At 32.3% G+C, this 144,179-nt stretch overlaps 5 protein-coding genes across 5 annotated transcripts; all 5 read left to right on the forward strand.

The window, feature by feature from the left end:
* Positions 1-15,365: 15,365 nt before the first annotated feature.
* Positions 15,366-61,215, forward strand: LOC139521072 (putative ankyrin repeat protein RF_0381). The gene is made up of 11 exons (XM_071314327.1): positions 15,366-16,169; positions 38,565-38,683; positions 51,609-51,851; positions 52,451-52,671; positions 53,225-53,656; positions 55,172-55,372; positions 56,043-56,144; positions 56,602-56,745; positions 57,156-57,320; positions 57,958-58,098; positions 58,852-61,215. Exons 1-11 carry the CDS (start codon positions 15,859-15,861, stop codon positions 58,903-58,905), a joined length of 2,133 nt encoding a protein of 710 aa, XP_071170428.1. The 5' UTR covers positions 15,366-15,858; the 3' UTR covers positions 58,906-61,215.
* A 14,163-nt stretch (positions 61,216-75,378) lies between these two features.
* LOC139518568 (ski oncogene-like) lies at positions 75,379-91,680 on the forward strand. Its single transcript, XM_071310054.1, has 6 exons — positions 75,379-75,477; positions 84,169-85,556; positions 87,536-87,581; positions 88,424-88,495; positions 88,651-88,725; positions 90,691-91,680. The coding sequence occupies exons 1-6, from the start codon at positions 75,429-75,431 to the stop codon at positions 90,729-90,731; spliced, it is 1,671 nt and encodes a 556-aa protein (XP_071166155.1). The 5' UTR covers positions 75,379-75,428; the 3' UTR covers positions 90,732-91,680.
* Positions 91,681-101,344: 9,664 nt separating this feature from the next.
* On the forward strand, positions 101,345-106,956 carry LOC139521073 (angiopoietin-related protein 7-like). Its single transcript, XM_071314328.1, has 2 exons — positions 101,345-102,448; positions 105,921-106,956. The coding sequence occupies exons 1-2, from the start codon at positions 101,482-101,484 to the stop codon at positions 106,562-106,564; spliced, it is 1,611 nt and encodes a 536-aa protein (XP_071170429.1). The 5' UTR covers positions 101,345-101,481; the 3' UTR covers positions 106,565-106,956.
* A 21,991-nt stretch (positions 106,957-128,947) lies between these two features.
* Positions 128,948-131,060, forward strand: LOC139518569 (uncharacterized). Its single transcript, XM_071310055.1, has 3 exons — positions 128,948-129,102; positions 130,379-130,493; positions 130,854-131,060. The coding sequence occupies exons 1-3, from the start codon at positions 129,006-129,008 to the stop codon at positions 130,987-130,989; spliced, it is 348 nt and encodes a 115-aa protein (XP_071166156.1). The 5' UTR covers positions 128,948-129,005; the 3' UTR covers positions 130,990-131,060.
* A 638-nt stretch (positions 131,061-131,698) lies between these two features.
* On the forward strand, positions 131,699-133,450 carry LOC139518570 (uncharacterized). Its single transcript, XM_071310056.1, has 3 exons — positions 131,699-131,858; positions 132,743-132,857; positions 133,260-133,450. The coding sequence occupies exons 1-3, from the start codon at positions 131,762-131,764 to the stop codon at positions 133,387-133,389; spliced, it is 342 nt and encodes a 113-aa protein (XP_071166157.1). The 5' UTR covers positions 131,699-131,761; the 3' UTR covers positions 133,390-133,450.
* Positions 133,451-144,179: the final 10,729 nt, after the last annotated feature.

The raw sequence follows: 144,179 nt of genomic DNA on the forward strand, positions 1-144,179 counted from the left end.
TTACATGTAGTAGGCGAGGGGATAATAAACTAAGTTTTATAAGAATTAGACAAAAAGATCGATTTCCCGCCGACTTGTACAGAAACGATATGTTGTCGAAATTCTGTTCGTATCTTTTAGACATCGTATGGCCATCGCGCCATCATCGTAATCCATCGTGTAGCCTTCGTAATCCATCGTGAAGCCTTCGTGATCCATCGTGTAGGCTTCGGCGGAGATATGAAGCTTAAATACCCGTCTTCGGTTAACCTTCGTATGTCCATCTTGTGCTATCGTATATAATTTCGGCAACATCGTATAGACTTCGTTATTCATCGTACGTGCTTCAGTCACTTTTTGGTATTTTAACGAGATCGGGACCAACTTCGTACGAACTTACAATTTTCGCATTCGGGTGTCCATCGTATATAAAAATCGGGACAGTGTGACGCGGGCATAAATAAAACGAAAATATGTTGCACGACGAACGTAGGTCCACTGTCGTATGACATACAGTCAATGTTGTGCGAGCATCGTACGAAATTTGGTAATATTGAGACAATCGTGCGACTGTATCACGAGTGTCTGGTGACAGTCTTGAATTGGTTTATTTTAGTACCCACGACAATGTGTTTATAGCACGACAGTTGCCCATTAGGAACACATACTGTTATATTTGTTCCATTGGAAATAATATTACGAAATATTTCTTTACTTGGAATTTATATTGCTTGACAATGTTGCATCTTTAGTTTAATACAATTATATATTTTATAAACTGATCTTCAGAATCAAAATATATTTATGAAATAAAAAATCGATGTTGACAACAAAATATGATGTAAGAACTAAGAATACATGGATACACTCATATCTCCTTTTGAAGTGCCGGGACATCGAACATAATAAATGACCTATAAGCAAATTGGACTGAAATGTATAACTTAAGCTTCATTAAAAGTATTTCCCAGTAGGATTATATAGTAATTGATTTAAATTATATCCGTGTGGTGCAACGTGGCGTGAACGATTTCCCTATTAGTATTTTATGTCTGAAATCAATAATTCTTGTCAGTTACATAACCAGTGGTGAATATTCTAGCTCATTAAACCATAACCACGCTCTATTTATAAAAGGTTGAAATATGGAACACCAGTTCACCTTGCTGTTACCTTTAATCAATAAATAATTACTTTGTTTATTTGTATATGAATCACTAGACCAGACATATATGGATAAGATGGTTGTTTTTGTGTTTACGCGTCGTTCTTTTTGTATGAAATGTGTGGGTTTCTTTTTTTTTTTTTTTTTTTTTACACCGATGAAGGATTGACCTGAGACCATCGCGACGAATTTGTAAACATATTTTGACTGCGCAAGTGAAGGTGTCAAATATAAATTCAGTGAATTCATTTCAACCGTTGACAGTGGTAGTTGGAAAACAGGAAAACAAATGCACTTGTCTCTGAAAAATTACCTATATTCATTGTTTTATTTTGTTCAGAGTCAAGTGTCGATGCACTGAAACTATCAAGTGCAATGAATAATAATACACCCATGCAATGGCGTTTCTGTTGACTGTTTACTGGTTTCATAAATAATTCTCTTGCAAAGTGCAATGAATATGATATGTGCTTGGTTTAAAAAAAAGTAGCTGTTCGTAGATATCAATATTATTTCATGTATTCATCACTTATGTCACGAATTGTTACGAATTGTAATACTAATTCTGAGGCGCAAATAATCTATTTAGTAGTTGTATTGTATTGTATTTGTTCAATATAAGCGGGAGGTTTGGCTAGCCAGGTTCAACCCACCAATCATTCTTTAAATGTTCTGTACTGAACAAGTCAGGAATATGGCAGTTGTTATCAAATACTTCGCTTCTATGTATGTTGGAGTTTTTGTTGTTGCACTTTTTAAAATGTTCCTGTTCCTATACTGCTATTGCCTGGTTTAATACTAGAACGACGTTCTGATTAGGCAAAGTAGTATTTTTATTAATGGTCTCATTAATGATAATCATAATGATCATCAACTATTTTTCTTTCTGCCAGGGTCATATTTATGGCTTCGAATCAGCAACCGAAAAGGAATAACACATTCTTTACATATATTAATACACATGAAGCAAATACATATCAACGAAAGATGTTTCAATAATTAGAATAGCAAAAAAAAGCTAAATACGATTTGCACATTGCATGTCTTCATAACTGTAAACAGATATAAGAAGATTTTTTGTGGCAACAAAACTTTCCATAAAATAAAATAAACGTGTTACAAAGTGCTCTTATCCGAAAACATGATGCCAACACAACTATAGCTATATTGGGAAGTCGCCATCTTACTTGAATGAAATGTGTTTGGTTTACATGCAAAACTAATAATAATTTTAAGACCGAATAAAGAACATTAAAAAACTGCGTAGCGTTTGTTTAAACAGTACAAAATAAACAGCATTATATTCTAAAATTGTTGCAATTATAAGTAGTGCATATTTTTCTCTTTAAACATGCTGTTTTTTCATTATCCTGTCCATGTTAACGCTGGATAAATAACGGGAATTCCCCAATAACTGCCAGCATGTAATTTATTTAATAATAATTAATCCATTTTTATTTATTCAGTGATGTCACTTTAACTAACTACAATTTGCATGTGTGGTTCACGTGTATTTATTTAAGATATTACTTTCAAAATGACATTTATTGCATTTCAAATCTGAGACAGATCCTATTCAATGTTTTACCGCCAAAACTCTTTTGTGTTAAATTGATATGTTATACGCGTGGATTTTAACATAATGCCGATTTCATTAACAGTGAGTTACTCTTACATGGCAACTGCAATTGACGGGTTTTTAATATTGATAAACTACTGTTGTCTCTAATATTTCGTATGAATTTCAGCAACACATTTTTGATATCCTCTATGCTTTATACAACGTTATCTAAGAACAAAAACTCTAATCTTCTTGCTATCTTTTGATAAATTATCTACCTACAGTTTAAGACTTTAATTGACAATTATCAATCAGTTGCCCTGTCTTCATTTGAAGTATATTGTCAATGGTTCATACTTATATTTTATAAGTGTTTATTGTCATTGGGTCTTGGTAATCTAAATGTTTGGTGTATTCCTTTAACGTAACTTTTACACGTCTTTTATTTATAACACAGATAAGAATTTCCGTTTTAAGAAGGGACACTTTGTTATTTGTCAAATTAACTACTAACTGACTTCATCGAAATGCTATTGTTTTAATGGGCAATATATGTATTTATCAAGATAAGGGAACACACTGGCATTATCATTGATAAATATTTCCGCTTCACAAATGTATAAAGTAAAATGACAAAAATTCTGAGCTCCGAGGAAAATTCAAAACGGAATGTCCTTAATTAAATGGCAAAATCAAAAGCTCAAACACATCAAACAAATATGCAACAACTGCCATATTGCCGTCTTGGTACCTGCATTTTCTTAAGTAAATAATGATGGATTAAAACTGGTTTTGAAGCAAGCTAACACTCTCACTTGTATGACAGTCCCATAAAATTTGATTATATTGATAACGACGTGTGAACAAATCAAATACAATGTATATTGCTGAAGTCATTTCACTGAGTAATTTAAATTTTGATGATTATTCCCAATAAACTCGAAATAATCGTCTGATGAAAAGAAAGGCGAAAGATACCAATGGTACATTCAAACTCATAATTCGAAAATAAACTGACAACACCGCTACAAAAAACCCCAACAAATGCAACAGATACAATTAAAGCTGCCTCACATTTGTTTTTATAAATTATCCATTGCCAATTAAATTTAAAAATATGGAGGTCGGTTGATAACTTGTCTGCATACCAAAATTAATGATTTTGTTTTACAATAGTAAACTTTCAATAACTACTTCTGTGTTGACCTTAGCTGAATTGGCAACACCTTTTTCGAAATTTTGAGTCATCAATGCTCTTCAACTGCGTACTTTATTTGGTGTTAAATAAATGTTCACTAATGGGCGTTTTTAGACGAAACGCGCGTCTGGCATAAAAATTTCCTTATTGCAGATACCAGGATTGAAATTTTGTATAACAGACCATTCATCCTTGTATCTATGAAGAATTTATTTCCATCTCTGTGTAGCGACTTTAAAATGGCGCCTGCATATGGAGTTAATTTCTTCTAGTTGAGACGACATTCCAGAGATTCTGTTTTCTATCATAATTTCTCGAAAAAATGTAACTGTTTACAAGGTAGTGATTTTGTTAAGGGTTCCAAGTGGTAAAGTGAAATGCTATCTCTTCGAAAGTCTTTCTGACGCTCTCATGATTTGGTGGCCTATAAGGAAATATATGTGTCAAAGATATCCACGAATAATGTCATAAACACAATCCGACCTATTTCCTGCGATTGTGACATTTCAGAATGGTTAACGGATTTATACTTACATTAACAAACGACAGGTGCCACACGAAATACAGCCACTGCTTATCCTGTTTGAAGACCTGATTTAATCCCGGTGTTGGTAGAATCATCAATCTTAATTATATTGTGTTATACCCTGTAATTTTTTGTCTTTTATTTGTTTCGAATTTAGGTGTTGTAAGAAATTCTATTTTCGATTTCCCCTTTTTTTTCATTTCCGTTGTTTTAAAGGATAATGTAGTAAAACCTAAATAACAACACTTTCTTCAGTATCTATTTCTTTCTTTGAACATAACTTAAGCCCCTGCTTGTCACTTATGGTTTACAGTATAAAAAAACTATAGACCAAATTGATCTACATTTAAATTAAAATAATAAAAACTATGTAATGCGTGTATGTGGTATCCTGTACTTTTAAAACTTTCTTGACTGATTACAAAATCGATTATGGGGCAGAATAAAGCTGTTTTTATTTGGCTTGCCTTTTTATTACTTTTTATCACACTATAAAACAGTCATAAAATTCTTGCATGGATGCACAGTATTATAGCTGCAAGTTAGTGCAGTTTTTATTGTATCCTCTTTACTTTCATGCACTTTAGTGAACTACTATTTTTGGTAAATTATGCACACAACACACGCACGTATTATATTACAGAGTCGAATGTTTGTCGGATGATTAGAGGTCGTCGGATACGTTATAACATTTTTGTAATTAAAGAAACTCTAAAATGCACACCGAGGTAACATAAATGATTATTAATCATATTTAAACATGAAATTAAAATGAACAAGTCAGGAACGGGTTCATAAAATGCTTTATAAATGCAGTCATTGGTTTTTGAACACACAATTTTACGTCATCCGTTCCAAGTTTCCATCTCTGTCAAGCAAAGTTGACCCTAAATGGATTTGGCTAAAATGTATAGCTCCCGTTTGGTCATTTAACTCTCCACTTAATTGTTTTAATAAATATGCATTCTTTGCTATCAAGTATTTGGCGTTGAGGTGTAATACCACCAAATCATGGTACGTCACATCCGATTGTATACGAAAATAGGTCGAAAAGAAATATTCCCTTGAATTTGACAGTTGTAGGTAATTAATTCTACATTTTATCGCTGTGTCAAAAACATATGTCTTGGGTATTTCCAAGCACCATTATTTTTTTATTTGGGATTACTATAGAATATTTTGTAATCTTGAGGTTACATGGTGACTAAACCTTGTACACAGATAAAATAAGGGGAGAAATTTGATTGGTTAATTTCCAGTGATAATTATTTTCTTATATGCAATGAAATGTTATGTGAATTTTTTTTATAATACTGGACATGATAAAACTTTACTCATGCCAAGTATTTCTTTATTTGAAACAAAGATAAATTCTACAGATTGTTTTGAAAAGTGTAAATTTAACAAAGACTAATACGGGAAAATCAATGGTGGTATTACACCTCTTGAGCGTCGCTAATGAAACCAAATATAAAAATGTGGTTCGGACGCTTAAAAAAACGCAACAGTAGTATATTACTTTTCAAAAGTCATAAATCGATTGGCAAAAAACAAATCCGGGCTACAAACCCAGGGAAACCCATCAACAATAAGTGGAAAATACACAAACAACAGAATACTGAAGTGCTACAAAAACAAACGACAATGAAACATACATGGAAACGAACTACATGTATAAGATAATAACTGCCATATTCCTGATTTGGTACAGGACATTTTAAGAAACTGGAGGAAAGCAATAGCGAGGCATTTCAAATTCAAATTGTATTTCTAAATAGAATTCAAATTTTATGACTGCATGTGCATCCCATTATTATGTCACTACAATGCATAGGAAAACAAACAATTCGTATTTCTCGGTTGTAGCATATTAGAAATGCTTCTTTTAAAAAAAAAAATCATATAGGGTTGTGAAAGTGTTCATCGTGCACTTTTTTGTTTATATGAGGCACTTCATACGAAATTCTTAAATACGAAATAAAAAACGATTGTTGAAAATCTAGCAATCATCATTTGTATTGTATGAAAAAAACCATCAGGAGTATCAGAGAAAAGAATTATAAAATAGATCTATCAGAATCAAAGTTGACCTCAACAAAATACCTGGTCATAAAGAACATTGTAAGCTATATCTTTATCTAGTTTTTTTAAACATAGTCTAGTTATTAGAATAGATGACGAAAAATAAGATGAGGGAAAGCAATTGATGCTGTACACCAAGTCATTCCAACTAGCTTACGATATAAATGAATTTTCTGAATTGTTAAAGCTTCCATATCTGGTAATGTTTTATCACTACCAATTTGTCGATAGTTCACTTTATGGTTGTAATTTCATGTCATTACAGTTTAGTTGATATCACTGCTGTGTCCCTTTATGCTATGTTATAGATTTTTTTCATATCTCGTTGCTTATGCCCCTTTTAAAGCAAAGTCCTCCTGTATAATGTATGATATCGCATTTTATTTTGTACCTTTTGCACATTTTGAAATAAAGTCTCTTTTTCAATAAAATAGTCAATGAGTTATTTAATCGTGTAAACAAATACCATACATGTATTATTTTAATTTTAGTTTCTTGTGTACAATTTGGAAATTAGTATGGCGTTCATTATCACTGGACTAGTATATATTTGTTTAGGAGCCAGCTGAAGGACGCCTCCGGGTGCGGGAATTTCTCGCTACATTGAAGACCGGTTGGTGACCCTCTGCTGTTGTTTTTTATTTGGTCGGGTTGTGGTCTCTTTGACACATTCCCCATTTCCATTCTCAATTTTATGGTACCATTATTTTTGCTTGTACCCGATAGTTCAGTAATAGAACATTTATTTCATTAAAACAATACAAAAGATAACTCCTTAATTGAAGAAGTGAGCTTCAAACCGAAAAGTAGTTTTAACCATTTATCATTTTAATTATGCAGGTACACGGTTGATGGTACCATTTGAGAATGACAGCTGCACGGACCCAGTAGCAGTCATTTACACATTTGATACCGATTAAAATGTTTTTCTGAGTCATTTTATTATACATGTGTTGAAGTGTAAACTGTTTTAAATGAATAGAATTGTTTAATGAAATTCACCAGTTTACATTATTTGTATAAACAAAGTCTGTTGTACGTTTCTGGAGAAACTGAAACGTTTTATGAAATATTTAATTTAAAAATCGAAATCCTCAGATTTCAATCAACTATAAATATTTCACATGTAAAATGTTTTAAATCTCAATTCATATTTCAGCCTACTTTGAAATCACTTTCAAAAACCGTTCAGTTAATATCAAATGATTCGTTAAAACCCATGATTGAACTATAAACCTTGGGCCCATGTGTTTAGAATCAGGACATCAGATCAAAATAGAACAGTATGAGTACAAAAGAAAGATTGATGGTAGTCGCATACATTTATATTGGTAAATACATGTACAATACGATCTACCTATGTACCGACGAGTGCTAGATTACTGGATATTTTTAGCAGAAACCACTTCTAAAGATTGACGAGTCCAAAGTCCACCACTTTATCAGCTGAAAATGAAAAGATGACTAAACTTTTTTGTTTGATCAAAGATAATTTGCATAAAATGCATTTAAGATAAATGTGTAATATATGTAAGAGGTTGCATGTCTCCGAAGGTTTACTGATAAAATTGATTTTGAAACATCAAACTAAATGGGGTACTTTGATGATTGAGGTTACGAGCATTAAAAATAACATTGAAAACATCTCCAGGAAAACATTTGAAGTAAACAACATCACGACATTTATATTCTTTAGACAACAGTTTGTGTTTACAAAGATGTAACGGGGAGTTTATACACGGGTCGTATTTGCAAATATAAAATCGCTTTGTACTGAAATAAATGTATATTGATAAATGGATATCAGTAATGGAAACTATAAGCCATCTTTAAACATTTCAGTTTTGGAATTCGTTAACAGTCAAATGTCTGTTATATGATTGTTCATTCATCTTATTTAATCACTTCCAGTGATGAGTGTGTTATTAAATTTGATACTTTATCATTCATATATATATTGCAGATTATTCTATTTACTGCAATTGAGTCGATTTTTCTAGTTGTGGAGAATCACACCCGAAGGGATTATTTGCCCTGTAGGTTTTGTACTGATATGATTAGAAATAATGCGGTACTGATATGATTAGAAATAGTCAAGTTTCAACTTTTCAAGAAATAGTTATCAAAGGTACCAGGATTATGATTTAGTACGCCAGACGCGCGTTTCGTCTACATAAGACTCATCAGTGACGCTCATATCAAAATATTTATAAAGCCAAACAAGTATGCAGTTGAAGAGCATTGAGGATCCAAAATTCCAAAAAAGTTGTGCCAAATAACAAAGCTTCATCTTATGACGAATTTGGGAAATTATTTTAGACCCTTATGGCTTTGTGATCCATTAGAACTTTCAAAACGCAACTAAAATGCGTTAAACAGCTGCTTCAGTAGATGTGCCACTGTTCGTTTTGGTTTGGTTTTGAATATGGATTTTAGACTTAATTATTATTATTAACATTTAACTGAGACGATTTATTTTAATTCATTTGTACTTGTTATACTAAAACTACTGACAATGTACTCTCATTGTATATTCCCTTGATTAGTATGTGCTGTTTTATTACGATTAGAGTGGATTAGTGCCACATGTGGATCAGGCTATGTTTACTCTTCCAGAGATCATATGAACAGCTATTGGTGGAATTCGTATTGTTATCTATGTTGTTTTTTGTATACTATTGTTTGTCTTATAATCCTTTTTTCTTTTTTGCCTTGACGTTGTCAGTTTACTTTCGAGTTGTGCGCTTGCATATCACTGTAATATATTTTGCATATCTTTTACCTTGGTAATATATAAAAAAATCGTTGTAAACTAGTTTCGAGAATAAATGATCATGCATTTCAGTCCAAAAAATATTCGCAATTTTTATTTTATGGTTTTGTTTGTTACTTTTTATTATATTGTATAACATAAATAATATAAGATCCAGTGCAAGGTTGATCGAATCAATAAATAGACAGGTGTCATTATATGTATTAGCAATGACTGTTATAAGGACATCTCTGAAACCGTATATCCTTACTGTCAAGAAATATGGACTTGATTAAATATTTTATACCATTCATATCATATGTCGAGAACTTTTACTAATTAAAACTGATCAATAAAATTGAGAATGGAAATGGGGAATGTGTCAAAGAGACAACAACCCGACCATAGAAAAGACAACAGCAGAAGGTCATCAACAGGTCTTCAATGCAGCGAGAAATTCCCGCACCCGGAGGCGTCCTTCAGCTGACCCCTAAACAAATATATATACTAGTTTTATATTAAAAAAACAATGTTTATACAAGATGGTATTATATCCGAGCTTCTAGTTCCATACGGCAAAAAGAGCATGAACACGATGTGAAATCGGTTTATTTACAAACTAAATTCTTGTATACACACCTCTGTCTTTGTCTTACACATTTTATATCATTTGTCTTCGGTTAAATATTGTCTCCTTCATTTACCTATGAATATACAATGTGTTATATCATTGATAAAACAATGACGACATAAACAAGAGAAAGGTGAAAATAGGAGTCATTGTTTTTTTATTTCAATACCTAAACCGTTTGTCACCACAAAAAAACAAGTTATATGAAGGTCGCTAATAAATCTATATATGACAGACATGATTCACTATTTTGTAATTAATATCAATTTTTAATTAACCAATATCATTAAACAAGCATATAATGTTTTCATAACATGTTCGTCTCTAAAAAAATCAAATCGTAAATATGCATAGTAACCAATATGCTGACTTATATTATGTGCCTTTTCCGATGATAACCGCATTAATTATTCACTTTAAAAAAAAATTAAATGTTAGGTATATAAAGTTCACTATAAAGGTCAATACAGATAAGTAGTACAAATATATAATGCAGAGATATATCAAATTTGACAATTGTACAATGCTTATCAAACGAATAGAACCCATTTTATATTTCCGTTGTAGATGAATGAAGTTGTTGCATCTATTTAAGGTAATTCTTGAAAATATTAAACATTTACAATGAACATAAGAGTCGTCATCATCAACAAAGTCCAAACAAACAATTTTAGTTTCAGTTTTAGTTTGACATATCTCACAAAAAAGCGTTCTTAATCTTAAAGATTAAATGTGAATCAAGTGATTTTCACTTTTTTCAATTATACATTATAAATGTTTTACTTTCATTCCATACCGAATCCTTTTATTGCGAAATAGTTTGCCTCAAACTAGCAAATATATTTAGCTTAAAAAAGTTTTCACCCTAAGTAAATATTTCTTAATTGTCTTCCTTTCTACACCTCTGCCTTTATTAATAATATTTCTGTTGTGAAATCCGCTTATTGGATGTAAAGTAAAGCGCGCTGACCATTTATAACGTCACTTTCGTTGACGTGCTTCCATTAGCTTTGTTCGATACATTACCAAAGAAGCAATACGTTTGTTATATATATACCATTGTACGAAATCTTAGCTACTACAAGTATCAATGTCTATAAACTTGCCCTCACTTTGATTGTTTAATAGTAATTAATAAACTGAATTTGAACGACGATAACATAATTGCGTCTTTATTATCGCTCATCAGCTTATTGAATGACCATAGATCCATAAAATACTTGAGGACTATCAGAATGAAAAAGGAGGTAAATATATATGAATCGAAAGGTTATCACATCATCCCCTTCCAATAATAAATTGAATTCGACATGCATTACACATAGATATAGTAGATATATATCCGAAAGATTATCGAACGATTTTGATAGACAATAAAAATCACATGGACAATACACACAAAACCAAAAAGTCTACACACAAATTCAAAGGAGAGCCGTGGTGTAGTGGATAGCGCATCGGAATATTAACACAAAGGTTTCTGGTTCGATAACCGTTCCGGGGAAAAAATTTAAGGGACTGAATTTTCTGATATTCCTTGACACCATTTGCAAGTATGGTCTTGAGAAACGATGAAAGTCCGTCGGAAGGGGACGATAAATGACTGACCCGTAGAGATAAAGCAATTCTCTTGCACGTAAAAGACACCCAGGTAAATTTAAAAAAAGAGCAGGCTAATGCCGCTAGTGTAGCACTCGCACCCGCAAAGTGGAAAGGGATTAATATAATTTGTAATAAATTGTTTCCCAATCCACTATATAAGAAAATAGAACCGATCTATGATTGCAAACAATTTCTTTTACAGTAAGAATCGTTGAGGTATATATTGGACTTAAAAAATCCCTGCCTAATTGTACATGTACATGTTCCTAATCAAAAGATAAATTAACCTGCTTGTCATATTAATGCTGGTGACCATTACATTTCTATCAACGTTTTTTTTATGCCCGCGTCACACTGTCCCGATTTTTATATACGATGGACACCCGAATGCGAAAATTGTAAGTTCGTACGAAGTTGGTCCCGATCTCATTAAAATACCAAAAAGTGACCGAAGCAAGTACGATGAATAACGAAGTCTATACGATGGTGCCGAAATTATATACGATAGCAAACGATGGACATACGAAGGTTAACCGAAGACGGGTATTTAAGCTTCATATATCAGCCGAAACCTACACGATGGATCATGAAGGCTACACGATGGATTACGAAGGCTACACGATGGATTACGATGATGGCGCGATGGCCATACGATGTCTAAAAGATACGAACAGAATTTCGACAACATATCGTTTCTGTACAAGTCTGCCATGCATGGCGGGAAATCGATCTTTTTGTCTAATTCTTATAAAACTTAGTTTATTATCCCCTCGCCTACTACATGTAAGTTGCGTGTAGATAAAATTGTTATGGACACTCTAAGAACCAAAATGTTCAAAACTTGGTATGGTGTTACTCATTAAGAATATCTTAAGCGCTATTGACTTTAAAGTTCAAAGGTCAAGGTCACAGTGGCAGTTGTAATACAAGACAATATCACCCTTGTGGACACTCTAAAACCAATATGCTTCAAAAGATTTTAACCACATTCGGTATATTGTTCCTCCTTGTAATGATCTGACATTTTTTACGTTCAAGGCCAAAGGTCAAGGTCATGCAGATGGACTTTTTTTTCTCCTTGAAATAGCATAATACACAGGAAATTGGTTGCTCATTTTTTACCTGCTGGTTCTAAAGACAATATTAAAGGTATTTCCAGTTACTGAACGTTTTGGTTGATTTCTAAAAAAACAGTTTATGTATCAAATATGCATATTCAATTTAACATTTTCTGCATGTGTCATATACAAATATAGTGTCCATATTTGTCCCCAATATGTTACATACGAGGGGATGCCACGCTCGTCATTGCCTTGTTTGAACTGTAAAATGTGTGCACTAGTCTGAATAATCACCTATAATTATGCCCATGTTTACTGATCTATCTTAAAGGTAAGGTAATGGGTTCGTTCCTCCCTTTTATTCAAAAAGAGCTCTTTCCAGGAGAATATCATAATAATATAGACAAAAGAAAGGATGTGGGGAAAGCAACAAATGCGGCAAAATATGACATATAGAAAACAAAATGGTTATGGAGTAGACATTCGTGTGACAACAACTCAGACGATACATAAAAAATCAGAATAATGAAGACAAAGTTGGTTTCCCTATATACGTGTACCTGCAGTGTTGGTGTACGAGGCGCGTTTATGATTTTCATTATGTTACTTGATATGAAAAATTGACAAAAAATAATATTTTACTTGTAAAAGTAAATCCTGAACCTGTAATAGCTGCTCTTCTTGTTCCATTTGAATTAATAGAAACAACGCTGTCGCCTTTCTTCATCTCATAGAATCAGATGATATGAGCTCCATGTTTTGTGAACGTCTTTCTTAATTGTCGTATTAGACTGACCAGTGCATATCGCTCATGGCACTTTGAATGTATGTTAGCGCGAAAATTAACTTACATTTAGCTGGATTTATTGCCGTCGTAGTTCCATCTTGTCGCCTTCGTACTTTTATTCGATGGCAACACGACGGGATTACGAGGTCTTCACGAAGTCGTGTTGCCATCGTAAGACCTTCGGGTATCTTCGTGATTCATTCGTGTAGACATCGTAATGTCAAAACTGCCCGATGGAAACGATGGAAACACGAATGCAATACGATGTGCAAAGATGCATTCCCGGTGACATTACGATGGTGAGGATGTTGATACGAACTCAATACGAACCCTCAACATCGGACGCACCATCGGGGATTTTTTAACATGTTAAAAAATTTAGAACCCTTCCCGAAGTTATCCCCGAAGGCTAGAAAAAGTGGCCGATGGTTCTACGATGGTTAAAGAACGCACTACGAATAGCCCGATATGAATACGATCAGTTCCGATTTTGAAAATTTCCATAAACGTGTTGCCATCGGCGTAAAAATCGGGACAGTGTGACGCGGGCATTAAGGAATACGTTAGACAGGAAGCTGAATTACTTCATTCCTTAAACTATAACCAAAATAGTTCTGATCATTCATAGGACTGTTTAATGTTTAATGTTCCTCTTTCCAGATAATAACTTCTTTCATATCAGAGATAAAACATCGGCGTTAGAGTTACTAAGAAACTACATGTCCTAATTTCCGTCTGAAGTAAGAGCAACAGTAGTTTAGAGATGTTCAAATCTCGTCATTTCATTGAGAACAAGCAAATCAAGGTAAACAAACACTGAGGGTATCATATAAACTCACAAGAAAGGAGAAAGTAGATAGCGTACTTAGTCAAAATGTAGTTATAGGGAATAAGTCAAAACTGGTTATTTACAGCCCTGAGGACTATTCTGACATCTAATGATATAAGACAACGAAAACATATTGTAAGTAAGTTCAGAGCAGGACGAAACGTCTACCAATAGAATAAGCAACCATGTGGTTATCAAACGTCTCTTATATAACAGACTTATTATTTAGTAGTTCATACGCTCGTATCAACGAAACAACTTTTTTTATTGGCGTATTTGTATAAATTAACCAGACACATAAAGAATGTCATGATTATGGTAGTTATGTTTCACTTGTTCGTCTGATATGCCTTACAAGTTATTATCAACTTTGCTATTCTGAATTTGCCTTGGAGTTCGGTAATTGTGTTACATTTTTCATCTATACCAGACTCACCAGTGGTGAATGATGAAATTAAATTAAATTAATTACGACGCTGATGCAAAAGCTTCAAAATTCCAAAAAGTACATACAATTTTGACTCATCTTCTCGTTTACTTTTCTTCCTTTTGCATCATGAAATGGCTGTACCATGTAACGAATATGACAGTTGTTTCCATTCGTTTGATGTGTTTCAGCGTTTGATTTTCCCATTTATTAAGGGACTTTCTGCTAGAAAATTTTCATTTAGTTCGGTATTTTTGTTATCTTATTATTTTTATTTCTTACAATGAATTTGTAGACAGATGATAGAACAATATACCGTATTTGATTCATTAAATAAAATGGTCAACGTAAAAGCATTGTAAAAATATATTTGAGGCAAGGAAATATCATACTGTGTGCAAAACCATTTTGATTATAACAAAAAACATATATTGTCTTTTACTTTTTGCCATAATACTGTATGTCTTTCTTTGGATTATGGGCTCCGATTTCCTCCATAGTATCCACTCTTTCATTAATTACACTTATGAGTCAATCTTGAATATTCCTTCAAATTAAGATCATCATATCTGTTGAAAATTCCTCAAAGTATTCTAATCCACTTTTTACCAATGTCAACCACAAAAATAAGGTGAAAGTGAGTTCATAATCAAATTTAGATAGGGTATAATACTATACTCGAACTATGAAAAGAGCTGATTGGTATTTCTGACAATAAGAAGCTGCTGATCACCTGTTTGATGATATTCAATAATGTGTTGCTATGCAGTACAAACAAACATACGATGTTTTTAAAGCATCAATTTGAGGATGAATTACAAAGACATGTTTTACAGAAAAAAAGGCTGATTTTCAAAGAACATGAAACCGCAGATTATAACAATATCTTTGAAAAATCAGTACCCTTCGAAACAGAGATATCGATCCGAAACGAGAGTCAATCGGCAATTACTGTTTGACATACTTATTTAACACATCTATCGTCGACTATTACAGGTGAACGTCATTATTGAAAGCGGCCAGGTAAACACCAGGTAAATGTATTTACCTGTACATTTGATGTGTATGTAGAAATGATATAAGAGTGAAAAACCACCGGACATTTAAAAAGTAGAACATTATTTGTCAAAAGAATGAATAGAATACACGTTTGTAAGGTATAGTGAAAGATTTAGTAGGATTGGATACTTGTGAAACGATTTCTAAACGTTTGTATGTATACGTAGTAAAAGTTTTATCGATAAACAAATAACTAACCATGAATCTCAGAAAAACCAAATTATACAAAACAGTAGTTTCAGGCAGTCCTGATGCCGTTATGAAATCCCTATGGGAATATCTAAAAAGCGGAAAAGATGTCAATCTTCGAGACGAAGAAACATCAGGAACCTTACTTCATTTACTTGTTGAATATGGTGAAAGATTCTGTGAACCAGATACAATCCAAGCTATTTATATGATGGTTTGTAAGGATATAGAGATAGATGCTCTTGACAACAAAGGAGAAACTGCTCTTCACAAAGTCATGAGAAAAAAGGGTACCTACAGGATCATGATGGCTATTATCAGGTTTGTATATCAAAGCTTTTAATTTCATGACATTTAAATGGTATTCCAATTGAACAATAAGCCCTTGTTATTTATTTTAATGTTTGTACACAACTATATATCTTTATTCGTAGTGCCATTTATGATTGGATACTCATGACCATATACATTTTAAGAAGATACTTTTCGGAGTCAAGATGGAGAAATTTCTTATGAAAATTCAATGAAAATAATCGAAGGACATGCGATACGAACGTTTTAATGACATGAACTTCCGCAATAATGAGTAAGAATTCATTAAAGATCTTATTGGAGAACTATCTTATAGATATAAGTAACTGTTTTAATCTATAATAATATAGTACCTTTCAAATCTATTGAAATGGACAAACCAAATCTCCTGATTCTTATACTGGAAATAGTATTTTTCTTAACTTGGATATCAGATGAAAAATGAATAGATTACACATTATTGAAGTTTGAAGGACACAATCTATGGATAAAACATATCACATCATTCTTGTAAGATCGAAACCTGTTATAGTTGAATCTGTCCTAAAGAGGCAATTCATGTCTACTTAAAATTCGCAAATCCATAACAGAATAAACAATCAAGTATATTTAACAATAGCTCAATTGTTCTATCTTATAGCAATTTAAAAATTATAAGAGAAAAAAGTTTACAATAGTTTACTTTATCCAGAGGACACACTTAAGACACAGAGGACCTCATAGTTTGAATCACCCATTTCAGGGATAAATGACAAATTATAATATGTTTTAGAGTATTTAATTCATTTTAGAGCACCAACTCGTCAAATAAAAGGCAATAGTATCTTACCTATTTTGAAGTGTCATTTATCTAAAATGCATATGTTGCTGCATGTGCTAACCAGACAATGATAAACAATAGAAATTATACAAAGACCATTTCAATAAAATGGAATATGTCTTAAGTATCATTAAATGAACCAAAGAATTCCTAGAAATTCGGATTGTTGATTGCCTTCTTCTCTCTTCAATTTTAATCCAGTTATGTAATAGTTCTAAATTAATGGTAGAACCCAGATTTAATGTCAAGCGCAGTAAAATTTAAATTAATAAATAATAAAAAGCACCTGATTCAGAGATTATTTTGAACCCTTAGCGCCTATTGCATATTTCATACCGTGTTTACTTGCTAATACTTTAACTTCAAGCAATGAACATTTTGTTCATGTTCAAGGGGTGATGATGCTTTCTACATTAACCGAAAGAAATTAGTTTCGATAATGATTATGTAAAAACATATTTATATATACCTTTTAAAAGAAATTAAAAAGGATTAATTCTACATTAAGAACAAATGGTTGATCTGAATGTAAAAATCTCATCAGATGGCATAATTGAATTTGTTTTAGAAAATGTTGATGATAAAAAACAATGTTTCGTAATTTTACTTCGATTATTCTCTCTGAGGAACAAGGAGCGTTGTAATACTTTTGAACCCAAAACTGAAGCTCCAACTGACGACAAGGCTTATAAAACTAGAATATACATGCTACAACAAATTAGTAAGAATAAACATAAAAAGCATTTTTCATGCAAGTTTTTGAGTGATTCAGTTTCCCAAAATATTATCATCTCATTGTAAAGACACGTTCTGATCCAAGTGAAGTTTTCAATAATAGAGAAATCATTAAAACAATTGTTATCTATTCGTTTGATGTGTTTGAGTTTTGATTTTGCAATTTGATCAAGGACTTTCCGTTTCGAATCTTCCTCAGAGTTCAGTATTTTTGTGATTTTACTTTTTGATTCTTGGTTTTCAAAAAAATTATCTTTATCGAGTTATACAATTATTCCAACAGCATATTCAGTAGGTAGAAGAAATATATAAATTTATATACATCCAAAACCATAAACACCATTTACCCAATGCATAATACATATGTATAAGTAAAGCAGATTTTGCAACTTTAACTAGATTATTTCAGTAGCAATCATAATGTTACCCTTGTGACCATCTTGTTCGTAGCTGCACTTTGCGAGTTTTATTATGTGTTCTAGATAGACCAAGGGGTTAAGGTTATTTCAAACCTTGTTTACCATCACCACGGTGTATCCCTGTACCAATTGAGGCTATCTTAACCATATGTTTTTCATTGTTGTTTTTCTTTGTTTGTTCATCTACTTTTTGTGAGGACTCGGGTGTTAGTGGATAGTGTGGTTTGTTGGGCTCCCTATAATGTTTGTAAAACATTTTATTCTGTATATTGTATTTTGAATTTAGTTACATTTCAAATTTAATGTAATAGGCGTTGTTAGTTCCGTGTCGAGTAAAATATGAAAGATATGTGTTTAATTCTGAATGCATAATTAACAGATGTATCGATAAGTTTCATATGCTTTATATACATTACTTATGAGGAGCAAAAGGAAAACAAATATTTTGCATAGTAAACTTTGTTGTTTCTTTTTCAAATAAAAGTGTTTGTCGAATGTAGGAGAAATTAACACTTATTCGAACAGAAAATGTCTATGTGGAGATAAATGAAAAAATGTATGTCTATTGACCAATCAAAGTTTGTAATTTCCCATCAGAATGCCAATATATTTAGAATACTAATGAGCCGATAAATGTTCACAGTTGTTTTAGGTAATTAACTCAAAATGTTATCCTTCTATCTTTTAAATGAACTTCAAACTCGACGACATTCGCAATGTTTAAAATACAAAGAACTATAACTTAGCCAAAATTGTGATAAGAATAAACACACGAATGGAGATAATTTAACTATTGAGTATTCGACGGGTGCATTACTGAAAGGTCACGTATTGTCTTTTCATTTTTATGGGTTTGGTTTCACTGAAGTTCATACAGTGTAACTTAGTCATTGGATTACAGACAATGTTAAGAGAACTTGTAATTTGGTCGATCTGTCTGCTTGTTCTAAAAAATGAAATGTATTTGTAGTTATTAACAAAACAATATATCATAGAAACTTCCCAAATTATACGTGAATGTTTTTATAATTTGTGGAAATAGGTTTACATTATACGATGAGAAACTCGCCATAAAATTATTTATATGTCGTAGAATCACTGGCCTGTGACGCCTCGGGATCGATATACTATGAACAAAGTGTTATTATCTACTGTCGTCTGCACTGCGGGTCACTTGATAATCGGGTAGATTGTGAGAAATCTTAATGACATGATTGCTTATTGATGGATTAAAGGTTTATTAGTTCCGAACCCTTTCCTTCGTGTTATGTATTGTTCATTCGAGCCAAAATAGAACAAATATTTTCATCGATGTCAACAGCTCTTATTTTCTGTTCGGATGAATACAACCCATTGAAAATAGATCCTACCTTGCGGGGCTTCCAGCGGTATAAACCTCGATAAAATCTATCAAGTAAATACAAGGAATATTTAAAGTAAACATCAAGTGAAGTTAAATACACAAATGTTTCATGACACATTTAAAGATGTGAATAGGTTATTTTTTGGAACATCACCGAGACAATTAAATTGTCAGACACACAGCATTAATCAGCTTATAAAAAGTGTGGACAACATTCCCAGATGATAAATACATATTTGGTAATATGAACTTGTCAATAAATGCGACTTAATAGATAAATAATATAAATAGAAGTATTGTGTTTATATATATGGAAATGACAATAATACCGTGAATAATACATACTATGTATGAGTATCCCCTTTGTATCTTCCTCATCTTTATTTTCCACAAATTCACAATTGGGATTTGTAATCTGACAATGTCAATAAACATTGCTGGACAGAAGTCGAGGAAAAGACAAAAAAAATAATTTTGTTGAATACACTCTCATATTTCAGGGTCTGACTTCCTATTGATCTACTACCACCACATGATGTACATCATCTTAATTACTGAATTTATTTTTGGTCATATGTAACCAAATTATTTTGAATAAGATCTCTTTAGGAATATACATGCTATTTATTCAAAGACTACCTTCCTCTGTCCAATCAAAGATGAAGTTATCTTTTTTTCCGAAATATTAATAAACCAATTCCATTTAAGACAACATTTCATATCAGGCAGAAATGAAAAAATGTCCAATTACAAATAAATAAACCACTCAGGGCCAAAATGAAGAATCAAAATGCTCTACTCTTCGAAAGTTTGACAAAGTATCTTGAAAGTTTAAAGCATAAGTAGCAAGTATCAATACCCATTTATGTTTCATTTCACAAAGTCAGTATATGATTTCATTTGTTTTTAAAGTGTAGTTAAGTTTGCTGTTGCATTAATGTTTTCTTAAATATTTTTTATGTTAACATACATCGTGCTTTGATAACACAACTGTTTAATAAAATGCGTTTATCTCATACAAAGACGGAAAGAACATACGAAAACATTAAATGCGTCTGCTCCAACGAAAGATGGCCATAAAATTCCATTAAACCTTGAATGCAATCGTCCTTAGTAAAAAGGAACACGGAATGCAAAACGACCAAACATGTTTAAATGCAAATATTCAAAGACAGCTAAGGCATTTTCAAATAAATACTCGAGTTATTAACAAAGGCAACAGTTGTATATTGCTGTTCAAAAGTCATCGATTGAGAGAAAATAAAATCGTGTTGCAATGCTCAACGAAACACCAACAAACATTCAAATGTAACTGCTAAAGCAAAAGAGAAAGTACAACTGCAATTAACAAAACAGAATGTTTGCTAACAGAAGGACAGACTATAAAACCAATCAAGGCATTTAAATATGTCTGCCTGTAAAACAGAACTAGCATAATAAAATCTTCCAGATATTTAAAGACTCATTTTCAAATCAAAGAGAGACAAATGATTATCTGAAACAAAACAAACAGCTCAAGAAACAAACAACTCATAAGACATGTGACACAAGAAATATCAGACAATAACGGTTACCCAAAAGTCATAAATTCTACACAAACGCTTACTTCAAACGAAAAACTGTGATCACCGATAGCAGTTTAATAAGAAGGAATGCTCAAAGTAAGTTCAAAATGGCATTTTCTAATACACGAAAATGTCTCTTCTGAAAATCAGCCCTGATCGTAAACGCAAATATTAAAACTACAGTTCTGTATAGAGATTAAGTTTGGAGATTCTGAGAAAAAGTCTAAATAAAGGCAACAGTAGTATACCGCTGTTCAAAACTCATAAATCGATGGACAAAAAACAAAATCTGGGTAACAAACTAAAACTGAGGGAAACGCATTAAATATAAGAGGAGAAAAACGACACAACATTAAAATGTAACACACACAGAAACGGACTTAGCATTAGACAAAATCCGATGAGAATAACAAATATAACATCAAAACCAAATACATGAATTTGGGATAGAAAAGTACCGTGACACGTCTTATAGTAATGTGAATTCACACTCAACGTTAAAATGTAACACACACAGAAACGAACTATAATATAGAAGACGTATTTGTCCTTAATATTCCAAAGTTTAGTGAGGAAAAATATATTCAAGAAAAGAAAACCATATCCTCCAGTCTTATGTTTATAGACTATCTTTACGTTCATTGGTTTTCCTGTTTGAATGGTTTTACACTAGTCTGTTTATGGGGCCCTTTATAGCCTGCTGTTCTGTGTCAGACAAGGCACCATGTTGAAAATCATACTTTGACCTATAATTGTTTACTTTTACAAATTGTGACCTGAATGAGAGAGTTGTCTCATTGGCACTCTTACCAAATCTTCTCATATCTATCATTTTTATGTTTGATTGTCTTTATGTTTATTTATATTTTGACTACTATCGATTGTCTTTATGTTTATTTATTAACTGTTTATCTATTCTTTGTTGTTGTTATTCTAATTTGGCATATTACTTTATAATCAATGCTGTACTATTTTTGTATACTCGAAGATAATTTACCTATGTAACTACCTTCAGTTTATATGATAGTGTGTAAATACTTTCATTATTAAGCTATTGATTCACGAGGCTCCATTAAATTGTCTGTCCCTTCAGATGTGTAAGATGCCACCTAATGGAGATTTCCTGTCAAGCCCAAAAGCATTAAATCGTTCATAAATCAAAATGGAAATCGGAATTTTTAAAGGAAACATAATAAAACTGATTATTTATTGTTATTTATCTTTACTAGAAGGTCTATTACACTCCTTAAATGGATACTAGTAATGTATCGTCTCTGTTATTGAATCTATCGTTTAAAAATATACTTTTATGCAGTATTTTTGAAACATGCATTTCATGCATCTCGATTTTTATGAATGTGAATGCTTGTTTTGTTGGCTTGTTCATCACCGAGACACAACCCAAAGAAACATAACAAAATAAAGCTAGAGAACAAAACGCTTCAACAATAATCACGTGTATACAAATGGATGTCCAAACTCATAAAATCGAGAGAAAAAAAACCGACAATGCCATGCAAATAAAATAGAAAAAATATTATCAAGTATGATTTAGAATTATAAACACCAATCTATTTTCATATATATTCTAAATAGAATAATAATTAAATATGTGCATAACATATTTCCCACTGGGCATTAATCTAATATCTATCATGTGTTATATTAAAGTAAATATATTTTCAAACTCTTAAATGTTAGGCGAAAGATACCAGAGGGACATTCAAACTCGAAAATAAACAGCTAAATAAAGGCAACAGTAGTTTACCGCTGTTCAAACTCATAAATCCATGGACAAAAACAAAATCGGGGTAACAAACTAAAACTGAGGGAAACGCATAAATATAAGAGGAGAACAACGACACAACACTACAATGTACCTAACACACACAGAAACGGACCAAGCATCGGACTAAAACATAAAATAAAAAGACCAACAGACAAACAGTAGTACACAAAATCACAGAAAACTAAAGACTTCAGCTAAACGTTCCCCTCCAAAAACTGGGGAGGATCTCAGGTGCTCGGAAAGGGTACGCAGATCCTGCTCCAGATGTGGCATCCGTTGTGATGCTCATGTTAGTACACATCAGGTGATAAGTTAAGTTCTGTAGGTCACACTCGGAAGAAGGGAAATTAAAGGAAATATGTCATTCAATTCCTAGATCAAAAGTCAAACTGTTGCACAAAAGAGCACCTCCATAACAATACTTCATGCTCTATTATTTATGATTTATTGTTTTGATATAACTCTCGTTCGAATTGTTTCATAGTTTTTGTTATATGATATGTATTTATATTTGTCATAGGGGCATCGTAGGCCGAGTACCTGTTGCCTTCGACTCCAATCATAATTGATTAAGTTTTTCCTGTCGAAGGTTGGTGGTTCTTTCCGGGTAATCCGACTTCCTCCACCAATAAAACTTACCGCAATGTACTGGCCAAAAGTGCAGAAGGTGGCGTTAAACAATATCAATCAATCAATCAATAAACCAATCTGTCAATATATATTTATTGAAAGCTGACCTTTGACCTACAGTTGTTCACATCCCTGTCTTTAGGTCTTTTGGTGGACAATAATACAACATCTTCTTATCTTTCTAAAATCTTTTTTTTAATTTTTATTGAAAAACCTACATCATGATGAACATGCACATATCAAAGTAATCGTTACTTCGTTGTATATGTACATGTATTATCTTTAAAAATCTGATATCTATTTTACTAACATGAGTATATAAGTAACGCATAAATCTTATAACACATAAAGATTATTTGAAAATGAAGTGAGACTGTTAACAGGGTCAGTAGTATAGCATAAGATTGCACGAACATTGGATAGAAGGGTTGAGGAATTAGAAAAAAACTAAAATCTCAAAAAAACTGAACTCCGAGGAAAAATTAAAAAAACGGAAAGTCCCTAATCAAATGGCCAAATCAAAAGCTCATACACATCAAATGAATGGATAACTACTGTCATATTCCTGGTCAGAGGTAACAATGGGTATATTTGAAAGTAAATGAAGATACCTCCAAAATATTGTCTCTTCATTTATGTCTGAAAGCAAAAACTGCATAAATCAGTAGGCACATTTATTGCAAATTTGTATAGGAAAACTAGAGCATCCTTAACCTAGTTTTGAACCATTTAAAATAATTATTTGACATAAAGAAAATAAACAAAACTATTGAATGTGGATAAAGTGCTTTATCATTGATAACGTTCTGACGTAAATCAAAGTCATAGAGAATGTAAATATACATACCTCGGTAAACCTTGTGCTGAAAAGTTCTTTTTTTAATAATCAATATTGTGTGATCTTTAAGACTTACATGTTATTTTCATTCAGTTTTAGATCATGTAAATATCAGCATGTTTTACTGCGTTGTGAAACCAACATTTATTTGTTTTTGACAATTATCGTACAATTAAAAATCTTTTTGGTGTCCAAATCAACATTTTACATCTTTTCTCTTATAATTATATAACGCGCGCTTTCACATTTCCTCATTCGGTGAACCAAATGTCTGGTCCATTTTTGGGCTTATGTAATACCAAATGTTTTACATTGTATCTGCTATGAAGATCTAAATAAAATTGAGAATGGAAATGGGGAATGTGTTAAAAAGACAACAACCCGACCAAATAAAAACAACAGCAGAGGGTCACCAACAGGTCTTCAATGTAGCGAGAAAATCCCGCACCCGGAGGCGTCCTTCAGCTGGCCCCTAAACAAATATATACTAGTCCAGTGATAATGAACGCCATACTAATTTCCAAATTGTACACAAGAAACTAAAATTAAAATAATACAAGACTAACAAAGGCCAGAGGCTCCTGACTTGGGACAGGCGCAAAATGCGGCGGGGTTAAACATGTTTGTGAGATCTCAACCCTCCCCCTATACCTCTAACCAATGTAGTAAAGTAAACGCATAACAATACGCACATTAAAATTCAGTTCAAGAGAAATCCGAGTCTGATGTCAGAAGATGTAACCAAAGAAAATAAACAAAATGACAATAATACATAAATAACAACAGACTACTAGCAGTTAACTGACATGCCAGCTCCAGACTTCAATTAAACTGACTGAAAGATTATGATTTCATCATATGAACATCAGGCACAATCCTTCCCGTTAGGGGTTTAGTATCATACCATCATAACATATATGAGAAGAACATAACCCGTGTCATGCCAACAACTGTTTTTTAGAATAAATGTGTTTAGTTCCGATGCAAAGACCTTATCAGTGACTCAATATTAACGCCAAAATATGCAATCTTTAATGACTTGACAACAGTATCGTAATTATATCCCTTCTTAATAAGTCTATTCAAAGGTTTTGTAAGTTTCTGAGGTGAATACTGACACCTTTGTGCTTTATAAAGAATATTACCATAAAAAATTGGATGTGAAATACCTGAACGTATTAGAAGTCTGCATGTTGAGCTATATTTACGAATGATGTCTTTATACCGATGATAAAATTTAGTAAATGTTTTGACTAGTTTGTGATATCGAAAACCCTGGTGTAATAATTTTTCAGTAATACATAAATTTCTCTCGTTAAAATCGAAAACATTGTTACATACACGAGCGAATCGTACAAGTTGAGATATATAAACACCGTAAGATGGTGACAAGGGAACGTCACCATCTAAAAACGGATAATTAACGATAGGAAATGAAAAATCATCCCTTATATCATAAATTTTAGTATTCAGCTTTCCCAATCTAATTAAAAACCGATCTCTCATCGCTCCTGTTTCTGATATGTCGCGTGGGAGATCTAACGAAACCCGCTTTGAGGTCACATGTGAGTGACCTCGTAGGTGTGTCTTTTTCGACCAATGAAATTGAGTCTTCCACGATCTTGTAAGTTTAACGTAAGGCAAAGGGATGTAACTCATTTTATTTACGACAAAATCGTCAGTCAAAATAATTCATAAACTTTTTTGATTGGCTTATTAATAGGTCGTCAACTCATTTGCATATCTTAATAAATTCATAACTTTTAGTTCACTCACATGTGACCTCAAAGCCGGTTTCGTTAGATCTCCCACGCGTCATATCAGAAAACGGGAGCGATGAGAGATAGGTTTTTAATTAGATTGCAGCTTTCCATTAGTGATATAGATATCAAGATCGAGAAAAGGGCAGTGGTCATTGTTAGTATTAGCTTTATTTAAAGTAAATTCAACAGGATAAATTTCATTAATATACATACTGAAGTCGTCATTATTGAGAGCCAAAATATCATCCAAATATCTAAAAGTATTATTAAATTTGTTTATCAGATGTTGTTTCGATGGGTCTTTGCTTATTTTTGTCATAAATTGTAACTCATAACAATACAAAAACAGGTCCGCAATAAGTGGTGCACAGTTAGTCCCCATTGGAATTCCGATAATCTGACGATATACGGAATCTCCAAAGCGAACAAAAATGTTATCTAGTAAAAATTCAAGGGCATATATAGTATCAAAGCATGTCCAATTAACATAGTTTTTTTGTTTATTACTACTAAAAAATGACCTAAAAGAGTTTGAACATATAGAATGAAATTCATAACAGTGTAGCTATGGCCATTCATTAACTGGGGATAATTAGGTGAACGTTCGTCTGTAATGCCCACTACTCACGACGTACTTATCATAGAAATTTAAACTGTGAGGTCACCAAAGGTTCCAAACGCCTAAATAAAATAATTAAAAATACTAATCAGGAATAACCTTTGTAATTTGAAAATAAACAAAAATGGCCTTCAACACGGAGTCTTGGCTCACACCGAACAGCAAGCTATAAAGGTTGAATACTTAAAATTCTTTACTCGATTTTTTGTTATGGTTTGACCATCAATTTTCCTAATATGATATCGCACGTTCTTTTAGATTATTTTTTTTACTTAATTGGCTTTAAAAGTTACAATGCATGATGTCGTCTGTTTATGTAGTTCATATGTGTTTTTCGTTTCTCGTTGGTTTTCCCGTTTGAATGGTTTTACACTAGTAGTTTTGGGGCCCTCTATAACTTGCTGTTCGGTGTGAGCCAAGGCTCCGTGTTGCAGGTCGTACCTTGACCTATAATGGTTTACTTTTAGGAATTATTACTTGGGAGGAGAGTTGTCTCATTGGCACTCATACCACATCTTCCTATATCTATCTATATCTATACATTTTTTTTCAACTAAAGAATACATCACAAGAATATAAGTTTTGTAAGAAACGTGAGAAATTGTGTTGGACTTGAAAATAAGGCAAAGTGACAAATATCTGAAAGAATGAATCGTTTTATGGTATTAAACAAAGAAATCAAATGATTTTTTAATTATCCAGAACGCTTCATAAACAAAACCCACATGTATACGCATTGAATAAATAGTAGGCCATTCTTAAATGATCACACCGTAGAAGTAGTTGTGCTCTTTTAATCAATGAGATATTTTGTGAATTAACCCCATCAACTTAATAGTTTTTTTTACAATGGATAAACCTATTTTTTTTATTATTATTAAATAATATCATCTCTGAACATTATTATTCTTATAAATGACACGGTTGTATGTGATGATTATAATAAATATTTAAAACAAATTCCTTTCAAGCTTTGTAAAAAGAAAGTTTCATTTTATGTATCGGAATGTGTAACAAGTGAATATTTCAATCCCCACTGGAAGGCCTCTGACAGACTGGGTGAGCATAAAATCATAGCCGTTGACAAACAAGTTACAACCTACAAACGTTTTACTGTCGACCACACTGTTATGCAATTAATTCTATATTCACATTCTGATTTTTTGAATGCCCATTTAATTAGGTGTGTGAATTTTTTCTTAATGAGAATGTGAGGCAATGTGGTATACAGGGTAGAAAAATCAAAACTTTGAACAGATTCAAAATCACCAGTATAAGCATGCAATTTATCAAGTACTTCCAACGAGTTCTTGACACTCCAAAAGTAATTTATTCCACTATTTTCGAAGGCCTTATTTGAACAATTTATTATCAGGTTTTTAATTGTACCAAGTGTGCTGGTAAGAAGAATAGACAATTTAGTAGTTGAACAATGACTTGAAGACGAAATAAATCTATATTTGTAAGGGGTTTTGTGTAGCTTCGGAAGCCAATACATAGTTGGGACTTTCATTGTATTTGGCTCTGCTTGTAAAGCGGTGGCTAAAAGTTTATGTTTGTTACAGATTTCGTTTTCTGAAAATGGAGTCAGTTGGAATGTTGGTGAATTGGTGATTTCCTTTTTCAGAACCTCAATGTAAAATTTACGTCAAACAATAATAATATTATTAGCAGCTTTATCTGCCGGGACAAAAACAAATTCCTTGGCTAGTTCTTTTAGTTTATGTTTGATACGAGAAATAGGTTTATTGTGGTTATTGTTTATAGTAAAATGTTCTTTAAAATGTTGAATACGTATATCAACTATCTTCATTACTGAATTAAAAAAAGAGTCCAAAGATTTTTTGTCAGCTTTTTCCCGTTTTATCCATTTCATACAGTAAGTATGGAGTGAGTCGTGGATGATATTACGACACTCATTCCAATTAAAATAACCTATACTCATATATAACGTTATATTTACAGTAAAACACGAAACCAACAATTGATTGCTTTATAAAAAAAATCTTTATTTATAATACCTGGAATAATCAAATGATAGTAAGAATCAACCAAATTATATGCCTGTAACTTGTCAGGTTATCTAGAACATGTGTTCGCTGGTTTTTTCTGTTTTTGTTTGTACATGCGTATCATAAGGTTGAGATGTTTTGTGGTCCGTGTCTTTTGTTTGTACATGCGTATCATAAGGTTGAGATGTTTTGTGGTCCGTGTCTTTTGTTTGTACATGCGTATCATAAGGTTGAGATGTTTTGTGGTCCGTGTCTTTTGTTTGTACATGCGTATCATAAGGTTGAGATGTTTTGTGGTCCGTGTCTTTTGTTTTGTTCTGTAACCCTAATTTGATTTTTATGTTCTATTCTCATTTCCGCTTTGTTTATATTTAAAAAAAAAATGAACGCAACACTTTATAAAATTCATGCGTCCGAGGAGCTTTTCTGCAATAACCTTCACCAGGAACTCTCAAAAACGAACATTTGAAAGCTATGAATGTATAATAACATAAACAGTTGAATAGCTATATGACAAAAAAAAAAGACATAAACAAATAGCCAAATTTTTCTATAAAGTCAATTTTGCCATAGGGAGTTGGAACCATAGTTTTTTTTTTTATAATTTCAAAATTTATTGACACACAATTTTAAAAATGTTTGTTATAAATCATGTCGGTACCGATGTACTGGCTTCTGAGCTGACGATACCGTCAGGGACTGACAAGGGAATGGTCAGCTCAGTAAAACCTTAAAATAACAAATGGTGCAATTTTACTGCCGCTTGGTTATTTTGCAACTCAAGATTTAGTCAGAAAGGCTTTGTGGAAAATGCATAAAACCTTACAGAGAGTTCTATTAAGAATGCTCCCCTATCTACCATAACTGTCAACCCTTTCCAAGCAGCCGAAAATTTGGTTAAAAGAAAATAACCTAGAGACAGAAAAAAGGCTTCATTTGTAAAATAAAGGTTTAGAAAAAAAAAACAATCAAGGAAATGAAATCCTAAGCGGTAATAGATTGCCAAAATAATGTTGTTTACTAAAAACAAATCAGATATAATAATACCTTCTATATTGCCTGTTTTTTTCAATTAAAAGCAATCTTTCTACACGTGAAACTTAAGACGTAAGTCTGTAGAGTTTTACTGATTATTAAATCAACAGTTATGGCATATATGGATTCGTGTTATAGTTACTTAACCTAAATCAATTCAAATGGTAGTTATTTGATACTTTTATCAGTATAACTGTTTCTAAAGTTCTATTTTTCTATGCATAATATTAACCGAACGGAGCCAACCATATAGTATATCCTCGCACATAATTAACATCCTCACCTTGAAGGGAAGGTATTACTTGTAGATCATAAACTAAATATTGATCGATTACTGTTTGCTTAACCTCAGGGGTAAATATTTCATGCATACTCAGACGAGATAAGCTCATGAAGTACTCTCTTTTGGTATGTCAGTAAGTCTAGATATGTTTAACTACAATTATTAAGACTCATAAATGTATATGGTGTATATGTTTATGTCTGTCCCACGTTTTATTCTTTTGGTCAATATCTCATGGCTGAATAGGGTTCATGGAAAGTATAATGTTTAGCAGTGCACAGGTACCAACTACTGTACATAATATACGCAATCAAGTAAAGCTCGTTGTTGTATGTGAGAAGAAAGATAGATTTAGGAGTCAGGGGCCCGATCCCTCTTATGAAGCTGTTCATATACTAGTATGGTAAATGTTTGCTTCTTTTACTCTTAACCTTTCCCAGTTTAAGAGCCTTTTGTCAAAATCCTGGATCTGCATATAATGCATAATTCTTATAGAAAGACAACAATTTCAAAATAAAATATTGAACTTTAAAAAGGAACAAGATGATAAGTACTAACATACGGGTCTTATGGACAGACGCACAAAGTTCTCCTATACATGCATTTATTTTTCCGAATCTTTCACAATCACCAATTATGCAATAGATCAATCCAAACGACTATTATACAAGTTAGTGGAGAATATAATAAGCAAAACAAAAACATGTCATTATCTTATATATGAGTAAGGCTGGCCTTAATCTGATGTTTCAAATTCATCATAAATGAAATATATTTGACGTTTACAAGCTAAATAAAAAAATAACACAATGATACTACCAGGAGACAACATTAAAAAATCTTATAACGTATTATCAAAACCAACAGGTAGCAGCTGATAACTTAAAATCATAATCAAAACGTTCATTTGCTTCCATATCTGCAAGGTAAAAAGTATAAAATAAATCAAAATATAATCATATTCAAAACAGTGTGGCTGTGGCCATTGATTGACGACCTAGATTATTCCATTGACTGGGACAGGAATAACACGATGTTATGATTTATATCAATAATATAAATCAAAACATAAAGGTTATTCCTGATTAATTTTTCGAATTATTTTATTATTGAAGGCGCAAAGAACCTTTGGTTACCCCACAGTTTAAATTCTATAATAAGTAAGTAGTGAGCAGTGGTCGTTACAGACAAACGTTCACCTAATCTGTCCCAGTCAATGGTATAATTAAGGTCGTCAATCAATGGCCACAGCCACACTGTTTCGAATATGATTCTATATAAAACAAAACAGTTCATGAAACATATAACAACAATCTATTCAAATATATATATAAAAAAAATAGTTTTACGCTATAACCAGTTATTCATAAGCGAAGTAAGTGCAACTTAAACATGTTCTAACCTCACTACCTTACAACAAGCAACTTATATATATTGTTTTTGTTTAACTTAAAATGTGAGACAAGTGCTATTAAATTTAGAAAGATATTAAATCGGCAGTTACATTTCCTATTTTAGGGATTAAATTTCAGTCGTACCATTATGTATACTGTACATTTGAAATTCAAGCTTAATTTTATTTACGTCCTAATCTTGCCATCTAGACTGTAAAGATCTCTGTTTTTCTAACATCAAGTTGTTATTCCAGCTATATTTTTGAAAACGGCAACCGTATATTTGAAACAAATATAAACAAAATCATATTAATTGATAATAAATTCGTCTAAAGCTACTTTTGCTTTGAACCCGTGCTATTTACAATCAATGGTTTACCATATATATCACAGAATATGATTCCGAGCTTCCAATTAAAAATAGGCCGCTCAATAACAATAAATCGACAAAAAGATATACAAAACCATGCCCCCCATTTTTCCGGGATTAAAAAAAGAAAGAAAAACACAAAAAAAAAAAAGTCCATCAATAATGTATAACTCTTCTTAACATCTTGTCCAATCGATCTGCGCCAAAAATGTTATACCGTGTTGTGAATTTTGAGACTTTTTATTATCAACTTCCTGTTTATTGAATACTTATAAATATGCTAACATATAATAGCTATGCACCAGTTTTCCATCCCAATTTTCTACGGAACTACAAATAAAAGCTTCCTGAGCCATCAGGCTACATGTGGACACACTTTACTGTGTGATGCATTTTGATATCCATTACTCTTCAACTTCCTGTTTACGGAATACTAAAAGTTCTGTATCGTCCGTGGACATTAGCTCATAGTTCTACTTGTTTACCATTTTGTAACATTTTCGAGTATCAAAATGTAAAAGTTTTGAATGTAAGATACAACAGATTTTTTGGGGTTTTGAATATTACTTATAAACAAGTATAACGATCCTATCTATTAATATTTATGTTGACTAATAATTCATTTTGTGGATGTACATGTTAGAGAGATCGGTAAAAAGGAGTTCGTATGCCTTCAGGGTTATATGATAGATTTGACAACGATACTACATGCGAACATTGTGGCTTATGGGGTCTGGTATGAGGAAATCACATCCATAAACTGTATATATCTTAAACATGTTAAACTATGTATTTAATCATAGTGTTAATATATGTGGCCAAGAATCTTTCTCTTGAAAGTTCATGTGTCCTTAGTTAAACCCGTGATTATTGTCTAACTAGGCGGTGTGATGTCGAACAAGCAACACAAGTATCGGGCCATTAGTTTTATCGTTTGAATTGCTTTACATTAGTCAGTTCGGGATCTTTTATAGCTTATAGCTAACTATGCATTATGGGTTTTCCGTTATTACAGGTGACTTAAAGATGTTTTTTCTACTTTATTTGATCTCTGGTAAACTGTAATTTTTTTATTTTGTCTTCATATATTGACCATCGAATATCAATTATGGACTTTAAAATATGACAAAGAATATTTTTTCTAGTAAGTTCATGTGTACATAGTAAAACCCGTGACTATTTTCTAAATAGGAGAAGTAATCAATTATAGATTCTTTAGTCACATGTTATTTCTATATATCATTTTCCGTTTGCTTAACAATTACCAAAGGACCTGTAACTTTATATAGATTATACCCAATAACACCAAATTTTACTTTGATCGTTAGAGACTTCCTTATAATGTTGAAAACAAACCCTTCTTTATTTCTTCTTATATTGAAAATTGTATTTTTTTCTTCATATCTTGACCATCAAAAATTAATTTAAGACTTTATAAAAGAGCCCTGCTGTCGTAAATACCCGTTATGCAACATTTTATAATTTTGAACTTAGCTACTCCCTTCCAACGCTATTATTAAAAGTTTACAAAGACAGATACTCGTATAATTACATTTAATTCAATTTGTAACTTGAGCTGGTTAAGATCCTAATCGCTGTTAAAAATAACAGGTCTTGTAAGTGATATACCTGACCTTCCATTTTTATTTGGTCCAGTAAATCTGGGCGTTAACCCCACTCTGCATGCCATAGATCAACCATCCGACATGAAATGTTACAGTCATAGTTTGGGTACCAGTCTCGAAATAAACTTCTTGTTAGAAAAAATCTATTTCAAAGGATACATGTAAGAACTCGCATACATCACAGTTAGGCATACAAAAATGTTTACACTTTAAAAAAGTATAAGATCTATGATTTATCCGCTTATCACACTGATATTATCAACTTATTTTCAATTTTTACAATGCTGTAGGTCTAATGTTTAAAAAAATAAATATAAATATAAACAAAACAAAAGACGACGTAAAACTGCTTAAAGCATATGTCCTAATTGAAGAGCATTCCAAATTTTTGACAATATGCTTAACAGACGGGTAAATATATAATAACCAGCAGTAAAGCTTAAGCATGGGAAAAAATATAATCCTGTTCATTTGTTAACATCAAACAAAAAATTTCCCATTGGCAAAATATTTACAAATCTTTTTTATTTAAATGACCAGTATGTTTTTAAAGTATAAATTGGGTACTGGTTTTAGGTTTTGATTATCTCCTGTTATCCATTTTGTTCTTGTTCTTGTTCTGTTTTTGTTTTTTTGGCCAAGGTGTTGTCTGTTCTAATAGGAATACAAAATGTATTTCTTCTCTCGATTGATAAAAAAATCGAAAAAAAATTAAAAGATTTAGACAAGAAAATACTATTTTTCATGAATGAGTATGACTACTTAAAGAATATATTTACGGTATTTTAGTTTTTGATCTGGTTCGATGAATTTTCTACCTTTCATAACCTTTCATACGGAAACATATATTACCTCTTAAATAATTGTTTTTTTTTTCTCTTTCTCAAGATTTAATCATTTTTTTGAGATACCAGGAAACCCAAAATTTATTTCCGTTACGTAACTTATGACTGGATCATAAGAATAAAAACGTGGGTTAAAACTATTACAATAGGAACCTGGTAAAATGCTAATATCAATATGGTAACAACATCAAAATTGCGTTGAATCGTTTGATTTTAAATACTGCAATTCAACTTTGACCAATATACTGACGTCGCGTACGGTGCTGGTGTTAGTTTTGGTAACGTTAGTTTGGCGTTATTTTTCATGCATTGTATAAATAACGTCATACTTTTTTTCATTTCGTGCAGCTTAATCATACAGCATAATTTATATGAGCGGTTTGCTTGACTTTCTATGTATAGAACCGAAATGCAAAAGCGGCACATATTTTTTAAGTACAGTTAAATTAAAACGGAAAAATAAAATTCTTTTAAATATAGTATCCCCTTGGAGCAATGATATTTATTTATAGTGGATTGGGAAACAAGCTTTTACAACTTCTATTAATCCGTTTCCACTTTGAGGGTGCAATGCTTCCTTGAAACCTTAGCCTGCTCTTTTCCAAATCTACAAGGTGTCTTTTGTATGCAAGAGATATTGCTCTCTCTTAACACGAGTCAGCCATCTATCGTCCCCTTCAGACAGACTATCATTGTTCTCTGGGATATAAATTCCAGACTAGAACGGGCTTTTAAAATTTGATTTAACCTTTAAACTTTTAGGGCTGTATTTTAATGGACATTTTATTTTTTAAATTGTGCTGTCTTGATTTTATTAAAAAAAATATATATAATATTTATCATTACTCATAAAAATATTGCACTAAAAAGGGCATTGATAATTTTCATTTTCGCTCAAATGGGTTAAAAATCTTGCGCTAAAATGGGCTATACTTTGGCGCTAAAACGTCCGATTTTTTTCGCTAAAATGTCCTCCGCCGAAACAGTTACAGTTATTAATTTTAATTAGATTCAATAAAAATCTGTTGAGATATATTATCCAAAACAAAATTATAAAAAAAAGTTATGGTTTTGCATGATGTGATATTTGCTACAGAAGTTTTTGAGGGCCATGCAAATTTACTTTTTTCCAATTTGATATAACAAATAAATAGTTTAATATAACAGATTATCAATTTGGTATAACAAATTATGATAATTTGCCATGAGAACTTATAAATTTGATATAACAAATCCCTTTCGCACTGATTTGGCATGGGTTTTTCCTTCTAGATCTCGCGCATGGGTCTTTGTTTTGAATAAATGTGTCCAAACAAAATAAATATTGAAACTTGAAAATGTGCAATATAAATTGATCCTTTTTTTCTATCATAATCGTTCGTTCTAAGACACCAGGTCCCATGTTCTGAATAGAGAATTTTCAAACTAGTCCCCAAAACTGCCTCAAATAATAGATAAAAGGGGAGGGAGAGGGTTCAGAAACAAGTTTTGAATAAGCATTCAATGACATATTTGTCGCTGAACGTCAGCTAAACAATCAATCAATACTAAAAAAAAAATGCGCCAATTTTGGTTACGCAATGCTTCAATCAATTTCATTATTATGATTAAATCATACTATTGGTAAAGAAATTCACAATTTGTTATATCAAATTGACAATTTGTTATTTCTACTTGTTAATTGTTACATCAAATTGATAATTTGTTATATGAAATTAATAATTTGTAATATCAAATTCATAATCTGTTATATCAAATTGATAATTTGTTATATCAACTTGATAATTTGTTATATCAACTTGATAATTTGTTATATCAAATTGATAATTTGTTACATGTATATCAAATTGGAACAAGTTAATTAGCATGACAAGTAAAGGTTTCCGTAGTTTGCGACATGAGGCACTACATGTCAAGTTTTACAGAACGTAACGTCAAAACGAGTAAAAAAGCATCCATGGTGTGACATTATGACTAGACAAAAGTAATCGATGACTGTATGGTTAAGACTTTCGACATGTGATCGAAAATGGGTTCAAATAAATCTCTGAAAAGTAGATCTTAATGTTAAATAGTATTTTTTGTGCTATTACAATTTCAAATTTTCACCCCTTCAAAACTGTATAATGTGACTTATCATACGACACAATCAGTTTTCATACACCTTAAAAGGAAATTTTCATGTTAGAATACAATTTGAGATCGTAGAAAAGACAGCAAATGCCTAATGCTTTTCATAAGACACTTAGCAAATATGCCAAAACGGCGAGCGTGACATTTCAACGGATTTAATCAAATTATCAATTAAGGACATAATTTAAACAATATTTACTAATTGAAGACATAGAAAGTTATATATTTATTGTATAATTTTGACACAGGAAGGGTGAATATGTAAATTGTAATTTGGGTCTGCAGCATTTGTTCGAATTTTGAAGAGCTCTTTAAAATATGCAAGATTTGGGTTTTGTGACAGAAATACAAATTTCAAAAAATCATTAATTCTGCCACGATCTTTTAAAATGATGTAACAAAACTTTTTATTTTTTTTCCTTGTCATATACGGAATAAAATGGTATATCATTTTCGGAATCTATTTGAATTACTTTTTTAAATTACTCTTAACTTCTCCCCTATCATATTTTTTTTTACTATTTTCGGCTTGGCCACAAAACAAAGTGAACTTTTCGTCCTGGTCAGAAGCGTCCAGTCGACGATGACGTCATAAATAAAACATACACCATTAACACTTAAGACTGCTCTTGCTAGGAGTACAAATTTTTTTAAAAAGTTTAAAAAATTACAAAAATAACTTCAAAGCAACGCTGATCATATGTCGCGGTGTTACTTTTTTACACGCTCAAAATCGGTGTTATTAGGGATCATTCGAGAAAAGTATTGATTTTAAGGCATATTCCATTTCTATTTTTAATTACGCACATTTTGATATATACATTTATATAGTTATGAATTCCGAAACTTCGAACAAATGCAATAAAGCCGAACTGGGAAGCAAAACATGTATTATCACCAACACCGTACGCGACGTCACTATGCTTGACTTTATAAACTCTTTGATTCTAATCAAAAGAAGTTTATTTGAGTGTAAAGATTCATATAACCACAAGAAACTCTTTATTATTACCAGATTTCATTATTTACCCAGTGGCTAAGTGCTGATGTATCTCTTCTTTTCATATGTAAAATAATGTTTTAAGAATAATGTTTTAAGAATAATGTATTCATACAATTTGAAATCGCAAATTTAACATTTCAGGTGTGGCGACATCTTACGAATTGAAATGAAAAACTTAAACTGTCAAAACAAATTCGATGCTATCTCGGGTCGTCTCGAAAAGATACAAAGCTTACCGAACGTCCTTCATTTTACAATATACAATGTGTTCCCTTAACTGATCAAATGCATATTAAACGATACTGGTTCATTCAGGAGAAAACTATTTCAATTGACTAGGTCATTTCGATATTTATAAATAATCTTGTTCGTGATCTGGTCATGAAAGGGTGTATTGTTCAAATAAAGTTAATGAAAGACACAGAAGTACACCTTACCTTACCATATATGGACGATATAAGGTTGTTTGTTTTTATTAAGTTGAAAAAGAGGAAAGTGTTTCTCATTTCTTATATAGATTAGACCATTGGTTTTCCTGTTTGTACAGTTTTACACTAGTCCTTTTAGGGTCCTTTAAAGCGTGCTGTTCGGTTTGAGCCAAGGCTTCATGTTGAAGACCGTACTTTGACCTATAATGGTTTACTTTTAAAGATTGTTACTTGGAGGGAAAGTTGTCTCAGTGGCACTCATACCACATCTTCTTATATCTAAGAACACTAAAAACCTAAATCCTCTTTAAGTAATCTAAGCTATAAAGTACATTTATATCGTCAATGATAGTTTTTTACAAATTGATATTAATTTTAATCATATTTAAGTCTGTATAGATCTGTGTATGTACAAGAATATATTCAGTATTACTAGTACTTCCTGACTTGTGCATTTGTTTATTGATCTGACTTATTATGTCAATGCTTAACTCTCGCAATTTATGAAGAACATAAATCTACAAGTTCCTTTGTTATATAAACCGCGTCAGGTGTTTGTACTCCATCCCATCTAAACCGAACCCAAATCAAAAACTACAAAACGCCCTCTTTTTTTAGAAACGGCACATGGTCATCTGATTGGATTTCATGTATTTTATATTTAATAATTCCACTTTATTTAAAAACATTTTAATAAGTACAACCCATTTATGTTCGAATGATCATATATTACAGATGTGGAGCTGATACAAGAATCTTAAATCTTGATGGCAGGACAGCCGAAGATGTACTACTTCAAGAAAAACCCGAAGGTTGGCAGGAAATGCAGCACTGGTATAACAAATATAAGCCAGGTAAAACTCAAGGAATCTATCTTAAATTGACTACACAGGCAAAATTTGCTCACATGAATTTCACACGAATCTCACATGAAATTCACATGAAAAATTTCACGTGAAATTCTCCTCAATCGAGCTTATACATGAAACTCACGTGAAAATTTTCATGTGAATTTCACGTGAATTGAGATTTACATGAATCTGATGTGAAATTTTCACATGAATTTCACGTGAAATTTACAACAAAAAAATTTGATATTTTTCATGATTTTTATTAAATTTGAAAATTTAGATGTTATTTGAAATACTCTATTTTAAAAATTCATGTGAATTTCACATGAAAATTTTTACGTGATTTTAATGTGAAATTCACATGAGTTTTACATTAGATTCACATGAAACTCAAAAAAACTGATTTCACGTGAATTTCACGTGAGATTCACATAAATTTAAATTCACGTGAAATTGATGTGAGTGAAATTTGCCTGTGTAGTTGTTGAAAAAGCCAAATCCAACAATATTTATCTGATCAACAGAGTTAGTTACAATATTTGAGTTTTCAATCTTTTGATAGCATAATAACCATGATTCTGCTGTTAAACTTTTAGTTTGAATACTAACAGTTCATTTAAATAATTCCATAATAGTGGCTTCTAAGAAAGTAAGTTGATCCAGAGATACAATTTCTAGTCTCCTGACTTTGGTTTAATTGCATATATTATATTTGAATAACTCAAATTCTGTTTCACGTGTCTGTGGAACTACTGCTTTAGGGAATTCTGGGTAATTCTTAATGTGTTAAATATCGTATAGATCTTTAAGATGCGAAGGTTTTCATCATATTTGAAGAATTGATTTGAAAGGTAACAATCTAGATCTACCTTTATTCCTACCTTTTATGGTTTTAAACTGGTTAGTGTTCTGTGTTCAGCGTGTATGAATAATGGATAACTTATGTATATTTCCTATTTTTAAATGAATCAAGTATTACTTAGTTTGTACACTTTTGTGCAGCATTATAAAAAAATAATGAATTTTAAAGATTTAAGCTCATCTCTGTGCATACGCTTATGGGCAATTCCTAAAATGTAGACATCGACTTGAAACATGACCAAAACGTTTGTTTTTATCTAAAAGAATTAAGAATATGTGGTATGAACGGCAATGAGACAACTATCCCCAGATACCGATTTGTTTTTATATAATATTTAGTTTAAAAAATTGCATGCATCCATGTCTCACTCACTTCTCACCGATTCCAAAATGTTGTCTTTCAAATGTTTGTTGTTGAACTGCTATTGGATTAACGCCGTCGTCAACCTCCAAATATCTGTACACATACCGTTATACTAGTCATCAACAATACATCACTTCCAACCCTCATACTAGTCAGTCACGATACATCGTTACCTTACCATTCAAAGAAGTTACCATACATCTTAACCATATCGTCATAAGTTACCATACATCTTAACCATATCGTCATTTAAATAAGCCATCATGCATTGCCATCCTATTGTCTTTGTAATCAGTAACAATGAGTTGTCAAACAACCATTATACTTACCATCTCTATACATGTCAAGTATCGCTTATCTACCACCATTTGAAGGAACCAACATACATCGCTACCCTACCATCATACTTATAATCCAATGCATGGCTTCAATACAATCACTATACATGTCATACCCTACTATGCAAATATTCACCATACATCGTTACCATATCGTAATTTTGATAATGCATGCATTGCTACCCTACTGTCATTGTAATTAGTCACAACGAATTGCCACCTTACCATATTAACAATCCACCATACATGTCATACATCGCTTCCCCATCACCGGTTTAATGAACCTAATAATGATCACCCAAAACATTGCTTCAATACCAACTCTATAAATGTCATACATTGTCACCCAATCATCATTTCAATGAACCACCATACATCGTTACTCTACCATGATACTTATCACCCAAAACATTGCTTCAATACCATCTCTATACATGTCATACATTGTCACCCAATCATCATTTCAATGAACCACCATACATCGCTACTCTACCATGATACCATCTCTATACATGTCATACATTGTCACCCAATCATCATTTTAATGAACCACCATACATCGTTACTCTGCCATGATACTTATCACCCAAAACATTGCTTCAATACCATCTCTATACATGTCATACATTGTCACCCAACCATCATTTTAATGAACCACCATACATCGTTACTCTACCATGATACTTATCACCCAAAACATTGCTTCAATACCATCTCTATACATGTCATACATTGTCACCCAATCATCATTTCAATGAACCACCATACATCGCTACTCTACCATGATACCATCTCTATACATGTCATACATTGTCACCCACTCATCATTTTAATGAACCACCATACATCGCTACTCTACCATGATACTTATCACCCAAAACATTGCTTCAATACCATCTCTATACATGTCATACATTGTCACCCAATCATCATTTTAATGAACCACCATACATCGCTACCCTACCATGATACCATCTCTATACATGTCATACATTGTCACCCAATCATCATTTCAATGAACCACCATACATCGTTACTCTACCATGATACTTATCACCCAAAACATTGCTTCAATACCATCTCTATACATGTCATACATTGTCACCCAACCATCATTTTAATGAACCACCATACATCGCTACTCTACCATGATACCATCTCTATACATGTCATACATTGTCACCCAATCATCATTTCAATGAACCACCATACATCGTTACTCTACCATGATACTTATCACCCAAAACATTGCTTCAATACCATCTCTATACATGTCATACATTGTCACCCAATCATCATTTTAATGAACCACCATACATCGTTACTCTACCATGATACTTATCACCCAAAACATTGCTTCAATACCATCTCTATACATGTCATACATTGTCACCCAATCATCATTTCAATGAACCACCATACATCGCTACTCTACCATGATACTTATCACCCAAAACATTGCTTCAATACCATCTCTATACATGTCATACATTGTCACCCAACCATCATTTTAATGAACCACCATACATCGTTACTCTACCATGATACTTATCACCCAAAACATTGCTTCAATACCATCTCTATACATGTCATACATTGTCACCGAACCATCATTTTAATGAACCACCATACATCGCTACTCTACCATGATACCATCTCTATACATGTCATACATTGTCACCCACTCATCATTTTAATGAACCACCATACATCGCTACTCTACCATGATACTTATCACCCAAAACATTGCTTCAATACCATCTCTATACATGTCATACATTGTCACCCAATCATCATTTTAATGAACCACCATACATCGTTACTCTACCATGATACTTATCACCCAAAACATTGCTTCAATACCATCTCTATACATGTCATACATTGTCACCCAATCATCATTTTAATGAACCACCATACATCGCTACTCTACCATGATACTTATCACCCAAAACATTGCTTCAAAACCAACTCTATACATGTCATACATTGTCACCCAATCATCATTTTAATGAACCACCATACATCGCTACTCTACCATGATACTTATCACCCAAAACATTGCTTCAATACCATCTCTATACATGTCATACATTGTCACCCAACCATCATTTTAATGAACCACCATACATCGCTACTCTACCATGATACCATCTCTATACATGTCATACATTGTCACCCAATCATCATTTTAATGAACCACCATACATCGCTACTCTACCATGATACCATCTCTATACATGTCATACATTGTCACCCAACCATCATTTTAATGAACCACCATACATCGCTACTCTACCATGATACTTATCACCCAAAACATTTCTTCAATACCATCTCTATACATGTCATACATTGTCACCCAACCATCATTTTAATGAACCACCATACATCGCTACTCTACCATGATACCATCTCTATACATGTCATACATTGTCACCCAATCATCATTTCAATGAACCACCATACATCGTTACTCTACCATGATACTTATCACCCAAAACATTGCTTCAATACCATCTCTATACATGTCATACATTGTCACCCAACCATCATTTTAATGAACCACCATACATCGCTACTCTACCATGATACTTATCACCCAAAACATTGCTTCAATACCATCTCTATACATGTCATACATTGTCACCCAACCATCATTTTAATGAACCACCATACATCGCTACTCTACCATGATACCATCTCTATACATGTCATACATTGTCACCCAATCATCATTTTAATGAACCACCATACATCGCTACTCTACCATGATACTTATCACCCAAAACATTGCTTCAATACCATCTCTATACATGTCATACATTGTCACCCAACCATCATTTTAATGAACCACCATACATCGCTACTCTACCATGATACCATCTCTATACATGTCATACATTGTCACCCAATCATCATTTCAATGAACCACCATACATCGCTACTCTACCATGATACCATCTCTATACATGTCATACATTGTCACCCAATCATCATTTTAATGAACCACCATACATCGCTACTCTACCATGATACTTATCACCCAAAACATTGCTTCAATACCATCTCTATACATGTCATACATTGTCACCCAACCATCATTTTAATGAACCACCATACATCGCTACTCTACCATGATACCATCTCTATACATGTCATACATTGTCACCCAATCATCATTTCAATGAACCACCATACATCGTTACTCTACCATGATACTTATCACCCAAAACATTGCTTCAATACCATCTCTATACATGTCATACATTGTCACCCAACCATCATTTTAATGAACCACCATACATCGCTACTCTACCATGATACTTATCACCCAAAACATTGCTTCAATACCATCTCTATACATGTCATACATTGTCACCCAACCATCATTTTAATGAACCACCATACATCGCTACTCTACCATGATACCATCTCTATACATGTCATACATTGTCACCCAATCATCATTTTAATGAACCACCATACATCGCTACTCTACCATGATACTTATCACCCAAAACATTGCTTCAATACCATCTCTATACATGTCATACATTGTCACCCAACCATCATTTTAATGAACCACCATACATCGCTACTCTACCATGATACTTATCACCCAAAACATTGCTTCAATACCATCTCTATACATGTCATACATTGTCACCCAATCATCATTTTAATGAACCACCATACATCGTTACTCTACCATGATACTTATCACCCAAAACATTGCTTCAATACCATCTCTATAAATGTCATACATTGTCACCCAATCATCATTTCAATGAACCACCATACATCGTTACTCTGCCATGATACTTATCACCCAAAACATTGCTTCAATACCATCTCTATACATGTCATACATTGTCACCCACTCATCATTTCAATGAACCACCATACATCGTTACTCTACCATGATACTTATCACCCAAAACATTGCTTCAATACCATCTCTATACATGTCATACATTGTCACCCAATCATCATTTCAATGAACCACCATACATCGTTACTCTACCATGATACTTATCACCCAAAACATTGCTTCAATACCATCTCTATACATGTCATACATTGTCACCCAATCATCATTTCAATGAACCACCATACATCGTTACTCTACCATGATACTTATCACCCAAAACATTGCTTCAAAACCAACTCTATACATGTCATACATTGTCACCCAACCATCATTTTAATGAACCACCATACATCGCTACTCTACCATGATACCATCTCTATACATGTCATACATTGTCACCCAATCATCATTTCAATGAACCACCATACATCGTTACTCTACCATGATACTTATCACCCAAAACATTGCTTCAATACCATCTCTATACATGTCATACATTGTCACCCAATCATCATTTCAATGAACCACCATACATCGCTACTCTACCATGATACCATCTCTATACATGTCATACATTGTCACCCAATCATCATTTTAATGAACCACCATACATCGCTACTCTACCATGATACTTATCACCCAAAACATTGCTTCAATACCATCTCTATACATGTCATACATTGTCACCCAACCATCATTTTAATGAACCACCATACATCGCTACTCTACCATGATACTTATCACCCAAAACATTGCTTCAATACCATCTCTATACATGTCATACATTGTCACCCAATCATCATTTTAATGAACCACCATACATCGCTACTCTACCATGATACTTATCACCCAAAACATTGCTTCAATACCATCTCTATACATGTCATACATTGTCACCCAATCATCATTTTAATGAACCACCATACATCGTTACTCTACCATGATACTTATCACCCAAAACATTGCTTCAATACCATCTCTATACATGTCATACATTGTCACCCAATCATCATTTCAATGAACCACCATACATCGTTACTCTACCATGATACTTATCACCCAAAACATTGCTTCAATACCATCTCTATACATGTCATACATTGTCACCCAATCATCATTTCAATGAACCACCATACATCGTTACTCTACCATGATACTTATCACCCAAAACATTGCTTCAATACCATCTCTATACATGTCATACATTGTCACCCAACCATCATTTTAATGAACCACCATACATCGCTACTCTACCATGATACCATCTCTATACATGTCATACATTGTCACCCACTCATCATTTCAATGAACCACCATACATCGTTACTCTACCATGATACTTATCACCCAAAACATTGCTTCAATACCATCTCTATACATGTCATACATTGTCACCCAATCATCATTTCAATGAACCACCATACATCGTTACTCTACCATGATACTTATCACCCAAAACATTGCTTCAATACCATCTCTATACATGTCATACATTGTCACCCAATCATCATTTCAATGAACCACCATACATCGCTACTCTACCATGATACTTATCACCCAAAACATTGCTTCAATACCATCTCTATACATGTCATACATTGTCACCCAACCATCATTTTAATGAACCACCATACATCGTTACTCTACCATGATACTTATCACCCAAAACATTGCTTCAATACCATCTCTATACATGTCATACATTGTCACCCAACCATCATTTTAATGAACCACCATACATCGCTACTCTACCATGATACCATCTCTATACATGTCATACATTGTCACCCACTCATCATTTTAATGAACCACCATACATCGCTACTCTACCATGATACTTATCACCCAAAACATTGCTTCAATACCATCTCTATACATGTCATACATTGTCACCCAATCATCATTTTAATGAACCACCATACATCGCTACTCTACCATGATACTTATCACCCAAAACATTGCTTCAAAACCAACTCTATACATGTCATACATTGTCACCCAACCATCATTTTAATGAACCACCATACATCGCTACTCTACCATGATACTTATCACCCAAAACATTGCTTCAATACCATCTCTATACATGTCATACATTGTCACCCAACCATCATTTTAATGAACCACCATACATCGCTACTCTACCATGATACCATCTCTATACATGTCATACATTGTCACCCAATCATCATTTTAATGAACCACCATACATCGCTACTCTACCATGATACTTATCACCCAAAACATTGCTTCAATACCATCTCTATACATGTCATACATTGTCACCCAACCATCATTTTAATGAACCACCATACATCGCTACTCTACCATGATACCATCTCTATACATGTCATACATTGTCACCCAATCATCATTTCAATGAACCACCATACATCGTTACTCTACCATGATACTTATCACCCAAAACATTGCTTCAATACCATCTCTATACATGTCATACATTGTCACCCACTCATCATTTTAATGAACCACCATACATCGTTACTCTACCATGATACTTATCACCCAAAACATTGCTTCAATACCATCTCTATAAATGTCATACATTGTCACCCAATCATCATTTCAATGAACCACCATACATCGTTACTCTGCCATGATACTTATCACCCAAAACATTGCTTCAATACCATCTCTATACATGTCATACATTGTCACCCACTCATCATTTCAATGAACCACCATACATCGTTACTCTACCATGATACTTATCACCCAAAACATTGCTTCAATACCATCTCTATACATGTCATACATTGTCACCCAATCATCATTTCAATGAACCACCATACATCGTTACTCTACCATGATACTTATCACCCAAAACATTGCTTCAATACCATCTCTATACATGTCATACATTGTCACCCAATCATCATTTCAATGAACCACCATACATCGTTACTCTACCATGATACTTATCACCCAAAACATTGCTTCAAAACCAACTCTATACATGTCATACATTGTCACCCAACCATCATTTTAATGAACCACCATACATCGCTACTCTACCATGATACCATCTCTATACATGTCATACATTGTCACCCAATCATCATTTCAATGAACCACCATACATCGTTACTCTACCATGATACTTATCACCCAAAACATTGCTTCAATACCATCTCTATACATGTCTTACATTGTCACCCAATCATCATTTCAATGAACCACCATACATCGCTACTCTACCATGATACTTATCACCCAAAACATTGCTTCAATACCATCTCTATACATGTCATACATTGTCACCCAATCATCATTTCAATGAACCACCATACATCGCTACTCTACCATGATACCATCTCTATACATGTCATACATTGTCACCCACTCATCATTTTAATGAACCACCATACATCGCTACTCTACCATGATACTTATCACCCAAAACATTGCTTCAATACCATCTCTATACATGTCATACATTGTCACCCAATCATCATTTCAATGAACCACCATACATCGTTACTCTACCATGATACTTATCACCCAAAACATTGCTTCAATACCATCTCTATACATGTCATACATTGTCACCCACTCATCATTTCAATGAACCACCATACATCGTTACTCTACCATGATACTTATCACCCAAAACATTGCTTCAATACCATCTCTATACATGTCATACATTGTCACCCAATCATCATTTCAATGAACCACCATACATCGTTACTCTACCATGATACTTATCACCCAAAACATTGCTTCAAAACCAACTCTATACATGTCATACATTGTCACCCAATCATCATTTTAATTAACCACCATACATCGTTACTCTACCATGATACTTATCACCCAAAACATTGCTTCAATACCATCTCTATACATGTCATACATTGTCACCCACTCATCATTTCAATGAACCACCATACATCGTTACTCTACCATGATACTTATCACCCAAAACATTGCTTCAATACCATCTCTATACATGTCATACATTGTCACCCAATCATCATTTTAATGAACCACCATACATCGCTACTCTACCATGATACCATCTCTATACATGTCATACATTGTCACCCAATCATCATTTCAATGAACCACCATACATCGTTACTCTACCATGATACTTATCACCCAAAACATTGCTTCAATACCATCTCAATACATGTCATACATTGTCACCCACTCATCATTTTAATGAACCACCATACATCGTTACTCTACCATGATACTTATCACCCAAAACATTGCTTCAATACCATCTCTATACATGTCATACATTGTCACCCAATCATCATTTTAATGAACCACCATACATCGTTACTCTACCATGATACTTATCACCCAAAACATTGCTTCAATACCATCTCTATACATGTCATACATTGTCACCCACTCATCATTTTAATGAACCACCATACATCGTTACTCTACCATGATACTTATCACCCAAAACATTGCTTCAATACCATCTCTATACATGTCATACATTGTCACCCACTCATCATTTTAATGAACCACCATACATCGTTACTCTACCATGATACTTATCACCCAAAACATTGCTTCAATACCATCTCTATACATGTCATACATTGTCACCCAATCATCATTTTAATGAACCACCATACATCGCTACTCTACCATGATACTTATCACCCAAAACATTGCTTCAAAACCATCTCTATACATGTCATACATTGTCACCCACTCATCATTTTAATGAACCACCATACATCGCTACTCTACCATGATACGTATCACCCAAAACATTGCTTCAATACCATCTCTATACATGTCATACATTGTCACCCAATCATCATTTTAATGAACCACCATACATCGCTACTCTACCATGATACCATCTCTATACATGTCATACATTGTCACCCACTCATCATTTTAATGAACCACCATACATCGCTACTCTACCATGATACTTATCACCCAAAACATTGCTTCAATACCATCTCTATACATGTCATACATTGTCACCCAATCATCATTTTAATGAACCACCATACATCGCTACTCTACCATGATACTTATCACCCAAAACATTGCTTCAATACCATCTCTATACATGTCATACATTGTCACCCAATCATCATTTCAATGAACCACCATACATCGTTACTCTACCATGATACTTATCACCCAAAACATTGCTTCAATACCATCTCTATACATGTCATACATTGTCACCCAATCATCATTTCAATGAACCACCATACATCGCTACTCTACCATGATACTTATCACCCAAAACATTGCTTCAATACCATCTCTATACATGTCATACATTGTCACCCACTCATCATTTTAATGAACCACCATACATCGCTACTCTACCATGATACCATCTCTATACATGTCATACATTGTCACCCACTCATCATTTTAATGAACCACCATACATCGCTACTCTACCATGATACTTATCACCCAAAACATTGCTTCAATACCATCTCTATACATGTCATACATTGTCACCCAATCATCATTTTAATGAACCACCATACATCGCTACTCTACCATGATACTTATCACCCAAAACATTGCTTCAATACCATCTCTATACATGTCATACATTGTCACCCAATCATCATTTCAATGAACCACCATACATCGTTACTCTACCATGATACTTATCACCCAAAACATTGCTTCAATACCATCTCTATACATGTCATACATTGTCACCCAATCATCATTTCAATGAACCACCATACATCGTTACTCTACCATGATACTTATCACCCAAAACATTGCTTCAATACCATCTCTATACATGTCATACATTGTCACCCAATCATCATTTCAATGAACCACCATACATCGCTACTCTACCATGATACTTATCACCCAAAACATTGCTTCAATACCATCTCTATACATGTCATACATTGTCACCCAATCATCATTTCAATGAACCACCATACATCGCTACTCTACCATGATACCATCTCTATACATGTCATACATTGTCACCCACTCATCATTTTAATGAACCACCATACATCGTTACTCTACCATGATACTTATCACCCAAAACATTGCTTCAATACCATCTCTATACATGTCATACATTGTCACCCAATCATCATTTTAATGAACCACCATACATCGCTACTCTGCCATGATACTTATCATCCAAGTCATTGCACCAATACCATCAGTATAAATGTCATGCATCGCTACCCTACCCTCTTACTAATCAGTCACCATACATCTTTACCCTACCGTCATACTAAAGAAACGTCATTTCAATATTGCAATGATTTGCTGCAAATATAAACCCTTGAAAAATATGACAAAATGAAACTTATCAGTCATGGCGACTGATCGTAGTATTCTTTTCCGTGTATATATATACTTATATTCATTTTCCTATTTAAACCAGTATATGTGGTAATCATTATCCAACGATTGGGGAAAGCAAACATATCTAAATTAAAACAACTTTTGAAAATTTACTTTATTTTTTTCTGTCACAAAGTGGCAAAGCACAATCATAAAATATAGAAAATTCCAATAGGGCAAGTCAATGTTCAATACTTTTCCCTCACCAGTAAAACATCTGCTAAAATCTTAAGTTCAGTTATACTATTGATTGGAAACCGTTTAAACACAGGTAAATGTATAATTGTTTTTACTATTTATGAATATGCACATCTTTTAGTATCATAATAACCCATCAATAATACCAGTATTGATTTTTATTACTGTGAATAAAACAAGGTCAAGGATGTTCACTGGTGTGGAACGTAGTCCACGATTGTTGATTAATATAACAACAATGTCGCCCATAGACGATCTATTTAATGGAATATATGTATCTTGGATTTGTTTTATGTCCGTCGTGCATTTCACATTAACAGATACTAAAATGATTCGGAGATATCTAGCTAAAAATGGAAGGCTACTATCACAACAAATTAAAACTATTTTTCTGATTCAATATTACAGTATTTAATCAAACCATAAACAGAAAGTTTCAGTTTCAGTTTTCAGAAACAGATATCATCAGCAACCTTATCTTATATCTTATACTATTTTCTTGCTCCTTTTCATACATAACGAAGCTTGCTGAAATAGTGACATATTCCAGCGGCTCTTCCCTACCAATCAATATACACATTCAGTGACCCGGACCATACTGCTTGAACATTTTATTATGGAGACCTCGTTTTAGTTTCTTGATTTTTACATAGTTATTGCTATTTTATGCCCATTACTTCCTTTAACAACACTTGACATCTATTGGTAGACGTTACGTAACTTAATTATGGTTCATATTCATGGTTAAGATGACGTCAGATAACAAGGTCGTGATTTCAACAGACGTATCATGTTGCTGACAAATATGTTGTTTTGTAAACAATTTGAAAATGAATATACCCCACAAAGAGAACTATTTAAACCTGTAACAAATGTAGTCATAAATATGATGCTGTTTAGATTTTAAAGCATCAGCGTCTTATTAATTCTATTTTATAGGTTTATGGGCAGCCTTAGATCAATCAAATCCAGACAGACATGTAGTAGAACGTCTTCTGAAGAACTGGTGTAGACTCACATGTGTGAAGAATGGCAATATAGTCAGCATCAAGTCACTGGTCCGGGAAGACATTCATAAACGTGACCTGTTGGAAATGATAGAAAGATATGAAAATCCCAATGAAATGGCTTTAGCATTGTCGGCAGGGTTCGGATTTATTGTTAAAGGATGGGTGAAGGCAGGTAAGTAATTCCTAAAATAAACCAATAAACATTATATATATATTCATTTTGTTTAGAATCCATTGACAAAATAAAACCATAAACACAAAAGAATAATATACGAATCCCCTAAAAGCAAACAAATGAATAAAACCCAACAAAAACGTCATCGCCAGTAGAACTTGTTCCTAATGTAAGCGACCAGAACAATTTCTATTTCGTGCTCGCATTTCTGTAAAAACATCTTCAATCTATGAGCATTTCATATATCTCTAAATCCTTTTTGCCCATAACAATTTGTTTAAGAACGTATAGATAAAATTCGGCTTTAATAATACTTGATTACCTGGTCCTATTCTGATTTTAATTGTACACACATTAAGTCTGCTGACATATTGATACTTTTGACATATTTTAACAGAACATGTACTTTCGATTGGTCGCTATTCGGTATAAAAAAAACAATAATGCTTTGGTATGGATTTACCTTTGATAACTATTTTACATGACACACTATTTAAAATGTTTATTTTAAAATCCTGGAGAGTGTAGAAAATATAAGGCTTTCACCTTGTTAAAACGAACGGTTGTATTTATTTATATTTTTATATTATAAATAGATGCAGAACTCTTAAAGAGTGTAGATGTCAACACCAGAGATTTTTCATATCAATATGCCTACCCTGAATACCCAGAGACTCCACGACCCTTACTAGCTTCAGCGTGGGAATCAAACAATTTTGATGCAGTAGATGTTCTCATGAGTATGAAACCAGATACTCGTGTATTGTGGACTTATGAAGGATCGTCAAAGAATCCACCAAAGCCTGTTTTCTTTCAGGTATTTTACTAATATAAGTAATAAGAAAGTGGTATGTTTGCAAATTAGACAACTTTTAATCAGAGTTAAAATTACGAACAGTTCATCGTACGGCCTCAAAAAATGGTAAATAAAGGCAACATTAGTATACCGCTGTTCAAAAGACAAAACACGACTGAGAGAAAACAAATTCAGGTTACAATCTAAAACAGTCATACCTTATTGTCAGATTTACACAGCTTATTATGAAATCAAATCAACTTTAAGTGTTGATGATTTCAATACATTCATCTGACCACTAAGATATACTAGTAAAGACATTGACGTTTTATTCTTATAAATATTGTCTTCTCAGCTATAAGTTTCTTTAATGTAATGTGTCATTGGTAACATTCTGATTGTCTCTGGTCTAAAAGAAGTGTTCAAAAATAAGTCGATTAATATTCTCGAAGAGATTGCTGTCTTCAATCCTATATTTGAATTTGGTTTTATTTTCAATGAGTAAATTTCAATATTTTGTGTTCTCCAGTGGTATGTTATAGATCCGTTACACCCCTTTCCATTATCTTTTCAGCTATTATGTGGAAATACTGTTCCTAAAGATGAGAAGGTTGTTATGCGAGTCCTCGAAGGATCAGATCTTTCTGCTCGGGATTATGATGGCAATACAATTTTACACACTGCAGTAATTTATGATGCCTCTGAAAATATCTTCAAGAATCTCATGTCACTAGGTGCCGATATCGCTGCACGTGACAGCAAAGGAAGAACACCACGTGACGTGGCTGTGAAATTGAACAAATCAGTGTATGTGGTTGCAATTGACGAATTTATTGTTAAACTAGTCAAAGATAAAAAATTCAATGAAGTGGAAAAACTAATATTACATAATTATGACCATTTATCGGATATTACGGACAGTTTTAAACGGACAATAGTTGATATTGCCAAACGGTCCAGTAGTCGTCAGATATATGAAGTAATCAATCTCACAACTGCAATTCATGTAAGTAGAAAAGCAAAGCTTTCAATACACTAAGGTCATGATATAAATAAAGGCAATAGTAGTATATCGCTGTTCGAAATTCATAAATCGATTGAGAAAAAAACAAATCCGGGTTTCAAACTAAAACTGAGGGAAACACATCAAATACAAGAGGAGAACTACGACACAACAGAAACACAACATTAAAATGTAACACACACAGAAACGAACTATAATATAAAAATGGCCATGTAACAATGACCATATATAACATCGCGTTTGATATTCTGCGACATGTTCTCCAGCGATACAGCTAGACTTCAAACGGTTATGAGCCACATTATATTGTCTTTCATTGTGATACAATAGCTGACAATAAAATAAACAACGAAAAGTCAACGAGATAAGATAAAACAACAAACAGAAATCAAAGATTGGGCAACACGACATCCTCCTTTCCAACCAAGACAAAAGTTGATTTCAGCTGCTCCAGGAGGTTATTTTGGGTCAATAATCTTAATTGTTTTACACTGAATGAGTTTGACTGTCCCTCTGGTATCTTTCGTCCATCTTTTGTTCGATCATTGTTCTCTATAAAACGCATCATTTTATTGGCACAAGTTTATAAAAATGCTGCCTATCGTTCTTCTACATTTAATTTAAAGGAATATAGAAACGCATTTATTGTTGATATATATATTGAGACATATCAAAATGTTTGCTTACATTGAATGCATCTTATCTTTAGTATTCAATTTACTCCAGCAGGCTTTGCCATATTTCATAGTGGTACTAAAGACATTTACCAAATTTCTATCTAAGTTGCGATACTCTGTGCATTATCGTTGTTGATCTAAAGATATGAAAGCGCAAACATTGGTATTTCATTATAAAGAACACAAACATAGTTTATGTGGTTTCGTCAACTGAAAACAATCAACATAATCAGGCGTTAAAGCATTAATTTAATATACTGGCATCTTAATGTTTAATGACAGTCTGCAGGTAAATAGGTGAATTTTCTTGCAGACGAATAGTTAATAGTTATCAAAGGTACCAGGATTATAATTTAGTACGCCAGACGCGCGTTTCGTCTACATAAGACTCATCAGTGACGCTCATATCGAAATATTATAAAGCCAAACAAGAACAAAGTTGTAGAGCATTTAAAATCCAAAATTCCAAAAAGTTGTGCCAAATTTGTCTAAGGTAAGGAAGTAGTTAAGGAATATGACGAATGAACATCACTACGCATAATTGAGTATATTGTAATGGAAATGAAGCAAACACCGAACATAAGAAAATAGACAGATGATACCAAAGGCAAAATCAAACAATTATAAGTTGACGAAAAACAAACGATACCATAACACAAATGACGACTACGAATACTGCATAAAAAACTAAGACTGAGCAACACACCCCACCAAAAAACTAGTTTTGATTCTAATATTTTTTTTCATGAACACATTGGCTTCAACAGATATATATTTCAATAGTTAATACTTTTTGTTTATGTAAAATCTTTCACTTTAGGCATACATTAAAAGAATCTTCACAGCAGTAGACGATGGATTAATAGACGATGCCAAGAAATTACTGTCATGCAAAAAGTATTCAAATGTCCGAGACAAATGTGGACGAACGTTGTTACATCGATGTATAATGAAGGAAAGAACTGAAATGCTGACGTATTTATTGGAAGTCAGTTCTCAGCATATAAACATAGGCGATAATGTATGTATAATAAATAAAAAGAAACGATAAAAAACATGGTCATATAGAATATTTGAATGTTTCAAAAAACTTATGTTTCGTCCTTGTAAAGTGTAAGGGAGACAACTGGCAGTTTCTCTGAATATTTCCAATACAAGAATTATTTCTTTCTTATAACCGAAAGAGAAAAGACCAGATCTACAGTTGATGGTTTGGTAGGGGAGTCCTTCAAATATTTAGCCATATGTTATTGAAAAGCATGATAAATGCAGGGTGTCCAATTTTATGTATCGACATTATGGTGTGAATAAAATAATATTTCCGTATAATCTTCTCAATCTTTAAATTTGCTGTTGTGATCACTTAAAATCGTGACTGTCATATTTACATCAATTTATGAAAATGTCTTTTTTTTAAATTATTTTGACTTCTGCAAAACATTTTTGATCATCAATAACAAAAGTCAAAATTCAAACTTTAAATTTGTATGTGGAAGTTTTGGTGTGGATATGATAAAAATGTAAAGAAAATATTAAATTTCTTTAAAAAAAAAGATAATATAGAAATGAAATCAGATTTTAGATTTGAAACTAGAAGTGTCTCTCGTAGATGTTCTGCTCATTTGGTTTTCTGAAGTGTAGGCCTAGCAACTTTGAAGATTTATTTAATATATGGTATTTTAAATATACAGCTGGACAGAACCCCACTTCACTACGCATACCTTTTTATGCCACAGACAGATGTTATTGAAAAGTTAGTAAAGGCTGGTGCAATGAAAGATAGACATGATCCGGTATGTATAAACTCAGATGTAAAATAATATATTGAAGCCGTCTTTTATCTCATATGCCCTAATAACGAGAAGGAGACATTAGAAGGCAACGCTACAAAAACAAACGATATAAAAAGAAACGAACTATTAGATAACAATTGCCATATTCCGTTCCTGACTTGGTACATAATTTTAAGAAACAATGTTTTTGTGGCTAGCCAACCATCGCGCTTTAAGGCAATGTTGAATATACTGCTAAAATGATTACATTACAAGACGGAAATTCAGTACAAATAAATGCAAGATCACCCAAGATAGAGAAATGTATAAATAATATAATAGTACAATTCGACATGTTAACCACAGAAAAACAACGAATAACTTAAATTAATTTAGGACAAAACACAAAAAACAGCTAAATAGAATTACAAACTATACTTTCATTGTAATATAACTTTATATACTGTATGGTTTGTAGAAAGGAAGAAAAGCTGCAGACTACGCATTAGATGCAATTGGAACCCAAACCCATTCTGCATTGAAAAAAGATGTCCGAGATTTTGACCTGAATATATACCTGGCAGAACGTGATTTTGATGAAACAGTGAAAGACGCAATTAAGGTAATTGTGATACATCAACCTCGCTCGTTGTTATCAAGATCTATCAATATGACGACATAATGCCTTGTGGTCCAAAATTAATAATGCACATTAATTGACATTCAGTAGACGATCACTTACACCTACACATATTTGGCAGCCAAATTGATTATTTATTTAAAAAACAGATATTTCAATTTAGATTAATACTTTAATCAAATTTTAAAGAAAAGTGTATACATGTTTTGTACTTATTTTTTTTTATTCGAAAAATAAAATTATTTGTACTTTGAATTATGTTACAGCTTGCATATAATAAAAATTTATCGTAAAATATATATTCATTTAAATGAAGAAAATTTATGTTGTTGTCTTAAAAGGTTATGAAAAACATCTCTATAAATCTGCACGCATTTATTTTTTAATTTCAGAAAGGAGACCTAAAATCAGTAAAAAGTTTGATATCAGGTGTTCAAAGTTACAATACGGATCTGTCCAGGTTTAGTTATCTGTTGTTTGACTGTATAGACAACAAAGACACAGATATTGCTAAATACCTTATAGGAATAGGATTCAAATCAGAAATCTGGAAAGAGGTATATTTACAAACATATATGTTCTTTACACCATCAAATAAAACACAAACAAACACACTGTTAAGTAGCAATTGCATAGTAAACAATTTTTAATTGCATTTGTTCAATAAGACTACAATATAAAGGAAACTTATCGTATACGATTGACAGGTAATATCAGCAAGACATTTAGGTAAACAGATACATCCGTATTTACACACTTCTCGTACTAAAGTATGACACATATATTGTGTGAAATAAAAAGTAAAATCACAAAAATACTGAAATTCGAGGAAAATTCAAACCGGAAAGTCCCTAATCAAATGGCAAAATGAAATGACAAAACACATCAAGTGAATGGACAATAACTGTCATATTCCTGATATGGTACAGGCATTTTCAAATTTAGAAAATGGTGAAATGAACCTGGTTTTATAGTGCTAAACCTCTCACTTGTATGTCTTATAGAACAGATACATCCGTATTTACACACTACTCGTACTAATGTATGGCACATATATTATGTGAACTAAATGATTAAACACATTTGTATGTGTATCCTATCTAACATCTAAATTTTAAAAGCAAAGACATTTAATTTGTTATTTGCTCAACTCCACATTAAGCAAAAATGTCATGTTTGTAATTTATATTATAGTATACTAAATGTGATCCTAACGATGATATGTGTGCAATGATGGAGTGTGGACATGGTCCGACCTCTTTGAAAGAAAGGGCAATGGAAATGAAATGTGAAGATTTCGTCAGTTTCTTAGAAAGGAGACAAATGAATGGAACAGTAAGTGATTTCAAAATTTGTTATATAGTTATCTCCCTTATATCATAGCATGTACAAAACCAGACATAAAATGTCAAGTTAATTTGTTTTAGTCGTAATAAAAAAAGTGTTAGGTTTTCAGAATGTAGTATACCTTGTATAAAATAATGAGATGTGATTACAAATAAAATAATTAAACATAGACAAAAGAACATTTGTGTGAACAATAACTTGTCAACGTTAAACAACCAAAGCCGTAAAGTATGCTTTAAAAGGCCACGGTTTTGGCGAAATTTGAAACAATTCAAAATACAAAATAGAATACTTATGGCAAACATTTATCTTACAACAATTAACAACCATAAAACAAATATGACAGACAATAGCGAACAATAAACACTTTATTACATTATACTATGTCATTGTGTTTTCTGCCAGAGAAATATTAGCTGTATGTGGCACAACATTTCGGAATTTAGGTCATTAATGCGTTTCTTTTTATCACTTTATTTGGCATTTTAAACCACCTTTTAATCGAGCATCTGCTTTGTAGAAGAAACGCACGTAAGGCGTACACAATTTTAATACTTGTATCTTTCATGAGTTCATTTACTTCCTGTAATGTTTAATATTTGTATTTGCTATTTATCATTTCCCCCTATATAATCAAGATATAATTTACACTGCTGATTTTTCAAACAAAACAAAATTAAAAATTGTTTAAGGGATAATCAATATGTGACCATAAACGTGTGAACAATTACTTCATTTCAGGTAAAGTCGGAAATTCCAAATGGTGATGTGAATATATTGTCCTGTGGATATTGATGTTTATAAACTTTGATGCCAAAATTAATGAAAGGGTACACAAAGAGATTTGGCGGGAAAGCTTGCATGGTGTATCACAGCATGTTTGTTATTTGACATACATACTGCTTACCGGCTTGTTACTTCAGAGTAGTTAAGCCTCAAAAGCTTAGATTTAATGTAAACTGTGAAATAGACTATTTGTAAGATACAAGTAAACTCTGTAATATATGTACATTGTCATTCAATAAGTCTCCTTAAAGTATCATAGGAGTTTATCTCTGAAAAAGATGAAGTCCGCATATAATGGATTTAAAGTATCTATTTTAATGTCTTTGTCTTACACTTATAAAAGAGTTCTTATAAACAAATGAAAGTTTGAAAGTGACATCGTTATAGGAATGCTTTATTTATCACATCTCATGTCATTTATTTAAACGTATGACGTTTAATTAATTCTAAAATTGATGCCATTATTTAGCGAAACTATGGATAATGGTTCATCACGATAGAATGCAAATTCAAAATGAAATATTGAAAAAATAAACCTACGGTCTGATTAGTCTATTTCGTTTGTAAACTATGAATATAGAATAAAAAAAAATAGCTGTACCTGATCAGGAATATGACAGTTTTTTTTTTCAGTCGAATAGTTTGCAATGTTTTCTATATTTTAAAGTTTGATTTTGCCAGGTGTGATGGACTTCCCTCCTTTTGAATTTACCTTGGAGTTCGTTTTTCTGTTTATACATTTTTAGAAAATTTTAAAAACTATAATGTCTTTGAAATGTCTGTGCATCAATGCAGGTGAAACAGATTCGCCAGAAACCCAACATACAGATAGAGAACCTCATAGTTCTATTGAAGCCCAACATACAGATAGAGAACTTTAAAGTTCTATTGATTTATAACCGATACTGAGTCAAATTAGACATTCATTTAATATTGAATACACCTTTCGTGTTATCTTCAACTTATGGTGTCAGCTACTTAAATACATATATCTTCTTCCGTTGCTGCACGGGAAAACCCGAAAAAAAATGTCAGCACTGCGATTGTGTTGGAAAAAACCTTTTTTATTTTTTGTTTCATTTTCAATCATTATTGTCATTCTCATTACATGTATATAATCAACAACCAACATGAGATTCACGCATGTATTATGTTACGTCTCAATTTAGCATTTTAAATTGCATTAAACTGCCAGGTTAGAAGTATGTACATGTTTTATGTTAACAAATTATATATTTTGTTTTTGAATTATTTGTATTACTCAGTGTGATGGGGAGAAGTGACAACGATAATTGCTTATGTACAGAAAGGAATGTCCTCAAAACTGTCGATTGAAAACAAATGTGTTATTTTGTTTATTTTTACCTATCAATAATGTGTTGAATTTTATAATTGGTGTAGTTAAAATAAGTTTAATGTTATTTGTATTGAACAACATTGTTTTCTAAACATCATCTTCTGTCAATTTCCTCTGAAAACCGTTCATTTGATCCTCGTTTTTAAAATTATTTTTTTTCAGTCAATATATTTAATAATTATAGTGTATGCGTACATAACTTGAAGAAATGTTTTGTTATTTCAGTTTACACTAGATAGCTCTTCACATTAAATCTCATACTGTGTTTGCTATATCAAACATCAAAATTTCAAAATAAAAAAAAAGTCTATGTCGGTCTGCTTCTGATGTTAGACTGAAACAGAAGCTCCTTCCGTTTAACAATAAATCCCTTTATGCATTGAATATAGATGGAGCAAACTTTTTAAGTTTTGAGAGATAACTCTCTGTTAGTCAAAATAACATTTTTAACCAGCATTACGAAATCAAAACATTTTATTAACGTTTTGGCTGAGGATATATATGTTTTAATCAAGAGGGTAAATGAATAACAATAAAATATTATTTTTGTACAAATCTGTTTTTATTAGTACCGATCAGTCCTCAACAAGCAAGTTCTTGTCAAAGATTCTCCATCAACAATCAAGTTCTCGTCATAAAGATATGTCTGAAAATTATATTAGTATTTGTATAGATCGAAATATTGTGTATAAAAGTGGAAAACCAAAAAAGTAAATGTCATTTTTAAAACCTTTATGTTTCCTTTTTCCTTTTTTTGTTTAAACAAAATCTTTGAAGGATTTACATGTTCGTAATTACAGAAAACTCTAATGTTTATCAAATATAGGATTTAGTACTTATTATTTGTTGGGTCAATATATGTTGAAATATTATGTTGCATAATGTAGTTAAAATTGTCACCAAATACATAAAGCATACATATGATGTTTTTGTTGCAATCTAAATAAAATATTGTCAATTGATATATTTGCTTTTTATTTTGTTTTTAAAATTTAAACGGCAAAATGAAGAGCATCATGTTTCTATGTTGTTTCACAGATGACAACGGATATATTCCAAGTGTTGTAACTATAATCCCGTCCCCTTTCCCTCGAATGTGACCTACCGAATAAGACTTATCACCGAGTTTGTACTTATATGTGCAACACAATGGTGACACACGTGACCAGGAACTGATTACACTTCCGGAGAACCTGAAATCATCCCATTCCCTTTTGTTTAGCTATTCGTGTTGCTCAGTCTTTTGTTTTGTATGTTGTGTATTGTGTAATGTCTTTTTAGCTCACCTGGCCCGAAGGGCCAAGTGAGCTATTCCCATCACTTTGCGTCCGGCGTCCGTCGTCGTCCGTCGTCGTCCGTCGTCCGTCGTCGTAAACTTTTACAAAAATCTTCTCCTCTGAAACTACTGGGCCAAATCAAACCAAACTTGGCCACAATCATCATTGGGGTATCTAGTTTAAAAAATGTGTGGCGTGACCCGGTCAACCAACCAAGATGGCCGCCACGGCTAAAAATAGAACATAGGGGTAAAATGCAGTTTTTGGCTTATAACTCAAAAACCAAAGCATTTAGAGCAAATCTGACAGGGGTAAAAATGTTTATCAGGTCAAGATCTATCTGCCCTGAAATTTTCAGATGAATCGGTCAATCGGTTGTTGGGTTGCTGCCCCTGAATTGGTAATTTTGAGGAAATTTTGCTGTTTTTGGTTATTATCTTGAATATTATTATAGATAGAGGTAAACTGTAAACAGCAATAATGTTCAGCAAAGTAAGATCTACAAATAAGTCAACATGACCAAAATGGTCAGTTGACCCGTTTAGGAGTTATTGCCCTTTATAGTCAATTTTTAACCATTTTTCGTTAATTAAAGTAATCTTTTACAAAAATCTTCTCCTCTGAAACTACTGGGCCAAATTAATCCAAACATGGCCACAATCATCTTTGGGGTATCTAGTTTAAAAAATGTGTGGCATGACCTGGTCAACCAACCAAGATGGCCGCCACGGCTAAAAATAGAACAAAGGGGTAAAATGCAGTTTTTGGCTTATAACTCAAAAACCAAAGCATGTTGAGGAAATCTGACATGGGATAAAAATGTTTATCAGGTCAAGATCTATCTGCCCTGAAATTTTCAGATGAATCGGTCAATCGGTTGTTGGGTTGCTGCCCCTGAGTTGGTAATTTTGAGGAAATTTTGCTGTTTTTGGTTATTATCTTGAATATTATTATAGATAGAGATAAACTGTAAACAGCAATAATGTTCAGCAAAGTAAGATCTACAAATAAGTCAACATGACCAAAATGGTCAGTTGACCCGTTTAGGAGTTATTGCCCTTTATAGTCAATTTTTAACCATTTTTCGTAAATTAAAGTAATCTTTTACAAAAATCTTCTCCTCTGAAACTACTGGGCCAAATTAATCCAAACTTGGCCACAATCATCTTTGGGGTATCTAGTTTAAAAAATGTGTGGCATGACCTGGTCAACCAACCAAGATGACCGCCACCGCTAAAAATAGAACATAGGGGTAAAATGCAGTTTTTGGCTTATAACTCAAAAACCAAAGCATTTTGAGGAAATCTGACATGGAATAAAAATGTTTATCAGGTCAAGATCTATCTGCCCTGAAATTTTCAGATGAATTGGTCAATCGGTTGTTGGGTTGCTGCCCCTGAGTTGGTAATTTTGAGGAAATTTTGCTGTTTTTGGTTATTATCTTGAATATTATTATAGATAGAGATAAATTGTAAACAGCAATAATGTTCAGCAAAGTAAGATCTACAAATAAGTCAACATGACCAAAATGGTCAGTTGACCCCTTAAGGAGTTATTGCCCTTTATAGTCAATTTTTAACAGTTTTCATTAATTTGGTAAATTTATGTAAATTTTTACCAAATATAGTTCTCTGTTACTAATGGGCAAAGTTCATTATAGATATAATTGTAAGAAGCAAAATCGTTCAGTAAAGAAAGAACTTCAAACACATCACCATCACCAAAATACAATTTTGTCATGAATCCATTTGTGTCCTTTGTTTAATATGCACATAGACCAAGGTGAGCGACACAGGCTCTTTAGAGCCTCTAGTTTTTCTTCTTTTTTTCAGCCATGGCATTTTCAGTTTATTTTGATATTGTTAATTTGACTGTCCGTTTGTTATATTATTATAAAATCCCAGCTATGGGTTAATAGCTCCGAAGTCTTGTGGGTAACTGTGGAAAGTCAAAGGCTATGGGAGACAACCCAGAAAGAAATCCGGACACAGAAGCACTATTTACGATTTATTTACTATGGATTTGACAGTAAACTGTAGCCTATGAAACAAGTGACGAATTATTGCATTAGAATTTATTATGCTGTTTTATTTCACAAACATCGCAATATTTACGGAGAGAACCTATATAAAATAAGATATTGGTAGGCAACAATTCAACCACAGAGCTAGAAATAAGAGGCCATTGTAGTTACTGATGTTCGAAAATCAATTCAGAATATACAAATTGAAAAATAATGTGAGGGAAACGCATGGACTATAGTTAGAGCGAAAAGTATCCTGCCATGTATGCATTGCCCACCATGCTAAACTCACACTAAGATCAGACGAAGGTTTGTAACTCATATTTATGGTCTTAATGTTTCTGCCCAGTGATATTCGATGCCTTCAAATTTGAAAAAAACCCAAACGTTGGAGAACTGATAAAGCAAAAAAGAAACAAATGTTTAGCCAAATCCGATTAAGGTGATTGAGAGCTATAGATCAGAAACATTGCTATATTTTAAATGATTTCCAAAAATGTATTTACCCAATTTCCATACTTTGCCAGTACTTAAGTATTGTCAACAAGGCTTATGATAACATCGGGGAAGAGCAATTTACTAGTAGATATATCTACCAGCTATTTGTAAAAACATTAGCGGTATCAATTGTACTACACGAGATGTGCATTTCAATTAATGTAGCTTCAGGGATTAGCTAGGCTTTGTTTTTGAAAATTTTCAGATTCAAACAAATGGTCAAATGATTCACAAAATTTATAAAGACACATTTCGTTTAATTAATATCCAAATCATCATGCCTGTGCCATCATATTTACAAAATACAGACCTGGAGATAGTATAAGGGACTTAAGTCCAACTGGATATGTATCAATTCAATAGTCGGTATCAATATCTTTACCAAATCTACTGCACCAGATGTTCATTTCAATAGCTTATGTCTCTTAATTTATATTTGATGCCAAAACATGTTAAAATAAAAAACCTGACAATATTGAAGAGCTGATTAAAACTAAAAAGAATACAACTTTAGCTCAGAAATTAGCCGAATTATATGCTAGATGTTGAATACGAAACTTATGTGTATTCAAAAACAATACCGGTTAAAGAAGTTAAACAAATATTGCCATAATTTGTATGATAACCGTACTGCAAGATACAAACAGCAAGACAATCATTTTGGACAATCACAGACTAATTACAATAGTTGATAAATAATGTGGCATGCATGGATATAGTTTAATATCAGATTTGCCTGCATATCAGTTTAAAACAAAAATCAAACTGATATATGGAAAGAAAACAAATTTAGTTCACACCAGTGAAGCTTTTCCGTGGAAGGAATTTTGCGCAAATACGTCGAAGCTTTTGGCCGTCGTATGCAGCATGTACGACAAAACTGTGCGCATGACTTGAAACAAACTTTACTCTACACCTAAAAGGCTTAAATATTTTCTTTTCTATGTTTTTCGGTAATATGTATCAATTTTAAGTGCGAGTGTTCTAACCTAAAATTTACTGAATAAGGTTTTTTTTTAATCATTGGTTGAAAGATAAAGATCGAAAGACATGTGATTTTTTTCTTCATCACTAACTTAGTTCAGATTGCACTTCCCCTAATTGTCTTTCTTATAGGAAGATAAATTTAATAAATTAAAATATTTTCAGCAAATATGTTGATGCACCTGCATTAAGATGATCTGATAGTCAAATCACAAAAAATCTATATAAATATGGGACATTAACATCAGAAAAGCCCCTATTTATAATCTGTTTAGAATATTTCAAAGCAGTGTTTGATCAACTCATATAATATGGAATAACAGATATTTCTATGATTGAAAGGTAAAGATAATTAAACACCCAGTTTCTATGTGTGAAGGTAAAGATAATTAATCACCCAGATCATTAATAATATTTGAGTTTTGGACTACTCAACTTACTCGATGTATTTGGTTTACAGTTTGATTTAGAAGAAGTACCGACAAAGCTAGATACTACAATTAATTATATAATTACTAACACAATTATAATATAATAACATTGTAATTTTTATTGTTATTAAATGCATCAAGTATCATTATTTCAAACCTGATCTTGAAAAATATCATATTTTTTGATATTTTAAAGAAATTCACAACGTGACGTCACTTTTGTCCGTCGATCATACAATGCGTGGTTCGGATGTGCTGTTTTGTGTGCTGACCTAGGTTGTTTTACGTGTTCGTTTTTATTCTGTGTTGACATGTATATGTATTATATGGTCATATTTTATAAAATTACTGTTTGCAAAAGTATGATTAATTCTAAATACAAAGGAATTTCGTTTCCCAGGCAGACAACCATAGTCGTATTTGTTACAATTTCTTGGAATGTTGGGTCATCAATGCTCTTCATCTTTGTTTGGCTTTCTTTTCTATTTTGACATGAGTGTACTGGTGAGTCTTATGCAGACGAAACACGCGTCTGGCGTATTAAATTATAAGGCTGGTACCTTTAATAACTAGTAGCATGTCGTTATGTTCTATTATATTATTATTGTTTGTGTTTCTCTATCCTGAATGTTTTTTCCATTTATTTGTATTGTTGTCCTGTCATGTCATGATGTCATTTTAGTGTTATATTTAGCATTACCATAAAAGCGGGAGTTTTGGCTAGCCACAAAACGATTCAATTCATAATTTTGTTCTTAGAATGCCCTGTACCAAGTCAGGAAAATGCAATTGCTATCTTATAGTTCGTTTCTGTGTGTGCTGCATTGTCGTTTGTTTTTTTGTTGCACTTTCGTATTTCTGTTGTTTCGTTGTTTTCTTCTTATATTTGATGTGTTTCCCGCAGTTTAAGTTTGTAACCCGGATTTGTTTTGTCTCTTTCGAACAGCGGTAAAGTACTGTTGCCTTAATTTTTTGTTTTATCTTAAATCTTTATTATTATTTCCTAAAACTGTGAGTGGTAATTAGGGTGTATGTTACCATCGGTTTTAGTTTGTTACCTAAGACTTGCATTCTCTCAATCGATTTATGACTTTTAAACAGCGGTATACTACTGTTGACTTTATTGATGACAAATTCCACCGTTTACATTTTTAAATAACGTTAACTAGATGTAAAGTTTGCACCCTATCAATTTTGTACTAAAAATATTATGATATACAAATATTTCAGAGTAGGTTAAAATAGTAAATTAAAGCAACTTTCATTAATTAATTAAAATGGATAAATAAAAATAAACGCGGTTAAAAGAACCATCTTTTCGAAATATTTGAACACGCAACTTTCATTAATTAATCAAAATGAATTAATAAAAATAAACACGGTTAAAAATACCATCTTTTCGAAATATTTGAACACATAATTAAAATACAACACGAACATTTGTCATAACATTTACACACCTTCAACTGAAACATAATATGACGATATGTATAGTAAACGAAACCAGGCCGATATGTTTAATTTCTTCAGTAAATTATTCATTCTCTTAGAAAAATTTTAATTGCTACTTTTTCTAGTTGGTTTTAAAAAAATGAAAATACGATATCTTTTATATCACAATATTCTTCTTCTACAAAAGATCATAGTATCGCTTAGCTATAAAATTACAATTGGTTATACCTGTTACACACGGAAAGGTACCGATACTATTAACGAATAGATTTGTCTTTACCGAAAACAATCAAAAAATAATCATTACATTATTAATTCATAAGATTTTTGATTTTCTAATCTGGCTATTTGAATAAAATTTCACGATGTAATGATCACATCAGTAGAGTTAGGAGGAGAAGCTAACGGAAACATTTAACAGATCAAGAAAATGATCATTTGATATTGAAGCTGTCATTAATCATTCATTGAAGATGAATGCTTTATTCACGTTTTGAGAAAATTGATCTTTTAAAAGACCATTTAAAACTGATAAGAAATTTATGAATTTTTGATGATGCAATACCTGAAATAAAAGTTTCGATTTAGTTTTCATTTGGGAGGTCTGTTGGTGATTTAAATATTATTATCTGAGCTAATTATATAATGATAATTTTCTTGTTAATTTTCAAAAGGTTCAAACAATTGAAGAATAGTATTATCGCTCATCAAAATTGTTTTCAAATGCATATCCGTCATCAAAATGACAATCTTTGCCCTCTGCAATTACCACATTCACGTTCCAGAACAAATGTAGCATTTTTTCTGCGTTTTACATGATTGATGAAAGGTTAAATCTTTAATACGATCTTATTAAAGGATATTAAAGACCAAAATGATTTTTTAAATTTTTTTTCATATTCAGCATCAAAATTAATGAAATGGTTAGCACAACTATTACAAATATTCTAAGGAACATGGCAAATACATAATAGCAGTTTCGATCAGAACCGTACTGCAAATCAATCTTAAGTGCATACAAAGTATATTGTGCATACAAAGTAAATAGATGTTTGTCACCTGTTTTATTTGTCGTTGTTCTATCCAATGTTTTCTTTATGATCCATACTTACATACGTGTTGATCCTAAAAAAAGCCAACTATCTTTATATCGAATAAAATAGAACAAAAAAGAGCAGAAGAAAATAATTTTTAATTGTTAATCACAGCGCCAAAAACTGTGATTAATGATTAAATTGAATGTACTTACATTATATTATAATAATATTTTTTTTAAACAATACGGAAAAATTTACCCAACAAAATCAGGCATTTTAATTAGAATTAGCAATAAAAAAAACCCATCTTGTACATATAAGTAGACAGACGAATCAGAATTAGGGTTCAAACATAGAATTGTTTTACTAAATAAATGGTTTGAAGAAAGCTTTCCCTTTTGAATGATTGACATCAGTATGTTTTCAATCCACTTTCTAATTTAAAATTATTTAGTTTTTTTTTACTTAATATCTTGATAGTTTGCAAGATGATTTCTTAAACATAATTTATTTTTCGTATGTAAACGATCGCTATATATTATGAACAAAAACACGATTAATATAAGGTATACAGGCTTTATCATGAATAGAAATAAAGATAAACTCTTTGAATAAGTAGTCCGTATTGAAGAGTATGCTGCCTAGTAAACAATACATTTAAGTTCTATGCAAAATAAAGGCAACAGTCCACAGGCAAAATTTGCTCACATGAATTGCACATCAATCTCATGTGAAATTCACATGAAAAATTTCACGTGAGATTCACGTGAATTGAGATTCACATGAATCTGTTGTGAAATTTTTCACATTAATTTCTCGTGAAATTTACAACAAAAAAAATTGATATTTTTCATGATTTGAATTAAATTTGAAAATTTAGATGTTATTTGAATTACTTCATTTTAAAAATTCATGTGAATTTCACGTGAAAATTTTTTACCTGATTTTCATGTGAAATTCACATGAGTTTCACATGAGAATCAGGTGACACTCACAAAAATTGTTTTCACGTGAGTTTCACGTATAAGCTCGATTGAGGTTACATTGATGTGAATTTCACGTGAGATTTACATGAATTTAAATTCACGTGAAATTGATGTGAGTGAAATTTGCCCGTGTAGTATACCGCTGTTCAATAGTCATAACTCGATTAAGCAAAACAAATATTGGTCACAACCAAATACCGAGGGAAACACATTCACTAACGAAACAACAGAAATACTAAACTGCAACAAAAAACAAATGGCATACACAGAAACGAAGTATAAGATTACAATTGCCATTTTCCTACACAATGTAACAGGAACACTGAACTGCTACAAAGCAAACGCCAACATACATATAAGAAACTTTTGGCAAATGTATTGTTATCAGTTTATACTTAATTTTCATTGATGATTTTTTAACTGTTTTTGAGCTACCAATGAAAACAACATTTGCTTTACGGATATTGATGTATAAATCGAAAGTATGATTCTTACAGAGGTAGATATGTAACTTGATATTTGACACTTTGACAAAGGCCTGTTTTCTATGTCATTTTGATGCCTTTTAATCTAATGCAATATTAGAGTTGAAACTCATACTTTTAAACAGGCTTTACTTTTATAAATTGTTATTTGGATGGAGAGTTATCTCATTGGCACTCACACCACATCTTCCTATATCTATGTAGACGTCAGGAGCGGTAACCATTCTTGACACACATGTCGAGGGCAGCTTTGGGTCGTATTATTAGCTAAAACCCATTAGTGGATAAACAGTTTTATTAGTTGAAACAATAGATAAGTTTATCTTATGATCCTGTCCAAAATTTGGCGGCGTAACTTAACCTGTGGTATATGTCCCGGGTGTTATAACCACACTTATTATAGGTGCCTGCTTAATTTACTACAGCAAGGTATAAAGCCAATAAATATCTAAATTATCGATATGTAATGTTTCAATTAAAATTGGTGAAGATTGCAGCACGTTAACAATTATCAAATTTTACTCGTCTCCATAAGAGATCATTTTGGTGTACATTCAGTATAAATATTAGCTTTCAAATAGATTTTTAAAGAATGCTTCAATATTTTGATACATGATACAAAAGATACGCCATGAGTTCGAATACTATTACTAGAAAACATAGCCGTTCCGAGGACTATTTATATAGAGGAAGCCCTCGTGTAATTACATATAAGCCTGGTATATTTGATAAATGTATACAACCACAGGGTCAAATCCATTGCTGTTGAACCTATCACTCCCGAATACACCAGAAGAAGGAATGTCGTTGATACAGTCTATTTTGGTCAATATACTGTTAAAAAAGGTTTAATTATTGTAAATCGTTAAAATTTTCTAACTCAGCCATTGGTGGTCTAAGCCAGTTTTGACACAACTTAAAACAATATTGCAATTCTCTTCAACCACGTGTTTGATATCAAGCAACCATGATGCGTACTTTATTTGACCTTTTTAAGTTTTTTGGATTCGAGCGTCACTGATGAGTCTTTTGTAGACGAAACGAGCGTCTAGCGTATATATAAAATTAAATCCTAGTATCTATGATGAGTTTATTTGCTAACGAAACGCGTGTTTTTCTCGTATCTTCCACTAGTTCTTATCTTGTAAATTGGTGATGATAATCACAAGCTTGCTTATTAATTGGAACTGAATATTGATACGTATAGAACCTGGTTAATCATCTCGATTTAAAAATATAAATTGAGTAAAAAGTTATGTTTAAAAAAAGAATCCTTATCAAACATTTAATAAAATCGAGAGACCAAGTTAGCTTCGTCTTTCGAAAGTTAGACTTAGGCCGCAGATGCCATTTATTTTGATGGGCGAGGATGTATCCATACACAGTCATGTCAGGTATGAATGAATAGATAAGAACATTGATAAAAACTGAAACATTTTGATTTGTTTCGTTGCTTAAATCTCGTTAGTGGGTCATAATATGATCTGATTTAAGACGTCAAGCAACTAATTAACCAGGATATTTTGAACAATTACATGCGATCGTACGATCTTTAAGAATGAAAACAAAATAATCATACCACATAGTATGCTATATTAGAATTTGATCTGACAAAATGTGTAACAACCAAAAATTAAAAAAACTAGATGTGTCAAGCGACACGAATGGCCCCGTTTCAAAAAGTTGAAACATCTGCAATTTCAATAACACATGTGGACACAAACATGATGGTAGTCTCCGTATCAAAAATCAGCTCAAAAATCTGTATAATTGTGATTTTTGACAATTTGTCAAAGTCCAAAGCCTATAATTTCGGCATTAATTAGCCGAACGGAACGAAACTTACACTTGATCTGTAACTCACCTTGGCTAACTCACATGCCAAAATAAGCCTTTTATATATGAAAGTGTTTAGAAAAAAGTTCATATTACTCTGATTTTCAACAATTTATCAAAGTCCAAAGCCCCTAATTTCGGCAAAAAATAGCGGAGCGGAATTAAACTTAAACTTGATGTGTAACTCACCATGAGTAACTCACATACCAAAAAATCAGCCCAATATCTGTACTCGTTTAGGAAATAAGTCCATAGAACTGTGATTTTCAACAATTTATCAGAAAAAACTCCGTATAATGGTTTGTTGCGGAATGACGTAATTACGGAATTACTGAATTTCGGACAAGGGTAAAACTATATCGCACCGACAACTTTGTTGCGGGCCATAAAAATATGAAAAATTTAAAATATACTGAACTCTGAGGAAAATGTTCCTAATAAAAATGAAAGAGTGCTAAATAAAGGCAACAGTAGTATACCGCTGTTCAAAACTCATAAATCCATGGACAAAAAACAAAATCGGGGTAACAAACTAAAACTGAGGGAAACGCATTAACTATAAGAGAAGAACAACGACACACCATTAAAATGTAACATACACAGCAACGGGCTAAGCATTAGACAAAATCCGATGAGAATAACAAATATACCATCAAAACCAAATACATGAATTTGGGATAGAAAAGTTCCGTGACACGTCTTATAGTAATGCGAATTCACACTCAAATATAGGAGAAAACAAACGACACAACGGAAACACAACGTAAAAATGTTACACACAAACAGAAACGAACTATGATATAACAATGGCCATTTTCCTGACTTGGTACAGGACATTTTTAAGAAAAAAAATGGTGGGTAGAACGTGGTTTTGTGGCATGCCAAACCTCGCACCTTAATGAAATTGTTAAATATAACATAAAAATGACAACATAATATACAGGACTACAATACAAATGAATAAAAGAACGTATTAGGCAAAGAAACACATGAATAATAGATAACAAAAGGCATCAGGTTTAAAATTCAATACGTCAAAAACGCGCTTCGTCCACACAAGACTTACATTGTTGTACCAGTGACGCCCAGATATAAAAGTTCGAAAGTAAAAAAACCAACGACAATCACTGGATTTAAGGTTTCTGGCTAAGGGCAGGCACATAATTGCTTTTCAAAAATAAAATTGAAAGAAAGTTCAAATATCTCTATAAATATAATGAAATTGCAATGCACGTCGTTACAAGTTGAAAAAATTGAAACCATTGAAAATATCTCTCTAATATTGTAATGACCTGTTGTTCTATATTATCTCTCTAATATTGTAATGGCTGTTGTTCTATAATATATCTCTAATATTGTAATGGCTGTTGTTCTATATTATCTCTCTAATATCGTAATGGCTGTTGTTCCATAATATCTCTCTAATATTGTAATGGCTGTTGTTCTATAATATCTGTCTAATATTGTAATGGCTGTTGTTCTATATTTTTCAAAAGTTAGTCAATTTACATTGTTGCATGTTTGCTGCTGTGAATATGATTTTATAGTTTTTGTGTGAGTTACATTGTAATGGTGTGTTTCTTTTGTGTCGTAGTTCTCCTTTTATATTCAAAGTGGTTCCCTCAGTTTTAGTTTGTTACCCTGATTTGTTTTTTCTCTCAATCGATTTATGAATTGCGAACAGCGGTATACCATTGTTGCTTTTATTTATATAAAGGAAAGGTTCGAACAAGTTATCTCAGACATATAATATTACAAAATAAAAATAAAAATGAATTTCTAGTATATCACTTGTTTATACAAAATGTTAAACATAAAAATCAAGTTGAAGAATATAAAGTCGAAACTATGCAAGTAACATTTAATGTATTGTTAAGTATAAAATAGTATATTTACTGGTTTATCATTGTATTTATATTTCAGGGTTGTACAATAAAAGAACTTGATGCAATAATTGTCCAATATATACAGCTTTATTACTGAAATAATAAACAAAAATGTGGCCACCGTCGTGTTGCTCATGGAAAATGCAGTTTAATGACAAAAGATATACACATATAAAGATGTGATATGATTACCAATGAGACAAATCTCCACAAGAGACCAAATGACACAGAAATTAAAAAAACAAGTGTAAGTCATCGTACGGCCTTCAACAATGACCAAAGCCAATACTGCATTTTAGAAAAATGTTATATACCCAATATCTATATACAAAGTTAAATTCACAATTTTAAATGTGAACTTCAGTCCACAGTCGTTTAAGATTGAAAAAAAAACGATGGATATAGTTGTTTCTATAAAGATGTTCGAGCAGGTTAAATATAGAAATTGAACCTTGCACAACGTTATGCCCTCATTCGTGATTGTAATTTGGTAAATTCTTTTGAATGATCGAATATGTTAAAATGGCATCACTTAAATACTCCAAATGTGTTATTTATTAACGTCTGACACAGGTTAATCATAAGTAGATTTAAAGGGATTAAACGCTATACCACGAATATGATCAATAGGGAAAAATGACAGAAAATAAAATGGTCAACAGATTAAAGACGAATTGACAACGCAAAAAGCTACAAACCAATACGCTGAAAACTACAAAATAATCAACAGCAAAAGCGCAAAAATAAACATAAATCTTTGAATAAACCTTTTATGTGGACTCTAAAACTATTTTTGGTGTCAAACTTTATGAACCTTTTCAAACTCAAATTGATTTACATGTATATTCCACTTTCCATATTTTTAATTTTCACTGACACCACGCAATTTTTATAACGTAGATATTTGTTTTTAATATTTTCCCTTAATGATAACATGAGAGAGGAATGTAAGTAGCCCAGTGTTTAAAAAATACCGAACACCATTGATAATTCGAATCGGGAAAAAGTCCTGCGCATCTGATGTTTATTTGTTGGATTATTTCTGTTCGGTCCTGATTCTTTCTGTTTTGTGAAATCCTGTTAGTTTTTCATTTTGGTCATGTTGCCTGATATTACGTAATATGTGTCTTGGGGAAATATTAACATTATATTCCCTTATTTTCACCCAAAAATTGAGCTCGAAGCTTTTCAGAAATATTACCAGTTTTGCTTCATGCCAAGCCACATTCTTTATTGTGACGTGACATTTGACATTAAGTATAATTCAATAAATATGCAAAGTAGAAAACTTGATATGATGCAATTTATAGGTGGGGTGTAATTTTTGATGATTTTATTTACTGTTATATTTTCTGCTTCATAAAAAAATGACGTAATAAAAAAATAAAATAAAAATAGGATTGCTAAATTATTTCTAAAAACATATAGGTTTCACTATCTATACAAGAGAAACTAATTATGTATATTTTTTTTTATTTTAGACTTTATTATACGTTTGTACATTGTTAGCGAGATAAAAAAAAATTAAAGCAAAACACCAATATCTAGTTTTTCAGGAATAAAGTATCAAAACTAGTAAATAGGTTTAAGTTAAAATATCTATAGTTATTTCCCACTCTAAATAGATATTTTTTGAAATATGTTAATAAAAAAAACCCAGCTCCACCTGTTTAATCTTACCGTAAAAGATTATTAGACAGTAGAACCATTCTTTTCTAAAAAGGCCAATTAATGGTTAAATCTAAGTACTAATTTCTTATTTTCGTTCAATACCTTAAACAATCTTTCGAGAATTACTATAGTACCTCACTCAGCGGTTTTCCATTTTCTGTATATGCAAAAAATCTACAAATAACGATAACTTTGTGTTTTGTCAGACAAAATGTAGAAAAATGATAATTCTCCTAAGCTGAAGTATCATTTTCATTCGATCACAATGTTTGCCGACAAATAAATCTTCGGAAGCAATGCTTAATTATCCTCGGAAATATTAATAAACTAACAAGTCTGTCTATTGTTTGTGAAACACCAAATCATCTGTTTTCACAATGCAAGTGGGAAGGGCAGCGCGTGGCAAGGTGTCGTTCCTAACTGCTGTCTATCAATTGATGACAACAATGAATAGGGTCATTTGGGGTCATGAAGATGATGATAACCAATTAATGCCGAATGAATATTAACATAAGATGAATATAAAATGATATAAATATTTGTTAATCTTGTTAATGTAGAAATTAAAGTCAAATCAAAGCAACAAGAACTGTAGAAATCAGTACCAAAATGGAAAGAAAGCCCGGTATAACTTTTACACCCTGGGAGACCGATAAAGGTAGTGTACCAATGTTTTTCTATTTGTTGTTTGTGTATAGTTTAAAATATTACTTAACATGCTTGAAAGTAATTCTTATTATATAAAATGAAATTTCAAAATAGTATACATTTGAATCTTATCAAACGATGTTATAAGAGATCGTCTTATTTAAATATTCACCTTTTCTTTAAGTTTAATTAAGGATAGTAAGATGTGTTCGCATGTGAATATAATTTTTATGTACAATTTCAGAATGGTTCGTCGTTAGAGCATGTTTTAATTATTTAAGTTGTTCATGTTAATAATTTTAAAAAGTTACTTTCCTTTCATTCTTGCAATATGGTAATAAATTTACAAAAAAGTCAAAACGTTTTTTTTCTTTTTCTTTTTGAAGATTTAAATGCATTTCAATGGATACTTTACAAAACATGTTTTAAAAAAGAGAACCACAATTTGACAATGTTTGATTTCTACCAAGACTGAAATATTCAGAAAGTAAATATATTATATAGACAAAACAAACAATATTTTTACTTGAAATTTACTGTTGTGTACTGAACTGCTTAAAACATGATTGTTTTTGAAATTAATATTCTTGAATTTTTTATATCTATAAATTTCAATATATGTATAAATAGTTCATTCAATTTGCAAACAACTTCTCAATAATATATTTGTAATAGTAAAGTATTAGAAAAGGTTAAATGTGGAAATGGAAACCGACGGAGCGTAACGTAGAGGGATTGTGTACAAAATTATGACCCTTTTCGTGTTTGCAATTTTGTGAACTCTTTCAAGTGATTAAATAAATTTCGATAACATAATTAAATACTAAACATTTTATAAACAATTTCCATGTAAGATCCGGAGAATATCAAGGGATTTAAGAAAATAAAGATATACAAAGGGAATCACAATAGGGAAAAGGCAGAGCATAAAATGGCCAACAGATTAAAGGTAAATTGACAAATAAAAATCCACAAAACGACACTCGGAAAACTATTGAATAAGCAACATGAACTTGCACTTTGTAGACAATTCTTTGGAATCGGTGCTGTCTTTATGAATTTGTTTATGAAAATTAACAGCTTAGTGTATTTTGGAAGTTAAGACTATTATATTTTATTTATCTCCACCTCTTTTTAATCGTAGTTTATGAAGCTTTTTACTCATCATGGTCGGATATGCATGAACATAGACCTTTCTATATTTTTTTTATGCAGTTAAACCATGCTATTGTATATTTTTACTTTTTAATAAACCATAACACGAGAGAAGAATTTAAGTCTTAGGCAGATAACACATACTGCTTATACAGTTAAGTTTTAGTTAAAGATATAGAAATATTTTAAACTTTTATCATACCCAGAGCTGATTACGTTGTGATTGGTAATAGTTTCTGTGTTTCTGTAAGGATTTTGTTTAGCAGAGTTTTGATTGTCTTAAGATATTATTGAATGAAGATTTTATTACGTCTTTATTAATTTTGTTAACGTTGTGCTCTCTCGAATCTTTTGTAATATTATTACATTTTTGCTTAGAACATGCATATACAAATTGTCAATAACGCCTTGCGCAGCTCTTGTACTCCGTTGAGTTTTACAATCCGCATCTGCTATCGAACAGCGCCAGTTCTAATAATATCATTGATTGATAGAAGTTATGTTCAAGTGATTAGAACTGTTTGCCAATAGTATGAAAATTAATTTTTAACAATGTTTTAATGCACAAAACAGACATTCTTGTCGCTACTCAATTTAGCTCTTCTAGTGTCTCCAAATGTAATTGTTTTTTTTTAACAACAGGGTGGAAAATAAATTATAAAATATTGGTTAACCATTTATTTTAGAGTTATTGTAAGGGTATGAAATACTATTAATTTTGGAATATATTGCTTCGTTAACTTCTAGTTTTTCTTGATACTTTTATCGTTGTTGATTCTAGTAAAATAATCATTGTATTACTACTTTTATAATTGTTCACCATACAAGGCTGATCTACAGCAATTACTAGCTTGTTAATGCCCGTTGTGATAAAAAGAAATCAAACCAAAAACGAAACTTCATTTCGTCATTTTGATAATTTTTGTTATGTAAACCACAAACAAATAATTACTTTATAATAAAAAACTCTTTAAAGATGAATATAAAATCATTATATGAACAATTTTTATTTTTCCAAAATCATAGTCATATTAGTTAATGAGGCAAACATTATAGCGGTACAATTATAGCCAAATCATGCATCGATAAAAATATTTAAAGAATTATCTGATTATTTATCACTGAAATCTCTATTTATTAAACAGACTTTTATTTATTACAAATGTTATCTGTTTGTAGGATTAAAATGAGTTTTTCTATAAAACATTTCTATAAATCCAAAGGCCTACAGTAAGATATGTGAACTACTCGTTTATTTATGACCCTACAGTTGACAATGCTTTAAAGACCAAGGACAGGTGCTGTAGTCATTAGTCCATAGGGTTAAATATTACCTGCCTTTCTTCTCATTTATAAAATTAGTATCATGAGATCAGGAGTAGAATAATTGTTGTGATACAGCTAATACCTGTCATTTTTGTGGTAATCATGTAAGATATGACATTAAAATTAGTATGCTAATTGTGATCAAATAGAGGCAATGTTGTTTGGTTGTCAAAGTACAAAAACTAACAAAATAGTATTCGGAACCTTTGTTCAATTAAGATAAGCCAACACAATAGTACAACAAAAAAGAATTAAATTAATATTTAATAGCTTTGATAAAACATACAATTGGGTTCGCTTTACATGTTAAAGGTTATTCGATAAGTAAGTCATATCAAATCGTTAAAGTATCACAGGGCAATGAACAAAAGACTGCAAAAGAGACAACTATGATTATGCTTTAAGACTAAAACGAATCAAGTCCCAAATGTTCAAATTCGTCACATTTAACAACTTCCGAAAAAGGTTCATCTGCTATTTACGAGCTTCGATTCTTGGATGCAAGATAGTATAAAGAAAGTTTAAGAATGCACCCTTTGTCAAAACTATAAAGTTTTGAAGCATTCATATTTAATAACAAAATGTGATAAATGTAGTAGTGGGTTTTGAACTAAAACCTTCAGTAACTTCTAGTTATTTGGACTAGTGTTTGTTATCTTTGGTCTATTAATTAGTGGATTCTTTTGTCGAAATGTTGATTCAAGTATGACCTCGTGTGCGCATGACACCACTGTAACATGTCAAGGGGAATGTTATGCGCTAAGAATTGATTTGAAATCCTTCACAATGTTTATGTGCCTGTCACAAGATATTAGCGTGTGATTCAATGGTTGTTTTTGGTTGATGCATGCAATATACATATTTTTGTTTATTGTTTTAACATAAATCGGTTTTCTTGTTTTGTCGTTTGGATTGGTACATATTATATCCGGTAGAGTATTTGAGTTTTTTCTTAATGTCAAATGTCGTACGGTCTGCGCTGTTTCTATGGTCAGTCCAAGTTGTCTGTATTGCTAATTGATTTGTCTCTATAAATAGTTCGAGTCAGTGTACGCCTACCCGACTGGGTTTTTATTTTAAAGAAGTTTGGAAAAAGATCCAGTAAGCGTGACAAGTGGAAAATTATGGAATATTAAGGGTTTGTTCTGCGTTATTGATGGTACATGAGCAAATATTCCCTACGTAATTTGATAAGAAAAAGTAAAATTACAAACATTCTGAATTCTGATGAAAATTCAAAAAGGAAGTTCCTAATCAAATAGCAATTTTCAAAAACCCCAAACACATTAAACGGATGGACGACAACTGTCATATTCCTGACTTGTTACAGGCATTTTCTTATGTAGAAAATGGTGGATTAAACCTTGTTTTATAGCTAGCTAATCCTCTCCCTTGTATGACAGTCGCATCAAATTCAAAATATATTGATAACGATGTGTGAACAAAAAAACTAGACATATTAGGTAAAAATACCAATAATAGAGTTAATCACTATAAAACAAAAAAATATATTAAAAAAAAAATTAACCATGGCAAATTATCACAGAATAGAGTTTAAATGAATTTAGTTTACATCATTGCTATCAAGAATTAAATTCAGTACCATTTAGGTGTTTCTGCTTTTGCAAGATATTCATTTGTCGAGCATCGTATCTAATGCCCAGCCAAGTTCTAAATCAGAGTTGTCATTAATTCCAACTGTCAGCTCATGATATAACTTTGACCTGATTTAAAGCAATAGACAGTTATTAATCATAATGCTGATGGAATATTGTAATTATTAATGCAGTTTTTACTTATCCCAATGCTTGCCTGTTCTACTACTTGCCTGTCAGAATTAACTAAACTCATCAGTGCTGTAGTTGAATGTTTTCTTTTATCATTTGGATATTTTTAAGTAACTCTTTATATACTCACTGTAATATGAATTTAGAATAGTCGAACATATGGCGAAAATATACTTGCTGAGTTTTATGTATTTCGAGTAGATTTTTTGCATGTTACGGAATAGTGTTAAATGTTTGAAAGGGAAACTCATCACAATACATTTATATTTTAAAATGAATTTTGTTTATAATTTCAATCAGTATTTTCTTTAGATAAATTCTAAGTTGTTACTATACAATTTTGTTACATGAAATAATTCAATTAAGATGATATAGCCGAGTCTTTCATAGAAATTCTGGAGAAAACAGAGTAAATCATTTATACAAATGAAAGAAAAAAAAATAACACTGTAAACTACCTTGGAAAATCATTACATATAACCTAAAATTAAATCTGATTAATGAGGGAAAATACAATAAAACATGTTTTAAAAAATGAGACTGTAATCAAATTCTGACTATAAGCTGGAAATGGTCTTTTGTATTTGATTAACGGCTCTACTGAAAGTATTCAAAATGAAACAAGAACCTTCTATAATAAATAAAACAGTAGTTTCGACTTCAACCTATCTTTATTACAGCAAATTTAAGATGAGTATTTTATAATTAATATGTTGCTCTCCACCTGTGTCCTTTTAGATTATTGGTAGTTTTGACGCAAATAACATGATTTAAAGTCATTTAAAGTCAGCAAAACAAAGTTATCGAAAAATTTATTACCCTTCTTTCAATTAATTACATGAACTTATTTTTTCATTTGAATACACAAGGAGACAGTGATATTCTTTCGTTTTTTTTTATCAGAAAAATAAATTCAAATCAAATAACGAAAAGAATCTTTGACTGGATGTAAATATCCGTATTTCAAAATAATTAGCTCGTTTATGAAGAAAAGTGAACCTATCGGTGCCTTTTATAGCTGACTATGCGGTATGGGTTTTGCTCATTGTTGACGGCCGTACGGTGACATATACATGTAGTTGTTAATGTATGTGTCGTTTTGGTTTCTTGTGAACAGTTGTCTCATTGGCAATCATACCACATCTTTTTTTTTATACTAAATGTATTAAAAGATTCATTTACAATGATAAGTTTAGTGGAACACGTTTACTTTATTATATCGTGTTGAAGAACTGGAACTTATAAGGGTTCACGAAACCTTTCAAAGTTATGAAAGCCACTGATACGCAGTTCCAACATTTTTTAATTTGTGGGTCCTCAATTATTTTGGCTTTCATATCTTTTTTTTTATTCGAGTGTCAATGATGAGTCTTTTTTGTCGATGTATATTTGTTCCGCCTAACAGAAATTCCACTGGAAACTTTGTTATAAACAATGTCATAATACCTGTACCTGATAGAACAAATATTCTATAATATTTATTCCGTTAGGAACTTATACTGTATTATTTATTCCAGTGGTAATAATATTCCAGAATATTTTTTCCATTTGGAACTAATATTATGAAGGAACTTCTATTTCGTGACATTTTGACAGGAATAAATTACCTTAGCTGTATTTGGCAAAACCTTTTAGGAACATTGGTCATCAATGCTCTTCAACTTAGTAGTCATTCATTTGATGTGTTTTGTCATTTGAATTTGCCATTTGATTAGGGACATTACGATTGCATTTTCCTTGGAGTTCAGTATTTTTGTGATTTGACTTTTAAGTGCCCTATTTTGCCTTTTTAACTTTTTTGAATTCAAGCGTCACGGATGAGTCTTTTGTAGACGAAACGCGCGTTTGGCGTAAATAAAAAAATTAATCCTGGTATTTATGATGAGTTTCTCTGTAGACGAAATGCGCGTCTTACGTACAAAACTGTAATCCTTGTATCTATGATGAGTTTATATTCATTAAGAAATGAACGAATTCTAGATTGAATATTCCAAAAACATTTGATGCTAATTCTTACAAGTTCAAAGAGCTCTTTTGAAATATCAGTAACGTCATCAATCATAGTAGGTTAAGTACTAAATCGGAACAAGATATGAATATTTCTAAAAGTTACTTTTCGGATTTGAGACTGAGAGAGTTAGAACTAACATTATAGACTGAAAAAGATATAAAAAGTTATCACCAAACAATGTACGTCATTATATCTAGAATTATATCATAGAAAGTCTAACACCGACTCGACATAGAATAATAAAATAAAACATAAGATTATGGCATAAATAAGATCCGATATGTCTAACCGTCTCTTGTGTTATAATGGTGGACGGAGGGACCGTTAAAACAATATACACATTAACAACATGTGAATAACGCAGATATAAATAAACTTAGGTTGAAGTATTGCAATGTGACAACATTTTAGCTGTTTCACAGCAAAGCCAATGTACACATCTAAAATGTGCGACTGGTCGAAATGATCCCAGGTCAGAAAATCATTTGACTTTGAACGAATCGAATAGAAAGTTTCTAGACAAATCATCATTCCAAATACCAATGACAGCCGATGGAAATTAAATAGAAGAATATGGAACTTTTTGCAAATTAAAAAGAATTAAACATTATTATAATAAAAAAAAGTGTTTGACTAACATATTAATCGTAACAGTTTCAAGAAAAAAAAAATCGTATTATGTATCATAAACTCGACTTCCCCTTGGATCAATTTGTATACAGGATTGTGCTGAAATTAGTTGCATTTTGGGATTAATCATCAGACTTTTTCAATTAATTTCTTAAATTTTCTATACTGATAGTTATCAATAAATATATTTCTACAGTAAAAGGATAATAAAACTAGAAAACATTAATTCTAACAACTTAAGACGATTCACAAATGATTTTCAAAGAAATGAAAAACGTTTATTTTGTGCCGAAGGAAACCTACATTTCTCCAGGGACAGTACTTCATTTTGTTCATCGTCTTGCATATGTTTATTAACTTTTTATACATTGGCCGATCATCAATCAAATATTCTAAGAAATATTCAATCAGCTTAATTACGCCCTATTGCACGTGTCAAAACAACTTAAATGATTTGCCTCATTTATATGTTTCTTTCTAACGTATTTTGATTAATTATGTCTCGCTTATAATCAATTTGTTCTTCATAATGATGTGGTCTACAGAATTGACAGTAGAAATATGTTATTAACAGTCGCATTTAATTTCTGTATAATATTTGATTCAAAAAGAATATTTAGAAAAGTCGCAAGAATGTCGACAGGGGGACAAGGGGTGAAAATTGGAATGTTAATGAAAAAAGGATATTCGAGATATGGCTAGCTTTTTTCTTGCAACAAGCAAACACGGAGCATCCATAATCTCTCACTTACAGTTACGAGGCAAGACTTCAGATTTAGCGTCCACTATAAGATCGATCGGGGCTTCGTTCTTATAGATTATTAAATTTTAATCTTGATATCTATGATAATTTTATTTATACATCCCACACAGCCGAGCAGAAACCCCATTCGACGTGGGTTTTACTCGCCTTATAAGAGAAGTTTCTATAACCCATTCAACCCAAATTTATTTATATAATTTAATAGACAGGAAAACAGGGTACTCTGGAAAACGTTCGACGTAGTTCATTATAAAATTACAGTGTAGTTATTTTTCTAAAGTTTCATATCAGTGATTGTTTGTTAAAAACCTCCAGGCTATCCAACTTGAGGTCCAATAACTATCTTGTATGGACTATCATGATACTTAATCTCTCATCAGTGTGTTGCTGCTCACGCAATACGTACTTGACACGTGTAGCATAGCCATTAACAGTGAAAGAAATTGAGATTGCAATAAGGTTAAAATTTCTTCGATTACAAAAAATATTTCTTAGAAAAAAGGCTGTTTATTAAAACTACTGTTGACACATGAACACTTTTAAAAGGAAAATAAAGTTCCGTATGAACGAACCGAAATTACTTCTTTCGTTGTTTAACATTATTCAAATTTTATCAAAATAAAATTGTTTACATGTAGCACCAATTTTTCCTCTTGGTTATTGAAGCATAATGTGAAAGATTTTCCTCAAAGAATTAAAGATAAAAAACGGGCTGCAACCAGCATGTTTGCTGACAAAAAATAACATCAGTAAACTATTTAACGCCACAGGTCGATATACATATATTAAGTCAGAACAAAATGACGACATTTGTCTCGGGTTAGTAAGCGAATAATGTCAATTAAGCTTAGTACGATAATTTTCAATTGACAAATAAAGTTGTTCAGTAAGTATTTATCAATTTTACTTTAAGTTCCATCAAAGATAACAGATGCATGCCTGCAGGAAGCTTTACTTTTGATATATTCTTTGTTGTTATTGCTTTGTAATGTTAAATTAGTTTTATTTGTAACCTGTACTTTTACTTAGGTACGAAGGAAAAACGTCAACAGTCTATCATAACACCAGCAGTTTTCCCGAGGAGCTTTGATTCCAATATTTCCGAAGAGTCAAAACTTACTGACGACTTACAGAGTACCAAAGATATTGTTTCAGGATCGACAGATGCGCAAATAGGTACAATAAGTCTGTTCGGTGTCCCTATTGTTTGCCTTTATGTAGAAGATAAAGAACGACTTTGCCTCGCACAGATATCTAACACACTACTACGAGATTTCAGCTACAATGAAATCCACAATAGGAGAGTAGCGCTTGGGATAACATGCATGCAGTGTTCACCAATACAACTTGAGGTACTACGCAGAAGTGGCGCTATGCCCGTATCCTCACGAAGATGTGGACTCATCACAAAAAGAGAAGCAGAACGTCTTGTGAAATCTTTTCTGGAAGACATACCACCACCTAAGCTGCCCGAGAACTTTTCTTTTCAAGTTGAACATTCATGTGGATGGGGTTGTCAGGGAATGTTTATGCCATCTCGATACAACAGTTCACGTGCAAAATGCATTAAATGTACTACATGTAATTCATTCTTTTCTCCAAATAAATTTATTTTCCACTATCATAAAACATCAAGCAGCGCTTACAGGCATCCCGATGCTGCCAATTTTAATTCTTGGCGTCGTCACCTACATTTGGTAGAATCAACTCCAGCGGAAACTTTATTGTTTGCATGGGAGGATGTAAAAGCAATGTTCAATGGCGGCTGTCGTAAGAGAACTTCTGGTGGGAAACCAAACTTTACACTTTCACCAAACAGGTCAAGAGAATCAACAGAATATAAATCCCCAGCTGTTCCATCAATGATGAGAACATACCAAGGGATGCAAAGTACGGATTTGTATCGGTTAAATATGGCAGACAACATGCATTCTGCATTTCCGGTTCAAGCAAGTCATTCAACAGTGGCGTCATACGGTGACATGCTACGATCAATGAGTCTCAATTACACCCCTTGGTGGAAATCCTTGTACATGCAACGTCATGGCGTTCCTTCATCATGCAGTGTTCCATTTAGTCCGGAATTCAACATGTCCAGTTACGGACATCCGCAGTTTCCTTTGCCATTAATTGATACCACCGAATCATTCATGGATGAAATGAGTAAACTCTCAGAAATAACATCAAGCCAAGAAAAGAAAGAGAAGAAAAACGAGAATACAAGTACGACTCGTTCGCCGTCCGAAGAAGAAATTGCTGATAAATTTTCATCGTGTAATGATGACAGCATTGACATTGAAACAGAAGAGAATACACCATGTAAAGATCAAGAGGAAAGTCAACACCATAAAAAGGAGACAACAAATACCAGCATATTTGGTGTTTGTAGCCATGAGAATAGTATCCGCGAATCTAAGGTGAGTCCATTGTTAAGTTCATTATAGAGTACATATATGAATCCAACTTATGTCTGTTTAAACATATTTTTTTTTATCATCAATACAGATTACTTCGTCTAAAAAAAGGAAATAAATGTCAACTAATTTTTCATTGAAATGTTAGTCAAATATAAGGAAAGAAATTAGGCTTTAAATGTTGTGTTATATCAAGTTTTGAAGTTGTCTATACGTTTATGCTATTATGTTGAGACGCTTTAGTTGTTGTGCTCTCCAAAATATATATGTTTGCATTCTAAACGTTTTGGTCTTGGGCATGTCTGAGTAATACACACCATACACATACATGTATCCATATCTGCGTTGCCTAAAAAAATTCATAATTTTACGCAGTATGCTGAAGCACCTACATGTTTTAACTACGCTAATCTATAGACATCCTAAAAAAGTTAAACTAAATAATAGCAAAGAATATTGACGACAGTTATTCAATAATAGAAATAAGACTGGTTCACGTTTTGCATTACAGTCATTTTTGATTCAAGCAATCTGTTCAACAACTTGTTTCAGCAGTATTCATGCTAACACTACCATTTAAGGTCATTTATACTCTAATGTTTCTACAGTTTTATTCTATGAAAATTATATAAATGTTGGATATGTCGGAATTTATTTTAACATATTATGAAAATCAAATTCAAATTGCGTTCAAACAAAATCAGTATTAATTTAAGATGACTTCTAATTCTAGAGAGTGCTGTTAGCTATTAATAAGAAATACAAGATTTTGTCATATAACACAGTGATATAACTAATCCTCATTACAAAAACAATTAAATATCACCTGAAGTGTGGACTAAAACTCTTTTTTTCTTTAATAATTACAAAACTAGTGAAAATAGCCACAAAAGATATAACTATATCTAATATAACGTCATTAAACTTTGATATTTCTGGTTTAATTTCTAATTACATTGCCATATGAGAATATAGTATCTCAAAACTAATCAAATTTCTGACAAACCATGCGTCGGCCACATCCAATTGTGATTGGGATCGTTCAGAGTTTAATCTAAGGGAATAATTTTGTTTTCAATGTAAAATGATTTTTGAAAGCCTAATAATTATGTCCTCCGGAGAGACGTATTCATTGTACAAGTCTAATTTTCCGAATGTGATAGTTAAAACTGTGACACGTGACATTTCACGATGGCTCGTTGTGAAAAAAATAATTAAATGGTATGACATTTCAGTTGCATATAAATATAATGTTAATGAATATTCTAAACGTTGGTTGTTCTATATGCCACAGAAAATTAATGTATGTATCCCGCAGTAAATTAATTTACGAAATAACAGTTGTATATTACGGAAGAAAACAAAAACGATAACATGTCTGTGTAATTGAGTATTTCCCAAAACGCCGAACTCAACGGTCACATATAACATTTGTTAATTGGTTTCAAATAAAACAAACGTTTTATAATGAGTATATTGTTTCTCTAGCTATACTTGCCCTTTATAGCCGTTATATTGTTAATCTACCGCATGCAATCTATCATTACTCTAAATATGATATTTAGAAAACATGATTCTTGACCAGCTTAATTACTCTGTTCTGTTAACATACATCTGTACGGATATAACGGGTTATTTGTGTAGCCGTTTTTCATTACAAGTCGGGTTTTTTTGTGACGAGTCTAAGTATGATAAAATATTACTCTGCGAGCATTGTGATCAAGCATCCATTGAGATACCCACAGTTTTGAAAAGTGCTTTTTAAGTAAGATAGTGTTGAAAAATGCAAACCTAATCTTAATCATGAATCAGGAATCATGTCTTTCAAATGTTCCAAAATAAAACGAAACAATAGGGTTTTAAAACATTTAAAAGATCGAAAGATAGATGACATCCCCGATTTAAGTTACTTTATCTTTTTTTGTGTATTTTAAGTTTTCATTCCATTATGTGATAGTGAAAACATTTACTTTTTTTTTCAGTCCATGGAGGTTGATCAAACTGACAAATTTAAAGAACTCCAGGACAGTAAGTGACTTTATTTCTTAAAGCTAAACTGTTGTATACGATTTCAGAATTCTGCATTTTGTTGGACTATTTATACTAGAATTAAATCTCTCATAACTGGGCCAATAAAAAGTGTATAGCAATTAAAATAAAACAACAACAAAAAACAAAAAACAAACAAAAAACAAACAACGATATATATCAATATGAGCTTGACTGTGAAATAATTAATGTCAATCATATGTGTAGACGTATTATTTTAATAATATGCGTAAACATAATTATTATTCAAACTTGAGTCGCACAACATGGTCTGATTTGGAAAATAATACAGTGAAAATGACCAATAACGTGTCCATTCATGTATATATGTAAGAGAAGCCGATTTGTTTATATTCTTTGAAATTTTGAAAACTAGTAATATTTACCGTTGTGACAGAGAGATGAAAGATACAAAAGGAATACTCTAACTCAAACCTAACAACCTGACAAAGCCATGGCAGAAATGAACAAAATGACAAATTTTAAAATAATCAACAGTCTACAATACACAAGATAGAAAACAAGGATTAAGCAACACGAACCTCGCCTACAATTGGGGTGATCTCAGGTGCTCCACATCTGCATGGCACCCGTCGTGTTGCTCATGTAAGAACAAACTGAGTAATAAGTATAATTCGAAGATTTCACATTCAAGGAAAATCTACCATACGACCACAACTATTTGAAGATTTAAAACCATTAGAAACAAAAATGTTTTGTTGTTTCATATATTATAATATATAGAGAATAATACATGTAAATATCATTGAGTTAGACTACCATTTTGTATTGATATTTCTGTTTGTATATTTCAATTATAGATGACAGAGACGAAGACGGTTCTAGTGACGACGACCTGTTTGACGACAGTGATCTTGAATCGTTTTCAGTCGGTAAGTCATTAATATACATTTTTTATAGTACCTACTACAATAAACAGCACTTCTGAAGTATTATTGTATGTATTCATCGCATCCCGCCAGAAATATGTAATCCTGAAAATTTCTTTTGTAAATGCTGGTGATATATTTTATTATGTCTTTTCCAGATAAAATTAAAGAGTTTTTAATAAAAGCAAAGCAGCTACGAAAGCAGAAAGAAAAGAAACGAAAATCGCATCAAGGTTTGTGCAATATTGTTTTTGAACACAATTTATTGTTTGAATCAAAATAAAATATTTTTTCAAAAATATATATCAGCAGAATTGCTAAGCGATAAAGGTTTACACAAACAATATCAACATTCTATATAGATGTAGGAAGATGTGGTATGAGTGCCAATGAGACAACTATCCATCCAAATAGCAATTTATGAACTGGAAACTAAATATGTACCAGGTCCTGCGTCATGACAGATAAAACATCATTATTTCGAAAAGGGGCGGAGTCATTAGATCTGTCAACACATAGCTTTTCATTTAAATTGTGAAAATTGTAAAAATGCAGATGTTTCTAAACATCAGTGTTAAAATATTTAAGCAGTTATTCATAGTTATACAAAGTTTTTTTGTTTATGGTCAATATGACACATTAATGATTTATTCATACACAGCATATCTTAATGTTATTTTGCACATTCACGGTGTATGATACTAACTATTCTTAATTGTAGGTGCAATATATTTTTTTTTAATTACACAACAATTGATATAAACGATATTAAAAGGAGATCCATCGACAATGAGTCGAAAATACCTGCTCTGAATAAGAAATAAAATGTCCTTGTGTTTAACAATAAGCAGGAGAAAAAAACTAATAAAAACCATATCTTTGACCTTTGTTGAATTAAAATAAGTTATTACCTTCAGTGGTTTCAAATAGTTTTGTTTAAAAGGAGAAGTAATTATAAAGTCACTGTTTTGACCACTTAAATAATTGGAAAATCAGAACGTACAGTATCATATATCTATCATTCTTCAGGAAAGACTTTAGTCTGTCTGATATCAGTATTATTTTCTTACGATATCTTATATATTTCCTCATGGCTTGCTCTTCAGTCAAAACTGCAAATCTTTTAAGACAGCTTCATTTTTAGAGTCTTGTCATCAGTATATAATGACTCATGGGATATGTGACAAGATGTTACACAAACAAGATCCATACGCCATGTCCAACGTATGCGAAGTTCTGATATATGTTTGCTACTTGTTCCTGCCAAAAAATTCAAAAGTTCATAAATTGATTGACGGATTCACAATTTTTTTTCTAATTCCAAATGTCTCAATAAAATAACTGAGAATATAAGATAGCAGTGACACGTTACATTATAAAAAAGTGACTAAGACTACGATAGTTATAATTATTAAATGAGATGTGTGATGTTTACCATTGTGACAATACCCCAATGACGCAAATGCACAAACAAATTAAAATTACAAATAGGTGTCTATATATAACAAGCTCCAGATAGTCTCCAGTCATTTAAACATGTTAAAATATAAACAAATACTATCATAGATTTGACATTTACACCAAATAAAAAAACGTCCCCAAAAAGAAAACTCCATTCAGCAATAAGAAATGGCAGAATACCATTACTGACAAGGTCGTTGTGTTGCTACTTCTATATTAAACTTAATTGATATAAAGTATCCGGGATTATTCTATATACTGTATTTGAAACATATCTGTTTACAGCAGAAAAGTCAAAGCGAGATTGATATTTAATAATCTGATTACTGGTCCCGTAAAAATGAACTGTTGTGACTCAATAATAACCGAGTTATAAATCCAGCGTTCCTTTTTTTGTCTGATAACATCAATGTTTGAAATAAAACCCAACATATATTCAAACATTTTATGAACTACAGTTTTAATATGAGTTACACGTGTCATGTGCATTCGAATCCAATTTAGATTGACTAGGGCTGTCAATTTTCCTTCCGAGTATTGGTGATTCTCTCCGGGCACTCCGGGTTCGTCCACCAATATAAACCTACGGCCACGAAATAACCAAAAGTGTTATATGTGGCGGTTTTACACATGTTTGTGTTCGCTCAACCCTCCATTAATCTGTGACAGCGCTTAATAGCAAATTCTGTTTTCAACATTCTTTCTTTAAGCATTAAATTTTTCAAATATTATTTCAGGTGTAAGACCACATGACGTGTCAACAGGAAGTGACGTATAGGATAAAGACATTTAATAACAGTCCATAGAGGTTATGATATGAAATTATCGAAATAAATACTTTTTTTACTTTATTGTCGTTCGTGATATTTAATACTATATTAACCATGAACTGGCTTACAGTGCAATAACATTCATTTACATAGTTATAAAACGAAGATCTAACTATAGTTGCTATGTTTACAGGAGGAGAAAGGCGACATGATAACATTTTGTAAAAATTGTGAAACAGTTTTTTAAAGGTTGAATTTTTGTATTTTGTGTATGAAAACGTTTTTTTTTTTTTTTTTTTATTATTTTCAGATTACTGATTTTTAACTGTATAAGTTGGCATTTAAAACTGAAAATTACCTTTTTCGGGACACGCTGCCTAAGAAAATGATTCCATACTTGATCAAAAGTAGACAATGAAAGATCTGAATACATGTGTACATTTTATTGCTTTTTTATATAGATTAGACCGTTGGTTTATATAGATTAGACCGTTGGTTTCCTGTTTAAATTGGTTTTCCACTTACCATTTGTGGGAGTCCTTTACAGCTTGTTGTTCGGTGTGAGCCAATGCGCCGTGTTGAAGGCGGTTCTTGGACCCGTACAATTATCATATAAGACAACAATAGAAAAATTAAATTTAAAATATTCTTGCGAGTATAAATTGATAAATTATATTTCAAATAGAAGTTATTTTTCAGCACAGACACATTAGCAGGTTGTTAGATTTACATGTTGAGCCATGTTATTTATTTGATTAGCCTAGTGCCTTTATTTGTGCATTCATTTCGTCCGGTTTGTTAATTTGAACGTTTTTCTGATAGGTTGATATATAAATTAAAATATGCATTTCGCGCATTAATTATATAATCATATTCATGTTTTTGCCATGAACAACTGTCATGTTTATTTATTTTATGAATATGTATGTAGAAAAATAAAATATCTAGTGTTTCTTAGTTTTCTATTTACATCATTAAGAGAAATATGAAGAAATTTCTAGCGTCTTTTGATCTTATATATTTTAAAGAATGTTTGATCCCCTTTAATATCTACACTTATATTTATTAATTATAAAATAATACCTCGTTTTAATGTTCAATTTTTACACTAATGTCCACGAATATTCTTTCGGTAAATCATTTGACAAAGTTTCATTAAGATTCACTGAGCCTTCACTGCCTAGTGTTTATTTGATATGGCCAGTTCTTGGTTATCCATTAATTCCACGTGGGTCGACAGGGGTATAGCAAATTAATATTGACACCTGATTTTTCTCTCTCTCTCGTGTTGCAGTTACCCATGTCAAGATGGATGTCCGTTAGGTAGTGGGCAAGAATGGTGCGTTAAATATGCTCGTTAACGGCACACTGATTTCCATTAGATTAGACATCATGGGTCGTAGCAAGTGAAGATTAGAAAACGACCATTAAAGTTCAAAAAGGGTTTGGGTGGAGGGGGGGGGGGGGGGGGGTATTCTTTCCCTTAGCAAATATTCGGATCCCCAATCCATGCAGATGACAAAAAAATATTCTGAATCCATATTTTCCCAATACCTTATACTGTTAAATTTGAAAAAAAAACACCGTTTGCTTGAAAGCGTCGAACATCTAAAAAAAAACCTGTCTAGGACAAAAACCTATATCCCAGTTTTGTAGTCTTTACTGTCCCTTCCAACGTATCTTCTTTTTCCATTGAGTGTTCAAATTTCACATTTACATCCCGGTCGACCCACTATTCAGATCATGAATTATACGTAGTTTTTTAATTTGTTCATACCCTGCATGTGCCTGAAATATGTATCGATGGAGGTAAAACAAATAAACACCAATCAATCTATTATAAATAAAGACCAGGCGAAAACTCCTGAGAAATAATTGAAACATATATTTTGTGGAAGTTAATCTGAAATAGGATAGTTTTCCTGGAAATGACTTGCACAGCAAGAGTAATGGAAATAAGTTAATTCGAATTCGAAGAATTTCATTTAAAACCTATTCTATAGTTATTTACAATTTAAGATTAATTTTATTTAAGTGCATTAAAACATAACATTTCAGTTTTTGTGGTAAACCGTATTATTCATGTCACAAGACGGCAAGTCATTCAAGGCAGTCGTTCGGTAAAAAGTGTAAGAGTGCACCATTAAGTCTACTGTTATGTGTGAATTAGTTTTATAACACTGGTTAAAACACGCTATGGAAACAAAAAGGATGAAGTATGTAGAATTAGCAAAAAAAAAATCTCAAAAATACTGAACTCCGAGGAAAATTGAAAACGAAAGGTCCCTAATCAAATGGCAAAATCAAATGATAAAACAAATCAAAGCATGGACAACAACTGTCATATTCCTGACTTAGTACAGGCATTTTCAAATGTAGAAAAAGGTGGGTTAAACCTGGTTCTATAGCGCTAAACCTCTCACTTGTATGCCAGTCGCATCAAATTCCGTTATTTTTACAACGATGCGTGAAAAAAAGAGACATATTCGGTAAAATAGTCAAAATATGGTTACAGCAGTCATCACTTTGTTACAATCTCAAGACAAACAAACATTTACAAAAAAACACTTAAAGCATCTATCAAATTCAAAAACACATTCCTTGTTTCACGTGTTTGGCGTCAGAAAATGTAAACGTCACAGGAAGAAATTTTGTCGTACAACTTTAGGTCACCATTTTGCCTTCAAGAATGAGAAACCACATACCGAACAAATATCTTAACATTTTTTGTAAAACAATGTCGTTTAATAATGCCTAAAATAATGTTAAGATATTTTTTGCTTCATATAACTCTCAAATGAAAAAAAAAAATGAAAACGTTTGTTGTTGTCTATCGTATGTGTTTGTTGTGTATTGTTTTGCACATAAATCACTTGTTCGATTTTTTTTACATTGATCGTTGAGAAGCCTTTTATAGCTGCTATTCGGCTATTCAGAAACCTTGGGCTTTGTAAGTCTTGTGTGCTTTTAATAACTTGGTTTCATGAATGTTTCGGAGTTTAGTGTGACGTTCATTTCGATCACCTAGTAATGTTAACAATGTAGTGTAGGGGCCAACTTAAGTCCACCTTATTCGGAGCGTTAATTTCCCCTGCTTATAAGACCGATTGGTGGCTTTAACGTATTATCTGCTTTTTGGACAGGCTGTTGTCTCTTTGACACATTTACAGTTTTCTTTCTATATTCTATTCAAAATATGCATGTCTACCTCTTTCTAATATCTACCCTTATGTAGTACTCTTATAGTACCACATTTAAGAAAATATAAAAAATACTTGCATTTCACGCAACTCAACTCAGCATATCGGATCCAAACATAAACAATCTTAACCAATGGAAACGAAGTACTACTATAAGTCAATGTACAAAGTCAGACAACTCGTGTTCATTTTGACTTGACATTAATGTTTGGCAAATTATCAATTCCATAGCAAAACAAAATAATACAAATACTTATCTTTAGTTTTCATAAACCAAAACAAGACATTTTTCTTGGACAGTACATGTTAAATCGACTAAATCAATTTCTACTATCTATATTTGATGGTAAGTGTAAACAAATACAAAAGATTTTATCATATTTTCAGCAGGTTATTAGTAAAATACAAAGCGTATGACAGATAAACGATGTAACGAATAGTATATATACTACGCATACTTTTCTGTTGAAGACCAAACATGTCACAACTATCCTGTTATTCCACTCCCATTAAAGAAATCACTATAGGGACTTATCATCCAGTTGAGCATGATGCGAACCTGTAAATAAGTAGACTAGTGCCACTATAATGAAGTAGATAATGAAGAGTCTTGCACGCATGAGTATAACCCGCTTAATGATTTGGTTAGTGATGGGGTAGTGATTCTATAGATATCTGTGCTATTTGTTTACTAATGTTTGTTGGATTACCCCTTCTCTTTTTCTGTACGTTTTGTACCTTAAACTGTTTCAACATCTCCTCAGAATCCATTGACCGAATTTAATTTAAATTAAACCTCCACTGCTCCACATATTCTCATTAACAAAATGCAATTGTACAGTTTGTGATTATTGTAGCAAACAATTCGAGAAGTGTAATCAATTGAGATAAAATGTAATATTTAAAGGGTTCTGCTATTTTTTTTTATTACTTAAAGGTTCTACTGTTAAACAATGAAAACGAAAGTATTTGTCTTATAAACATAATTATATATTCTATATTAAACTGTTGCTAACTTCAAGCCAAAATTCTTTGAATGTTAAGACAGGTAACAATTAATATTGCATATACAGATATACCCCTCTGATACATGGAGGCAGCCCTTTTTGTAAGTGATGCTTACATTGCTGTGATACCTAATGAACCCAAATAAAGTGTAACCGTTTAATTTGGTGTCGGTCTAATATTACGGATTTAAATCATACTATGTTAAACTTTCATTGAGCGATGTCTGACGACGCAATTAAAATGACCCCAATGCATCATGAAATATCAGAATATCTTTTATTGGTCCACATGGTATATACACTGTATTAAGGAATAATTTGAAACACAAATATTGAGAGAATTATATTAAAAGGCCGAACAAACTGCACATTTAAGGGTTTTGTAATTGACTTAGAAAGTAGTTATACTGATTGAAAGGATGGGATAGGTTGACTTGCGTAAAAAGATGGCAAATTGATTTTTCCGGGTTGTATTTAAAAAAAAAAAGTCTTATAGAATTAATGATATTTTGGTTCAGGAGAATTGATGGCTTATTGACCATCATACAACATCTTTTATTTTTATGAACTAAGTTAAACTAAGATAACCAGCTAACGATGATAACAAACCGTTAAATAAACAGGAAAAGAGCTACATCGATTTTAAAAAGGACAAATTCAACAAATTCGGACTATAGATATATCTGAGAAGAACATAAATACACTTAATTAATTATTATTAGATATTCGGACTTGAGTTGTTCTTCGTGAACCTTTGTCCTATACATATGGTTATATTTGAACATTAAGGTAGCACAATACAAAGATTTTATAACTCCAACTCCCAAGTTTTAAATGCTGTAACTTTTTGAATAATGCTTGAAAATTTATAAAAGTGGTAGTTTTGGATAGCTAACAGATTACTCTTTCAAATTAATGCAATGTTAGTATCATGCAACAATTATGTAACCAATTATAATGTTAACTGTGTCTAAAATATTTTTCACCAAATTTCCGCTTTCAAATGAAATTAGCTTCTGCATAGGTATCCCTAGAGGGTTGATTTTATTATATTAATTAAACATTATCTTCTTTTATGTGGTTAGGATGTTTACACTAATTAGAGATTTTTGAGAGAATGGAATACCATAGAAACAATCTGAGACACCCTTTTGAAGCCTATGATGGGTTGATTAAGGTTTCGTTAAAATTTTCTGTATAGTTAAAGAGATGATAGAGCTAAATTCATTTAAGTGAACTTACCCAGATTTTGCCACTAATTACATAATAATTGATTACATAATGATTGCATAATAAAAATATTGCATTAATTTAAAAGATTAATCGTTTATCTATCTATAAATACCTCTTTTATTATTTTTTATTCATTTATAAGAAAGTTACAGCATTTTAAAGGTTAGTGATTGGAAGTAAAAAAATCTTTGTATTGTGCTACCTTAAATATATTCTTATAAGGTCGTCTAGTGGTACACATCAGATAATCTCAATATAAGCATGCATTTGTATTTACAACAGTTTTGTATTACGTAGGGTATACATATTACTTTCACTGAATTCGACATTCCTTATTAAGGTAAATAGTGTTATAATTTTCTTGCATTGTTTAAAGTGTCAGCTGTTTGTTTTTTTCTCACACGTTGTTGTCAATATAATGGAATACTATGCGACCTCCTACAAGTGAGAGGTTTAGCTAGCTATAAAACCAGGTGTAATCCACCATAAGGAAATACCTGTACCCAGTCATAACAGTTGTTTTTTATTCGTTTGATGTGTTTGAGCTTTTGATTTTTCTATTTGAAACGGGATTTTCCATTTTCCATTTTCATTGCAGTTCGGTAGTTTTGTTATTTTACATTTTAGTTGTAAACAGAAATGATTAGCGAAATATATTAACTGGAAATAGAAGTTCCAAATCAACATACGACGAAATATAAATAGTAATAGCTTTAACACTTTAACACAATTATGATGCTACATTTAAACCAACAGACTGATTCCAATCCTATCTTGACTTGAAACGATTAAAAACAAGCCGATTTGTGGATATCTGTAATATTGTATTTCATTTCCGTGTAAATGTTTGTCAAAACAAATGTCAATGAAAATGCTAAAATGAATATTGTCAATCTCCCTAACAAAATAAGTGTACTTAAGAGCCCATGTTCATACAAAGTTAGCACGAATAAACCAAAAATACACTTTATACATATCGTGCACAACGTTATCATATGATGATAAATATTTACTTCATAGAAAGATAGTTCTAAAAATTGCGAATTTTACTTTGTTCAAAGATAAACTGTCGAACGAAGTAAAATAAATCTGATTTTATGATGATACAGAATCCATAAGGACCCAGACACCAGCCTCTGAACAAAGGAGAAAACTCTAAATTAAATGTTATCATCAACCTCATTTCTTCATTCTGGAATGTGTGATTTAGATGTGAACAGTACATTTAAAAATTCCAAAGATGTGTAAAACCTATACAAATATATTCCAAATCTAAATGACATAGAGACATACTTAGACTAACTTGTCCATAAAAGACTAACGCAGACACAAACTGCATGACATTATACTGATGTGATTATTGGCTTCTAGTGGCCATAATCTGTGTTCCTCTGCTTGTTGACTTATTCCTTTGTTCTTATACGGCAGAGTTCATCTAAGAGATTCATAAGAAACATGACAAGATAGTACCAATATCCTACAGCTTCACGTTCCGCGATACAGATGATGTCTTTTTATTGATTAACTCAAATGTTGGTGACTCTATTGCATGGTCTCATTAATCCAATTGGAATCCCACTCAACCTGTATCATATTTATTTTTACATTAATAGATTGACAATGACGGCTTTAGAGAACCAATCTTACGAAAACAAATGTTAGTTCACCACTTAATTTATGTGAAACAATATTACAGCCGTGTGTGACTATGGAGTATACATCATTTTAAATTGTTACATAATTACATGTCGATTGCGTATTGTCATGATATCATTGATAGAGGTATTTCAGCTTTTAAACCAAATGTAAGTTGGAGTCCTCTTTTCCTTTCAAAAGTTTAACAGATACCATCATAATCTGGTAAATCGTTATGAAACGTTACTGGAAACTATTTAGGGGAACATTCCATTTAACATGCGATTTATTCGATCATTTTCACCCGTCTCCCCACTTATTCCACAAACACTATGAAAGACAAACACGACTCTTTTAGGCTGAAAATTGACATTCCTAATATTAACATAGCTGCATGATAAAGATACCTGGTACAGGCATTTTCTTATGTAGAAAATGTTGGATTGAACCTGGTTTCATAGCTAGCTAAACCTCTCACTTGTAAGACAGTCGTATCAAATTCTATTATATTGACAACGATGTGTGAACAAAACAAAGCCATTATATAGATAAAATTGTCCAAAATAGGGATACAACAGTCAACATTGTGTTATAATAATCAAAATACATCAGCTCGTCTTATCACCAGGACAAGAACATATCATCGATACTTGCCGATTTACGTTGGTTTCCCGTTCAATACAGCCAACAATTCAAAATACTTACTTATGTATACTGTGCGTTGAAGGGCATTGTTCCTGCTTACGTTCGGGAACTAGTACATTTTCCAAAAATTTGCCAATCCGATATCTGCGTTCAAGCTCTACAAAACTACTTATCGTTCCAAAAGCGCATATGAAGACATGTGGTGAAATACAATTTGATTGGACAGCAGTATCTTTTTGGAACAATCTCCCAGAGTGTTTTAAATCTCAGCTAGAAAACTCTTTTACTTGTATTTTTATTTAGTTTTTTTTTTTTATTGTTTTGCATGATTTTAGCCCAGATTGTTAATTTAAATTTTTGTTTGTACATGTATTTTTGTATTGACCTTTTATGATGGCCATTTTTGTTGTTTTTTTTATTTTATTATTCGAATCTGACAAAGTCTATGTTTTATGTTAATGTTTTTGTCTTTGATTTGTTTTAAATACATGCTGAATGTTCTGCGCCTTAGATTATTTTTTTATTTTTTTAGGCAACACAAAAAAACACTGAAAAAGTCACAGAAGCTAAAATAAAATCTGTTGATAAAGTCCTTGGGTATTTAAAGGACGACAATGCGTATCTAAAGACCTTAGTTATTGCGTCTCTGAAGTCCCCGGATGTTAACTATGACGGGACTAAAGAACACAAACGAAAAGTGATCACTAATTTACCCAAGGGTAGGTATATAGTATTTCAAACATTATTTATTATTATCTAATATATAGTTATTTTTTTAATGTTAATTTTACTTAATTAGATACGTCATAGCATAAACAAAAAATATCGCGTTTCCTCAACTAAAGACTAAGAAAATATGTCCAGTAACCCGTTACTATTATCTGATGATTCGAAAGTATGTATGAAAAACAATCCTTTTATTAGATTTAACCAATTCTATTGTTTAATATTCCCTCAAAAAGAACAATTAAGTTTCCTCTGGATAATTTAGTATTTGAATCTAACACAGTGTATGTTTTATTTTTATTTTTATGTTTTTGTCTTTGATTTGTTTTAAATACCATGCTGCATGTTCTGCGCCTTAGATTAATTTTTATTTTTTATATAGAGCGCTTTATAGATTTTCATTATTATTTATTATTATGATCTTAATCACTATAAAAAACAAAAAAATCAAAGGAGTCTATAAATATCAATTATCAAAGAATAATGACAGGGTTCTTGACGGTGAAAGATTTTGAAAACGGGCATCCTTCACGACTTTAACAAAAAAAAAGTGCAATCATAATATATCATGTTGATTTTATTATTACGGGAGGTTTTACAAATAAATGTTGAACGTTAGAAATTATATACAATTAAATGAATTTGGGAAATCTCGTGAAAATATAGATCGGTAGGAACCACATTTAATCAATTTCCACGTAATATACCAATTATATAATTGTCAAAGAACGTGTCGTGCACACACGAAAAGTCGAGACAATTTTATTGTTATTGATCGTTTTATATCGTGTTTATGATTTTCTATTCAAACATTAAAAAGGTTTGAAATTTTTTTTTTCTGAGGAGTTAATCTGTAGAAAGTTTCTCAGTTTCTATATTTATGGAAAGAAACATGAAAGACGTTTATGAAAGGTAAGACATTAACTTAAATAAAGGCAACAGTAGTATACCGCTGTTCAACACTCATAAATCCATGGACAAAAAACAAAATCGGGGCAACAAACTAAAACTGAGGGAAACGCATTAAAGATAAGAGGAGAACAACCACACACACACACACACACACACCCCACACACAGAAACGGACTAAGCATTAGACAAAATCCTATGAGAATAACAAATATAACTTAACATAGGACTAACAAAGGGCTATTGTAAGAATCTTATCATGTACCAGTGACAAGTTATTACATAAGATTAATTCAACGAATTCCCTTGACAAAGAAATAATCATAGAAAAATCTTCAGTTTTCTCTGATGTGGTTTTTAAACTATTTTGAGTTCTTTTTGCTATAGTAATGTCTTTCTTTCTTCATATAACGATTTTTTTGCCTAGTAAGTTATCTTTTATTCCTTTAAGCTTTAATTGCTGTGGGACTTTCCTCTCATGGTATTTGAATAAACTTTTCACAACAAGCTAAAGTTTAAAATAGCATATTTCACAGAAACGAAAAACACTTAAGCCTGATTCTTTCAGACTATAGCCATCTAACATGATTACTGTATATGTCAAATAAATTCCAATATACTGCAATAAATAGGTATTATATTTCATAGGTTCAGAACAACAGGCAACTCAAATGAAAGGTAGGAATATTTTTAGTTACAATGCATCACTTTCACTAAAAGCGATTGGTTGTTATTATAGTAAATGGAATTCAATTACCTTCTGACTGATATATCTTTTTGTGGATTTATTTCATTTATTTGGTAATAATTCAATAAATATTCCCTAGACGCTACCCTAAAACTATCAAAATCTGTGATTGTTAATCACGACTGGTTCATCGCAGATGATCATGACATTTTAATTGGATAAAGTGCTTCTTCAGCTTTAATAAACGAGCACGTCTGACAGTTCACGTGGGTCCCCTGTGTTGTAATTATAACATTTGCTGCCTTATATTAATGTAACCGTTCAAGTAAGAGTTTCATTAACTTTGATCAATACAACAGAAATTGTCTTAGTTCGTCAAACGCTCATAGACACGCACTTAAAGTCGAATACGATACAGCCATTTGAAATATACGGAATAGTTCACTATCTAGATGTGTCTTAAAGACTTCATTAAAAGTTACTTAATGATAATCACGTCGTTATTTCAAAATTCCATATGCATAAAACTTAGATTACGTCCACGCTAAATATCAATTCACGGGAATCGACTGTGAAATATAGTTTCAGGATCTTTACGAGATGACAATGTTTACATTTCTACGTGACTAGTTCTTCGAAGGTAAACTGGTTTCAGTTTGAAGGAAGAACAACACATAATGATATTGAAAACAAACGAGGAACAAAACAGTACAAAATGAACTGCCGAAAAATACTTTTTCAGTTTTGTTTGATTATGTATTCAGTTGTACTGTCAAACTCAGAAGTACGTGGTAATAATTTGCCATGTGAGTACAGTTTTCATGTATGGTACCCAGATGAAGATATCAGACAAAAAGTGAAGGATGTCAGTTATAAGGTGAGCAACATGACGGGATATATAGACAGGGAGTTTCTTACGATGAAAGCTACAGCATTGGAAGAATTAAAACAATGTCAAAACTGGACCATTCACCTAGAACGGCAAATTACAGAGTTAAAATTTAAATCCTTGAAGGGTAGGATAATTGAAAGAGACACATCAAATAGTATTACGGATGTTGAAAGAGATATGTTAGACCTTAAAAAGAAAGTCAGTCATTTGAAAAACAATTATCAACGGATGCATAGAAGTTTTCAATCTTTGAATATTGGAAATATGAGAAAGGCAGAACCTACAAGTCATCGTGAAATAAATATGCTCGATTTGTTAAAAAACACTGTCCGGGATTTGAAAGCTGAATGGGTTGTAGTGAAACGCGACGTCATAGAATTACAAACAGAACACAGAAATATCAAAATGGGCCAAAACAAATACAGTAACAACTCTTTTCATATGGCAGAATCCATCCAATTACTGACATCGAAATTTTCTATCTTAGAAGCGAAAAACGACAATTTTACTGATGTGCTAAAATCACAATCAAATAAGAATGATAACGTACACGATCGCATACAGAAGCTGGAGACTCACGATGAGGATTATACAGTAATTGTAGACAACATGAAAACCGATCTGAAAAATTCAGAAGCTAAAATAAAATCTGTTGATAAAGACCTTGGGTTGTTAAAGGACGACAATGCATATCTAAAGACGTTAGTTATTGCGTCTCTGAAGTCCCCGGATGTCAATCATGACGGGACTAAAGAAAATAGGCGAAGAGTGATAACTACTATACCAAAGGGTAGGTATATAGTATTTCAAACACAATATATAATTATCTAAAATATAGTTATTTTTTTTAATGTTAATCTAACTTTATTAGAAAAGTCATAGCATAACAAAAATATCACATTTCCTCGCCAAAAGACCAACAGAATAAGTCCCATAACCCCTTATCATTATCTGATGTTTTGAAAGTATTTATGAAAAACAATCCTCTCTTTGGATTTAACCAATTCTAATATTTAATGTTCCCTCAAAAAGAACAATTAAGTTTCCTCTGGATAATTTTCAATCTCTATCTTCCCCTACAACTAATTCTAACAAAACTAGTGATTATTCAAACCTGTATTCATTAATTCCCCATGAGAAATATTGTTAAATGAAATCATACACAATGCTCTTTAACATAAAAATGGTAGTATACGCTTGAAATGTATTTCTTTCTGATACCATACGGCATATTTTGTTAATAATGAACAGTATGCTGGAGTCTCTTATTGACAACATCAGATTTTAATAAGGACATTGTTTGGTAGACTTGTTCCTATAGGAACGAACTGTGCCTCTCTGTCTCTTTGCCGATCTTTTCTTATTATTTCTTATTCTTATAGTCGGAGTTCCTTTAATAATTGTCAAAAATAAGAAGATGAAATAAGTTTGATAATTTTATATCACATTCAGATGGGTCAATAACCTTAAAGCAAATTGAGGACATATAAAGTCTTGTGTAAACAAAAACTTTCTGTGTAATGATGTTGGGCATGTTTCTACTTTACTTTTATCAAGTGATTGTGATTTCCAATTTGTGTTGATTTGGAAAGTACAGGACCATAGAATAAATAAGTAAAAACTGTTGAGTTACCTTTTGTATTCAAAGTATTGAAAGACTCATTGTGTGAAAATGGATTTTTTTTTACCGTGAGGAGCCACATTACAAAAGGATTTTCAGTGTATTCTTATTTATCCTATTTTATATTTGAAAATGTCTTCGAAATGAGTCATTCATCATATCAAAGTTTACAATATGGACTGAGCAATTTTCTGATTTGGTTCCAGTAACATATCCTCTAGAGCTAGAAATATAGGACAACAACAGACACGGCCTCCTCTGCCTCAGAAACACCATATTTAGATAATAGTATCTCTGAACTTGATAAAACTTATATTTGAATTAAATGAATCAATAGTGTTGTAACGTGACATTTGATATTAAATCATTTTGTCACCAAATCTTTCCTTTGGGACTATTTGAATCATTTATATGTTGTTAGCTTCCTTTCTTCGTACTAAACATCCTGTCTTTCAATTATTTGTCCTTAACATCCGTTGAATACAATTCCAAAGTGATGTAATTAATATGTATAGTGTAAAACGGGCGTCTATGAATTGACAGCACCTAATTATCATCTCTTTTATGATAGGAATCAATTGTTTACGTAGGCATGATAGATCTTCAGAAAGCGTTTAAGATAGTCAGTTAGGAATCAATTGTTTACGTAGGCATGATAGATCTTCAGAAAGCGTTTAAGGTAGTCAGTTAATATATAAAAAAAGATTTCATGGTATTCACATCAACAATTAGTAAATTGTATCCATCATACCTGTATCTAAAACAACATGAGGGATGTACATATATTGACGCGTCATATATTGTAGGTTCTAGAATTATTGCTGCAAAATCACATAAACGCTTAGTATTGTCGACACTACATAAAGAAACTATAACTGTAGGACTAGAGATATTATTTTCTGATATTAAAAGACACTAGTTGAATTTTTCAGTATTTAAAAAAAATCTTTTCTCTTTTTTTTTGAAAACAAATAGTACCTTTATTGGAACCACAACTTAAACAATGATTTAGGTAACATTTTATACTTGAAACGTTGAAATTTTGTGTTCAGGTTGGTCCAACAATATTCAACTTTTTAAAGTCAAGAATGTTTCAATGCCTATCGTAAACAGAGACACATTGATCTGCATTGTTTGAGTGTTGTTTTTGTCATTTTTTGTAACTTTGGAACTTCAAAAGGTAAAATAACAAAACAAAACCAAAAGTTGCGAGGAAAATTCATAACAGAAAGTCGATAATCAAATGACAGAATCAACTCTCAAATATATTTTTTACCATGTGTATCTATTGTGTATTTTCAATCAGTTGTACACTTTTGAGTTAATATCATTTAAACTTCAAACAAACGTAATAAATTACAGTATTGCATCTCCATTTGGAATGGTTAAACTCTGAAGTGGGATTTTCTCGTTGTGTTGAAGACCCATCGATGGCGTTTGGCTGTTGTCTGCTCTTTGGTCTGTTTGTTGTCTCTTTGACATATTACCCATTTCAATTTTACATAGGTGTTAGGGACGACATCAAAAGTTCAATGAAGGATATAAAAATTAATTCAAATAGTTTTTTCACTGACCCCCTACCCCCCTATTAACTTAATTTGGGAAAAATTGATTGACCCATATGGATATATGAAAAAAATCAATGTCGGCTAACCAAATCTTGCAGGAGTTCAACCCCCCACCCCCAAACTATTTGAATTAAGTTTTTTTTTTTTTTTTTTTTTTTTTTTTTTTTTATCTTACATTGATCTTTTGATGTCGTCCCTTATGTTAAAAACATTACATATAAAACTCATCTGGTAACGGACAGATCTCTAAATGGTCCAAGTCAGAACTTAACACTCAAAGTTACTGATGTCAATTATGTAGGGATGCATTCTCCTATTTTCCTCTACATAAACAGGTGAAGCTTCAATTCTTATAATCTAAACATAACTAAGCTTAAATCTCGCAAAGATATCTATTATACCCTGCAGCAAATAAGCGTTACAGAAATATGTTACGTACATGGAGCAATGAATTTGAATGTTCTTGACATTATTTTGTGGGGTTATATTTAATTTTAGCTTAATAGCACTTTTGTGAAGTGCTTTTTTTCAGAAATTTGTTTATACTTACATGACTTTTATTAAGATTGGGCAAACCATTAAAGACGACATTAGGAAAATAAAAATCAACTTATAAGTTAACGGACTTAACGGGAAATATTGAGTAAGAGACTCAAATATTTGATGGTTAGTGGAAATCGAATATTGAAGTAAAAATCAAAGTGTATAGAATTATAAGGTGTAGTTTTTTAAGGCTTTTAAGTTTAAACTGGAGTCTAACAAAATATGGTGAGACTTAATGGGACAGTATAATCGAGTCAATGCTTTAGGTTATTGAAAGTAATGACTACTCAAAAAGCTAAACGTTGAGCATCACGAACACCTCCAAACCCGGGTTGAAAGTAGGTGCACCGAGAGGGATGTACTTTTGAACAACTAGGGCCCTTCGAATGATATATTGCTTCAAATAATTTAAACTCATAGAATGATTTAAATCCATTAAACGTAGCAGGTATGAAAAAATCTTACACCGTGACAAAATTGGGCTTTTAACAATACATAAATATCAATTGTAACAATTATACATATTTCAGACTGCCAAGATGTAAATGAAATGGGATATGATGTAAGTGGTGTGTACCAGATAAAACCAGAAGGAGCAGAGGAACCAGATAATATTTACTGTGAATTTCTAAACGGAACAGCATACACTGTTATTCAACGTCGTACTGATGGTCTGCTTAGCTTTAACAGGCAGTGGATTGAGTATAAATTCGGTTTTGGAAATCTGTACGGCAGCCACTGGATTGGAAACGAATGGATTAATTTCCTAACAAATCAAGATGAATATACGCTACGAATTGATATGTGGGACTGGGAAGGAAAGAAACATTTTTCTGAATATAGAATCTTTTCAATTGGAAGCCAGGATGTCGATTATCAGATCCACGTGGGTGGATATACTGGGAATGCCGGGGATTCCCTCAGCTTCCATGATGGCATGAAATTTAGTACTGAGGATATGGATAATGACCTCAATGTCCGCCATTGCGCGGCGGAAAACAAGTCTGGATGGTGGTTCAATAACTGTTACCTAAGTAACCTTAATGGTGTGTACCACGTCGGATTTTATTCTCACTCTCAGTATAGTGATGGTATTGTGTGGTTTACACTGAAAGAGGACGATAAGTACTCACTACGAAAAGTGGAAATGAAGCTTAGGCGAAATACAAATTGAACATGATGTATTTTTACATACTAATTCAATGTTTACTGAACAATTTGAAAAACAAAACATATATGTGTTTATACAAAGTACTTAATGAAATTGAAAAAAAGCACTGTATCTTCTACCGACATACGGTTATTTAAAAACGACATAAATGTAATTCCTGAAGTCTGCTTTCCTGTAGTTGGACTATTCTTTTATCAAACAGACTTAAACATGATAAAGACTAAAAATAATTTATAAACGACTATTGTATGCAAACTTAAGAGTGTATCATTTACATAACTTACAATTAGATATAATTGTTTATTCTTATGTCAGTTCTATAGATTCAAGTACATTGCATCTGTAAAATTTATTCACACCATGCTGTCATTAAATAAAATTTGATATTATGCGTTCATCACGCTTTACTATTGCATATGGTCCAAATATATTCAGAATCTCTTTAATTATTCAAAAAGTAAGATCACAAAAATACAGAACTCGGAGGAAAATTCAAAAAGGAAAGCCCTTGATCAATTGGCAAATTCAAAAGCTCAAACACACCAAACCAATGGATAACAAATGTCATATTGCTGACTCTATAGAGGCATTTTCTCATGTAGAAATGATTGATTAAATATGGTTTTAAAGCTTTCACATGTATGACAGTTGCATTTATTTTCATTATATTGACATTGATGTTTGAACAAACAAACAGAAGACATAATAGGTTAAAATGTCAAAACAAAAAGAGTGGTACAGCAGTCAACATAGTGTAATCTTTATCACTATAAAAACATACAAATATGTAATAAAGAAGCACAAAATGGCATGTAGACCAACCATATTAGCAAACTTTAAAGAAAAGAAAACACAAATTTACCCCTATAGTAAAATTACACAATGACTAGATGCTTAAGTACAGAACCAAGTTATATATGCACCAAAAAACATAAAAAGGGCATATAGACAAAGCACATAATGAAAAACTTTATATACTGTATGTGTCCAAAACACAGTTCGGGAAGGATCTACCTTCAGGAACGCTCAAAGCCGAAAATTTAAAAACAAATTAGGTATACGAACCGAAATAGTTGTAGAGCCAACGTACGTGTTTGTTAAGTTTTACATCTGAATTCAAATATAGCTAGAATAAGTACGATCCTTTAAACTTATACAAGTTTGCATGTTTTGAGGCAGGTCAATCTGATCTACATTTACCATTCATTGACCCTAAATAAATAGGATCTTCCAAATAAATTCATCATAGATACCAGGATTAAAATTTTGTTTCCCAACAATTGTTACTATGTTTGTAGGTCAGACACAAAAAGACCTATATTCCAAATTGGCATGCCTTGTCAAATTTTACGACCAATGACCGTTAGTTTCTTTCGTTCCATTGTTTTATATAGTCAAACATTTAATAGTGTAAGGTTTTGAGGACTTCCCCTCCCCTTTCTTTTAAACTTACCTTGGAGTTCGTTATTTTTGTAAATACTTTTTTTTCATATTCCCGTAACTATTGGCGATAAGATTAAATAATGATTTATACGCATGCATTTTGGGATATAGGTCAACCAAAAACTCATGAAAATGTGTGTCATTATCATATGTTAATCACAAAATTAACTTTGGTTAGTATTTATGTCCAATTGCATACCCAATTAAAAGTGAACTCAATTCAAATGATGTGTATGATTATCTAAACTTGAGTTATATTTTAAAGAAATGAACTTAGGAGGTCAACATAAAGGGGGAAAGTCTTTGATATACATTTATTGTAACGTGTATCTTATAAATTGTTATAGTATGTTAAAATTGAATTTAGGACTGCTTGAATGTACAGTTCCGAAACACTCACCGGAAAATGAGGATCATCAGTCTGAATGATTCGACTCATTAGAAAACCGTGTTACATTGTTCTGTATTCACTAGTGTTAAATCGGATGCTTCTTTCGTTCCAAATCATGTTAGGATCTGAGAACATTGCGCCAAGTAAAAATTCATTTCAGAATTCTAAAATTTCTTTCAATAATGCTCTACTGATAGGATATATTGACATATGTGTAGAGTGTATCGATTTTAATAATTTAATTGGTGATTAGATATTTTAACCACGAACTAAAGGTTGCTGTTTTGGTAGAACATAAACAGATATATTCTGCTTTGTGTCGCTGTCACATTAGTGCATACACTACATCGTCATTCTTATATCATTAGACGTGTTAGATAAATGAATAGTTTTGACAAAAAACAAACGAGACTCGAGAGACAATAAACATTTTAAAGGGGTCGTCTTAAAAGAAGTAATGATTTTTTTCTATTGATAAATTTGATATAATTCATTATGTTAACCCAAATAAAACATTTTAAAGTAAGGATTTTATTATTTCCAGTCAATAAAATTGTGCCCTCTTCCTACCAAACCAGCGCAAATTTCAATAATCTGAGTTATTCTCCAGCGCGGATGACGCCACATTGTACCAAGTATTTTATAACATATGAGTCTGCGAATGACGTGTTCGACATTAACTCTGCATCCTCCGATTCGACGATTTAGATTCTGGCATTTAGCACGGTCTCTTCTTGTTATATGTCGCAATTGGTGTATTTTGTAAGGCGTCATTAATGGATAGCGGTTAGCATATATTTTATCCGCTAATATAAAAGGGTTCTCTGGGATATCAAGTTGTAGTCCGTATCCTATATCTGACATCGAGTTGAATTGTTCTGACTCATTTTGGTGGCAAAAGAAACCGCTGTCTTCATTAATCAATCGCCCATCCACTTCTTTCAGTAAAAATGATCATCGTGACAGAGCTGCTGCAGTGTTAACCTTTGAAGATGATGATCTACCACCGCCTCCGAAAAAACCGTAAGCTGATAAGACAAAGGCAAAGAGAAAAAAACCAAGCCCCATGGAAAAACAAGTTGGCTTATGACCGATTCATAAGGGAGCAAGTGCCAAAGATTTTGAAGGCTTTTGGCATTGACTCAGAATCTTATTCTAATTAAAATAAACAAAATAAACTAGTATATGACTCGTTTGTTTTTGTTAATATATCGCTATGTCAGAAAAAGATATGCAGATATAATACAGACGTTCAAGTTCATGATATGTACTTTTGAGTTTTTTCCTCTAAACTGCAAAATATTATCATCGAGTGAGGTAGCATTGGCGGTTCCTGCAGGATGGGGGTATTCTAGGAGTAAGAACTCCCCCTTTTTCCATTTTTTAAAATTATTTAATCATGTGAAAGTTTTGTGGTGTTCCAGGTTATTGGTTCCCCTTATCAAAATGACTGGATACGCGCTTAGATAGCAATGATAAAAGTTGTTATTGTAACTTGTAATCAATAATAATTATTTTATTTTTTTGAGATGGTCCCTAATTTAAATGTCTTAATTATAGACTCTCGACTCTCAATTGTCAACAATAGTTATTTATCTAACATGTCTATTAAATGGTGCTCGGAGAAAATCCATGTCAATGAAATCGAATTATATTGGATCCTTACTTCATATCAACCGATAAAAATAACAAAAGTACCGATCCCCGAAGGAAAATTTAGAACAGAAAGTCCCTTATCAAATGGGAAAATCAACAGCTGAAATACATATTAGGAAAGGAAAACAACTGTCATAGCGTACGGCTTTCAGCAATGGGCAAAACCCATAACGTATATAGTTATCAATGGGACCAGGCTTACAATTTGATACACCAGACGCGCGTTTCGTCTTAATAAGACTCATCAGTGACGATCAGATCAAAATAGTTAGAAAGATAAACAAGTAGAAAGTAGAAGAGCAATGAGGACCCAAAATTCCAACACGTTAAGGTAATGTATTCCTTGGATATAAAATTCTCTAGTATTTCGAATAATTCCTACTTTTGAAAACAGTAAATTTATCAAAATGACCGTATAAATGAAAGTCATATCAACACTGAAGTGCTGAATACTGGGCTAGTGATATCCTCGGGGACGAAACGTCTACCAACGTAGTAAGCTATAAAAAGCGCTTATTTAATTTTGAATACAGCTCTGATTTTTATTATTCATCGCGTACTCTTTTTGTGATTTAGAAGATGCAGATAAAAGAGAAAAAACATTAGTTAAAGTACAACACGTTCAATTTATCCTAGAACTTCATATAAGGTAGTACAACGATCATATCAGACATTATGTTTGACTTTAAGAGTTGTCCAGTTCTACAGATAACGAGAAATCGTTACTTTTTAGTAATTACTGATGGATAAAATAGAAGAATTACTTCCTCCCAATCTCTTATTAATGATTAGTTCTAATCAAAGATACTAGTTATAGATTCTTCATGGCAATTCATGTTGATCTTATAATCAATCTCGTACGTGGCTCCCTGAAAATAGTAAAACAAAACTTTATAATAATGAAGAATTCCAATTAGAGAAACAGCTATTAAAACTATTTGTCAATATTGGTCATGAAAAGAAAAAACAAATGTTTTACTTCCGAATGCAATACTACGATTAATCGTTTGATTGATTTTTGAAACATGAAACGGCCTTATTTAAGTTTGAATAAAACCCAACTCTCGTGCGTTAGTAAAACTATGCTCACACAAATATACGAATATTGTAATCATTTGAAATAGTTGACATTTAAGTCGTCACGCCAATATATGTATAACATAAAACTAAAATAATTTTGATAAAGAATTCTACGAAGACTATTGGGGTCATCTTATATAATAATCAAATGCATTCTAACCTAAATAGTTTAGACATACAGCCTAAACATGAAAATGGAGACAGCAAACGCTCTGGCTTGTGCTATTATTATGTTTTTAGTTATTGGCACTGCGGATTCGTATTGTGGATCTATTCCCTCTCCTGGAAATAGTAGTTTTTGTTATCATTTCATGTTCTAAAGTTAATGTCTAATAGTGGAGTTACAAAGTCGATGAATTTTCAACTTTAATGGACCACCCTACCTGCAGGCTAAATTATACATTTTTGGATAGAGAAATGATTAAAGTTTAATGTTTGCCTGGTCGTAGAATCGAATTATGGTGCAATTTTTTTTAATTTGGGGTTAAAGTGCAGTGGTCAATTTTTCACCGAAGTACATTTATTTCACACGGGGTTATGAACAATAAAAAAAATAATATCACATTTGCTTTAATAAACAAAATTTAAAAGAAAATTCAGATCAGCAACAATATTTACACACAAGATAAACATGTTTATGACCTTTAATTGGTATTTTTTTCTTCACATATACATTTTATGATGTATTTCTGATTTATACGTTTTCTCAAATTAAAAGAGAGTAAATTATGCTTCTGGTATGGTATATGCCATTTGTCAGTGGCAAATATTTCACCAAAGGTATGTGAATGAGATCGAAACAATTAATTCCAATGCGTCATTGTTATGTGTACTCCAATAAAAATACATATTGTATGGATAGAAAAACAAACTTTCCCTTATTGCAGGACAGCTATGCATACATGAAACCCATAAAACAAATAAAAAGTGGTCAGTCATAAAGGGCAGTTGCAAATGCAAAACAAAACATACACAAAAACAAAGAACCAAACAAAATACACAGGTTCAAATAATCGCATAGTCAAAGTGATATTAACCACAAAGAAACCAACTGTAATCATTTTGTTAAAAATAATGTCATGAATATATACAGCTTTACATGATTCACTCAGACGCCATTTTCATCGTCATCTTCTTCACTAATTTGAATGTGAGTAAGATAGTTTCTACAACTCTCAGAACCTTCACACGAACAAATAGTTGTACAACCTAGATTTTGCTGGTTGCAGACACAATTTTTATTGCAAGCCTTTTTACCCTTGCATGTGCAAATAAGGTCTTGAAGGAAATCTGCTGACATAGGTCCTTCAAACAAAATCGGTAGTAAACCATTTTTACCCTCTTGCCAACCAGAGTTTTTGGGCTGTCTGGTTGCTGGTTTTGCAATGTGTGAATGCATCCAAACTTGCGTCTGTAACATTGCACGGAGGATGTGTTGTAAAAAGGACGCCTCACATGGGGGTAATCTAACAAGATTCATATCTTTTGTTGTGGCAAATTTCACCCTGAACTTGTTCAGGTCTTCATGTAAATCACTGAATTTCCTCTTCGGATCGTATAACAAAGCAACAAATTTGCGTCCATCATGAATGGCGGATTCCTGATCTCCCGTTGAAAAACCTATCTGAAGGATTTGGAAATTGTCTGCACTTTTCTGCAAAAGTTTGCACATAGACTTCTTTCCGAGACCAAAAAAAGAAGAAGTCGTATCGCATCCTGTGAGGGCATGTGTGGCTGGTAGTAAATTACAGATTGAGGGTTCAAGTGAGCGACATATATCGTGAACAGGTAGAAAACGCATTCCATCTTTCAAATTTGATACTGACCCAGTTTGGAACCACATCTCCTCTGTATTTTCAAGTTTAGGAAAATAGTGGACACAGAGCACTAACACATCAGTGTCAGATGACTTTATAATAATACGACCTTTTCTATCATTCGAAAAAATATTGGCATCTGCATACACCGAATGAAGAATCATTCGTGTATCTGCTTCTTCTTGTGTGCTGTATAAGTCAGTACAATTTGACAGGCCATCACAAGAAAATCTCTTGACAATTTCTGGGTTTTCAAAAACACCCGCGAGAAACAATTCGGTACCTCCCTCTAAAGGAGACTGTCCAAAATACCGTTCGCAATACTCACCAAGTAATCTGATAAGTGACTGTTTATTTTCTGGATTGCAAAGGAACTTTTTCCAGTCCGGAATTGCTCTTCCTTCAATAACCTGATAAACCTTTTGAGCTCCAAATGACAAGGTTCGATGCAATCTTTCCGCTGCCTTGATTGAATGTTTTACATCGTAGCGATCAAAAACATCGACCACTGTTCCAGCATTTAAAAAACACGTTAGAAGCATTGATACATAGTTTCGTAGCAGATCACCAAATGTGTTGCATTTCTTGACATCCATACATTGAATAATTTCCATACCATCACGTATCAAAACTGTATTTGCTGTGTCATAATTTGGAAGATTGAAAGAAGAGCAGATTTCCTCTTCAAAAAGGTGAATTATATCTGATTTGCAACACTTACGCATGGTACCATCATCGTGGAAAAGTGCTGAAGGTATTGAACCAATAGGATATGCCAAGATCTTGTCTACTATAACATCTTCTCGAACATTAGCCAGGGCTAAAGCGATACGAAATATCATCTCTGGGTTTATATGGGCTTTCACAAAGTCAGCTGTTTTACATTTGAGTTTTGAAGTCTTAGTCATATCCTCAAATGTCTTTAGTGGAGACCTCGAAATAGGACTGTAGAAAACACGGTTTTCACCTTCATTAAAGCAACCTTCGACAAAAGACTTGACCATTTGGTTGCCACGTTCAATAGATTTTAGAAGAGAATCTTGAACGTCTTTTGAGGCTTGCATCCCTGTAGAAATATTGATCAAGTATTTTGGATGATCGGTGATGTTAAATGGATCAGTCATGTTTGAATGCACATAACTAACCAAATCAGACACATTTTGTTCGTCGCGATTCATTGCTGTTGGTTTGTTTTCTTCGTGCTCAACTTCTGTGTCGGTCGATAATCCAGATCTTGCTCTCATTTCAGCACAGAAATGCGCAAGAATATGCCTTGTAAGCATCCATCGAAGTAATGCTGGTTTTTTTCTTGTCAATCCTACAATGCCGCCACAACCTTTGGAATCTTTAATGATAGTTTTTTCTGTGGCCATGTCACTCCAGATACCATTAAAGGTTCCAGGCTTTTGTCTGACTGCAAACTCACCTGACAAAAAGGAGGACTTAACTGTTTCTGGTAAATTTAACATATCCAAAACGTAGGCTGGAGTCCACCTAGCATAGTTTGTCCGGTTAGTTATGAAGAAGTATGGCAACATTGCAGACACTGATTTCAAATGTAAAAGCCACAAACCATCCCGTTCAGCTCTTATATTCTGTAACAATATTTCAACTGCATGAAGAAACATATCCCAAAATGCAAAGGTTGGTGAAAAGTAAAATCACAAAAATACTGAACTTAGAGGAAGATCAATTGGGAAAGTCCATAATCACATGGCAAAATCAAATAACAAAACGCATCAAAAACGAATGGACAAAAACTGTCATATTCCTGACTTGGTACAGGCATTTTCAAATGTAGAAAATGGTGGATTAAACCTGGTTCTATAGCGCTAACCCTCTCACTTTAATGGCAGTCTCATCAATTTCCGATATTTTTACATTGATGCGTTAAATAAACAGACACAATAAATATAATAGTCAAAATATGGGTACATCAGTCTTCATCGTTTAACAATTTTAAAAGGAACAATTTAACAGAACACAAAAACATCTACTATCTACGAACACATTTATTGAGTGTCTGACGTCAGAAATTTTTTTACGTCACATAAATTTGTCGTTCAATGTGCGTACAAACAATTTTAAAATTTTCATGGGAATGTTAGCATACAGGGTTAAAAAATCAAAAGTATGGAAGAATAAATTTAAGAAATAGACAGAGATTTAAACTAGTCCAAAATATACAAGATATAGTACAATAATGTGTTCTGAATTCTTCAAATAAAGGTAAAATATGTTCTTCAAAAACATCGAAGAACTCCTCAATATCTTCAGTGCTTTGTGGTGTGCTGGGGACAGCAAATGAGCTATGACAGTCAAGGAACACCTTCCACACATTTGGTTGAATCGTTTTCATACAGTTTTCATCTCTACACCAATTAAAGAATGCCTTAAACAAAAGAACCATAAGAGCCTCATAGGCCAATGTTAATCCTCGAACACCACGATTAAACTGTTTACCAACTAGCATTTGATTAACTGTATTTGAAGCATAAATTCCAGAGTCTACAAGTAAGTCAGAGAGCCCAGCTGATGCCCATGACTTACCAACTGTTGCTATAAAACAGGAAAGCCCGTGAAACCCACCGAGTCTTATTATATGGGAGTGAAAAACCTCCGGCATGGACCATTTCACCTGTTGGGCGACAGCATATAATTGCTGATCAAAAGTTTGTACAGCGTATTATTGACCAGCACGATTTGACATATCTAAACATTGTTTCATGGTGGTATATACTGTTGCCATGTCGCTAGGTTTGGCGTCAATGACCGGAGCATAGGCTACAAACGTAAATTCACATTTTGATTCAGATAATCTTTTGTAGAAACCGGTCCAAAACGGGACAATTTGTTCATTACTTTCTACAGAAATAGGAATAGGATCAATGCTGCGTCTCGACAGTATTCGAAGGAATACCCAAGACATGTCAGCAACATCTAGTCTTGAATCAATAAAGCTCGACACAATCTTGTCATAGGCATCTGCATATCGTGGGGGCCATAACGTTCTTTTGACTTGTCGTAAGGTAAGCATGCCATAAGTTTGGTATAAGAATCATCCAACGTCAGAGATCTTTCGGGTCCACGCTTAACCTTAATGGAACTAATACTTGCGTTTGATGTGTCATTTTGATACTGAAAGACAGCTCTAGCCATTGAGTGAAAGGTATTCTTACCATCTATAGTTTCAGCATTAATATCAATATTATCAGCCCCCTCCTGAATAATATGACCACCCTCTTCAAAAGAAGCAATCCCATTAGATAAATATGATGTGTCTTGGATTCTCCCTATTTCAAAATTTGCTAGACTAGTCAGATATCTTCGTACTTCTGAGTATGATGAACAAAAGCCATGTGAATTTAGATTTTCAATCAGGTTTTTGGATTCAAACTCATGGTGGAGTTGTAATGCCAAACCTAGATGAGATGGGGTAAAATGACTTTATTCAATGAAACAATACATTCGGCCATTGCAAGGACTTTACGCATCACATCGACAGGAAGGTCAGAAACATTACCCTCTCCATTGTATGACTTATCATCAATAATCCACAACAAAAACTTTGTTAATAAGCAAGGAGTGTGCTGTGTAGAATAAGACAACGATATTTCAGATGGTGTTGGGTAAGTCTCATTTGATATATCTAAGGACTGCAATTGTCTACGGATTATTGAAGCGGCTGCATGAAAAGTCTGGTCTTCATTTATAGGTCCTATTTCAACTTCAGCTTCAATTTCCGAAAGTTTTAACTCACATTTTAAATGGCTAGCTGCTTGAATGGCTTCGGCAATTGATATAGAACTGCTGAATACTATATTGAATCTTCCCTGCCCTTTCTGTGTCTGAATGACGATAGAATTTCCATAATGCTTTTCTAGCCTTCGTTGAAGTTTGGCTGAAGTATATCTCGTTTTTAATTCGGGAGGTAAGAAGAAACAGTATTTTTCTAAAAGAAAAGACATTAAGTATGCCTTTTTGTGAATAAGCAAGTCTTCATTTATGTGACCAACGAAGGATTGAAAAGCCTTGTCATGTACAGAAATGTCCACCTCATCATTAAATTCTTTTTTCTTTGGAATGCTAAGTTAATAATTAGCAATGCAAGCTCTGTGGTAAAGAGCTTTAGATTTAAATTCTTCCGAAAAAAGAAGTGACTTCAACTCTAAATCACGTTTATGGTCTGCTAATTCACTTATTTTTGTAGTCTTTCATCACTTTCTAAGTGACGTAGGTTTTTGTCGCGCTTAAACGACTTGTGCTTACAGAAAATGCAAGTAGTCCAATCAAACGGCGTGAACATTGATCTGGTCTGAACAGGATGGGAACAACATGGTTGATTCGCATTGGAAGTGTCTTTAAGATTGTTAACATCAGGCATTACAAACTTTTCTAAATTGACTCTACTAGTGTAGGATTTGTAACAAGATTTGTGATAACACAATCTTTCAATATCTACATCTGTAAGTGAACTATATTCATCATGAAGTCGACGAAACACGTCATCTTTTCTTGTATTCACAGCATCTAAAAGTGTTTGCTGTCCTTTCGTAGATAAAGAGGACAGTTTTTCCACTGTTGAAACTTGACATATAATGCAAAGATTCCACTGGTTTGACATACGGCGAATTTTAGCTTGAGAAGCCGTAAGCTTCAATGGGCTACTAAAAGTAGACATTTTCCGGATAAACAACTTATCCGCACCAATTCAACTTTTAAATTACAAAAGACCTATTAATTTGTCAAAGTAAAAACACATTTAAGGTGGCACGGTAGTATTTGCTTTCCAGAATTTAGGTTGCTCTTTTGTGTACCCTACTTAGGTAAATGTATCTAAACAGTGTGATTGGACAAAAAATACAGTATCAACTGAACATACTTTCCCAAACTGAGTGATGAATCAGGTGTAGAAAAATATGAAATAATTTTACATACAGATGAAAATGAATTTTTGAGAATATTTTTAAATTTTGTATTCACTGCACCATAAAAGACCTAAAAGTACTAGTGGCCTTAGGTTTTTAAAAATAGCAAAAAAAGTAAACGGTCATGATACATATTCAAATTCTTTTCTGAATAGTAAAATGAAAGTACTTCAGTTAACTGTGAATGTAGAATTTTTTGCAGTGTTAGAAAGTGGTGAAAATTCTAAAAAGGCTATCATTATCCCTTTTGGGCCAGGAAATACTACCGTGCCACCTTTAATAACCATTTGACTCAAAATTAATCAGTAACAATTAAACACTAACAATGTTTAATGACCCTATAATACAAAAATATTAATAAAACGACTTTGAAAAGGAACAACTACGAAAAATACTATGAAAAAATGTTGATGTGATTCATCCAGGTAAATCAATCAAAAGTAATAATACTGCGTATCGGTCAGGAATTAAAAATCCAGAAATTCAATGAATTTCATAGCAATGTTTATAAATTGCTAAAAATATAGATATACTCATCCGAATGAGCTGAAGTTGGTCTCATAAGTTTAGAAAATGAAGTTTTATTACTTTTCACATAAAAAACTTTGTAATATATCGATAAATTATGAATTACAAGTTTTGTAACCTCTCCATTCAAATAAAAAAAAGAGTATGCATTTTTCAAAGGGGATAAAAAAGTTAAAAATAAGGTTCAATAGAACAAATTTTCATTTTATAATATACATGTGTAGTTACTCTCTTAATAAAATCCAAAATTAAGAGTTTGTGGATTATAAAAATGAAATCATGTTAAAAAATGTTTTTGGAATGCATTTAAAGTTAAAATCGAAAATTCATTTTCTTTTCACTCTCAAAAAAAATTGCACCGTACGAAATGTCTACGACCGGGCAAAAAAGTTAGATTAATGTATTGGCTTTGCAAAAATATAATTTTCAGCCTGCAGGTATGCCGGTCCATTAAACTCGTAAAATAAGCACCTTTTTCGTAATTTGTCACTCCACTATAAAGTCCATGTTCTTTAGTTAATAGTTTGAACTCGAAAATAAAAAAACCTTTTTGTGTCCTTTATAGCTTGATGTTCGGTGTGAGACAAGGCTGCGTTTTGAAGACAGTACTTTGGCCTATAATCAGTGAAAAGCGTACAGATGAAGCACCTCTAAAATAAAAAGGATTTTTATGACAATTCAAACTTTAATGGTGGGAAATGTTTGTTTTATAGATCCAGCAAACTGTACTTGTGGCGGTGTGGTAGTTGCCCTTAACAGTACATTTACTGATTACAAAGCGTGTCATAGAATATCTTGCGACGCAGATGGCTCTATGTTTGTTTGTGGGTAAGATATTTAGAAAATGTATCCTTTTAAAATTGCATGTTCCACACAATTACATAAGATTGAATATTTTTTGCCTCCACAGTCAGTTTGGTTTTAATTTTGTGAAAATATGGGAACAATAATCAGTGACACATTACAGACTTGCTAAACAATAATTCAAGCTCATTTGCACCTGTATACAGCTACCAATGATTGATCCTAGTTGGAGATTGCTGGCCAATGTGCACAATATATAAAGTTAATGGAAGATATGGCAGCTAAAAAAGTGAACCTAGTGGGCATCCAACTTCATTTTTATATACACAAGATGAGGTATGATTGAAAATGAGACAACTAATCACAAGAGACCAAATCACTAATAAATTAACAACTATAGGTCACCGTACAGGTTAACTGGTAAAGTCTCATTAATAAAGATCTTCTTATCCTCCTCCTTCTTCTCGTCATTTTACTTTGAATTCCACAATTTGTTAAAACTAGGGGGCATCAGGGTTTTATTTTTTAAATTGAGGTCTATAATGCATTACTTTGAGGGATGAAGTGAAGGCATGAGTTTGCTATAGAACATCTTTGGGATTTTTATTTTTCTAATTTTCAAATGCTTATAGTGTTAGACACAATGTATCTTCAGTAATGATCATGGAAACATATAGCCCGCTAAAATTTAAAAGTTCAATGGTCAAATATGACCTTTCATTGTTAACAGATTTTGTTTCGATATATACATTTTTTTTTAAATTGGAAATTTTATTGAATTAGATAACTAATAGGGAGAGTCCTTTAGTTTTATATTTATTGGGACTATTTTTGGGGCGGACTTCGTAACATCATTAACTATCGCTTTTCATGTTTTCTAATTATTTAATAATATTGTTTTATTTAAATTGGACCCTACAAAGCAAGCAATCGTTTAATATATTATATTAATTTGGAGAGCATCATGCGTATCGTTGCTTTTTGGAAATCATACCAGCAAATCGTAATGTTTCGGTTAAATTCGAGCGTCACTGATGAGCCAGTCCTTCAGAGATGAAACGCGCGTCTGGCGTACACAATCTAAATCCTGGAAGCGATGTTGAAATTACTGTATATTCTTTAACGTTCCCGTGCATTATTTACTTCCCTATTTCTGGTAATACGATTTAGGTTCTGATTTGAGAATTTGAAAAAATAGTATTTTGGTTACAACGAATTTTCAAACAGCGGTATACTAGCTGATGTCCCTTTAACATTAAAATATATTTCTTACATTCACAATAATAACAAAGGGGTATAAGTATGCTTTTGTATATCTTATCTCGTGTAAAAGCTTGAAACGGGGAGGGGGGGGGGGGGAAGAAAAAAAGGAAATATGAAGCAGAATTAGTTTAAAACATTTCCGCTGTTATGTTTTAAGTCTTATTATAATTCCAAGATTTATTTATTTATTTTACTGGATAGAATTGGTACACATGCGGGTGTTTTTGGGCCACCACCAGGGTGTACTATGATACAGGGAGACAAGTGTGAAGCCTTGTTGGTGGATGTAATGGACCACACTAAGAAATGTGTCCCGACGTTATATGGAGGTCTTGGATGAAAATTATTAACTTCCAGCAAACCTAATATTTCTTTTTTAATCAGATTTTATAGTTTGAATATTTTGTATATCTTTTACAACCCGGTCGGTGACTTATTTAATGGCAATTTCTTCATGTACTGTTGATGACGTTGATAATTTAAATATTAAACGGGGAGAAAGGGTGTAGACAATTGATAAAAGGAATTCAATTACACAAAACAACAAATATCTGAAATGAACATACGGACTTCAGTGGTGTAATTGATGGCAACAGTAGTACACGGCTGTCTAAAAGTCATAAATCGATTAAGAGAAAACCCCGGGTTACAACTTAAAACGAGGGAAACATATCAGCTATATCACGAACTCAACGGAAAAACAGAAACACTGAACAGCAAAAACCAACATACATAGAAACAGACTATTTGATAACAACTGTCTTATTCCTGAATTGGTACATTATATTTATATAAAAATATGGTGGGTTGAGCCAAACTTCTTTATGGCACTGTTAACAAATACCGCTAAAAATGTGCGCACGATCAACGTTTTTGTAACCCTATAAACTTTCTTGATGAAGCATTCAATACTTATATTTACTAGGATCATCAAGCACGATTTCTATTATTTATTGAAAGCACGTGACATCAAGAGTGTTACATTTCATTTTGAAATTAATGTTAACACTAGATTGCTGTTGGTCAATCAAAATAACGCACTACAATGAAACAAACATGTAATGTAATTATGCAATTATATGGAACGAGATCCAAAACAATACAATATGTCTAGCTCTAAAATGACCAAATATGAACACATTGTTAGCAAATTAAATCGAGAAAAACTTCTATAAACACAAAACAATTTTAAAGAGAAAACATATGAAGATAAAAGTAAAGACAACCACTGACAATGTTTGCGAGATTGATCGATTGATTCTCTAATTTTCCATATTTTACAGAAGCTTTACATTTTCAAAACAAGTATACTATTACAAGAAAGGAACAACACATAAACCATAAAATACACAAAACAGTATATTTGTGTATATGCTTTTATATCTATCTGTTACATTTTTTTGATGAAAAATATTTCAGTATCCAAAATGAAATATGTGCTGACATAGTATCATCATAGCATACTAGTAATATTTGTTCCTTCCGAAAGTTTTTATAATACATAATTAAATGTTGAGCGACATGAGTGGAATGACAGCCACACAAAGAACATTGGCCATCATTCTTTGGTGGGGCCCGAGTTGCTTAGTCTTTATTTTTCTATGTTGTGTTTTGTGTACTATTATTTGTCTGTTAATCTTTTTCTTTTTTTAACCATGGTGTTGTCAGTTTATTTTTTATCTATCATTGTATATGTTTGAATGTCCCTCTGGTATCTTTCGCCACTGTTTTATTGACGATGAGCCTGGTATCTTTCGCCACTGTTTTATTGACAATGAGCCACATTTCAGACGAGGGACAGGCGAAAAAGTCTGTGAATAGTTATATATAGTGAATGTTATAATCAAGACGAAGTTGTGGTCGACATTGAATAGACGAGTTTTAAATATTTTCTTCTCGGATTGCAACTGACTGACTCACAATTTTGGATCAAAGTATTTTTGATCTCATGAATTTAAAAATCATCAATGAGACTTTCAAGAAAGTAACGAATATGAAAGTTGACATGTTATTGGTCATTTATATTTTACATATAATGTGGACATCTTTTATGATTTGCATATATTTTTCAACATTTGACCGGCTAATCCATTCATTGCTGTCATCAATTTAAATAAACTTACAATTCTGTTGACAGTTATGATTTTTCTACTCTGTACACTACACTTCCACACAATCTTATAAAGAAAAAGTTTTTGTATTTGATAAAATGGTCTTTCGAAAAATCTCATAGTAATTTTATTTGCTGTAACTCGTTTAAGGCCTTTTTCTGTAACGAAAAAGGAAAGTATGCTAGATACACTTACTGGAAATGTGAGGATATGATTGAAGCTTTAAACTTTCTGCTTGATAACATTTATGTACGTTTCGGCGATAAAGTGTATCGTCAGGTAGTAGGTATTCCTATGGGCACCAACTGTGCCCCTTTAATAGCAGATTTATTTCTATATTGCTATGAATCTCAGTTTATGACCAAACTCAGTAAAGACCCATCATTGTTACATTTGGTTGATACATTCAAAAATACCTACCGTTATCTGGATGATATTTTTTCGTTGAATAATCCAGAGTTCTCTAAATATACTTCAGAAATTTACCCAAACGAACTTACTTTAACTAAATCTAACATAAACAGCAGCAGTTGTCCTTTTCTAGATTTAGACATTTCAATTTCAAACGGGAACCTTCACACTAAAATTTACGACAAAAGAGACGATTTTTCATTTCCTATTGTTAATTTTCCTTTTTTAGACGGCGATGTGCCTTTGGCTCCATCATACGGTGTTTATATATCGCAACTCGTTCGGTTTGCCCGTGTGTGTTCTGATGTCATAGATTTTAACGAACGTAATCAATGCATCACTGGTAAATTGTCAGTGGCGTAGCCAGGGTAGAAATGATGTGGATGCCAAACTGTCGCCGAGCGTAGCGAGGCGTAAAATTTCAAGAGATCTTTTTATGCAGAAAATTAAATATATTTTCGGACATTTCCTATTTGCACGTGTACTCCCCCAGAATCCAACACTTGTTAGATTTTTTTATGTAATTTCAAAATACCCACCCATTCATATATTTCCAACATAATTTTATTGTTTTCTCAAAATTATCATCATTCAATTCATAAACCTGATAAATATTTGATGTAAAATATAGGAACCGAAGTGATTATTCTTTCGCTTAACGCATTGCAGGGGACATGGAAATATCAGGCGTCCGTCCGTCTGTTCGGTCTTGTTGGCACTCTCGTGTGTATAAGTGTATAATTATTGCCAGATTTTTATTAAAAAAACTTAAATCATCAGCAATGTCTTTGACACTATCAAAAATAAGTCCTGATCAAATATTTTTTACCGGTTATGCCCCTTTGAAATAAAAAATATAATGGAAATCCCATTGCATTGCTGTGAAGCTTTTATTTCTCTTTAGATATTATTTTTAGTTATTGATCTTGCTTCTTGGATAGATAAAAAAAATTGCAATATGGGGGGCATTGGCTCTTTTTTTTTATTTAAAAATCATTATTTGTATCTAGATGGAAACGGGTATATATAAGCCCATGAATGATCACACTCTATTTCAAATTCACTTTTTTATCACGTCTTCTTTCATGTCAGAGGAAACGATACCAGGATATAAATGGTGGTTTAGTTGTTAGTAACGTTGCTACGTCAGATGTAGAAGCCATCTCTCCGCTTGGCCCAATATCAGATGAGACATCTCCGCGGGTCTGCCTGTCATCATCCTCTGTCTGGGCTTGCCGTAGCTGACGACATAGACTTTTCACGAAAAAAGTCAGAAAGTCGGAACACTTTTCTGCGATTGATACATCTTGTTTACATAAACTAATTGATCATACATAAAAGACCGCGCATACTGCTTTATAAATGATTGGACGTTATCCTCATATCTCCATCCTTGTTACATTTGGATACATACGAGTTTAACTCCTACGAACACATTTTTTTTAATTTTTTTTTTTTTTTTTTATCAAAATGATGTGGATGCTTGAGCATCTGAGCATACATGCAAGCTACGCCACTGATTGTTGTGTCAGGGATTTCGATACCATAAATTACTTAAAACTTTTACTAAATTCTTTCATAGATACAAAGATTTGATTAATAAATTTGGCTATACCTGTAGAAAGCTTATTAAAAATGGTATTTCACATCCTAAATTTTATGGTAATATTGTACTTAAAGCGAGGAAATCACTATGTGATCCTTGTAAACTCATCGAACCTTTAAACAAACTTATAAGTAAGGGTTATCGTACCAATATTGTAATAAGATCTCTGAATATAGTTCACATTGGCACTAATATTGATATTGTCATTAGCAAATTAAAACATAACTAAATTTCATTATCTTTTGAGGCGAGATGTATAGAGACACAGACACGTTAACTTTTATTTCTATAGAAGTCGCTCTTCACTATACTACTACCTGTCGATACATTTATTTTTGGCATTGCACAAGTCATGTCTTCTTTGACTATTAATGACGTTAAAATACTAAATCCCTGTGATGTGTTTTAGTCGATTTTAGTCTCTGGTGCATGATTTTTTATTATTAATTGGTTTTGGCTTTTAACTAGCTGTCAGTAACTGCGAGTACTCTCTCGTATTTTCTTGTTAATTCGACCTTTTGATACTGTTTATAATGCTTTTTTGTTATTTTTTATTTATATGGATCTTGTCTGTACACCAGCTTTGATTATTTGTAATATCTTCAATTTTTCACTTATTCTTACAACATTTGTATAAACTTCAAGATTATAAAAAAACCGTTTTGTTTGTTAGCTTTTTGGTCATGAATGTTTGTCTCTAATATTTAATTAACTGTGCATTTGTATTCAGATATCGCAGATCAAGTTTATTCGTTCATTGTTTAATCATAGGTTTTTTGATTGAGTTAAGTCTGCCAATTGATATTTTATCGTATGTTTTTCTTTGTTGTGATGTTATGCTATTGTTTCAGAAAAAGGGAGAAGGTTTGGATCCATTAAAACGTTTAATCCCGCTGCAAATGTTTGCACCTGTCCTAAGTCAGGAATCTGATGTACAGTAGTTGTCGTTTGTTTATGTAATATATACGTGTTTCTCGTTTCTCGTTTTGTTTATATAGATTAGACCGTTGGTTTTCCCGTTTGAATGGTTTTACACTAGTAATTTTGGGGCCCTTTATAGCTTGTTGTTCGGTGTGAGCCAAGGCTCCGTGTTGAAGGCCGTACTTTAACCTATAATGGTTTACTTTTTAAATTGTTATTTGTATGGAGAGTTGTCTCATTGGCACTCACACCACATCTTCCTATATCTCGTCTTCCGATATACGATTGAAAGCTTTGGCAGTCACTAAATGTTGCAAACTGATTCGAGTAATGTTCTATATAGTAACTAATTGATTATATGTATATGGTGCAGTAAATTGGCGGAATTAAGAATAAAACATAATTACTAAACAAATCAGTAAATATATATACAGTAGGAAAGGATACATTATCCTATACAAAACAACATTTTATCATGACGTGAAATATTGTTTTTTCCCAAACCATTTTGATACGACATAAAATGAGTTTTCTAAAAATAGATTGTTAAAACTGATTTTAATTTCACAGTTCTAATCTGAAAATGCTTAGATAAGTTTTATCTGTGTTACTTCTTTTATAGAGAAGAATGACGATGTCGTAAGAAATAAGGTAGTTTTCAAAATAGTATTAAAGAGTTAACACAGACATGTTACCACTTGATCACTGCAATATATGGTTGGTTCGATAGCTATACAATCTGGTCTCATGGCTTTCTAATACTTAAGAGTATTTATTATTTGTTTACGATTTTTTTCAAGAGTAATTAGTTTTTCAAATTCCGGAATAGATGCTTTATCACTATTATCAACTGAAGGTATATTTGAACGTTCCACGAATGTCGTATAAATAAGTTTTATTGAAAAAGTCAATTGGTAGTTTACTATCAGGTAAGGCTGCCTTTAACACCAGGTTTAATCCACCATATAAAATACCTGCACCAAGTCAGGAATATGACAGTTGTTATCCATTCGTTTGATGTGTTTGAGCTTTTGATTTTGCCTTTGATCATGGACTTTCCGTTTTGAATTTTCCTCGGAGTTTCGTTGTGATTTCACTTTGTACCTTCAGTGCCATTGTATGAGAACTTTGAAGTTGATACATCACTTCATCGGATACAGAGTAACTGTTGACGTATATTCTTTTATTTATTTATTTTTGTTTTGTAAAGTTTTGCAGCGATTTGTTTCCGCATTCAAAATTGTTATTTTAATTTTAGTATTCAGCATAACAGAGGTCAATTTTGCCTTAATTCTACCGTTGTTTAATCATTTTTGCCATCAATTCATGGTTCAAAATGCGAGTACGAATGTTGTTTTTCAAATTGGGATTTTTAGCACGATCAAATGTCACTGCTGGAATATATGAAATTGCTGTATGTCGCGCATTTATATGCAGACCGGAGATTCTTGCAAAATCATTCCAGTGTCTTTCAATGAAGGTTGTATACATTTGAATTCTGCCTAGCAGATCAATATTTATCTGTACAAAAACTGGATAGCATGGAGAATTCTAATAACGTACATTTTCATTTATCCTCGTATGTAAAAATATCCCATTTGACAAATTTTCAGGTTAACAAATATACAATTTTATTTTTTTATTAGAATGTAGTTCCAAAAGTTTATCTAGAAACCTATTTTAATAACCTGTAATAATGGTACAGGACGTTAATATAAAAAATAAAAAAAAAATGATTCAACTTACTTCTAGCTGTATTACTAGTCTTTATTGCTAACCACCTATAACTAACATTAGTATTATGTACATATGTTTATAACTCATCAAGATAATTTAAAAAAAAAAACCTAAAGCCCTTGGCCCGTATGCATAAAACTACTTAAATTAAGATTTGTTTCAAACGGACGGATTTTTCAACATGTCCAACGATAAATTAGTACCACGATTGAATTTCTTAACTTAATTGATTTTATGCATACGGGCCAGGGGAACAACTGTTAAAATCAAAAGGAAAATGACAAAAATACCGAACTCTGAGAAAAACTCGATACGGAAAGTCCCTTATCAATTGCGAAATCGAAAGCTCAAACCCATCAAACGAATGGATATCAGCTGCCATATTCCTTACTTAGTGCAGACATGTCCTTGCGTAGAGAAATGGTGGATTGAATCTGCTTTCTTTCGCCTGTTACACATATTTTTCAAATAAAATGTATATGAACAAAGTTAAACAACATTCTTTCACTTCTTATATTCAATTTTGTATTTTGAAAGTTATTGATTACGTTCCAAACTAGCAATACCGCCTACAGTACTCAAAATTTAATAATTGTGTTGATTTAACTGATGTTCTTATGAAAAACACACTACAGCTGGTTGAAAGTATTAGGCGTCATACATTGCAATTATCATATAGACTATATTTCGAAACCCGTTACACAAAGGAGCACAAATTGGCATATAAGAAAAAGACAAGAATACACAAATTTACCATAGTACATGTCACAATGACGGGATGTATAAGTACAGAGCCACGTCATATAAGTATGAAAGAAACATAAAAAGGTATATAGACAAAGCACATAGCAAAACTGATCGATGTATGATTATGTCGATTAGCTGTATTTGTAGATAGTTTTCGAGAATGTTATCGTCTTTTTCTTTAAACGGGTATGTACATGTATGTAATTTACTTACGCCTGACGTTTTCCAGTTCTTTGCCGACTCACGTGGATTTTGTTGATCGTTGGTATGTTGTTTTTCATCAGCACTGTAATTTCATTTTCAAAGCTTTTAGTGATTTTGTCAATTTTGTCATTCGTAGGTTTTCCTATTCTAGTTTATTATCTGTTCGATTTCCATCAACATTGAAAAAATCAATCGTATCATATATCTTGGTTTTATGTTTATTAGATTTGGTACTTTGTTTACATCGGATAAGTAGCTTTTCTTTTGCTTCTTGACACAACTTATCGCAAATTCCATCATGCGTACTATTTACTCCTTTAAGATACTGATATGTAGCATACACCATATAGGTTACGCATTAGTTTTTCGCCTAATGGCTTGCCATTGTCACGCTGTGTTCTTTTTACTAGTTTTGTGTCACTAAATGTGTTGGCTCTCGATTGTAAGTGTCAGTACATATTACATGTAAGGTCTTATTGAAAAATTATTCTACAAAGCTGGTCAAAACTTTATTTTATTAAATCAAACATGATTATAATGTTATTGTGTGTATTGTTTATAAAACAAGACAAAATAACTTCATTCTGTTCTGATTGTTTACACTATTCATTTACGTGTGTGAGCGTACGTGCGTCCATTTGGCTTGGTAAAATTCTTTATCAAAGTATTTGATGTCGTACATGACACGGTTAATGTTAGTTAAAAGTATCTTAACTACTCTGATGGAAATTCACCGAAGTCAAAAGATTATCTAATCTTTTAACCTTCAAATTCGAACAAATCATTACAGCTCAAACATGGAGACAGCGAAAGTCCTTTCTTGTGCTATAATGATGTGTTTCTTGATACATATGGCGGATGCGTTCTGTAGACCTTATCCGTCTACTGGGAATAGTATGTACATGTATTTTATTCTTTATTATTCTGAACTTAAAAGTTGAAGCTCTAAAATATGCATATTCTAATCGGGAATTATTTTTTTTGTACATAAATTAAAATGGTATTTTCGCACAACAAACAAGTCTCATGATGTAGAATACCAAAGGTCTTTTCACTGTTCTGTTTTTTTTTCTTCTTTTGACAAATTTGTTACGTGCCCTATTTTGTGGTTTTGCAACATTTCGCTTAGATTTTTTGCATATGACATCGAACAGGTTTTGCGCTTTAGAGACTGAAGACTTTTTATTGTAAGAGTTATCTCCCCAGAAACTATTTTCGTTGTAATGAGATCTCCTCCATAACCGTAAAAGAGAGCAAACATTTATTTACCAAAATGCTCGCTATATCCTCAGGATCGTTTGTCTTATTTTGACGGAGCTATACAAAGACTGTATATAAGAGTTATTTCCCCTAATGCATTTGAAGTAAGTGATTTTCATTTGTAACTGGTAAACCATAAGCGATAGAGACCTAAGGTCTGTTGATTTGAGGTTCTTTGTCCAAAGCAGCAAAAACTAGGTCAAGATTAAAGGTCAAGGTCAAGTTCTAAATTTTGACTTTCCCTTGTTCCTTTGTATCATCTGTCACTTTTAAAGAAATAAATCAAAGAACTAGTGCAAAATGTGTACCTAATTGTGATTAAGATATGTATATTTGGTCTGAAACAATCCAATGACATCTGATAAGAGTAATTGGACCTGAAATGATTCATTTTAAGGTTAATTGATTATTACTCCAACTTGCTACATGTTAAAGCCATAGCGTCTTTTGCAAACTGTTGGTTGAAATGTGACATTGAACTCAACCGGAAATGACCTTGAGTTAACCGGGAATAGCTATTTTTGCACTTATTTCATGGAAAAGTACCTAGAAACTAAATATTTTTTAAATATGCATACATGAACCTATCATTTGATACCGGATGTGAATTTCTAAACCGGAAGTACATCATGTCTCCCATATTACAAGCAAAGGTAATAAAGACACAATATATTTTTGGAATCAGTGTAAATAAAGCTATCATGTTAGACCGGAAGTGACATTTTTAAACTGGAAGTTGACAATTATCTTCCATATTTCAGGCAAAAATATATAGAAACATTTACTTATTGAATTAGTTTAGAGAAACCTATGTTTGACTCCAAAAGTAACTGTGAGTATGTCGAAAGAAGCTTCAATCGTTCTCTGAACAATTGTTTTTTTTTATTATTATATGATATTTTTTTTGTAGATCCATCAAACTGTACCTATAAGGGTGTTGTAGTTGCCTTGAACAGTACACACACAGATTACAATATATGTACTGAAATTACATGCCAGGCCGATGGCTCTATGTTTATTTGTGGGTAAGAAATTAAGAAACAAATCATATGTATTATACAGAATTATTATCAGGAATAATTTTTTTTCCAATTAAAACTAATTTAGTATGAATTGAACAGTGGCATGAATACAAAAGTTTAAATTAACGCGAAGATATATTTTTATTTATATTCACAAATTAACATTCGATTTTCAGAAGCTGTTAATTAAATGCATGATATGACACACTGAATGGTTTAACTAAACTGCAGTCGATTGAAGAGAACTAGGAGCGGATGGATTAAATAACTTTCAATGAATTAAGTTTATTATATTTAATTTAACATAAGTTCTTGTTCCATATTTTTGTTTCATTATATGTATTATATTATTTTATTGACTAGGATTGGTATCAACGCCGGTAGATCGTTACCACCGGATGGTTGTGTTACCATAAAGGGAGATAAATGTGAACGTAAGGTAGTTTATGCAAATGACCACACTAAGGAGTGTCATTCTATGGAACCGATTCTTGGTTGACATATTGCAACTTTTATCAAAGAATGAACTTTCTTGTCAAATGTGATATGAATAATAAATGATTAATTTTGTGTTGTTCTTTTTTGAGTAAATTTTGGTTATGAAATTAGAGACACACTTGCCTGCTTACTAACTTGTTCAGGTACCACATATTGTGTTTTATAACTATTTTGAAGACATGCATCATATAGAATTAAGATAATGATGAGTGTATACATGAATGAGACAGAAAACATAATAAAAAAACCAAATTCTATGCATGCTATTTTCTATTTGTGGTTTATACAAACTTAGACGGGTTACCGAAAAGGCAAATTTCCAAATGTTGGTCGTTGCGCAATCAGTGTTTTTAGTATTTATCAGGAAAAAATGAAATCATGAAAAGTACAATGAAAAAATTTAATTGTACATCTATGTTCATCCTTATAATTAATACGGATTACGAAGTTAGACAAAACGTGAACGATATGTGGCAAACATACCCATCAGAAGGACATTCCAAGAAATTCAAAGACATACATGCGGTTTTCTTGGTCATATTCATTGACGTACATCATATATTTGATAATAGGATATAGAAAAAAATAAAATGATTCATTGTAAACATTCCTGTTCAGATATATGCGTAACCGTGTTGCGTAGTGAGGCCAAGGGTCAAGAAATTACAGATATATAATTTCCCTGTAGACAATCAATTTAACTTTGAAAAACATTCTTATCAAATACTACGTAATAATAGCTTATCTATACTTTATATGAGCCAGTTTTAATAATGGGAATGACAAAATGTGTATTATGCTTAGTGATTCTATCATGTTACGTCCATGTGATAATATCATTTTGTATGTTTAAACTACCCAAAGATCATAGTAAGTATATCTGTTTTTCTCTGAATTTATTCTTTCATATTTATAAAAAATGTGAAAACAGGGTTGCAGTAACGATATAATATAAACTTACAGAACTAATTTTTCTGCACACGACGCATATATATTCTAAAATAACCTTCATCAGCTATACTCGAGACAAGGTTAACATATCAGCCATTTAAAACCAAAACGTACGTGGCTTAAATAGAACACTCAAAATTGTAGATTTATTTTACCGGAGGTACTTGAAAAATTATTGTGAGACGAGGAAACATAATACAAATTAAATATTAAAATTTCAATCATCAACACAAACCATAACAGTATATTACTACTAGATAACCCTTGCTTAGCAATGTTACATCAAGTTACACATATTCCATTTATATTAAGGACATGTATACATTAACAAATGATATAGGTAGACAATGCTAGTCATTAAGGGAGGTAAATAAGAGCTGAGATAGGAAAATTATGACATTTTGCAACACACAATGAACGAATAAATTTGATCTGCGATACCTGAATGCAAATACATAGTTAATAAAAATTATAAGTGTTCAATAATTAAGGTCAAAAGTAAATAAACAGGTTTAAACATAGTCAAAGTATGATACCGCTGTGAAATGTTTAACAATTTTTAGAAAATCAACACTTTTGAAAAAACCTGCGTCATATATATATATATATATATATATATGTTTAACAATTTTTAGAAAATCAACACTTTTGAAAAAACCTGCGTCATATATATATATATATATATATATATATATATATATATATATATATATATATATATATATATATATATGTATATTTAATAAGAAAGTTTCACCTCACCAGTTCCTTTCATAAATAGAGTTTCATGCTTTCTTCCATAGACCCAAAGAACTGCACATACCAGGACAGTGTAGTTGCACTTGGTGACTCATTAGAAGACTTTGAGAGTTGCATTAAAATTGGATGCTCTGCTAACGGTGCTATGGATATTTGTGGGTAAGAAATCGTCCATATTACACGCTTTAATCAAAGCTGGTTTCATTCTCTCGATAGAACACTTTTTTTTGCATTTTAAAAAGTAAAACACACTTGAAATAACGTCAATGAAGGCAAATTGCCAATAGAAAAATGGATACAATAAAGCAATTGAAGTGGGAATCTTCTCAATAATCAGAGACTGGACCTTTTCCCCACATACCTTTAACCTAAGCAAAACAGTTTATATAATAATAAAACGCTGTAGTTGGATTCCGTTTTTATTTGCATATTTATATTATATTCATGATCCACGTGCACACTTAAAATAATTCAAAATCGATATTATTAGTTAAAATTTTATACGAGTCAAATAACTAGAGTAATTATATTCTTATAAAATAACTTGTTTTTTCTCTACAGAATTGGAATAAACGCTGGTGTGTTCCAGCCACCCCCGGGATGTAGAGTTATCAAGGGAGACAAATGTGCGCCTAAACTTGTGGACGTAAATGATAACAGTATAGAATGCCATCCAAAAGTCGACGAATAACACTAACTCCTTTAACTGCTTAAACTAAACCAAACCAAAATAAATAAATACAGTTATTGCATTCATGTTTTCAGCAATCATTATTAAAGCAGCAACATTTGATTATGATACCTTAAACTCACAATATGATTCAATCATTAAAGGGAAGAAAACATTTTTTTTTCAAATTTTGAACAAAATAGTCTGCATGTTTAAACTTTCAACAACCTGTTACGTGTACAAGTTTTTATTATTTTAGCGCAAGGTAATTTCATACACTATATAAAAAAAAACAATCGGAGCTTATGAATTTGTATTTACATGATCAGTATCATAGTCTTATACATGAAGAACGAAATTAACAATTTGTATTGTGACTATAAGCATTATCAGAATAACATAACAGTAATGATGACCAAAAAGACAAGGCTGTGTGATGATGATACCTTTTTTTTTATTAGTTTATCCTGATTTATTTTTACATAAATTATCTACTTTCCTTTTTTGCAAAGTTGCTCATCCGGTCTTTTTGTTGTTGTTCCAAACTCCTGTCGTACCTATAAAAACAAATATCACCATAGCCACCACGCCCCACTTCCCGACCATCAAATAACATCAAATGGTAGCTCCTTCACCGCAGCAAAGACTTATGAGCTTATGGTTAAACCGGGGACTATGGGTCCACTAATAGGGGTATCAATCAAATCTTACATGAAAGAAATAATTACCGTCAGTGACAGTTAACACTCCAATACAAAAATAAACATCTTGAATACCAAATGTTGAATCTGTCTGAAAAACCGGACAGTAAATGGTGTACATCATGTACATACGAGAGTACTATAAGGTGCTAATGCGTTCGAGGATAGAAAAGGTTTCAAGATTCATGTAAATGATATTTTTAGCAATTCTGAAATTTCATTACCCATATGTTTTTAAAACCCAGGTACATGTAGTCTGAAACAAAGATAACTGTGGGTTTCAAGAGAGATACAGTATTGGTTATTTATGCTGTGCTGATAATTGGCTCACATTAAATATCACAAAAATCCTATTATGCACCAATAGCAATAAGCAGTCTTATATTTCTACAAAAACGGTCTAAATAAATAAAGGTTAACTTTGTTGAATAATTATAGTTAAAAGTATGGAGTGATGACTGTATATTTAAAATTGAGAATGAAAATGAGGAAGGTGTCTAAGAGACAAAAACCCGACCAAAAAGCAAAAGAAACAAAACCAAACAAACAAAAAAACAACCGAAGGCCACAAATGGGTCTTCAACACCGCGAGAAAATCCCGCACCCGAAGGAGTGCACATAGTAATGTGGTTTTGTCCGATGTACAATTTGGAGACGGTATAATACTTGTTAATAAAATTTGATGAATTCAGGTACAACAATATCACCAGTTTAGTGTGCCGATCCCTAAGCGTTATATGGACTGGCTGATGGAGATAAATATGAGCAGTAAACATAATTACTATGTCAATCAATGAGAGTTGCTTCTTTAGTCACGTTTGCTATCGTTTGCGGGTAAATGTTTCAGTGAAAGAGGGATAACCCAATTTAGGACATAATATGCTATTGGAAGGAGAATGTGCGTTTTATGCAGGGATATAATAATTGAATCTTTTATAAAGTTCCAGTAATCGGAAATTAAATTATTTGAGATTTCAAGAAAATGGCAGAAATATTTTTATTTTCACATAGAATAGATTTTTGTTTAGCTCTAAACTATATTCCTTAAAATGATTTGATATTCTCCGTTTTAAAATTAAGATTAAAACCACATTACTCAAATTTTATAATCGACTCTAGAACAATGGTATCTTCCCTTCTTTATATATAATGTATCATACCTGTCAACCTCTGAAAATGAAAAGTCAGGTCATGACCTGCATTGAGAAAAAAAATCTCAGGTCATAACGCGTACGACATTTTGCGGGCTCAATTGAAGAACAAAAATATGTTTACATATAATTTATATAGTCAATATGTATATGAAACAGTTAGAACATGTATACAAGTTTATTTCAGACTATTGTTATATTCCATAGTAGCAGACTTGGCATTCTTTAAAAGAACTGCACTTGGTTTCAGTTCATAGCAATGCAAATGTGTATTCATTTTACAAGAAAGAAGAGCACACAGTGTATCCTTATTAAGATCAGCCCTACACTCTGTAGCTATTTTCTTTACTAAAGAAAATGCCCTCTCACTGTCTGCATTGCTGTTTGGCAAAACCAGTAATGTTTTAGCAAGTTTTGACAAAACAAAAAATCTTGGCTTGTTTTCAACTACCACTTTGTTATTTTCAACTGAAAGGGCCCTCTTTACTATTTGGGTGGTTTTAGTTTTTCCACAGGAATAACCTGAAGCTATTTCAGGGGTAAATTCAGTAAAAAATCTTCCATTAACTTCAATGTAAACCTACATGTTCAATTAAATTCATAACTTTTTTACCTTTACAAATTAGGAGCTTTCATATTTCATTCATTAAAGTACAAATATAGCCCCATTTTTTGCAACCATAAAAACATAGGGTCATGCGGCATTTTCGGGCCTTCCACATGGCTTTGTTTACAAACACTGTAGTTTCGCACTTAATTCCTACAATGACTCCATCACTTTTCAATCCTGTTTTAAAAAAAAATAAATGCATTCAGCATTATTTAATTATTTTTTTTAACCTCAGAATTGATCCATCTAATAAAAAAAATATTATTGAAAACTTTATCTACCAATCATTGCAGCACAGGTCTTCAATTCTATACTGAAAGCTCTCCCCTAAATGGGCGGTCCCTGATGACGTATATTTATTTACTGAATTTACCCCTATAAGAGACAATTCTTCTTCAAATCATACTTGTTTTATATTAATCATGTAATTTAGCCTATTCTAAAGTTCCAGATTCAATACAAGATCTGTAGTGGCTAAATTGTCAAAGTTTAAGGAAAATTTGTACTATAGCCCATATTGCGGCCAATGTATATTTTGTACAAAAAGATGTAAATTGAATGTTGTATAAAAAATGATGTAAAATATATTCTTTAATAAATATGAACTGTTTTTTGTGTTTGTTTGAACAAATAGTACCAGTTAATCTTAGAAAGATCTGTCATATTATATTCTGAGGTTAATATCTCCATATATGGAAGTTGTAATGAGTATACCTTGAAAATACCACAAAAAGTTGTTTCCAAGTCTTTTAAATGAGTGTCATACAAAAAAAAAATCAACATTAATATTTCCCTACACTAAATCTGTGTTTTTATATCTTGTATAGATCATTTAAAGTGCACACAGATAAGCTATAGGGTCATTCTCTATCAAAGATGAGAATGTCTTATCATACTGGTAGAGCCAGAGAAAAAACAGACTTTTCTTCAACTGTCACCCATAAAAATTATATCTTAGCAATAAAATTTATCCTGTTTCTGCACTTTCCTTCTTCTTACTTTTGTTAAATGAAATCAGAGAGTGACAAATATTGTTATAAGAATAATTATTTCATAAAAATTTGAATTAAAAAATGGGACGTTATGCTGTACACTTAAAAAAACACAGATTTAAGAAGGGAAATATTCCACATAACAGAGGACTTAAATTGAAAAATTCTAAAATACCTGTATTCCCTGTGATTAAATTTGAAAGACTATCCAAGGATGACTTTGATCTTGTGACAAAATCTGTTAGTATCAAACACTATGCTGAAATTCCTATGCACCCAACATCAGGGCGGCTTCTGCGTCCAAAACAGGCATCCAAGACTGAAGTACAAAAATGTGCAGAAAATGAAAATAAGACTGGGTAAGATCATATATTGCATTACAATTGATAAAGCAACTATTTACAGTATTTACTGGAAAATTTCAAACATCACATTAGAGAAACAAATATTTTATCAACAGTGTATAGATGCAGGGTATGTAATACTGAAAAGTTATACAGAAAATTTTTGAATTGAAGAAACGCATTGAATGATGAAATAAATATATTATTTCTACGTACCAAATAATTATTCGCATGTAAAAATACTTGAAAAGTGCTCATTTACAACATTATCTGCATCACAGCCTTAATAACTCTGCTCTGAAAAATAATGGCTCAAAGGGAGATAATTCTAATTTAAATCTTGATACTACACAATATAAAAAAGACAAATAAGCTATATTTGCTACACAATGATGCAAGACAGGGAGTTAATTAATGTCTTTCATTAATTTTTTACCTTTAGATCTGAACAATATACCAACAGAACAGTTACAATAAGTAAAAACACAGAAATGTGGAATGAGGTGTTTAGGGAACATCAGAATCTATCCCCTCACTGTAAAGGCAACCTTGAATGGGACTTGTCAAAGGAAAAAAAGTGGGGATCAGCTTGGAGAGAGTGTGCAAAATGTACACAATGCGCATACAAATCAAAAATGTTTAACTTGTACGAAGAGGTTGCCAGTGTAAAAAGGGGACGACGCGCAGCAAAAATAAATCTTGGATTACAAGTTGGTCTACACCATACTCCAATTAGTACAGCAAGTTACCGTAAAATCTGTATGGCGTCAAATATTCCTCCTCCATCTGTATCTGGTATGCAACACACTGCTAATGCAATATCTGAAAAGATAGAAGAAGAAAACATGAGAGATTTACAACGACAAAGGGAGAAAATTAAAAGGATAAAAAAGATACGGGGGGAAAATCCTGATGTTGTTAACATTCAATCTGACTGTGTATACAATAATGCTATTTATTCTGGAATTGGAAAGACCCCTTTTCAACCAGCAACCCAGTGTGTGTATACAGTTGCTGAAAATGAAACTTATAAACATAGCATTATAAATACATTACCAAAGTCTAAACTTTGTTCTAAGAGAAAACATACAGTTAGTACAAATGTAGGCGAACATGCTGGTCCGTGCACGGCAAATATCAACATGCAAGACAGTATAGGAAATGAAGAGCGGTGGGCAAGAGAGTGTTTTGAGGAGCTAAAAGAGGATGGATTAGAAATAAATGAAGTTACAACTGACCCAGACAGCAGTGCGTACAGGGCGGCAGAGTGTTTATATCAGGAGGGACTAACATCAACAACGCCCATCCATTTTCTTGACACTAGACATGTAGCATCTAACCATAGAAAATTTGTAAATAATTTATCCACAGTTTGTGACATCATGCCAGCTCGGTTAAAGGTGCAAAGAACCCGACTACAAAGTTTGTTTGCTTCTGACATGGCAGCCCGCTGTCAGGCAGAGTTCGTACAGGCTAATATTAGATATCACAAATCCCCTGACGTAATGAAATCCAAACTTTCATATGTTTCAGATGCCATAGTGGGCTGTTACTGTGGAGACCACACAGATTGTTCCCTATATTCATTTGTTTGTTCTAAATCTAGAAAATCTCAATCATGGATTGACAAAAGTGCATATTTAAAGAGACATAATTTTGAAATTGAGCTAAATGAAAACAGTGAAAATACTCTGCGCCAATGTGTCAATTACCGTCTGGGTCCAGGCATGCTTGCTAAAACAGCTAAAAGTGCAAATACACAAAAAGTTGAAGCCCTAAATCGATCCATACGTAGCACTGTACCAGTTAATGTTACCTATGCTAGAAACTTTACCGGCCGGGTACATACGGCATGTCACAAAGTCAATCATGGTACAGGCAATTCTATCGTCATCTTGTGTGAGGCTGCTGGTAGTCCAATACAACCGGGTACAAAAGTGGCAAAATCTCTAAAAAAATTAGAGGACCATAGTGATCAAATGAGAAATTGTAAATACTCTGAAAACAGTATCAATCACAGAAATGCAAGAAAGCATGCTCTGTATGATATACATGCACGGCATCAGGAGGAAAAAGATTATACGAAAAATAAACTTTTACCGGTCACTAAAAACAGTCCTATGTACCCAAAAGACCACTCATATGGCAGACTCCGCAAGTCTACCAGGCTTTCAAATAAATAATATTCACCTTAATCTATAATAAACAATGTGGATAGTGATCCTTTGTACATAAATTTCTCATTCTACACCCCATTCTATCCATATTGAGAGAGTGCGGCTCAAGAATTAAATGTTCCGGCTTAAGACAGATGGGGTTATGGCATATGTGCGAGACATCTAACCGCTCCCCTTGTGAATTTTTATTTGGCATTTCATCCCTCAAAATATGATGTGCATGCATGTAGGAGAGCCTGTGAACCCTTTCTATTTTTTTCCTTCCATCAGGCCACACAACTGACTTCTTCCCATAGACCCCATGCTCTCTACCACCAGTCCACTCAGTACACCCATGCCGACCGCAATTAAAAATAGACTTTTGCATTAAAGATAGTGCTATTTGATTCCAAAAGGCTTCCATTGCATTAATATTTACAGGAAAAGAACTTTGGGGTTCTCAGATGTCCTTGAAAAGGTACAGTGACAGGGTGCAAATTCTCCCTATAGGGGTAAATTCAGTAAAAAATCTTCCATTAACTTCAATGTAAACCTACATGTTCAATTAAATTCATAACTTTTTTACCTTTACAAATTAGGAGCTTTCATATTTCATTCATTAAAGTACAAATATAGCCCCATTTTTTGCAACCATAAAAACATAGGGTCATGCGGCATTTTCGGGCCTTCCACATGGCTTTGTTTACAAACACTGTAGTTTCGCACTTAATTCCTACAATGACTCCATCACTTTTCAATCCTGTTTTAAAAAAAAATAAATGCATTCAGCATTATTTAATTATTTTTTTTAACCTCAGAATTGATCCATCTAATAAAAAAAATATTATTGAAAACTTTATCTACCAATCATTGCAGCACAGGTCTTCAATTCTATACTGAAAGCTCTCCCCTAAATGGGCGGTCCCTGATGACGTATATTTATTTACTGAATTTACCCCTATAAGAGACAATTCTTCTTCAAATCATACTTGTTTTATATTAATCATGTAATTTAGCCTATTCTAAAGTTCCAGATTCAATACAAGATCTGTAGTGGCTAAATTGTCAAAGTTTAAGGAAAATTTGTACTATAGCCCATATTGCGGCCAATGTATATTTTGTACAAAAAGATGTAAATTGAATGTTGTATAAAAAATGATGTAAAATATATTCTTTAATAAATATGAACTGTTTTTTGTGTTTGTTTGAACAAATAGTACCAGTTAATCTTAGAAAGATCTGTCATATTATATTCTGAGGTTAATATCTCCATATATGGAAGTTGTAATGAGTATACCTTGAAAATACCACAAAAAGTTGTTTCCAAGTCTTTTAAATGAGTGTCATACAAAAAAAAAATCAACATTAATATTTCCCTACACTAAATCTGTGTTTTTATATCTTGTATAGATCATTTAAAGTGCACACAGATAAGCTATAGGGTCATTCTCTATCAAAGATGAGAATGTCTTATCATACTGGTAGAGCCAGAGAAAAAACAGACTTTTCTTCAACTGTCACCCATAAAAATTATATCTTAGCAATAAAATTTATCCTGTTTCTGCACTTTCCTTCTTCTTACTTTTGTTAAATGAAATCAGAGAGTGACAAATATTGTTATAAGAATAATTATTTCATAAAAATTTGAATTAAAAAATGGGACGTTATGCTGTACACTTAAAAAAACACAGATTTAAGAAGGGAAATATTCCACATAACAGAGGACTTAAATTGAAAAATTCTAAAATACCTGTATTCCCTGTGATTAAATTTGAAAGACTATCCAAGGATGACTTTGATCTTGTGACAAAATCTGTTAGTATCAAACACTATGCTGAAATTCCTATGCACCCAACATCAGGGCGGCTTCTGCGTCCAAAACAGGCATCCAAGACTGAAGTACAAAAATGTGCAGAAAATGAAAATAAGACTGGGTAAGATCATATATTGCATTACAATTGATAAAGCAACTATTTACAGTATTTACTGGAAAATTTCAAACATCACATTAGAGAAACAAATATTTTATCAACAGTGTATAGATGCAGGGTATGTAATACTGAAAAGTTATACAGAAAATTTTTGAATTGAAGAAACGCATTGAATGATGAAATAAATATATTATTTCTACGTACCAAATAATTATTCGCATGTAAAAATACTTGAAAAGTGCTCATTTACAACATTATCTGCATCACAGCCTTAATAACTCTGCTCTGAAAAATAATGGCTCAAAGGGAGATAATTCTAATTTAAATCTTGATACTACACAATATAAAAAAGACAAATAAGCTATATTTGCTACACAATGATGCAAGACAGGGAGTTAATTAATGTCTTTCATTAATTTTTTACCTTTAGATCTGAACAATATACCAACAGAACAGTTACAATAAGTAAAAACACAGAAATGTGGAATGAGGTGTTTAGGGAACATCAGAATCTATCCCCTCACTGTAAAGGCAACCTTGAATGGGACTTGTCAAAGGAAAAAAAGTGGGGATCAGCTTGGAGAGAGTGTGCAAAATGTACACAATGCGCATACAAATCAAAAATGTTTAACTTGTACGAAGAGGTTGCCAGTGTAAAAAGGGGACGACGCGCAGCAAAAATAAATCTTGGATTACAAGTTGGTCTACACCATACTCCAATTAGTACAGCAAGTTACCGTAAAATCTGTATGGCGTCAAATATTCCTCCTCCATCTGTATCTGGTATGCAACACACTGCTAATGCAATATCTGAAAAGATAGAAGAAGAAAACATGAGAGATTTACAACGACAAAGGGAGAAAATTAAAAGGATAAAAAAGATACGGGGGGAAAATCCTGATGTTGTTAACATTCAATCTGACTGTGTATACAATAATGCTATTTATTCTGGAATTGGAAAGACCCCTTTTCAACCAGCAACCCAGTGTGTGTATACAGTTGCTGAAAATGAAACTTATAAACATAGCATTATAAATACATTACCAAAGTCTAAACTTTGTTCTAAGAGAAAACATACAGTTAGTACAAATGTAGGCGAACATGCTGGTCCGTGCACGGCAAATATCAACATGCAAGACAGTATAGGAAATGAAGAGCGGTGGGCAAGAGAGTGTTTTGAGGAGCTAAAAGAGGATGGATTAGAAATAAATGAAGTTACAACTGACCCAGACAGCAGTGCGTACAGGGCGGCAGAGTGTTTATATCAGGAGGGACTAACATCAACAACGCCCATCCATTTTCTTGACACTAGACATGTAGCATCTAACCATAGAAAATTTGTAAATAATTTATCCACAGTTTGTGACATCATGCCAGCTCGGTTAAAGGTGCAAAGAACCCGACTACAAAGTTTGTTTGCTTCTGACATGGCAGCCCGCTGTCAGGCAGAGTTCGTACAGGCTAATATTAGATATCACAAATCCCCTGACGTAATGAAATCCAAACTTTCATATGTTTCAGATGCCATAGTGGGCTGTTACTGTGGAGACCACACAGATTGTTCCCTATATTCATTTGTTTGTTCTAAATCTAGAAAATCTCAATCATGGATTGACAAAAGTGCATATTTAAAGAGACATAATTTTGAAATTGAGCTAAATGAAAACAGTGAAAATACTCTGCGCCAATGTGTCAATTACCGTCTGGGTCCAGGCATGCTTGCTAAAACAGCTAAAAGTGCAAATACACAAAAAGTTGAAGCCCTAAATCGATCCATACGTAGCACTGTACCAGTTAATGTTACCTATGCTAGAAACTTTACCGGCCGGGTACATACGGCATGTCACAAAGTCAATCATGGTACAGGCAATTCTATCGTCATCTTGTGTGAGGCTGCTGGTAGTCCAATACAACCGGGTACAAAAGTGGCAAAATCTCTAAAAAAATTAGAGGACCATAGTGATCAAATGAGAAATTGTAAATACTCTGAAAACAGTATCAATCACAGAAATGCAAGAAAGCATGCTCTGTATGATATACATGCACGGCATCAGGAGGAAAAAGATTATACGAAAAATAAACTTTTACCGGTCACTAAAAACAGTCCTATGTACCCAAAAGACCACTCATATGGCAGACTCCGCAAGTCTACCAGGCTTTCAAATAAATAATATTCACCTTAATCTATAATAAACAATGTGGATAGTGATCCTTTGTACATAAATTTCTCATTCTACACCCCATTCTATCCATATTGAGAGAGTGCGGCTCAAGAATTAAATGTTCCGGCTTAAGACAGATGGGGTTATGGCATATGTGCGAGACATCTAACCGCTCCCCTTGTGAATTTTTATTTGGCATTTCATCCCTCAAAATATGATGTGCATGCATGTAGGAGAGCCTGTGAACCCTTTCTATTTTTTTCCTTCCATCAGGCCACACAACTGACTTCTTCCCATAGACCCCATGCTCTCTACCACCAGTCCACTCAGTACACCCATGCCGACCGCAATTAAAAATAGACTTTTGCATTAAAGATAGTGCTATTTGATTCCAAAAGGCTTCCATTGCATTAATATTTACAGGAAAAGAACTTTGGGGTTCTCAGATGTCCTTGAAAAGGTACAGTGACAGGGTGCAAATTCTCCCTATAGGGGTAAATTCAGTAAAAAATCTTCCATTAACTTCAATGTAAACCTACATGTTCAATTAAATTCATAACTTTTTTACCTTTACAAATTAGGAGCTTTCATATTTCATTCATTAAAGTACAAATATAGCCCCATTTTTTGCAACCATAAAAACATAGGGTCATGCGGCATTTTCGGGCCTTCCACATGGCTTTGTTTACAAACACTGTAGTTTCGCACTTAATTCCTACAATGACTCCATCACTTTTCAATCCTGTTTTAAAAAAAAATAAATG

Source organism: Mytilus edulis, chromosome 4, assembly GCF_963676685.1.
Source record: "Mytilus edulis chromosome 4, xbMytEdul2.2, whole genome shotgun sequence".
Classification (NCBI taxonomy): Eukaryota; Metazoa; Mollusca; class Bivalvia; order Mytilida; family Mytilidae; genus Mytilus; species Mytilus edulis.

Coding starts and splice junctions, on each gene's coding strand:
- LOC139521072 (XM_071314327.1), top strand. CDS start 15,859: ATGAATCTCAGAAAAACCAAATTATACAAAACAGTAGTTTCAGGCAGT. Junction 16,170..38,564: donor ATCATGATGGCTATTATCAG/GTTTGTATATCA, acceptor CATATATTACAG/ATGTGGAGCTGATACAAGAA. Junction 55,373..56,042: donor ATATAAACATAGGCGATAAT/GTATGTATAATA, acceptor TTAAATATACAG/CTGGACAGAACCCCACTTCA.
- LOC139518568 (XM_071310054.1), top strand. CDS start 75,429: ATGGAAAGAAAGCCCGGTATAACTTTTACACCCTGGGAGACCGATAAA. Junction 75,478..84,168: donor ACCCTGGGAGACCGATAAAG/GTAGTGTACCAA, acceptor ACTTTTACTTAG/GTACGAAGGAAAAACGTCAA. Junction 88,496..88,650: donor TCTTGAATCGTTTTCAGTCG/GTAAGTCATTAA, acceptor TGTCTTTTCCAG/ATAAAATTAAAGAGTTTTTA.
- LOC139521073 (XM_071314328.1), top strand. CDS start 101,482: ATGAACTGCCGAAAAATACTTTTTCAGTTTTGTTTGATTATGTATTCA. Junction 102,449..105,920: donor GATAACTACTATACCAAAGG/GTAGGTATATAG, acceptor TACATATTTCAG/ACTGCCAAGATGTAAATGAA.
- LOC139518569 (XM_071310055.1), top strand. CDS start 129,006: ATGGAGACAGCGAAAGTCCTTTCTTGTGCTATAATGATGTGTTTCTTG. Junction 129,103..130,378: donor TTATCCGTCTACTGGGAATA/GTATGTACATGT, acceptor TTTTTTTTGTAG/ATCCATCAAACTGTACCTAT. Junction 130,494..130,853: donor GGCTCTATGTTTATTTGTGG/GTAAGAAATTAA, acceptor TTTATTGACTAG/GATTGGTATCAACGCCGGTA.
- LOC139518570 (XM_071310056.1), top strand. CDS start 131,762: ATGGGAATGACAAAATGTGTATTATGCTTAGTGATTCTATCATGTTAC. Junction 131,859..132,742: donor TAAACTACCCAAAGATCATA/GTAAGTATATCT, acceptor TTTCTTCCATAG/ACCCAAAGAACTGCACATAC. Junction 132,858..133,259: donor GGTGCTATGGATATTTGTGG/GTAAGAAATCGT, acceptor TTTTCTCTACAG/AATTGGAATAAACGCTGGTG.